The sequence below is a fragment of the Populus alba genome, chromosome 8 (assembly GCF_005239225.2).
Source record: "Populus alba chromosome 8, ASM523922v2, whole genome shotgun sequence".
Classification (NCBI taxonomy): Eukaryota; Viridiplantae; Streptophyta; class Magnoliopsida; order Malpighiales; family Salicaceae; genus Populus; species Populus alba.
The window spans coordinates 8,545,802-8,673,920 of NC_133291.1; the positions used below are offsets into that span (position 1 = coordinate 8,545,802).

General features: G+C 33.2%; 10 protein-coding genes, 1 long non-coding RNA gene, 2 other non-coding genes and 1 pseudogene across 21 annotated transcripts; 9 read left to right on the forward strand and 5 right to left on the reverse strand.

Annotated features, from left to right (window-relative positions):
• The first annotated feature begins 358 nt into the window (after nt 1–358).
• LOC118039864 (uncharacterized) lies at nt 359–3,013 on the forward strand. The gene is made up of 3 exons (XM_035046675.2): nt 359–952; nt 1,177–1,219; nt 2,299–3,013. Exons 1-3 carry the CDS (start codon nt 488–490, stop codon nt 2,724–2,726), a joined length of 936 nt encoding a protein of 311 aa, XP_034902566.1. The 5' UTR covers nt 359–487; the 3' UTR covers nt 2,727–3,013.
• Nucleotides 3,014–9,081: 6,068 nt separating this feature from the next.
• LOC118039862 (beta-glucuronosyltransferase GlcAT14A) lies at nt 9,082–14,315 on the forward strand. The gene is made up of 4 exons (XM_035046674.2): nt 9,082–10,014; nt 13,038–13,113; nt 13,204–13,319; nt 13,430–14,315. Exons 1-4 carry the CDS (start codon nt 9,531–9,533, stop codon nt 13,942–13,944), a joined length of 1,191 nt encoding a protein of 396 aa, XP_034902565.1. The 5' UTR covers nt 9,082–9,530; the 3' UTR covers nt 13,945–14,315.
• Nucleotides 14,316–14,533: 218 nt separating this feature from the next.
• LOC118040035 (uncharacterized) lies at nt 14,534–19,158 on the forward strand (annotated as a pseudogene).
• Nucleotides 19,159–27,214: 8,056 nt separating this feature from the next.
• Nucleotides 27,215–29,610, forward strand: LOC118039860 (heavy metal-associated isoprenylated plant protein 37). Its single transcript, XM_035046672.2, has 3 exons — nt 27,215–27,395; nt 27,558–27,633; nt 28,333–29,610. The coding sequence occupies exons 1-3, from the start codon at nt 27,357–27,359 to the stop codon at nt 29,358–29,360; spliced, it is 1,143 nt and encodes a 380-aa protein (XP_034902563.1). The 5' UTR covers nt 27,215–27,356; the 3' UTR covers nt 29,361–29,610.
• A 2,643-nt stretch (nt 29,611–32,253) lies between these two features.
• Nucleotides 32,254–32,327, reverse strand: TRNAN-GUU (transfer RNA asparagine (anticodon GUU)). Its single transcript has one exon. It is a non-coding gene; the product is annotated as a tRNA-Asn (tRNA).
• A 2,072-nt stretch (nt 32,328–34,399) lies between these two features.
• On the forward strand, nt 34,400–36,014 carry LOC118039859 (transcription factor MYB3). Its single transcript, XM_035046671.2, has 3 exons — nt 34,400–34,621; nt 34,778–34,907; nt 35,158–36,014. The coding sequence occupies exons 1-3, from the start codon at nt 34,492–34,494 to the stop codon at nt 35,561–35,563; spliced, it is 666 nt and encodes a 221-aa protein (XP_034902562.1). The 5' UTR covers nt 34,400–34,491; the 3' UTR covers nt 35,564–36,014.
• Nucleotides 36,015–47,256: 11,242 nt separating this feature from the next.
• LOC118039858 (U-box domain-containing protein 11) lies at nt 47,257–50,533 on the forward strand. Its single transcript, XM_035046670.2, has 4 exons — nt 47,257–47,930; nt 48,501–48,617; nt 48,697–49,104; nt 49,230–50,533. Exons 1-4 carry the CDS (start codon nt 47,604–47,606, stop codon nt 50,298–50,300), a joined length of 1,923 nt encoding a protein of 640 aa, XP_034902561.1. The 5' UTR covers nt 47,257–47,603; the 3' UTR covers nt 50,301–50,533.
• LOC140955895 (uncharacterized) lies at nt 47,981–52,199 on the reverse strand. Its single transcript, XR_012170617.1, has 2 exons — nt 52,083–52,199; nt 47,981–51,112 (listed from the first exon to the last, which is right to left on the reverse strand). It is a non-coding gene; the product is annotated as an uncharacterized lncRNA (long non-coding RNA).
• Nucleotides 52,200–57,278: 5,079 nt separating this feature from the next.
• LOC118039857 (uncharacterized protein At1g66480) lies at nt 57,279–59,488 on the forward strand. The gene is made up of 2 exons (XM_035046669.2): nt 57,279–58,023; nt 59,303–59,488. Exons 1-2 carry the CDS (start codon nt 57,394–57,396, stop codon nt 59,363–59,365), a joined length of 693 nt encoding a protein of 230 aa, XP_034902560.1. The 5' UTR covers nt 57,279–57,393; the 3' UTR covers nt 59,366–59,488.
• An 831-nt stretch (nt 59,489–60,319) lies between these two features.
• LOC118039856 (putative 1-phosphatidylinositol-3-phosphate 5-kinase FAB1C) lies at nt 60,320–68,862 on the reverse strand. 3 transcript variants are annotated; one of them, XM_035046668.2, is made up of 11 exons: nt 67,292–68,862; nt 66,372–67,166; nt 66,108–66,261; nt 65,678–66,022; nt 64,008–64,760; nt 63,590–63,921; nt 63,382–63,508; nt 63,120–63,284; nt 61,406–62,941; nt 61,030–61,296; nt 60,320–60,806 (listed from the first exon to the last, which is right to left on the reverse strand). In XM_035046668.2, exons 1-11 carry the CDS (start codon nt 67,816–67,818, stop codon nt 60,534–60,536), a joined length of 5,274 nt encoding a protein of 1,757 aa, XP_034902559.1. In that variant the 5' UTR covers nt 67,819–68,862; the 3' UTR covers nt 60,320–60,533. The 3 variants fall into 3 exon arrangements, with proteins under 3 accessions (XP_034902559.1, XP_034902558.1, XP_073266863.1); XM_035046667.2 differs by having other exon boundaries at nt 61,406–62,956; XM_073410762.1 differs by lacking the exon at nt 67,292–68,862 and having other exon boundaries at nt 61,406–62,956; nt 66,372–66,983; nt 67,114–67,166.
• Nucleotides 68,863–81,324: 12,462 nt separating this feature from the next.
• On the reverse strand, nt 81,325–86,127 carry LOC118039855 (nicotinate-nucleotide pyrophosphorylase [carboxylating], chloroplastic). Of its 4 annotated transcripts, none has more exons than XM_035046665.2 (11): nt 85,991–86,127; nt 85,612–85,737; nt 85,332–85,474; nt 84,945–85,078; nt 84,802–84,865; nt 84,629–84,711; nt 83,851–83,934; nt 83,602–83,754; nt 83,284–83,460; nt 81,890–81,957; nt 81,325–81,657 (listed from the first exon to the last, which is right to left on the reverse strand). In XM_035046665.2, exons 2-11 carry the CDS (start codon nt 85,668–85,670, stop codon nt 81,561–81,563), a joined length of 1,062 nt encoding a protein of 353 aa, XP_034902556.1. In that variant the 5' UTR covers nt 85,671–85,737; nt 85,991–86,127; the 3' UTR covers nt 81,325–81,560. The 4 variants fall into 4 exon arrangements, with proteins under 4 accessions (XP_034902556.1, XP_034902555.1, XP_034902557.1 ...); XM_035046664.2 differs by having other exon boundaries at nt 85,612–85,745; XM_035046666.2 differs by lacking the exon at nt 85,612–85,737.
• Nucleotides 86,128–104,478: 18,351 nt separating this feature from the next.
• Nucleotides 104,479–106,908, forward strand: LOC118040034 (uncharacterized). Its single transcript, XR_012170448.1, has 2 exons — nt 104,479–105,336; nt 105,469–106,908. It is a non-coding gene; the product is annotated as an uncharacterized protein (transcript).
• A 3,758-nt stretch (nt 106,909–110,666) lies between these two features.
• LOC118039852 (uncharacterized) lies at nt 110,667–111,494 on the forward strand. The gene has a single exon (XM_035046663.2). The coding sequence runs from the start codon at nt 110,853–110,855 to the stop codon at nt 111,273–111,275; it is 423 nt and encodes a 140-aa protein (XP_034902554.1). The 5' UTR covers nt 110,667–110,852; the 3' UTR covers nt 111,276–111,494.
• Nucleotides 111,495–113,848: 2,354 nt separating this feature from the next.
• LOC118039851 (protein WVD2-like 7) lies at nt 113,849–118,479 on the reverse strand. 4 transcript variants are annotated; one of them, XM_035046660.2, is made up of 9 exons: nt 118,323–118,479; nt 117,235–118,005; nt 116,786–117,004; nt 116,610–116,653; nt 116,445–116,531; nt 116,262–116,358; nt 116,092–116,163; nt 115,714–115,824; nt 113,849–114,820 (listed from the first exon to the last, which is right to left on the reverse strand). In XM_035046660.2, exons 1-9 carry the CDS (start codon nt 118,368–118,370, stop codon nt 114,341–114,343), a joined length of 1,929 nt encoding a protein of 642 aa, XP_034902551.1. In that variant the 5' UTR covers nt 118,371–118,479; the 3' UTR covers nt 113,849–114,340. The 4 variants fall into 4 exon arrangements, with proteins under 4 accessions (XP_034902551.1, XP_034902550.1, XP_034902553.1 ...); XM_035046659.2 differs by having other exon boundaries at nt 115,714–115,827; XM_035046662.2 differs by lacking the exon at nt 116,092–116,163.
• Nucleotides 118,480–128,119: the final 9,640 nt, after the last annotated feature.

Below are 128,119 nucleotides of genomic sequence, written 5' to 3' on the forward strand. Positions count from 1 at the left end.
CCGCTATGATCTATGACTTATCATCACGCGAAGGCTCAGTGTGCGACTGTGTTTAGTAATCCAGGTAAAAATATATTTAAAATATATATTTTTATTTTTAATATCATACAATTAAATCCAAAACTATTATTTTAATTATTTTTTAAAATACAAAAACAAATATACTTAGTAGTTAATGATTGCGACAGCTTCCGCTTTAGATCCCATGACCACATGGTCCACATCCATCCAGTCCACGTCACATCTTAGTCCGCCTCCCCACTGGCCTTTTTTCCACGTGTCAAGAAAACATTGTCTACTCAACTCCGACCCCACACCCTCCCAACCCAACCGAATATATACTCTGACTTGGCAACCACTCCTTCCCCGTCTTCTACCGCAAAAAAAAAAACCCTACACCTCCTCCTCCATGAGGTAGCCCAGGCAGAGCGGTACTGTACCTCCAGTACCCATCTCTACAAAGCAGATATTGCCACGTCAGCAAAACATGGCTAATAACAACAAAGAAGAACCAAAAACGGCTCCACAGCCAGATCGGTGGTACAATCTAACCCTGGGTCCTTCCTTTAAAGAACAACCCTCCAACAAGTACTGCACTTTGCGATACGAATTCAAGCCAGCTTCGATCGATAAAACTAAGCCTGGGTTATTCCACAAGAATAAAGACAATCGAGTTTCGGTCGAGTTTCAGAACAATCAATTAGGAAAACCGAAAGTCACTTTTGAAGGAAGCAGTGAGGATTATAAAGAAAACGATGCCGTTTTGTTTTTTGATGGCCAGAATTTCCGATTGGAGAGCCTTCATCGAGCTGTTAAGCAGCTCAGGCATCTAAGATTGCCTGGTGAATCTGCTGCTCAATCTTTGCCAACTGTGGAGGCTCCCGTGTTGTCTCCTGTTGGGAAGGGTGTGAAACCTGGTCAGATTGGGCGAACTGGATTCCCTGCTGTGCCGGTGAGTTACTGGAGCAATTTTATTTAGTGATCACTACAACGATGGCGCAAATCCGAACTGGTTTTTGTTTTTAGTTTTTTATTCAAGCTTAGTTGTTGTCGACAAGTCTTTGTTTGCTTTCTCTGTTTCTCCGTCGGCTGTTTAGAAGTGATCGTCCGAATCTCTTTATATCATTCTTATTCCCTGCTGATGTTTTATATCTCTTGTGCTTCATGTCTGAGCAGGTAGAGGTGGAACGGATTGATGTGGGCGGAACACAGGTTTCAGGTATTTGGAATAGTTTTTTTACTGGCAGAGCCATTTTTGGATAATATATAAGTGATCAGAAATTCAAACCAAATTTTAATTTGAGAACGACACGATTGAATCCAGTTCCCAAGTTTTAGAAGTTGCAGGAGTAATTTCTAAATCATGTTGAAGAGCACCTTTGTTAACTAGATGCACTTGTTAGTTATTTGATATGATATTTTCTGCTGTTCATCTAGAGGGATGAATAGACTATGCATTTCGTTTAATTAAGGTGACCCAAGTTGGATTATCTGCTCGTTAGGATTTCCAATCCAGATTTTAATTATCATCCGAAATGGCCATGTGGTAGTACTGTTTGCTTATATAAGTTGTGCATAATTTCCCCGTATCTCATCTGTACAAGTTTACTAGATGTTTTGATTTAACAGCTTAAGAGGAAAATTTCATTTGAAATGATGCATTTTTGTTGGAAGATCTAAATAAAGATACTGCATGACATGCAGGGCTGGTTATTTTAAAAAGCAAAAAACTCTTAGCAAACCCTTTTGATTTCTTTCTGTATTTGAGTTGGATTTTTTTTTTTAGATTTTTTAAAAACTTTATAGAGGAAACCAGGATGTGCTCCTTGTTATTCCTGTCACTTAGATTGAGTTCTCAATATCCACCCACCTATCCAATTAGACAACTCTCCTTAAGTTGCCGACATGGCCACTTCAACAGTTCCTTACTGTTTTTTCTTGATCTGCTTTTTACTTTTCTTACGCTGAATCTATAACTTATGCATTTTTGTATGGTTATTTTCTTTTCCTGAAATCCAAGAATATTTAAATGGCTCGATTGTTGGTAACATGGAACCACAAATTTATTTTTCGCTCTTACTATTTGTCAAGACCATTCATTCATATGAAAATGACACTTTCAGATGATTACTGATCAAGAAATAAGAAAATACCCTGGGTTCCATTATTATTCACATGTGATTTTCAATGATTGCTCATTATTAAGTGATATTTAGTGTTTCAGCTTACTGTTATCTGCCATTTATACATCTCATTGTGTGTTTTTGTGCGCATCATGATGCTCTCATTACACAATAGGTACTAAAGCTGCCAGTAAGGGAATTACTGAGCATCCAACCCATCCACCAAATGTATCAACTTCCTCGCCAAGCCCTAGGAATGATGTTGAAGAACATCAAGATATAGACATCGAGGACATTTTTGGTGCTGGCTCACCTGATGATGGGAATGCAATTGAAGAAAAAGTTGATGCTGGCTTTGATATCATTGTACCGCAGCAAAACAACACTGATGATGAGATAGCTGATGTGGATGATAGTGGTGATGAGGCAGACAAGGGTCTCAATGCTGCAGAAGCCCTTAGAGCCCAGAAAAATGCAGATGAGAGAGATAAGCAGGCTTACAGTTCTAGTAGCAGCAGTGGAAGTGGAAGCAGCGGTAGCGGTAGTGGGAGCAGCAGCAGCAGCAGTGAAGACAGTGATGAAGATTCTGTCAACTCTATTTGAAAGTTCAAGCAACTCCCAGGAGGCATCTAAAGACTAGCAAAGAATTACCAAATGGATACTTATAAACCGTGGATATCGAGAGAAATAAACCACCTCGGTTTGAGGAGGAAGGCATTATGTTTACCTTCTTTCTTTGATGGGATGCATTATCTTATGCAATAATGACGCCGTGTTTTTGTATGTCAAATATGAAGCAAACAGCTTGTAATTTTTTGAGAAGAAGACATGCGCGATAAGATTTGTATTTCAATTACAAGGGGCTTTTGGAAGGGTGACTTTGGATTTCACTGTCTTGGCTGGTTGAAATACAGCGTGGTGAAGTTGAATATTAGTAAGTTCTTGAGATTCCTGTGATCAGAGTGACTGGATGATTTCTTGATGCAGAAGTTCACATGTTCCTGGGGCAAATGGACAACGTAGACCCTGATGCTGAGGCAATCAGTTATCCAGCAAGATTATGTTTTTTAAAATATTTTCTTTTAGAAATATATTGAAATAATAATTTTTTAAAAATAAATTTATTTTTAATATAAAAAAATACTAAAAAAATAATTTAAAACAAAACAAATTAACTTTCTACAAAAACAAACTTTTCGCATTGGTTTGTGGAAATAGGTCATGAGCTCATTGCCACTTCTAGTTTGTTTAAAGGTAGTTTAAGTTCATATTTCTTGTCATTTTGAAATTGATACATTCACAGGGGATCACTGCCGTGTGCTCATTCTCTTTCTCCATTTGGAATTAGCAAAAGGAGATGTTGAGGTGCCGAGAGATTGATTGAAGATCACTGCCGTGTAGTTGAATTGAAATTAACTCCGTGGGATACTCGTGATTGGATTGAAATAGAATTCATAAATTAGACGATCACTCTCGTATTATTCGTTTTTACCTTCAAGAAATTGTCAATCACAAATCTATTTTTTCAGACACTTTCCATGTCAAAAAAAACACCAAAGTTCAAAAAAAAAATTATTACATGGAACTATTTAGAATAAAAATCTAACATTTTGGAACCTAAAATCAAAAAAATAATATTTTTTTCTCTATAACCCGGATTCCACTTATCCTCTCTCCCCTCTCACTCACTAAAAACTAAAAAGTAATAAAAAATAAAGTTCATTATCGAAATGCAATTGTTAAAAATACAAAAAACCTGTCATCTTATAATAAAAAAATATGAGAGATAAAAATATACTTCACAAATAAATTTGAACACGTCATTCATTTCATCCTTGTTTTGCATTTTAATTTCCTGTCTTTCAATTCAAACCTCTACCACAAAATAAAATAAAAAAATCAATAAAACTCTAATTTATACTACCTGAATTATTTTTTAAAAAAATCTCACTAACAGTAAAAATATATACAATAAAACAGCCACTCGTTTTATATTACAGGTAATATATAGTTAAAACCAGTTTTGATGGAGAATCCTTTACGAATAATTCAATTACAGAACTTGAAAATACAGATTTTGTTGTTTTTGTAACACCCTTTTCGTCTCATTTGTCAAGGATAGTGAGTAAATTTCTTGATTAGATTGATTTTAATTTTTTCAAGAAAGTAGGTGGATTGAAGAATCATTCCGAGCATTACGATTTTACGATTGAATTTTTTCAATAAAGTAGGTGGATGATATAGGGATTAGTGAAAGAAGCGCAAAATTAAGTGTTTTTTTTTTTTTTTTTGAAGTTTGATATTTATATTTTAAAATAATTTTTATTTAAAAATATATTAAAAATATATTTTTTAAAGTTTATTTTTCATATCAATATATGAAAACTATCTTAAAAAAAAATTAATAAAATTGATAAAACATTGTCTAACCAAGAGGCAAAACAAGTTATTAGTAACAACCTAGAGCTTTTTTTATTATTATTATTATTAATGTGAGTATCCAAGTTAGTTTGTATATATTTTAATTAATTTTACAAATATTAAAATTAATAATTATATAAATTTTTAGTGGTATTATATTAACAATCACAAAACTTAATCTTAAAATTATATAAAAATAACTTGTATTATATTTATCCCAAACTCTTACTACTTAACAGATGATCCTAAAACTGTTTTTATTTAGTTTATTACTGGTCACATGCCTAACACAGGACGCTGCGTGGTATTAATGCATTTATTTATTATTTTTTATTGTTTGGTGACCCAACGTGTAATGCAGCCAGGTACTCGGTCCTCTTCTTTGCACGACCCTTTCTCGAAATTTTTAGAAGGGAAGGAAGCTACCAGCACAAGCCCTCCCCTCGTTTCCTTTTCTAGTCAACTACAAATGTCACCTTTCCATGGCAATTAATACTAACTACATGGATGACTTGCGTTATGTTGCTTGCTACTCAAGTTAATTTATTTAATATAAAAAACGATGATAATGCTGTTTTTTTAAAAAAGAAAAGTCTAGGATTTAGATTGTTGAATTAAAGAGATTTAATTTGATAATATGATTATAAAATAAAAATCAATGGCAATAAAAAAAAACAAAGACTAATCAGAAAAAATAAATAATTTTCTTTATTATGAAAATATATCTTCTAAATGTTTTTAAAAAGATCTCAACTATCTTATTTGGACAAAAAATAATTAAATGAAAAAATAATAACCTCGTGAAGAGAAAAAAAATGAAGCTCATTTGCCAGGAAACCAAACACTGAATGACGAATTGAAAAAAAAAAAAGATAAAAAAACTAACATGAGTCAGCATATCGAACCTGTGATCCAGTTATGAGTTCAAGGTGACTTCATACAAAGTAAATGGAATAAAACAATAGAGGCTAACTCACAAGTAAACTAAATGATAAAAGACAAAATTAAAAAAAAATCAAAAAATAAAACAAGTCAACTCAAGTTATCTTCGCTAACTTGGATGTGATATTGAAACAACCTCGTAGAAATAAAAACATCAAAAGACACAAAGCTGGAGGCCCAACAACATAATATCGAATAATAAAATTAAAAAAATATAATTTAAAAAAAAAACCTAAAAAAATAAAGTCAAACCATGCTAGCTTTTCAAAACTTGTGATAAAGGTCATAAGACTAAATTACCTCATGAAAAACGAATTCGAAAAAAATCACGAAGCAAAATTTTTAATTTTTCAAAATTAAAAAAAAACAAATAAAAATTAAAAAAATAAGAATCAAATATGATATAATAAATAAATAAAATAAAACAACGAGGTAAAAACTTGAAAAATGAAACAAAGCAATAAAATAATGTTAAAAAAGCAATACAAAGAACAAAGGCCAAATATAGTATAAAAATAAATGAAATAGAATATCGAAGGATAAAATTAAAAAATAAAATAAATCAAGGAAAGGATAAAAATAATAAGAAAACAACAATTAAAATAATAAGAACCAAATATGATAGATATTTAAAAATATATATATATATATATATATAAAATAAAATAAATAGTAATTCAAAAAAAACAATGATTAAATACGAATGAAAAATAAATTAAAGAGTTATTTTGAAAAGTGTAATAGAGTGATGTGAAAATTAAGGATGAAAGAAAAAAAAAGTACTGCCAATACTGAACTAGAGATATGATAGCTACATACGCTGCTCAGGGATAGAGGGCTTCGAAGTTAATGTTTGGGCACCACACTATGTCTCATGACTGACCTGAATGATGTGAGCGTCTCCCACCCAATAACATGTGCATTGGAGGTGTTAATTATTTATTTTTTAAAACATATAATATTCTATATTTATTGAAAAAACAAATTGCTCCTCTATCATATTGATTATAACCTGAAATTTATGCCGGGAATATAAAAAAGCATGTGGATACTAGCTTTATATATTTTTTTATTTTAATAATAATATAATAATCTCACTGTACTTAAAAAAAGATAAAAGACTCTCAGACATTAGTTTAATTATTATATTTTGCTTTTAAAAGCAAGTAATTTTACTATACTAAAAAAAAAATAATCTAAAAAACTATTTAGCCCAAGCCAATTTGATAATGATCGGTGTATTATGTCAAAATGATTGTATTATCTCTAATGATTGATTGGTTAATTGATTTTATTTGAGAATAATAAAATGGCTAGTTCATTGTTTCGTTTAACGAGATGTGACGATTTTGCTTCTAGTAAGACCAAAGAGGTAGAATTAGTTTTAATTCCGGCAGTTCATTGGACGCAGTTTTTTAACAGAACTCGTAGTTATTTTTGTATGGAGATGGGATTATTATCTTTTTTATTTTTTAAGTCAACAGGAAATGAAAGATGCCAAACAGGCTTGTAATTAATCAATAGTCGTTACAGTTGTTGCCATAATAGATTTTTTCTTTTGTTAGATGGAATTAGACGTAACTAGATATTGGAATCGGGATTCATTGCGAGTAGAATATTTTTTTTAAAAATAAATATATAAAATTTTTAAAATTTAATTATAAATAAAACATTTATGACATCAATTATAAGAGACATGGTTCAACTAATCATGTTCTAGATTCATTATCTAAAAATTATCAATTTGAATTTCATAAATTTCAGGAATATTAAAAGCTTATATAATTATTAACTTTAAAATTTTTAAAATTAGTCAGAATAAAATATACACAATGATCTAAACATATATATATCATGACACCTCTCTTTTTAATAGTTATACTGAGACACAAATCCCTTGTAATCAACGTAGTGCCAACCATTTAGCGATCTAATTAAACAAGTGTTTTGTGAACCCAATACAATAATTGGTAGGCATCAATCACGTCATGACACCTCTTTTTTTAATTTTTTTTAAAATGCTTGCCCTACTTCCAGAACCAGAACACCATCCCCCCTCTCCCTCTCGGCCCCCGAATCCCTTTATCATTGAAACAAGCAAAGCAAAATCCTTTTATTAGCGAATCAACAGTTCCCTCACGCACGCAAAGAGTGTGTGTGTGTGTGTGAGGGAGAGAGAGAGACTAAAAGAATAATAAAAATAAAGAAAGAGAAACAAGAATAAAGAATCAGTCGGTCCGATAAATAATTAGATAAAAAAAGGGATAAACTTTATTTCTGCCCCTACCGGCTCAGCCATATTACGCTTCTACCCCTGTGTTTAAGATTTCCCAATACCATCCTTCTAGTTTTCAGAAAGCTACAATGCCACTCCTAACTACATAAATAACTTACCTTTTCTATTTAATTCTTGACTTCTCCTGCATCGGGATTTAAAAGAAAAAAACTGAGAGAAAAGTAAGAAAAATAAAACAAAAAAACCTATAAATGATGTTTTTCTTTTCTTTTAGCCATTTAGAAATAAAAAGCCAAACAAGATTTCTCATCGCTCTCTATTTGTCTGGATAGAGAAAAATTATCAATCAAGGATAGATAAATAAAAATTTATTGGATATAAATGAAATAGTTAAAATTAACTTGCAAAACTCGATGTCATATAATTTATATTAGTTAATCTTAAATTATTGGATAAAAATTACTATTTCTCTCAACAAAGAGATTATTAAAACTTACCTTGCTATAAAAGATAATTAATTTTTAATGTTTGAACTATTATTGGATCTTATTTCTTCAAGGAAGCTATGGAGATATAATAGAGTGGCGATATTTATATAAAAAATAAAATAAAAGATGAGTTTACTCTTTTATATTACAATCTAAAATTTATTTTTTACAGTTCCACTCCGGATGTGAATAACCTGGAGTCAATTCTCATGCACGAGAATTTCCCTACCATACTCTCACAGCTAAAACGAAAAAAATCGACTTTTTAAAAATACAGGGGTAAGATTGAGAAATTGAAAACTGTGAGGTTAGAAATTGAATATCAATGAATCATTAAGGGCAAAAATGTAGTTTACCCCATCCATGATCAATGCCAAACCTTGTTGGAGCGCGTGGATACACCTTTGCAACGGAAGGAGGGTTCATATCCCGATGGAGACAAATGCTCTCCATTTGTAGAGCGTGATAGCACGCTCCGCAAGTAAAAGTAAAAAGATGCTGCACCGAAACATTCTGTACTCCCACGTAAAGTTGTAAATTGCACAATTTCTTCCTTTTCGTTCATCACAGAGAAAACAAATCCAACCTGAAAACCCCAACCCTACTAGCTCATAAGAGGAGGTAGTTGTTTGAAATACGGCATTATTTGCCTTTTCAGTTTAACTGTGTTTACGAGATTTTTTATTTTTTTTAGTTTTAAATTATTTTTTTTATATTGATATTAAAAATAAACTTTAAAAAATAAAAAATATTAGTATATATATTTTTAATTAAAAAATAATTTCAATCACACTAAAAAATAATAATTTCACGTCTCTATTAATGTTTATTCCATAGAAGCTGGCTATATTACAATAGAATGACAATATATACGCGTGTGTATGTGTATTAGTTTGTTCCTGATCTAGCCGGTTCTTCCCTTCTCTTTTTCTCTATTTTTTTCACCATTGTTCACACGCAGCTCAAAGCTCCTCACCAAGATCCCAACGATCCCATCTCTCTCGATCGCCGAATTCAATCCAATACTATTCATTTGAACAATACCTGTCTCTTTATTTTCCCTCGAAACCCAAAATTCAGCTATAAAGTTTCAGTCTTTATTGATTCATACCCATCTATATATCTTTGTTTCCCATCAAATCTCAGAAGATAGTGAAAAGGTATTGCATTTTAATGCATACCCATTTTTCCATACCCTTTCTATACCTCAAATTTAGCTGAAAGTTTTGAACTTGAGATTTGATTTGCACCACCATATGCCCCATATCACCAAAAACAAGTATCGGCTTCAATATTGGATGTGTTGTTAGGATTGTTATTATGGGACCAGAGAAAAGATGGCTTTTCACTCTCTTCTCTTCAGCATTTCTTTCACTACTCTTTCTCCTAGTATATTCAATCTCTGCTTTCAGCTCCTCTAAACAGTTTCCTTCTATAATTCATCATGGAACCCACTACCCTCCTGCTTTTGCCTATTATATATCGGGCGGCAGAGGGGATAAGGACCGGATCCTTAGGCTATTGCTCGCGGTTTATCACCCAAGAAACCGTTATTTATTGCATTTGGGTGCTGAAGCATCAGATGAGGAGAGAATGAGGCTTGTTGGGGCTGTAAATGCGGTGCCTGCAATTAGGAGTTTTGGGAATGTGGATGTTATAGGGATGCCCAGTAGGCTTACCTATATGGGTTCCTCTAATCTGGCTGCAATGTTGCGTGCTGCTGCCATTTTGTTGAGGATGGATGCAGGTTGGACTTGGTTTGTGTCTCTGAGTGCAACGGATTATCCGCTGATTACTCAGGATGGTATGTTTCTTTTCTTTTGCTTTTTTTTGGCTGAATTTTGATTGTTGGTTTTGGTTGTCTGTGGATTTGTTTGGTTTTCTAGTGTTGTGTGTGTGTGTGTGTGTGTGTGTGTGTAGAGAGAGAGAGAGAGAGAGAGAGAGAAGATTGCTTGGTGAAGCATGAAACTGTGACCTGGTGCTGGAAAAATAACTCGAACTTAAATTTAGTGGCTCATTTGTTTTTTTTTTTTTCAAAGAATTTTATTTAGGCATCTATTTTTAAGTTTTGCTTTCTTTCGTTGTTGACTCTTGAAAGATAAATTTCTTGCGTTTTGCATTCTTAAAACTCAATGGAAAGAGTGCATTATGGTCTGCTACTATTTTAAGCATAGTTGACTTTTGCATTTCATAATTTGCCTAGTGTTTTGGATATATTTGACATATTTATGTCATATTCTGGAATATGATATTTGCTGCTGTTGTTTGGAAAGTATTGAATATGACTTGAAGGAGCGATGCTTTTTGTTTCTTCTTAGTTGTCATTGCTGTTTACATGACAGAATCTATGAAGTCTTTTGAAAATTCTGGGCAGGCTAGATTACTTCATCGAATTGTAACACTTAAAATGTGGCTGCCTTTGCTTCCTTTGACTACCTCAAACCAGGGTACCTGCAGTCCACAATGGTTTAGGAGCCAGCATGAATGATGCCATTTTGGCCACAATGTTGGTAGGATGTGGTATGGGGAGAAATATTGTTTACATTTGTTGACTTTTATGCAAAGATGCTAGATATTCCTTTGATTGCGATAAACTTTGTAAACTAGAGACAATATGTTTTTTACTAGAACAGCTTATACTACCAATATAAAAATATGTTTTTTACTAGAACAGCTTATACTACCAATATAAAAAGCCAGCATGAATGATGCCATTTAGGCCACAATGTTGGTAGGATGTGGTATGGGGAGAAATATTGTTTACATATGTTGACTTTTATGCAAAGATGCTAGATATTCCTTTGATTGCGATAAACTTTGTAAACTAGAGACAATATGTTTTTTACTAGAACAGCTTATACTACCAATATAAAAACGATTGAGCTGAACATATCCCTGCAAGTAACCGTAACCCTGGGCTTAGATCTAGGATTGGACAACTGGGGATAAGCCCACGCAAAAGGAAGCTTCTATTGGACCTGCTAGAATGTGGTTCAGAGTATAGTGAAGTAGGCTGCCATGTAGGTATAATGAAGGATGATTTTGTCAGAATGGAAGTTTTAATTAAAGTCTGACTTAATAATCATTGCATGCTATCCAGGATGAGGTCCACCACATTATAACTTGTAAACATGGATGCACGCTCATTTGTGCACTGGGTAAGTAGGTTGATGGAGGACCAAGTTTCAATCCCAGTCTGCTCATGTACAGTGGGCTCTATAAAGGCTTTTTGAATTCTCAATTTAGCCAGAAGCTAAATATGATTTCTTCATTTATTCTTTGCAGTCTGAAGCAGTTTTTTTTCCTTTTCCCTTTTGGTGTCAGGATGAAGTTTTCTTAAGTTAGGATATTTGCGATATTGGCTAAACATTAGCCTTCTTCGATCTTCCAACTCACACACAGCCCCCCTATGTTGATCTTCCAATTCATGGGTTTTCATTCACGTTGTCATGTTCATCAACCGTGTGTGGGCTTTTTAGTATTCTTGATGTAGGTCTTTGGATTGCGCATTACAGAATGCATGCATGCAAGAAACTTTTTTTTTCTTTTTTGAGGGGAAGGAGTTGGGGGGGTGGCTGCTTGGCAATCTACATTACTGAGTCGACTAAAAAAGTTAAATGTGCTGGTCTGATGATTGTAGGACAAGCTGCATTAAGCTAAGACTATCAATTATAGGACATCAACTCTGCAATAAGATGAAACATTCATTCATACCATGTCCAGACTGGCTAGTATGTTGAATATTGTGAGCACTAGATGACAAGTGAAGGCCCTTAACATAAGCTTCTTAAATATGACTGGTGCTTGTTTACTAAAGAACTTTTACCTCGAAGAGGCATGACAGAGCAAGACTGTAGAGTTTGCATAGTGATTTTTAAATTTTTTTAGCTTAGAGTGTTGGCAGGGCATTGAGGCTATTTAGCTATGACAGAGGACCATGAGTAAATTTGTACCAGAAGCATGTTTCAAAATAATTATGTGATTGGATAAAAGACTATGGATATCATTTGGAACATATCCATAAAAGGTTTTGCATATTGATTCATACTTCTGGATTGGTTGGTTACTTGACGGCAATTTTGCTATGAAATCTAATGTTTAAGGATGCAATCAGCTTGATGCACATGCCTGAGGTCCTTTCATAGCTGTATAAAAGCCTAATACATTGCCATCCTTTACCCTTGCAAAAGTAAGGGCATCCTTGGCAATGGCTATTGGTATGAAGAGTTGCTGATGAGCTGTCTATACCTTTGATAATCCCTTGTTGATTTGGAGTCTGCTTCTTTTCTGGTGATACATTTGATGTGGGTCAGAGGATTTTGTAGCCACCAACACAATGCTCATTCCTGAGGACCTTTCACAGCTGTACAAAAGCACAATACATTTGATGTGGGTTAGAGATTTTGTAGCCATCAACTTGATGTTCACATGTGAGGCCTTGCCATTGTTCTATAACTCATAATGCAATCTGTCCCTGGCCATATTGCACAAGTGAATGGCCAGGGAGTCTTAAGAAGTCAGATGATTATAATGTGTAAAAATTGAAGCTGATTAATGCTTACTTGGAAGCTCATCTGCCAAGCTATATGCTAAGTAACAGGGAATCTCAGTTGATAATTAGTAGCTTTGTCACTGTTTATTTACTATTGGCAGAACCGTGTTGAATATGTTTTCTCCTATGTCCTTTGTATTTCACCAAGAAGTCTCTAGCATCAAATACACTGAATTGTTGAAAATTGCTAGGCTTCATTTCCACTGATTGCGTGGTGTCATTTTGCTCCGTAATAGTATTCGGAGTTTCTAATATTTTATTCTGTAATCTTGCAGACTTGGCTCATGTGTTCTCCTGTGTCAGCAGAGACCTCAGTTTCATAGATCACACCAGTGAACTTGGGTGGAAAGAGTAGGTGACCTCCTCTTGCCTAATTTTATTATACTTCTGTGGCACAAAGATTTAGTTATATTTGTGTTCTGTTGGTTTGACTTTGTGTAGATCTCAGAGAATTCAGCCTATTGTAGTTGACCCCGGAATTTACTTAGCCAGGAGGAGCCAGATATTTCACGCTACAGAGAAGCGGCCAACTCCTGATGGTTTCAAGTTATTTACAGGCAAAGTTTATTCTCTATAGCATGCTGTTTATGCAACTTAAATTAAAGTTACGCCCATGCTTTACTTTTGTGGAAATGTTACGTGTGGTGACAGTTCTCTACCACTGCAGGTTCCCCATGGGTCATCCTGAGCAGACCATTTCTTGAATTTTGTATTCTTGGTTGGGATAACCTTCCTCGAACCCTTCTTATGTACTTCAACAATGTGGTCTTATCTGAAGAAAGCTATTTTCACTCTGTCATTTGCAATGCACCAGAGTTTAAGAATACAACTGTAAACAGTGATCTAAGGTATATGATCTGGGACAATCCTCCGAAGATGGAACCCCATTTTCTTAATACATCTGATTACGATCTGATGGTTCAAAGTGGAGTGGCTTTTGCAAGGCAGTTTCAGAGGGATGACCCTGTGCTAGACAAGGTTGATGAGAAGATCCTTAAGCGTGGGCACCAGCGAGCTGCCCCAGGTGCATGGTGCACCGGCCGTAGAACCTGGTGGATGGATCCTTGCTCCCAGTGGGGTGACGTCAATGTAGTGAAGCCTGGTCCTCAGGCTAAGAAATTTGAGGAGACCATTAAAAACCTTCTTGATGAATGGAACTCTCAGATGAATCAGTGCAAGTGAAAGATGCACATATTATAGGTTTATTGTCCGAGACTGGTGCCATTTTTTTCGCATCTGAATTTTGTCTACCACTTCGGAGGATGACCATCAATCGACATTGATTGTTTGATGTTTAGGTCCGTTTATTGGGCTACTCCCCTCGCAGGCTATGATATTGTTTGTAGGAGTGGCAGAGTCGAAGGGAAACAAGTGAATTCACTTGGAGGTTTTTCTGAATTGCGTCCTGTCATGGAACTGGTAAACTGTGCATCAATAAGAGGATCTCCCCCTTTAGGCTGCAATCGGCACGCCCTTGTATGTTCAATCTGTTCTTTAGCACTCTTCAAAAGTTGTAACGGAAGCTCATTCACTAAATTCGTATTTTCTCTCTATCTCAATATGTATTGGCAAATGGCAAGAAAGGATTAAACAAGGAAAGCGTTGCTTATTTTAATGGACAAATGGTTAAAAACATGAAGATGGATGTGCGATTCTTCTGACATTTTCTGTTGAGTGTTGAATAGGCGGGGATGAGCGCAAGAGAAACAACAATCCAAACATGTATTTGGAAAATGGGATCTTTTTTTTTTTTTTTTTTTCGTCTCAACAAATGGGTATGTAGATGAGTGACGGAACCTTTTCTAATCAACCAACCAACCTGATGCCTGATGCGGTTCGAGGACTCTTCTCCAAAAAAATGTTTGTTAAAATCCCTTTCGAGGAAGGACGGCTACTTCCAGTCAATAGTGCCCTTTTTAGCCGCTTCCCTTTTTACAATAGTTCGTTTGGCAACGCGTTAACGGTGGCGTTTCTTTAAAAACACACTTATTAAGTTTTTGATTACCGATTCTTAAGAAATTAAAAAACATGGGCCCCATCATTTACAGCGGCAAGAACATGATTTTGGCGAAGCAATAAAATCCTGCTTTTTTCACAAGTTTCAACCTGTGGTTGGAACGATTAGTGGCTAATTACGTGTACAGTGCAAGTGAATTGCACTGTGCACGGGAACAGTGCAACTTATTGCACTGTTCACGTGAACAGTGCAATTCACTTGCACTGCTCGCGTGAGGTGTTTTTTTTTTTTTTTAATATGTTTATTTTCCGTACACTTTTTTTTTTTTTAAAAAAAAAAACTAGTTTAGAGTAAATTAAATTTACTTGTATTGCCATGTAAACAATATTTTTTTTCCTGAAAAATTAGTGTAGAGTGAATTAAATTAACTCGCACTGTAATATCAAATCAATTTTATTCCTGATAATATTTTATCTAATTTTATTGCACGCTTAAAAAATTATAGAAATTATAGTTTTTGTCGGATGAATTTTGTACGTAATGTAATTGTAGATGGTTTAATGGAATAATAAAAAATATTTCATATAAAGTATTATTTATTTCATGAAATAATAACAATAGTTAAATCTACAACCTTTAAATTAAAAATCATCAATATTAATATATATATATATTTAAATTATTATTTTATAATTTTAATTTCAAAAGCATTCTTAACCAAACACATTAAACTACTTTTTATTCAACCTCAATTTCAACCACAATTTTAACCAAACACCTATTTTTTTAAACCAACCTCAATTAAAAATACTTTTTATAAAATAATTTTTTTCAAACCACAACCAAAATAGCTACCGCAATACCAAACAAACTCTATGTCTGATTGTCTCTATCAAACATGGGTCTTTCTCGATTCCCCGATTTTCTATAAAGAACACCGAAAAGAATTCCTCTTCTCCACTCTTCTTCCCTCAATCTCGAGCCTGTTGTCTTGAGATCGCTTATAAACATCAAAAACCAAACTCTTTCTCTCCATTCAACACCCAATATTGAAAGCCCATGCGCGTCTCTGTTAATACTTCATTTTATCGTCCACAGGTCAATCCATGGTGATTTACAGTAAACCCTTGTCCTTCTGATGCCAGCAACAAAAGCACACAACTTTCAGCTGATAAAATCGTTGAAGACGCTGAAAATATCTGCAAATTATTGTAAAAAAAAGTCTAGTTCTGGCGCCGAGGCGTCGCTCAATAAGGCTCCTATTGAAGTGTCATCAAGTTTAATTTTTGAAGCATCGAAGAAGCTAAGCAATGCAGGTGCTCTTGCATTATCGTTCTTTAGATGGGCAGAGAAGAAAAAAGGGTTTCAATATAGCATAGATAGCTACCATGCCTAGATTGAATCTCGAGGAAAAATCAAGCAGTTTAAACTTTAAAGTATCATGGAACATGGTTACTGCCAAGAAGCTAAAAGGGTTATTGACTAAATAAACTTTTGCACTGATTTCAAGGAGATATGCAAGAGCAAGGAAAGTTAAAGAAGCAGTAGAGGGATTTAAAAATGGAGAAGTTTGGATTGAAGATCAGGGAGTCATCAGATGTTAATAGATTGCTTGATACTTAGTGGCTTGTGCAAGTCGAGGCAGATAGAGCGAGCACTATTGGTGCTCGATAAAATGAATAAGAGAAGATTCTTGGCTGATATAAGTCACATGCGATATTGCTAAAAAGTTGGGGTCAAGAGAAAAACCTCTCGCGGCTTATTGAAGCCTACAACGAAATGAAAGATGAGGGCTTTGAACTGGATGTTGTCACTTGCGGTGTTCTTATCAATGCACGCTGTAAAGTTAGGAGGTATGATGATGCAATTGAGTTGTTTCTTGAGATGGAAGCGAGGAATTGTAAGCCTAGTCCTCACATACATTGTATATTGATTAATGGCTTGGGAGCTGAAAAGAGGTTTGAGTGAAGCACTTGAGTTTTTTGAGTGATCAAAGGCTAGTGGTTTTGCTCCAGAGGCACCTACTTACAATGCTCTTGTGGGGGCTTATTGCTGGTCAGAGAGAATGCATGATGTGCAGTGGACGATTGATGAGATGAGAAGAGTGGAGTTGGTCCAAATGCGAGAACCTATGATATCATACTTCACCATCTGATAAGGGCTGGAAAAACTAAAATGGCTTATTCAGTTTTCCAGAAAATGAGCAGTGACGGATGTGAGCCAACTGTGAGTACCGATAACGGATGTTTTGCAATGGGGATAGAGTGGATATGGCGATAAAGGTACGGGATCGGATGAAGGCCAAGGGAGGTCTTCCTGTTATGCTTATGTTCTCTACATTACTTAACAGTTTGTTCCATGAGAATAAGCTAGATGAGGCTTGCATGTACTTTTCAGGAGATGTTGGATGTGGATATTCGGCCTCCAGCACAGTTGTTTAGCTATCTGAAACAAAATCTTCTCGATGAGGGCAAGAAGGACATTGTTGCGTTTTTTTGAAAAGAAGCTTGATAAGCTAAGGAGAGCTCCGATAGTTAGCTGAGGCGACGGAGAGATGCCATGGGGTATTGGAAATTAATCTGTCTCAAGGTTTTAACTGATTCAGATAGACACATCTCATCCATTGCTGATTAACAGGATCTGGGTTTTGTATGTGATATTACACTGGTACTTGGTATGAAATGCATTCAATGTTGGCCTAATTCTATGAAATATTCTTCATATGTTCTGATATTAAATCTGTTCAGTGTTATCATCTTTTCAAGTTTTTCTGGTTCTTATCAAATCTGTGCTTGATTCAGTGCCACTGATTGTTTGATTAAGACAGATGACTCTGAATTCACTTCTTGGTCGGTAAATCAGCTAATAAATTGGTTTGGATTTAGAGGATCAGGGCTCGATGCTGCTATACATGCATCCGTTTCTACGAATATGTGCATACTTGTCTTAATGGTTTCCAAACTGGTCCCCGTCACTCTTCATCTGGCTCTCTGCACTCATGCTTCCTGTTTTGTTCTACCTTTACGATGCCATGGGTTTGTTGGAGATTTTAGTGGCTTGCGAGTTTGCACCGTATTCTGACTTCATCTCAATCAGAAGATATGGGATCCTTTTGTACATGGCCTTGTAACAGCTTACTGTGCTCAGAGATTTGCTGAGTTTGGATACCGTTGATTTTCTGGTTTGCCATGGATTGAGTACTATATTTCAGAGGAGCCTCGGAAGAATCGGTGAAAAATTCAGGGGGTTTTATTATTCTTCCAAGTATCACAAATTTCTGTCTCCTCCTAACTTTCACAAGCCACCACATTTGCTCTATTTTGATGTCGACAAAAATCCAACCATCCTCTTAACCGTTCAGTTTTTTCATATTCACTGAAAGCGGGCGCTACATCCAAAATTTTGCATATTTCTTCTTGATAGCTAGAGAAGGGCGAGGCTTTGACTGCATCATATTGTTTCATGCATACACACAATAAACAATGCCATGTACCCAGCATCCAAGAAACAAATATAACAGGAGAGCGTCATGTTCAATTTCGTGAATAAGACTAACACCTTAGGCCCTGTTCTTTAAAAATCTGCAGTACTTGATATACATTTCCAGTATTCCAGCTTCCCTTTTCTAGAGCTCATTCATTGTTTGCGATGGAAGATAGATCAATACTGGTTTTTTAAACTTTCCTGTGGCTGTGGTTTACTTGTCAAGTTCCAGCTGCTCAATGATTCTGCAGTTCTGCTTGGAAATGCGATAGTTTATAGTTCATCTATATGGCATTATACTTGATTAACCTTCCCTGCCCTCAAAAGAAAATAAAGCATAAAATAATGGAGCGTTAAACTCTTTAATTGAGGCCGCAATCATCAATAATGATAATGCAAGAATCAGGCTTTTTGCATCTTTTGGTTCCATTCTTAATGGTGCAATCACACGTTTTGGAAATTAAGTGCGAGTCGTATTGTAACTTCAGCAACAAGGTCAGTTCAGTTGAAGCTGATTAAGAGGAGAAAAGTAATTGTCTTCCGATTGAGAGCCCACACTGCTATCATTATCATGTTCGCAGAGCAGAGCAGAATAAAGCAATCACTGTTTCAAATATTCCTACTCAATGGCGTCAACCGATCCCTTTTCAATTGGTTGTAGCCTACTAAAGAATCCGGGCTTTGACTTCGGCCTACAGATTAGAAATCATATATCTCACAAAAACTTCTGACACAGCCAGGCAAATTGACTCGTCTACAGGAATTAGTTCAGTCTTCAGTGATTGAACCATTTTCAACACAAGTTAAAGAAAGCCTTGCAATCGCCCGGGAGGACCATCAACCCAATTAGTTTGCCTTTAGGTTAGACGATATTTCATTTTCAAGAGCTCTGAAGGCACGAAAAATGATAGCCTTCAATAGCAATTCACAGCTATGCCACTTTCTTTTTTCTTAAAATATATTTTGATTCTTAAAATAGATCCTCCACACTTAGAGACTGGCTCAAACTAGTATACCAATAATCTTACATCAACTGAGAAAGTTAGATGTCCATACAAGCATTCCAATAAGCTCAAATCATATCATAGATCAATTGAATCATGTATAAGTCAATATCATTGCATCCATCAGCTCATAAGTGTGGAAAACTAAAAAGAATTAGAATTTCATTTCAAAAATCATCATTTCACAATATCTCGGCATGGTTTTATTGTTTCACATCAAGTCAGTAAGAAAATGGAATCCAACTACAACGCTAACAACTAGAACACAAACCTTGGGACACGAAAGTGGCAGTGAATGAATGCACTTACAAAATAGAGTTCAGCTGAGAGGTACACAGAAGCAGAAAATAAAAGGCTATCAAGACCTTTATGGCCTTAAAATCCACTACAATCTTTTCAGCGTTGCTTGCAGTTGCAGTCGGTTCTTGCATCACTAAACTCCCCTCAAGACCATGAACAGCAAGCCAACTATTGCTATAAATTTCAGGAACAATGACCTGAACTCCATTGAACATCAAGAAAGTACTAGATACAGTTACATTTATTTTGAACCCCCTCAAATATGTAGGTAACACCACCCCATCATCAAGACTAACCAAATCCCTCCACGAAATCTTGCAAGGCACGACATGCCTAAGAAAGATTGAACGGTAATCACTAAAATCACCCATAAAACCTTTCACAATTTCATCAACAGGAGCCAAGATTGTTAACCTGGTATGGTCCTTAAACTTTGCCAATTGCAAATCAAGAAACGAGGCCATAACAGAATACCCTCTTGATTTCAAAACCCCACTAGCCTCCTCAAATGAGTAATCATCGTCACCAGATGTAACATGGCATTCACAAATTCCACCAGTACTCCCATTAATGGACCCAGAAACCGTAAAATCCGGATCAAGAAAATTGTCAACACCAAAGATTACTAGAAACCCATCATCATATAAAGCCGACCCATTAATCTTGACACCGTTTACCGAGGTTTGACTATCAGCATTAGAACTGATGACGAGGGAGTGATTGGAGAAAAGAGTGGGGATTTGGTATCCAGGAGGGAGGGATTTGAGGGAGTTTAGAGAGAAAGACCGAGGGGTGAAGTGGAAATGAAGGAGATCAAGAGAGGGTTGGCCTGAAAGAGAAAATGCAGTATCTGAGGGAGAGAAGATAGTGAGAGATTGAGATGGTGGGATTAGATCAGTTTGAGAGCCAAATTCAAGAATGAGAGCCATGGCTACATAGCCTGAATTTGAGAGGATTTGGGTGGCATCAAGTATGCTGTCTGTAGGGAGAGAAGATGAGAAAGAAATGAGGAGAGAAAGGAGAATGATGGACATGAGAAATCGGGTCGCCATTGAAGATCTTGGAACTCTTTCTTTCTTTCTTTTCCAGGGTTTTTGGATTCTAGTTTTGTAGTGAGAAGAGTGGGGGAGAAATGGCTTGTCTCTGTTTGAGGGAGGGATGTGGTTAGCTTTGGAGGGAAGGTGTCCTTGGCGGGAAAAAAGCATTACACGTGGAAGAGCAGGGCTTGTAATTGGGAAGTTGGAATCAAAAGTCAGTTATAAATACAGCTGGCGGATTAGGCAGTTGGCAATTTTGACAGAAGCCGTATCAAGCCTTTTTTTTTTTTTTTTTCCTTTTTTTTTTTTGGGTATGATTTAAGCTTTTTTATCGTTAGAAGAATAACAGAAAATAATCAAATAATATTCTCCAGATAAAGATAGAATAATTATGTAGCTTGATTATATTATAAAATATTAGATATAACATTTTAAAGTGTTGGATGCTTTTTGCAATTCTATTATTCCATAAATAGTTCATGTTATGCTCTTTTTTTTGTTTTTTTTTTAAATGACATCTGTTTTATTCCTTCATGTTTTTTTTTTGGTTATATATATAAATATTATTTAATAATCACCCTTTTCATTTATTTTACTTATTTAGAATTATTTTTATCCAGAAAGCCTCAATAATTAATATTTAATTTTCAAATATAAGACTTTTTTTATATCATTTTCATATACTTTATTAACCAATACTGAGTGCATAGCAGTCCAATATTCTGGATTTTATTCTTAAATCAAATTATTATCAGGCAGACCGAGCTGTAGAAGCCCATGTCCTGCTTGACTTCTGGCCCATAGGACCTCGAATAGAAAAAGAAACTCAAAACTCTTTCCCCAATTTAAAAATTAAAAATAGTTGCAGGCTTTCTAGAGATAAATAATAAAAATCCTTGCTATGGTTCTCAAGTCTGTATCGTAGAAGTATAACTAGACAAATTCTACCTCGTGACTGTGAAGAGGGACTTAAAGCCCATCCACACAACTAATTTTCATTGGTAAGCAGTCCACCAACCAAAACATTAAAGAAACTACAATTTGATTAACGACTTGATGCTGGTGAAAATCAATGTCAACTGGAGCTTCTTTTTGAATTCAATGTTCGACTTGAAACCTATAAGCCATAACTCACCTGATCAACTTCTATATTAAAAGCTACGATGCCACCAAATTTACTCACTGGATCTGCTTTGAAAGCCAACCTATAAGCTTCAAGGATATCATGGCGAGAAGCTACCCCGCTGGGATTTGAATGCTTTACAAATATGTAGGGTTCTGAAACTCTGACACGCAATTCCAAGCTGCATCGTAGTTGTTATATGACATCTCCATAAGCTATGTCAACTTGTTAATGGTAATTCATTATCAAATTCCAAGTTGTCCTTTCTGTTTTTATCAAATTATTTAGTAATTGGTAGGAGTCTTTTGAACCAGAATATATTATTAAATTGCATAACTGCAAATGTTTATTGGCGTCATTAATTGTAAACTGTGGGTTAAAAGTCCATGATTAAAGACAGTAAAATCAAAAGAATACCCCCCCCACAGTTTGTTTCCACAGCCATTCTGAAACTGCAGAATCATAGGAAGCACAATGTTGAAAGCCTCCCAAGCAAGCTTTCTCCGGAACTGTTGATCATCCTGATCTCCTTCAAGAGATTCTATAAGTTCAGGGTAGTCTTGTGAATCAACAACGATTAAGACATCCTTATGATTCTGTTCAGAAAGAACTGGTGAGTTGGAGTACAAAATAGTGAAATGTGAAATAGAAATTTGCCTCCATGCATACATACAGTGATTTGCACACCATGATAGAATACTTTGGCCACACTTGGTATTGAAACTTAAATAGGATGCAGAGTAAATTAATTTTGCATAATTTTTTGTATATGTTGAATGCCACGCCCAACAAGTCTCCAAAATTAAACAAAACATCTCGTTGTCTTCACTCTGTTTAGCCAGATTTCCATTCTTCCTTCCTCCGCTAATGCTAGTGCAGTACTGGAGGATTTGGCCCAGGATAAAACTGGAGAGACATTGATAAAACAGACTCAACACGTTAAATTCGATACTTTTTTTTATTTCTTACTTCAGATGATGCATCCTTTTTTTAGAAAAAATCACTTGAAAACTTTCGACATGGAGAAGAAGAGGGGTTTTTCCATCGGTGTTGATGCTCAATCCACCCTAGCCAATCTACTTCGCTGCCTTGATTTGTTTCGCGGGGAAGTTAAAAGAAGCTGGAAACTTGTTTGCTGCCACGGATTACACTCGTCCCAACCGATAATCTATGTTGGGCTTTCCAGTGGAAGGTTGGGTTATATTAAACAAGCAAAGGAAATCCACGTCAAGCGGACTTCTGGGCCAAGTTCAAGGTTGGTTTTTCAGCAAGATTAGATCGCTGTATAGATTGATTCCCTCGGCCCATAACTGTGGGCTATTTAAATGGGCCATGAATTTGTTTGGAGTGGAGGCTTTAAGTTTGCGTTGCTTGACAATTTATAGATATCGACTTGATGGTTTTTTTTTATATATAGTTACTCTAATGGAGGGTATAAATACTTGATTTTTAGCGTGTGCACACACGTGTGTGAGTATTTCAGTAAATAGAGTGTAAATATTCATATTTTTTACCACCCGTGAAGATCTATTAGCAAAGAGTCCTCACTGTGAGCTGCAAGACAATTGATCTTTTCTTTTCTATCTTGTAATCGAAGTAGCAGTATGGAAATGAAATCGCATTCCATGCTATTCAAGCACATCATTGCTTGGTAAGTAGAAACGTGGAGCATGTGAGCGTGTGTAGCTCATAGTAATGTCTTAAGTTTGTTTTTTAATAATTATGAATTCATGTTATTTCGGGATCATTAAAATTTCTATGATTATTAATTTTAAAATTTAGTTCGAAAATCCATATTAAAAGAGAGAGATAGAAAGGGCACTGTTGTTAGTAAAATCGATAGATTTGATCTAGATCAGGGCCCAAAAAGGGCACCATATGTCGTCACTGACGAGCAGACGGATACGAATCAATCAAATGAATCCCGACAAGACATTAGAGTAGTATCCATCATAGCCCTGAAGCATGGGATGACGGACCCCAGCCGATACATAAAAACCATCCCGGGTGTTTGATGGCCGTAGAGCTCCCGCTGTTCCTCTCCCGCATTGTGCCGCCCTTCTTTTTCAGATGCAGCTCGGAGAATTTCACTCTTTTGGGGAACTGAGACCTTAAATGGTCAAGCTCCACGGCGGGTGGAGAAATGGCAAAAAAGTTAGTCGCAGTTATGGTAAATTGCGTGGTGGGAAAAAACCAGAACACCTGGTTCAGAAGAAAAGGCAAAAGGCAAGTAAAAAGAAAAGGCGAGCCCGACTTTGGTCTGGGACAGCATGCAGTGAGATTTGCAGTGGCTGAGGAGAAAGTAACGATGACCTAACACACACTTCCCTAGCCTTTTTAGACCCTGTAAATTCTTGCAATTTTCTTGCCTCACTTTAAACCTTTGTGTGATTGCGTGCCGTGCCACCCTCTGGTCATAACCTTCTCATGATTTATTAAAAGCAAAACCCTTTGTAGTTTTGCACAATGCTAGGAAGCTATGATTATTTTGGAAGCAGATAGTTTCAAATAAGAGAAAGGACGTTAGGGAATTGTGCACCAAAAAAGGTTAAAAAGTGAACTTTGTTTCCATTGTTTTTGGTTTTTCAACCAGGGCACAGAGACAGGCTCTCCATTCATGGTAAAGAGACCAAATGGTCGCATTTTATTTTTGCATAGATGAACCCGTGGACTTTGCCTATTTTTATGTTTTCCCACTTCTAATGATTTTTACATATGATTACCTAGCATTTATTTTTTTTTTCTTCAAATTGATTTTTTTATTAGAAATATATTTTTTGATTATTTAAAAATATTTTTCCTAACTACCATCACCTGGATTCAAATACAAATACCAACGACAAAAAAACAAGGTTGAAACTCAAAAACAAAGAGAACCTTAGTTAAATCCTCAAACAAAAAAAAAAATACTCAATCAAAATTCTCGTCACACCTGCAAACTTTGAGAAAAAACAATGTCCTTTCTAACACAGGCTTGTTATCTTTTTTAACCGGTTACTAGACCGCAACACATTTATAATGGGTTAGATTTTTTTTTTTTTCTTAAAAAAAAGTGTATGTATGGATTTTTTATAACATGTTATTGTATAAAAAAAATTCTTAGATTAAATTTAAAAAAATCAATGCATATATCTATATAAATAAATTGAAAGTAATTTATGCAACAAAATTTTTTATCAAGCTCCATCCCTAACTATTCAGAATTAATCATTCAAACTCATGACTCAGATCATGGATTCATTTAAGTTCAACAATATATATGTATAAAGACACATATAAAATCAAGAACTAACAAAATATCAAAATGATTGGAAAAGAAATCAAACCGAAACAAATCATGATACTCAATTAGAAATGAAATTAAATATTAAGCGATGAAAATTTGATGGGAGACAAGAAAAAAATGGCCAAGCCTCTCTGGATAAGTGTTAGATTTTAGTGACCTTTGGTCATAAGAAAATTGAGTTGGTTTATTCCGAACCAAAAAATGCATGTTTTCAACCATATTTGATATGAAAAAATTAAAAAAAAAAACACCCTAAAAACCTTTTGAAGCATATCCATAACCTTTAACAACTTGTAAATTGGCTCCAAAACCCACAATTAACTTGAAATGAAACAATTTTTCGAGTTGACATCTACTAGTTTAGATGATTTCAAGGGGAAAAAACATTGTAAGAACTTTACCCATAAAAAAAAACTTATTCACACCAAAACCGCATATTTTTTATGATTGGACATCGGCCTCGACCCGAAAACTCTCTCTTTACTCAAAATTCAATCCGCTCCCTTTCTCTCTACTCTAATCTCTTCATTATAAACTAAAAAAAAAAAAATGAATATTTTACGGATCAAAAATATAAAACTGTTATACAGACTAAAACTTAATAATTGAAATTTTTGGAAAGATCGACGGTGTATGTGGCGATTGGCGGCTTGACTTAAAAGCTGTGTTTGACAGTGTGGTAGCGGTTGCTTTTCAAATAACTTTTCGTGCTGAAATGCATGTCAATGATGCTTTTTTTATTTTTAAAAAAATTAATTTTTGACATTAACATCAAAACGATTCAAAAGGTACAAACCACACTCAATTTTTTACAAAAAAATTAAAAATTAAAAATTTGGGAACACAAGTTGAACCGCATTCCCAAACATAGTCTTCGTAAAAACATTTTTTCATTATAGCCTTCCTATATTTTGAATTTGTCATTCCTTGATGAATGCTCTTAATTGATCATTGACTTGGGTATACAAGGGTAGTGAAAAATAATGGGGACTTAAAAAAAAAAAAAAAAAAAATCATTGTAGCATTGGCTAAATTTTCGTTTCAATTATAAAAGTATTAAATTAATATTTTTTATAGTATTGAAACTGAATTTTATAATTTAGCAAACAAAAAGCTCACAAAATACTTTTTAAAAAATGATTTTTGTTTAAAAATATATTAAAATATATATTTTTTAATTTCAATACATGTAAATCAAAAATAATCTCAAAACAGTTAAAATGAAAACAAAAACAAAAAACAAAATGTGCCTCCGTAGCAAGAAGGATACCACCGTGTCCTTGAAGTCATCAACACTAATAAAAAGAAGAAGAAAAAACCCGTTGGTGTTGGGTCCGAGAATCAAAAGGACTGACTCCATCATCTCTTTGGTTGTTCATAAATCAACCAGTTTTGAACTTTATTTCAAAACATCCAATCAGTACCTTACGAGTGTCCGTCTTCTTACTTTCACGAAAAAATAATTAATTCATGTGACAACCTGGATAGGTATAGAAGTCGGCCTGTCAAGTCGCTGTTCTTTTATTGTTTTCTCTCCTTCAGTATTTAACGTTAAATCACATCACCTCAGATTTCACAGCGCAGAGAGCATCATCCCTCTTCGCTGCCGTTGTGTGGTTCCACAGCACAACCATATTTTTAAATCTTTTAATTTTAAGTTAATTTCTTTTATGTTTCTGAATTGTCTTAATTCCCTAATATTTAAAATGAATTTTGAAAAACATAAAAAAATATTATTTTTTTTCTACCATTCCAAACAGGTTTTTTCCCGGTCCCTGTGTCTCTCTCCCCCCCCTTTTAACACCCTCCGTCGACTACTGCTGCGGCTTTATGTTTATGTCCTGACCCTCCCTCTTCTGACTGCAATATTCTCCTTTTCTCTTTTGCTTGTCCTGGCAGCTGGCATTGGTTTCTGTGTTGCGGGTGTTTATTTAAATTTAAATTATTATTATTTATTAAGGGGATATTCAGAATTTCAGAGGATGTCTTTTTAAATGATTTTCAGTTTAAAATAAATTAAAATAATATTTTTAAATATAACACATTAATATAATTTAAAAATACTAAAAAAAAATTAATTTATTTTTAGTGTTTTTAAAAAACTCTTGTTGAAACCTGTACTTAACGGATACTAAAGTTTGAGGAAGCTAAAACAACGCCCACGTGCTTTTGTTTTGTTTGCTTTCGAGAAGCAGAAGAAGAGAAGGGAAAAGAAGTAAGAAATGAAGAATCTACGTTCTATTTATCTATAAGTGGCTGTGCAGCTTGAACCATTTAACCTTTTTACTCTCACAAGTTCATCTACAGATAGAACAATATGTGCTAACTTTTTTTTTTTAATCTCTTCCCCTCTCTTTTAGCTGAGTGTTTTGCGCCTCTTTCCATTACAAACAGTTCTGAAGAGATGACTAAAGAAGATGACTTTAAGCTACTCAAGATACAGGTCTCTCTCTCTCTCTCTCCCCCCTAGCCACATTCTTTCTGTCCTTTTTTTTAACTCCATTTTTTTCGTTGTTTTTTCCATATCTGCTGCAAAGTTTTGTGGTGGCCTTTTCCCTCAAGTATCTTCCTTCTCATTTTTGTTGTTTGTTTTTTTTATGTACAGACTTGTGTTCTTAAAGTGAACATACACTGTGATGGGTGTAAGCAGAAAGTAAAGAAACTTCTTCAGAGGATTGAAGGTGCTGACTTTCTCATCGTCTTATTCTTCTTTTTTTTTAATAAAAAAACCAATATTGTAATTTTCTTAGCCTCTTCCTTGTTGATGTGGAATTCTGGACTGCTTAGCTTGCTCTTTTTCATTTTTACAGTGCAGTCTTTTTGCTAATAAAATGGTAGCAAAAGAGGAATAGTTATGCTTTGATTTTGTAGTTGGATTCCTCTTGAAAAACAGAGCGCTATGAACGAATGAAATGGGAATTAAAAAGGCTAAAACTATAACCCTACAATTTTGCTAGTGACCGAGTAGAGCACATGTGCTCTACTGTTTTCCATGTCAGGAATAGATTAATGATTATGTTTCATCATGTAGCTTTCTTGATTTTCCTTAAATTGAGTTACTCTTGGTCTCTCTGACACTCTTTAGTTTCTTTTTTGGGTTAAGATGGGGGTAGTGAGTCCATGTATAATTCCTGCAGAAAGTGTAACGTGTAATGATTAATTATCTGGATTTATCAAATGTAGCTTCACATGTGGATGATCATTCTTTTAGGCTTTTCCGTAGCCAGGGAGTTTGAGATATTCGCACTTTAGAAAGATAAGGTGACTTGGATTTTTTTGTAGAAAACAAAAGGTAGACTTAGATTTGGTGAATTTCTTGTGGCTTGTCCAACTTCTAAAATTTTCTCCTGATTCGCCTTCCCTAAAACTCTCTTGTACAGGAGTTTACCAAGTAAGCATAGATGCTGAGCAACAGAAAGTTACAATATCAGGAACTGTAGATTCTGCAACTTTGATTAAGAAACTAGTCAGAGCCGGTAAACATGCTGAGGTTTGGTTCCAAAAGTCCAACCAAAAGCAAAAGAACAACTGCGACGGGAACATTAAAAGTCAAAAGCCAGGCTTGGTCAAGGGCCTTGAGGCCTTCAAGAACCAGCAGAAATTCCCTGCATTCTGCGCTGAAGAAGATGATGACTATCTAGATGATGAAGACGAGGATGGAGATGACCTCAGGTTTCTTCGGCCAAACCAACTGGGTCTTCTCAGGCTGCAAGCCATGGACGCAAACAATGCAAAGAAAGGTATCGGTGCCATTGCTGCAACTTCCAGCAACGGTAACAAAATGAACAATCTTGTAAATGGGAATGCTGGAAATAAAGGAAACCCAAATCAGAATATAGGAATGAAGGTCAACCCAGGTGGGGGGATAGATCAAAAAGCCATGGCAGCGTTGCAAATGAAAAATGCCCATTTAGGTGGCAGAAGTATCAGTGCTGGGGAGTTCCAAAGGGGAAATGACATGAATGCCATGATCAACCTTCCAGGTTTTCATGGAAATGGTGCTAATGTTAGCAATGCTGCTGCTGCTATTGCTGCATTAGGAGGTAATTCCAATGGTCTAGGAGGTTTGCAAGTTCAATCCAACAATAATGCAGGATTCCCTGCCGGTGGATATGCCACGGGTCAGTATCCATCATCGATGCTGAACATGAATGGGCACAACCATCCGACAGCAGCAGCATTGATGATGAACATGCAAAATAGGAATGTCTCGCAACCACCCCCTCAGATGATGTATCACAGGTCTCCTTATAATCCACCTACTACTGGCTATTACTATAATTATTGCCCTGCCCCCTACCCTTACCCTGACCCCTACACTGAACAACTTAATTACAATGGTGATCACTCTGCTGCATCAACCGAAATGTTAAGTGATGAGAACACCAGCAGCTGCTCCATAATGTAATGAAAGAGAGTGTAGAAAGAATAAAATAAGTATGGTGTATTGACTTGGAAATTTTATGTTTGGTGGAGTTGGTGGCTTTTGACAGCATTCTCTAGTGGCATGGTCTTTAGACTAGAGGAACGGGTCGGGTTGAGATATAGGTTTCTCAATACTGATTTTTTTTTTTTTGTGGTTTTTACCAGTGTATTGTGAAGTTTGTTAAGATGGTGTTTCTTTCTAAATTAGTCCGGCTCTGTCTCTTGTTCTTATCTCTTGGTGTATTTGTTTTTGCCATCCAACCGTTTCCGATTCGCGTTTCGAACTGTTTTTTTTCCTTGAAAAGCATCAATTATGGTCTTGATATCTTAATGTTAAGAATAAATAAATTTTTTAAGAACATCTTTTTAATATTTTCTGGAAAACATTTTTATAAAAGTATCGTGCATCAGATTACTTTGTTTAAGATAAGAGAGGCTTGGTTTGTGGCATGTGTTCTATGGGAGCCACACCACTGGTCCGTTTTGGAGTGCATTTAGTTTATTCCCCATAACAGACAAGAAGACATTGGTTACTGTATACAGTACCAGAGACATTATGGGCCAGTTTGCAGAGGGTGGTAGGGAGGAACAGCTGGGTTGACAAATGCATCTAACGATAGTGGTATGTAGGCGCACGTTAGCTTCCCTCACACGTGTTCCTCGCGTGCGCAACTTGTGCAATTGTTTAACCGACAAGACACCAACATTCCCAACCCCTTGAAATGGTTCTAGCTAGCCACGACAAAGTAATCGGGAATGGTTAGCCCTCCCATTGTCGGTTCTGATTCTCCAGATAATTTGCCCTTCATGGCCATTCAAACTTAATAGCTCTTCTGTTGACCATAGGTAAAAGATCCAGTGATCGTCCCATTGATCCGATGACTGTATGATTTGAATACTTGTCTACTACAGAGTCATAGAGTTTAAAAATTATGTTCCGATGCACTCCCTAGCGAAACCTCTGTGACTGCAGAATTGGTTTATGGAGATGCTCAATATATAAAGCTGGCCGAAAAGGACCTTTTTACGGCTCCGACCCAAAGCGACAAACCACAATCAACTGAACTAGCTCATGAAGAGGAGGATGATACCAGCTGTAAGGCCCCTGATTCAGCGCTGCAAGAAAGATCCTTGTATAAATGACAAACTGGAATTTCATACACCAGCTGTAGTCAATGAACTTGTGTTTTGAAACTGGCAAGATTAGCAAGCAATCCCTTCATCAATGTGATTACTTTGGAAGGGCCTAAGTCAAGTTCAACGTATCATTCATCAAATACCCTGTAAAGAAGTGGGAAGAAATTACAGACGTGCTTAAAAACTGAAGCAATTACGTAGGGTTAGCCTCTGCCACAAAGGCACGAACAAAGAATGTCGTGGACACCGAAAGGCAAAAGTGACTGAACGATAACCTGGTGGCCGGTTACCGAAGTCTCCTTAAAGGTGAAAGGGTCATCATATACTTGCCCACTACTAGAGCGGGAACCACATACGAGGCGACAGATCAGACGAAGAAAGTGGATGAACCATGCTCGAGGAAAAATCAACGAAGCAATGATTTCCATGTGAGAAATTGGAAATCGGGAAAAATGCATGGAAGAGAGTAAGTAAATGCATGGAAGAGAGTCAGGCGCTCCTTTTGTTTGCAGAAAAGCATCAATTGATATGGATTTATTTTGTATTAGAAGCAATAGCTATTGAGCACACTGATCTTCACTTAATTCTGGAAAAGGCATAGCTGAAGTCAGCTTGCAGTTGCATTCAATCACGGATCAAACTGTCTTTTATTTTTGGGTTAAAGAGTATTTAGATGACAGAACAATACTAATATCTCTCTTTCGTCTGGAAAAAAAAAAAATCTTTCTTTTCCTCTAATGCTAATATCACAACCTCGTTGTCGAGTCCTGATGCATTATTGATTAAAAAAAAAAAAACAGATACCAGAAACAATGAAAAGAGAATTACAGGCGTTTTTGCACAGGAAAAGCTGTCACAGAAATCGATGAGGCCGTGACTACAAAGCCCATTATTACTGAGCTCTGTACCATGGACGTCACAATCAATGAAGGTTACAGTTAAATGGGCTTGGGCTTGACACAGATAGGCCCCACATTCTTTTGTTTTAATTTAACTCGGGAGGAAACCATGAGATAATAATAGTAAATATTGTTTTTTTAATTTTTTTTTTTTAGTTTTCAAAATTTAATTTTTGAGATTAATAAAATAAAAAAAATCATAAAACTTAAAAAAATCTAATGTGAAACAATTTTTTTTTTTTAATAGTGAAATAATGGTTCGAACACTATTCTAAACAGTGCTTAAATCCGCAAATATTTGCAGAATCTTTGAATGTCCTTCTTGAATACAACATGCTGTCCAGACATTGTATTTATATTTGTATAAAAAAGAAAAAAAAGGGAAAAACTGCACAGCTACTAGTAAAATCATTAAGTCTTGCAACAATATTTATGGATTCTAGCACATTCGAGTTTTTTGTCAAGTGAAAAAAACTAGCACCTCTTTTTTCTTTTTTAAAGCTAGGATATTGTAAAATCTGGATTTCCAGCCTAAGGATTCCTTTAAACTTAATTTCCAGATGATCTTATCGTTTCCAAATACTATAATAGAATTTTTTTTTTTTCTTTTTCCAACTTCGTTTTTCAAATCCTTACTCACATAGTTACATTGTGGTTTTCATTTTGATTTTGATTAAAACTCTTATTTTTTTCAATTAAATTAGGGATAATCATTTTTTATTCGGTTCTTAAAAAAAAATTAAGCGAGCTGAATTCCTGTTTTTAAAAATATCAAAACCGAGTTTAATGATGATGGTAATTTTGTTGTGGAAGAGAGAAAATTAAAAATAAATAAATATTCGCTAGAAGGAGGGCTTGAACCTCCGACCTTGTGGTTAACAGCCACACGCTCTAGCCAACTGAGCTATTCCAGCAACTTAATACTAAAGGCTGGAAATACATAACTTGTAGCCTTAATTATCGTTTATTGCATCTACACAGATAAGCTACTATTTAAATAGAAAAAAACTATACATTGGAGTTCAAATCAATTTATGGGGTTACGAATTTTTATTTTTATGTTATGACATGTTTTTCAAAGCATTTTTTTAATTTCTTTTTTATATAAAAACTGTGAAGATAATATTGATAGCACACCACGTCCATGAACCTAATGAGTATGATCCGTCATCATATAGGTTGGGTCTGCATCAATGCACTGTAACCTAGCTATTAGGATCCTCAATACTATTGATAGCTATTTTCAACCTAATTTTTTTCCTCTTCTATGTCCCAGTTGCTGATTTTTTATTTGCTTTCTTAAGGAGTTCAACCAGATTAAACTTGGTCCTCGTAATTAATGTCAGAGGTAATAAAATATTTGACAATGGCTTATAATTATGTCTTGGTCTTCTATGTCTATAGTTGTTTGATTACCGCAATGCTTGGACAGTGAAGGGTTTGGTGTTTTTTCCATTGAGGAATATCTACTGAGAGAGTTTTTAGACACTCAAACTTAGAATCTGCCTTTTCTAAATTAAGGCAATAAACTCGGACTCCATTGCAGCCAATGTATTTAAAATATATATCTAAAATTAATGCAATATATAGTTTGGAAGATTTCCAAGAAATTCACCTCCATCAAGATTAATTAAATATATATTTAGCAACTAGAGTATTTCATCTCATCTAAATCTAACATCCAAGTAGAGTTATGCAGATTAATAGCGAAACACTAGAGCCTAAATTCTTTTGAAGCTACGAACTAGCATCATTACACCGAGCTAATTAATCTGCATAACTCAAAAACAAAAAAAAAAAAGATAATTTTGAAAAAAAAAAACAAGTAAAACAAAAAAAAAAAAAAAAAAAAAAAAACATGTAAGAAAAGCTATATTACTTTCCCTGCACGTTTTAAAGTATTTGTTAATAATGAGATACAAAAAAACCATGCCCCTCACACATAGACATAGATGGGTTTGGTATCATGCACGTACGATTGGTTAATTATAAGCCACTCAAATTATAGGTTAGATATCTCCTATTGAGATGAGAATGTAACAAAGCTTTACACAAATAGACTCTTGAATCTAAAAAAGGTTGAGTCTGTTTTGGTACAAAAGTTTCAAGTATGATAATAATTGCGATGCTTAAATTAGTTCATTAATTCTCAACATAGATATTGCCTGTTTTTCTTATGCATATTTACTAGATATATATGGGTTAGTCTTTTTAATATATGTTTTCCCAAAACGAACGAGCACCAGGCAATTTGATTTATATGTCAAAACGATCCGTACATGGAAAGAACGGTTTGCTGGAAGTTGTGGAAATTAAAAAGGCAGTTAGTTATCCAGAATGAGCGATGACTGTTTGTTAACAAGGAAGATTAAACAGTCTCATCATCCTTCTCTGTATATCTACTAAAATCTCGTTGGAAACTATCAGTCAACTCGAAAACATGTGATAGCGCCACCTTCCTTAATTTATTTGTCCTCGTACTTATTTATCTGATTTTTAATGTTCTTGACAGAAGCTCGGTCTCTCTCTTTTTTGGTCCCATTTCAACCTGTCCAGCCTCTCACAACTTATTTACTGGTCGAGGAGGTACTTTTTTTGTCAAGAATTATTAACTGTTTTTCTGATCAAAATCCAGAGAGACTCATGCTTTCGAGACTCGTCAATGGGCCTTTAGTCTTTCAATATTTGTAACAAAAAAAACATGAAAGAGAGTTGTGAAATTTTATTACGAGAAATGAGTTTCATCAAAGTATTGGAGTGTCTAATGATCAGTAATGGATAGAGACTTAAACCTAACGGCCACCGACAAACCTAACCCCAAAAAATAAAAATAAATAAATAAATAAATTGTAAAACTGCTTAGGATACAGCTCTTCCAGAGGCACATGCATGCCAAACCACCGGTCCAAGTCAACCCTTTTTTCTTGCAAATTTCGAAGAAAATAAATACCACCATTTTCAACTGATCTCTCTTCCCCGTATATATATTGGATTCTGGGGTATGATCTGCTCTCTCATTCGTTTTCGGTTTTCAGTTGAGTCATTTCTTTTTGTTTTTAGAAACTCTGTATTGAGATAATGGGGAAGCCTGGCCGTGATAAACAAGCCAAAAACCAAGGAGCTTGGTCTAAGCAAGAAGACCAGAAACTCATAGATTATATTCGAAAACATGGCGAAGGTTGTTGGAGTTATCTTCCGCAGGCTGCAGGTTTCTCCTTCTACTATATAAAGCTTGTTTTCGAACTATTTAAGTTCATTAATTATCTAGTCTCTCTCGTTTTATTTTAAATAAGCATGTTATGATTACTTAAGAACATTGTTAGAGAAATATTAAAAATATTTGGTTTTCACGTTGATTGATCAGGCCTACTTCGTTGTGGTAAAAGCTGCAGGCTAAGATGGATAAACTATCTTAGGCCAGACCTTAAAAGAGGCAACTTTGCTGAAGATGAAGAAGATCTCATCATCAAGCTCCATGCGCTCCTAGGAAACAGGTGAGATATATTCATATTCCACATTTTAATTTGCCCCCCTTCAGTTTCAAATCTTACTGCTGAAATTAATGAAGAGACTATATATTTTCTACATAAGAATTAAATGGCACCATGCATGGCATGTATCTTGAAATACGATTTCATTAATGCTAAATTACAAGTCCTCTTCTAATAATTCTACAAAGAAAAAAATGGTAATATTACAACTACATCACCTTTGACTTTTCTGTACTTGTTAAAATGTTTTCAGGTGGTCATTAATAGCGGGGAGATTGCCTGGACGTACAGACAATGAAGTGAAGAACTATTGGAATTCACATTTAAGGAGAAAGCTTATAAACATGGGGGTTGATCCAAATAATCATCGTTTGAGACAGAATCTCCTTCGCCCTCATAACCCACCAAACCCTGCTAGTGCATCATCATCTGGACTGCAAATTCAGGCCATACAGAAGCCAACAAAACCTCATGTTGATAAGGAGCAAGTATCGGATGCCTTGAGTTGCGTAGAGAATGATCCATGTGCCTTGCCTGACCTAAACCTTGATCTCACGGCCAGCTTTCATTATCCTTCAATCCCCCACGTTGAAGGCAATCCAAAGGATTCGAGGCCACTAGATATTGCCCCTTCTTCCACGCTTCTTCTCTTTCAATAAACAATTAAAGACACCCGTTTAGGAGGGACTGATGATTGAGTTAAGCCTCATTTTTAAATCTTGATTGTTTGGAAACATCATATATAAGGGAGTTCCCTCTTCCGGAAACATCATGAGTAATTAAAGAAGCAAGGCAACCTTACTGCAAGATCAGAAGATGCTACTATATTAAGAGTTGATGGCTTCAGGTCACTAGCTATTCAGAGATGAGTGATCCGTTGCTTGATGTTACCCGAAGTTCTCGATCAAGGCATTGTTCATGCACACTGGGGATGGATTCATGAAGGTCGTAATTAATTGTCTGTCGCCATGACAAAATCGCTTAGTTGGACATAAATTATGATGAGCTAGAATATTTGCAGAAAATATGCATGATTAATATTTGAAAATGTGATCCTTGTTCATGTTTTAGGATTTTGTTCTATTGACTATGTCATTCTGTTTTTACTTCCTTCGATTCCTTGATAAATATAATCCCAAACCCTATGGTATATGTGCCTCAGGTCATAAGCACAATGCAGTAAACAATTAATCCTGGGATATTATATTTTGGACATGCAAGCATATCTTTTCCATGAATAATTAATATTGCTATCTATTACCAAGGTTAATTGTAATTTGTCAATGTAAAAGAATCATTTCAATTTAAAGGCTAATTAAAATGACTAGGTAAGGTCAACAAAATAATTTTATATTAATTTTCTAACATACTTTTTATCAAAAAAATCATCTCGATCTAAGTGAGGTTAAAAAATCATCTTTCTGTCATATTGAATTTGATAATAGACGATGTACTTTATATATATATATATAGTTACTTTTATTCCATGCAATATATATTCGCTAACCAGGAAGAGGATTCAAGTATCATGAATCCCGGCGCCATAAATACTAGCTTTGCAACGTAAAACTACTTCTAGTAAAAAACCCATCTTCTTCCCTTCCTCTTTACCAAGTCACTGCCTATATATAACACATTTGTCAACCAAGATTTTTTCTTGAACAAGAGTACAGAGTACACACTCATTCGAGAATGAAGATAAAGTTTGAAGATATATATGCTGTATTTTCCAATAAAAAAAAGGCTGGGAATTTATCATACCAAGTAATGTATATACACATCCATGATTCTATCGAGCTTCTGTTCTATCACCACACAGTTCGAGCAGTTGCACATTGCATGCACATGTGCACCTATGCACGTAGCTACCAACTAACATGCTTTGAAAAGAACATTGCATGCGGTAGAAACAGTACTATTGGCGAACATATAGATCCAGCTACCATTCAATGGAACAATGGCATCGATATTTATCGGAATGTTTTCTCCGTCTTCAACCAGTTCTGATTTCTTCTAAAAAAATTAATCTCCAATGTTCAGACAAACCAAAACTTAATTTTTTTCCCCAAGATAATCGAGAGCTTTATTAGTACGTCAGAATACCATTAAGGGAATGGTATTTTGGATGAGAAGAAATACAGAGATATTGTCCTTCTTGCACTAGAAGAACAAGATGTAAGAAAAGCATCAATGAAAACTATACAAGATGCAAATATTAAATAAAAGATAAGTGGACATTACTTATTTTTCCAGCCTAAAATGCGTTCAGATCCCCTAAACAAGTCACTGCGAGTGTATAAATTAAAAGTTCTCATTCTTACTCTTCATCCATCGAGCAAGTTGATGCAAAACAGTATCAAACAACTTACTCCAATCCAGTTTCTTATCCTCGAAAACCAAATCACTCCTAACATTCCAAATCCTCCACAAAATACCGTAGGATAATATTGAGAAAGTTAACCGCTGGAATTTTCCTTTAACCATTATACTTCATAGTAGCACAGTAATACCAATCCAATACATAAAACGCTGCCAGATTATCCAAGTGGCATAACAATGCAAGAAAAGGTCAGTTATCTCATTACAGAAAGGACATACAACTTGGGTCCAATTGATTAAATTCCTTCGTGCTAAGAAATCCCTTGTGCTGACTCTTCCCTGGAGAAGTAGCCACGTGAACATCTCCACCTTGGGAGGAGCTATTCCTTTCCACAATAAAGAGGCAAAAGAGAAAGTTTCAGGATGTGCAATTCTGTCCAGTGTATTGGTGCAAGATTTGACAGTATACATTCCATGCCTCTCAGCTTTCCAGTATCGCTTATCCTCTTTGATAGGACTCAATCTGACCTCACCAAGTTACTGAAAACGTTGCTGATATTGGGTGAGTTCTGAAGACCATAGCCTTCTTTTCCAATATAGCCGTCATTGCCAAATTCCCATCATATACTCTCCCATTTCAGCCAAGCAAGAAGTCGGTACAATGGACAAAGAATAAAGCCTTGGAAATATGTCTCTCAGAATCCCAACCTGTAGCCATTTATCAGTCCAAAAACGAATCTTTCTCCCATTGCCACCTTGTAAAAGCACTCGTTTTTCAGAACAGATGAAGCTTCTAAGTTGGAGTTTATAATAGAATATATACCTTGCCAGTTTTTTGAAAGGGGGACTTCGAAGGAAGGAAGCCCATTTCCAAAAACAAGGTCTTTATTTTTTACAAAGACAGTACTGCTGCCACCTCCAAAGCCACTTGAATAGCAAATTAAGGCTTATTCTTGCCGTATAAAGAGCCATCCCCCAAACCTCCCCAACATTTTTCTCTTAAAATCAGTTTCCATGCCACTTTGCAAATCTTTCTGTTTTCAGAAACATCAGCCCATAAAAATCATCGTTGAATGGAAGATATAATCCTTTCTACACCTTTCGGCAATAGAAAAACTGACATATAATATAATAGCAGAGAGGATAAAACATGCTTGAGAAAACATACTTCTTTTGAGGTTGAAACCGCATCTCCTGATCAATTTCTAGCTAGATACTTGAAGAAGCTATAAATTAAAGCTTAGGTTGGTATTTTTATATACACCGCATTTTCTTCTCTACATTTTGCTAAGTTATGTGTGGATGCCTGGATGCTGTTAAAGGATACATGTATGATCAACTAACCTAAATAATCCAGTCAAGAATCATCAACAGGTTGTTCAAAATAAAGAGTTTTGTTTTTTTGAAAGAAATCGTTATATAAAAGCTACATACACAATAAAAAAAATTGAAAGAAAAAAAATCACAAAAACAGAAAATAGACAAAGAAAAAAACCAACATATACATAATAATAATAATAATAAAAAAAAAAAAAAAAAAAAAAACATAAGAACTAAAGGAGCTGATGTGCACACTTTAAGCTTTTATTTGATATTGTTAGACCAATTCTATAATACCTTTAGGCCCCATAATTAGATCAGTGTCAATTTAAGAGACGATGTAGAATTAAAAAAAAAGGTCTTCGAAGCTCACTGTTCCATCATTGAAGATAACCTTGTTTCTCATAAGCTATATATTCTAGGTAATACAATAAGAAAGTGTAGACCAAGCCTTATGCTGAAATTTTCCAAACACTAGATTGGGTCATTAATGTAATAGATCATTTACACAGTAGGGAAGACAATCACTAATAACCCATCAATCCAAGAATTACATTCATAATTTTTACATTGGTTTACAATGAATGAGAAGATTTAAAGTTCTCAATCTCTTTTTCACATGAAAATACAAATAGGTTTATCAGCTGAGATTATATTATGGCAAATTAAGAATTTTTTAGTGCGTAGTCTATTCTAAATAGCAAGAAAAAGATTAAACCTTAGAAGGAATTTTTTTTAGTCATATCAAAATCTTAAAAATTATCTAGATTCACAATTTTTATCAATAAATAAAGAATAATTTTTAATTGTATAACATTCATATGCTGACGAGAATCAAAATTTCTTATTTAAAGTTGTTTTTTAATGCAGTATTTTGCATAACTCTTTTGATTAGACATCAATATCAAAAATACAATGAAAAAATCATCAATAAAGCTTGCAGAGATTTTGTCAACGAAGAATGTCTTATATATTCAAATACAATTAAAAAAAAATAAAAAAAAAATTGAAAGGGGCGATAAAAACATTGTTTCCAGTGGATGGAAACAATGTTTTCAATTCATTGTCTTGATATTACAAAAAAAAAAAAAAAAACCTCTTAAAATTATCTTTGTATTAGAACCATTTGAATATTTTAAAATTGACTGAGAATAAAATGAATATTTTTTTTTATTTGTATAGTAAAATGACTTCTTTATAAGTATGTTTTAGAGGATTATTTTTGTAATTTCATATATAAATGCAAAGTAAAATAACCTATTTAGTCTTATAATAATAATAATAAAATGTTTTCTTTTTACTTTCAAAAGCATCGTAAAAAGACCTAATTACATTTAAAGTTCAAATTATGAGGGTATTTTTCTTATAGCACTATTGGTTTTTTTTAAAACTATTATAAGAAGTTATTTTTTTTAACAATTAACTTATAAATTCTACTTATATATATATATACACGTATGTTTTTTATAAAAAATATTTCAAAACATTTTTGCTAAACATAATTTAATTTAATCATTTTAAATTTTATTTTTTGCATAAGTTATTTATGAAAATACAAATTATGAAATATGACTCAAAAGTTAAAGAAATCATTTTTCATAAGTAGTTCCAAACAAATTCTAACTTGCGGTAAAATTAAATTAATTATTTTTAAAAATAAGACATATGTTTAGTATAAATAATTCAAAATAGTTTTTTTAAGAAGAAGAACAAAAATAAGAGATGTGGTATAATTATAATTTATGAATTATAAATTACAAATTTTAACTTTTTCTTAAATTAAAATTGTGATTTTAATTTTGTAATAATTTTTTATTTCAGAAGTTATTTCTAATTAAATATATTTTATGAATTTTCTATAAATTAAAAGGTTAAAAACAACTTGAATCAATTGACAAAAATTATGTCAAATGAAATCTATTTTTAAAACAAAAAGGACTGAAGCAATGGTTATTCAAATTATGTTAAACTCTAGGGCCGTGGAGCTGCTAACATTACCAGCGCAAAGTTTTTCCTTACTTGTAAATGAACACAAAAAAAAATAGAAATCAATTGTTTATTATTTAAAAACTAAAATATGTGGAGGTAACACATTTTTATTTTGTGATTGATTTCTTTTTTATTAATTTGTTTATTTTTTAGTTATTTTTTATATTTTTATTTATTTAGTAACACATGTAATTCTTGATTTATTTAATTATATTTATGTATAAATTTTTTTAATTTTTATTTTAAAAAAATTTAACCACAAAACATAATAAAAAAAGTTTATGTATATAATTTTTTATTTAAAATAAAAATAACTAAGTATGTACCAGATCCAGTAAAACTACTAACGTACGGGTCCCAGCAATAAATAGCTAGGAGGGAATGTAGCGAAAAGATTGACAGAAGAGGCAAGAAACCATGTGCACGTTTACAGCTCCTGATGTGGGCTGAGATTGACAGAAAGAAATTGCCGGGACAATTACGTCATATAAACCACTAGATTGATTGAAGATGCGTGTCATATTAATTTTTTAATATAAAAAATCATCAGTTAATACTTTTTTTTTTAGTAAGAACAAATTTAACAGGGGATTAATTTGACATAAAGTGATTTATTTGATAATTTAAAAGGTAACTTGGATGATGAATAAAAATAAAATTTGATTGAGAAAAATTTAAGATAATATTTTTTTAAAAATATTGAAATAATAATATGTTGGATAATCTTAGTATTTTAAATCAATAATTTGAGTTATGAAACCTTGATAACTCCATAAAAAATAAATTGAAACAAATCATAAAACTTAATTCTCAGTAATATAATATTAAACAATAAAATTAAAAAAATAAATAATTATAAAAAACATAAAAAAAAATAATAGGAGTTAATCTGATTAATTAACATGTCGAATCTATAATTTAGATTTTGAGATAAAAATAATCACATAAAAAATAAAAAAAATAATAATAATAACTCAAGATATCTTATCAAATTTACGATTCAAGTCATAAGATTGAGATACTCCCATATAAAGCAAATATAAATAAATTATAAAAAAATGTATAATTCTTAATGATCAACTCATTATTAAAAAATAAAATTAAAAAAAAATCAATCAAAAAAAAATAACCTGAGTCAACTAAGGTCAATTAAAAAAAAATCACGAACCAAGTCATGAAATGATATAATTTAGTATAAAAAGTAAATAAAAAAATAAAAAAATATATAATTCTGTGATATCAATCAACTTTTTTGATGTTAAATAATAAAATTAAAAAAATAAATTTGAATAATCTATATTAATTCACAATACAAATTATAAGATTAGAATAACCACATAGAAATAAAATCATAACAAATTATGATTTATTTCAAAGGAACCATGCGCTACCTCCACATATTTTTGCCAGACGGGGGTTCGGAACGTGCTATGATTGGTAGTTACGAACCCAATTCGCCAATCTGTAGAAACAACCTTTTTTTTAAAAAACAAACATATTTATTATTCTCTCCTTAGAAGCATATAAAAGCATTTTAATTCCACGAGTCAACTTCCTTTTATATTTACAGTTTGCTGGGTAATGTCTATGGGCCCTGATATCCACGACTTTACGATTGTTCATGCCTTAGGTTCAGTGACGCAGCTTTTTTTTTTTTTTTTTTTTTTCCTCCCTCGTGTTGTAGCTGGCCGTTCTCAAAACTTATTTTTATTTCATTTAAAATTATTTAAAAGCACTTTAATGATTTAAATTCTATAATAAAAATATATTTAGTCAGTCAAAATTTTATCTTTTTAACTACATATTCTCTAAACCTTTCATTGTCAGGAATAGACATACCCACACCCCCGGCTCAAATAAAAACAGCCTGGGGGCGTGTGGGCCTAAAAAATTAGGCTTGCTTGCTTCGTTTTTTTTGTTTTTTTAAGAGGATGGACAGCAACTCATCCATAGGTGCAAACAACTTGCCACGCTCTAGAAAATTGGGCCGTGGTTTTTAGATTTTTAAAATATAATTCTCAGCCTCAAAATGTTTCCAGAGCATTTAAAAAACTCAATAATCGTATTCTCAACCTCAAAACATCTTTTTATCATCCCAAAAATCAAACTAAATAGAAAATAAATGTATCTTAATTTATTTTTTCTAGCATGACTATGACTAAGGGATCACACATCCAACATTAAACTTTCCTTTCAAAGACAAGTCTGTTAAGATCAAGATTTTTTTGTTTGTGACCATAATATATTGGGGCAAAATCTTTTTATTTTTATTTTTATTTTCTAGTAACTTTTTTTTTATTTTTCAGAATTTAAAAACTGAAACATGATGAAAATGAATTTTAGAAATTAAAACATGAAAATATAAAAATATAAAGATAAAATTAAAAAAAAATAAAACTACCAAGTTTCTGAATGTGCCAACTCTTGTTGCTTGTCAAAACAACTAATAAATATTTGTAGTATAAGAAATAATTAAACAGTCACCTAACTAGTGTTTATTATATTTGATTTAGTAGTATTTTGTTCCAGAAATTGTCTTATTTTCTAGTCAATCTTTCCATCCTATCTTCTTCTCTCTCTCTGTTTTTTTTTTCTTACATTTTTCTAGTTTTTAAAATAAAAATAAAAATAAATCTAAAAATAATATGAAGCGGATGAAAATGATTAAGTTACGGATGGATTTAAAAACATAGGGAGCCAAGGAGACATCCACTGCTTGGTCCTGCTCTTAACTCGGCCGACTTTTTGGGTGCCTGCCAAGAACGTACTATTTCCTCCTGAATTCTGACGAAAATATATAAGAACCGATTAAAAAGGAAAAAGAAAAGAGAAACGTGCTGTCTTCTTTTCCTAACCCACTGGTGGATCAACTTCGATGCAGGTGCCGAAGGGGTAGGGAGGAGGTTCCATTGAATAAATGTTCCAACAGAAGGGCTGATCTAATCGAAGGATTTCCATGAACACAGGCAGGTCGGTAAACCAGAGCGTTCCATTGTTTTTTCTTAAAATAAATTGAAAGAGCTGTGTTGTGGATTGCTTGTTAAATCTCGAGTTACGCTCTGTTACAAGCTCTTAACATCCTCTACCCCCTGACCCTTTTACTCCGGGCGTGAAAGGGGATTGATAGATTCCAATTGACGCCGGATATTACTCCCGGCGCCGCTGCATAAACTAGCAAACACCAGTAAAAATTATTCTTCTCGGGAAGAAAACGATAGCAAAGACAAAGGGAAACGTCTTGTCTAGTAAATAGCAGGACAAGACAGCTAGACTACACGGGTGAAGATTATTTGATGTTGAAAATACGTGGATGTCCACCGAAAGAAACCATTTACCGAGGATATACAGCCACTGGCCATCCACCATACGAAACAGACATCAAGTTGTTGGAAGCACGTCAAGACTTTAATGAGAGAGATCTTTGAAATAATTAGAAAGGTTCAACAGCATAATACCGACAAGAAAATTAGCGATTAAACTTGCTGTATCGATTACAGTATATCACCAAACGCTCCAGGCATAAACCTCCACCTTCTGTGCTTGTTAGTGGACCCCACGGTCTTACAGGAAGGGGTCGAGGGGCTTCTGTATGATTACTAACAATAATACCACAGCTCCACAAAAGAAAGACATAACTACGTGTCTCTATTTGACATTTTTTATAGTCGGGGATCTTGTTAGGAAAAGGAGAGGAGGGGTGCTGCTGCTATTGGCAATTCTATTGTTGCTATTGCCACTCCTCCTTTAAAATAAAAAATAAAAATGTAAGGTGATAAATAATCTTGAACTCAATGCTACATTTATTTATTTGATTTAATATCCATGGTACATTTCACAACAAATTTACCAGTTTATATCTTTTTGATGAATAAATTTTTTAATATTTTTATATCTTAAAGTTATATTAAATGATTAACTTTATATATATAAAATATATCGGGTCAATTTATGTATTTTGAATTAAATCTTTACATTCAAAATAAAACTTGCCAAGTAAAATTTAGATCATGTGATCTGTGCTTATTAATATTAGTAGATAAAAGTAGTTAAATTAAAAATTATTAATATTTATCTTTCCATTCTTGTTTACTTTGCCAACTCATCTGCTTATTAATAATTAAAATTGTTTTTTTCAAGTAGTCTAACCTTAATTTGGGTTAAAAAAAAATAGAACAAAACTTATATCATTACATATTCCACAAGCCACACATCCATAATGCAGATCATAACACGAAGGTAGAAATTATTTGGATGTGCTAAGTTGTGTTGCATCTTCTATGTACATGGCATTTCAAGGATGTAATCCCAGAGTCGGAATTAACAGCTCAGAGTGAGTGAGAGGGTTAGAATTATGCTTCTAGACACTTCAATACACCCCTGGCTCTTACAGTTTGAACTAGTATATATCCCATACGAGATTCCTATCGAGGGACAAAAAAAATTAAAATCCTATAAAATTGAAACTTCTAATTTGGCATGACCTGTTTTTAGTTTTAAATATACCATTCCTGTTTCAATTTAGTTGTGAAGATTGTGTAAAAAAAGTTTCATTGGTGCTAGAAATATTTGAAATTTCATACATAGTACAAAATTTTCAAGCATATTAATCTGGAAATTAATTGCATTTGCCATATTTAGTCAACAATTTATTATATTTTAGGACCTATTCTTATCCACCAATCATTTAGCATATAAGTTTTGTAAATTTTTTGTATGATTCTTTGTTTGGTGAATTGTTTTTTGTATTTATACAATATTTTTTCTTTTGTAAATTTTTCTACTTAGAGATTGTCTTTTTGGTATTTTAAAAATGATTTTGAAAAAAAAATTGAAATTTTTTATTTATTTATGTTAAATTAAATTTTTGATATTTTTATATTATTTTAATTTCAAATATAATTTTTTTTTTTTTAATATATTTTAAATTAAAAAATATTTTTAAAAAAAATCACTGTCAAGTAGGCTAGATAAAGCGTCGTTTGCGACAAGAAAAAGGAGGTGATTGGCCCGAATTTTAGGACATAATCAGTTGGAAGACAGTTTTCTAGCAATTGGGATAATATGATTAATCTCTCTCTCTCTCTCTCGACCTTCTCCGCTACTCTTGACTTGACTTTTTTTCACGTGGATATTGGTATATGATCAAGAAAATGGGGACAAGAGTTTACTTAGTGGGTGCTGGCCAGCTATACACATGTTTCTCCGGCGGATTGGATAAAAAAAAAGAGATAATTCGGCGTCTTTAAAAAAGGCAAATCTTTTCCGTCACTTTGGAGCACAGTTATAAACAACTGTATCTCCAATTAAATCCGGTAACCGGTTAATTTGGGATTTAAAAGGCCTGAATTGAGAAAAAAATAAATTATATAGTTAAAAATTTATTAGTTTTTTTATAATAATATTGTTTTGATTTTGGTTTTTTTTTTAACCCTCTCAGTTCCTAATCTAATTCAGCACAAATAAAAATATTATTCTTACTTGTCTGGATAGAGCATATGGGCAACTTAAACAATGGTTCAAAGTTCTACTTAACAAAAAGACTCAAAAAATAAGTGAGAATAATATTTAATAAAATTACTTAATAAAAATAATATTTAATTATATTTTATGAAATAAAAATTGATCTTATTTAATAAAATTACTCAGGACTCTACTTTTCAGACATATCTAAAAAAATAATAAAAAATATTTTTTAAATATTTTAAAAAACTCCATTTATAATTTTGTCTAAAAAACTCTATTCACCTGGGAATGGTTCGACCACACATTGCTGCATGCCATTGTTGTGCCGAGAATAGAGGCATCCTCCATTCCCAAGATTATAAGTGATGGAGATCAGAGACATTTCCAGTTAAGTTAATTATCATTTGATTAATCTTTTGTACAACCCCTCCGATGAACATTTTAGGCCATATTTAGAATGTAGTTGAAATTATTATTTTTTTAAAAAAAATATTAATTTTTTAAAAAAAATATTAATTTTTTTATGTTTTCAAATCATTTTAATGTGCTGATTTTAAAAATAATTTTTTAAAAAAATAAAAAAAAATCATTTTAATATATTTCTAAATAAAAAACATTTTACACTACAACTATTACCATAATTTTAAATAATTATTTACATTTGACTTTTGGGCTGTCTCCTTAGATTTAATTCAGGTTCTTTCGAAGACATTGTTGCTTGATTAATCAAATTAATTGCTCTCCAAGAGCCTTTTGTTTTTAAAAAAGATCTAAATTCTGCAAAGATGAACAATTGTTTTCTCTGTGTAGTTCTCAACGAGGTATTTTTTTTAAAAAAAAAATTATAACAAAGCCTGAATGGAATATAATTGTGTCTGATCAAGTCCAAATATTCTGGCTTGTTTATTCTTTGAATAAACAGCAATAACTTCCTCCAACCCAAACGAAGTGCTTATCATAGAAGAAATAAAAATATTTTTCATTTTGAATATAAAAGTGACTTTAAAATCGTTATCAAAAGATTTGATTTTGAGTATAAAAATATTTATATTCCCTCGATAATAAAATAAAACAAGGAACAAACACCACCTCATTCATTCGCTAACACAAACAAACAGCCAGAGTGATAAAATTACGAAAGCAAGACACGTGGCCCAAAAGCCACCTGTATTGCAAATAGCAATAGCAGCCTCCTCCTACGGGTTGTTCCTTGTTTTTTGTTTTTTTTTTTTTTTTTATCGCATTCCGCTTCACAATATTCCATATCCAACTGTATCCCCATGCCCTACCCTCTCTTTTCTCTCACAACCATCTCTCTCCCTCTCTCTCTCATAACTGCAACACAGCTTCGCCCGCGAAGTTTTCTCTCTCTAAACTAAACCAAACTAAACTTTAACAATGTTATGCTCTTGTCCTTGTGGCTTGTAGTAATAAAATAAAATCCAATGCAACAAAAAACAACCTTCCCTCTTCTGTTTTTTCTTGTCAGCCTTGGAAATCTCACCCTTAGTTCTCTAATCTAATCTAATCTAATCTAACCCAACCCCCTCTTCTCCTTCTTACTACCTAACTCATTAACTGCCTGCTAGACAGCTCTCCCTGCCAAATATGGCCGGCGGAGAGGACACCCTGGTCACGGCGATATTCCTTCTCGACCTCGTCCGTCAGATTTGCTCTGTGGGGATATCCGTTGCCGGCGATAAGAATAAAAACGACAGCGTTTTTAGAAAGGATTGCATGGATCTGGTGCGCAGGGTCTCACTGTTGACACATTTTCTCGAAGAGATAAATGGACAGCTAGGGAAACTGGATGCATTGGGTTCTTCTTCCTCTTCGTCAAAGGAAATGAATTGGTGGTCTGATCTGGTCGCTGCTCTCCGGTCTGCTCACAATCTCCTATCGCTTGCTGGGTCTTTTCAATCCACTAATAATTCTGTATGTTTTCTTCCCGTTTCTTTCTTTTTTTTCCTTTTAATTGTTGCTGCATTTTTATTATTATTACTGGGAGCTTGAAAGAAATGAGATGGGATGGCCTAGAATGTTTGCTGAGCATTTTCATTTTATGCCTCCCACTTGGTTGATCTATTGATTTTTGTTTTAAATTGACAAGTGCTTGAATTAAATAATGTTTTAAGTCAATTATCCGGGCGATTAAAAAGTTAAACAACAAGCATCAAATATTTTTTAGGTATATTTATGAATTTGATCCCAGAATTTTCCTATGATGTAATGATTCTAGCACTAAATTTTGTGTTCTTTCCTCTGAAGAAGAAGAAGAAGGAGCATTGGGGGTTGTTGTATGTGCTAACTCTATGTCATGATGAAAACTAGAGTTTCAGCAGTTGATGCATTCTTTAGAAAGAAATGCTTTGTCCCTCACGCTAGATTTTGGTCCTGGAAAACTTTTTTTTTTTTTTTGCCAAAAATCGTCGTGTTCATGCACATTCTCTTGAAAATGTGGTGAGGTATCTCTTCTGAAGTTTTCTATACCTTGATCTAATTAAGGATGGAACTGCCAAGAACATTGTCACCCTTTTTCATGGCGTGACATGGAAACTGGAGAAGTCTTTGGCGAATGTACCATACGATCAATTTGACATATCAGAGGAAGTGCAGGAGCAGGTATGGATTGATAAATCTGCAGTTTTCTCCTTTTTACACTATTGTCTGAGCTTGACTTTATGGATTGTTGCTCTACCAGGTTGCATTGGTGAGAGCTCAGTTGCGAAGAGCCACGGAAAGATATGGGTCTATGAATTCAAGGGAGGTGTCTTTTCCCTTTTCCCAGCAGATTGACAAAGATGTCGATCAGGCACAAATGGGCAACAGGTTAACGGGAAGTTGTCATGTTGAGAATAGTGGCAGTGTCAATCATAAAGTTGCAGGAAACATTGAGACTTCTGTTTCAGGAAGCAATGGCTCAACAGGCCGCACTGCAGATCCGGTGGCCAGTGAATCGAATGCTGTTGATTTGGCCAAGAAAGGTTCTTTGCCTAAGAAGAGCACTGAAGACTTAAAGAAGCCCGACACACTTAAAATCCCTCATGATTTTCTGTGCCCCATATCTTTGGAACTAATGAGGGATCCTGTTATTGTAGCTACAGGACAGGTATAGTTAGCAATGTCAAATACCAACATTTTTATCTTTCTTCAACAAATATTGCATGAAAATATCAAGAACTAATCTACCTTCATTATCCCTGCCTTCTGATTTTATCTCTTTTAATTCTTCAGACATATGAAAGGTCTTACATACAGAGATGGATAGATACTGACAACTCAACATGTCCAAAAACTCAGCAGAAGCTTGAACATTTGACACTGACCCCAAATTATGCCCTAAGAAGTCTAATAACTCAGTGGTGTACAGAGCACAAGGTTGAGCAATTAACAGGGTTAGCAAAGGGAAGGATAAAAAAGAGTGATGGATCTTTCCGTAATGTTAGTGGGGACATAGCAGCCGTCCAGGCAACTGTCCGCAGGCTCTCAAGCCGGTCCATTGAGGAGCGTAGAGCTGCCGTCTCTGAAATCCGATCATTGTCTAAAAGAAGCACAGATAACAGGATACTAGTAGCAGGAGCAGGAGCTATTCCTGTTCTTGTCAACCTTTTAACATCTGAAGATACGTCAATACAAGAAAACGCTGTTACTTCAATCCTTAACCTTTCTATATATGAAAATAACAAGGGACTGATAATGCTTGCTGGTGCGGTTCCTTCAATCGTCCAAGTTCTCAGAGCTGGGAGTGTGGAAGCAAGAGAGAATGCTGCCGCAACCCTTTTCAGCTTGTCACTTGCAGATGAGAACAAAATAATAATTGGTGCATCAGGAGCAATACCAGCTTTGGTAGAATTGCTCGAAAATGGAAGCACAAGAGGAAAGAAAGATGCTGCAACGGCCTTGTTCAATCTTTGCATTTATGAGGGGAACAAGGGAAGGGTCGTCAGGGCAGGGATTATTACAGCCTTATTAAAGATGCTTACAGACTCCAGAAACCGTATGATTGATGAGGCTCTGACCATTCTTTCAGTTCTAGCTAGCAACCAAGAAGCAAAGGTTGCTATAGTAAAAGCCAGCACCATACCTGTTCTAATAGATTTGCTGAGAACAGGAATGCCACGCAACAAAGAGAATGCAGCAGCCATTTTGCTCTCCTTGTGCAAGAGGGATCCTGAGAATCTTGCATGTGTAAGTAGACTGGGTGCTGTCATACCTTTGACAGAGCTTGCTAAAGGTGGCACGGAGAGGGCGAAACGAAAGGCTACATCGATGTTGGAACATCTTCGGAGGCTACAACAGCACTGACGAGGTACTTGTATGGAGAGGCATTTTTTCATAATCTTTAATTTTTTCTTCTTAATTCTGTTCCCCAATTATTTGGCAATGACTGCCGCTCATAGCGTGAAAACTGAGAATACGAGCGTGAGATACAAAGTCATTCTCATTGCTCCCTGTGTATTGTTTCCTTTTTTATGCGTGTAAAAAAAATACAGTACTCTTCTTTGTTATGGAAATTCTCTCGACATTGCCTTCCTGTTTGATCTCTTAGCGTGGATTTGAACCGAAGCATGTTTGATCTCTTAGTTTTTTGGCCCAGCTTCATTTGCCTCTTTTCGTGTTAAAAGTGATCCTAGGACAAAACAAGAAGATTAATTACTGCATTAACAAGGATAAATGTAATCGTTTTTTTCTTCTTTTTTTTTCATTTCAAAATCGAAATGGGTTTTATGAGTTGTGTTCTTAAAAAAGGAATGCCTGTATTTCAAATTTAACGGCACCAGGTTCAATTTATACGACTCCACTCCGTTATTCTCGGATTTAGATCACAATAAATACGGAAAAAATAGATAAAAAGCTTTTTCGGCATGGAATGGTGGAAAAGGACGAGTTTTACCATGCCTCCTCAATGTGCATGCTAATGTTTTGAAACTGCTTTTCAAGGTCTTCGTCAAGTACCGACTGTGCAACATTGTGAACTCCATACGTGAACCGAAAGTTCTTGTCAACATGTGAGTTTTACCTAGAATTAGTTCCTATGGTCCTTGAATTGTTTTGATTTGAGTTCTTCTACTAGTCTTATGCAATCTTTATGGATATCACAACCTAAATTTGAGCACCTGACCAACATAAATTAACATTGCCCAGCAGAAGTATTATAACTTGTACAACTCTACAATTCATTTCAGATTAATATTCCAAAATCACACAATTCAAATAAAAAATAAATATGCAAACCAATCAATTTAATTCATATATAACATTATTCATTTTCATGATTATACATATATTAGTATTAATCCCATTGCCATATTTCAGTACTATTTACTCATAGTATATTACAACGATAAAAATCTAGGATAAGCATCAATATCCACCAATCACATAGGAGTAGTATATATGGGGCTTACGAAGCACCAAAACACATTTTATCACAAAGTAAAATCAATTCCCAATTAAGAGGGAAACCATAAAACTTGATAATAAATCACCAACAAATACCAATCATTTATTAAAACCTATCTTAAATTTTTTTATTCATGAACAGGGACTAAACTGTAATTTTCCATAATCCAGGGGCAAAATCATAATTTCCAGAGTTGAAGGACTAACCTGAAAATATCATGAATCCATGACCAAAGTGATACTTGAAACTCATCATTATTAACCTCACTGTCAGTCTATCTAGGATCTCAAAATATGTTCCAGGGCTCAAATTACAATTAAAGTTTTCACAAATTGGGGACCAGACTGAAGTTCTGTCATCTTCAACCTCAACACAGATTTTTTTCCAGGTTTCAAGGCTGATTTTTCAACTCAATTCTCCCATATTTACCTATTTTCTTTCTAATATTAAGTTACTTAAAGTCTTACTCAAAATTCATCAATTAAACAAAGATATACATCAATTCATTCCTGTTTTATTTCAATTCATATTCATACACATATACCATTCCATACATCAAACAAAATCACTAACATATCAATTAACATTACACAAACCCTAACTTTTCCAACGAGTTTATTGTAAAGAAAAGGACTCGTAAACAATACTATAAATCAATTAGAAAGAGATTAAGTAAAACTTACTCAAAAAGATAACTTATATATTCAATCATCACAAGTTAGAGCTTTGAAGAAATTCTGCAGAAAGATAAGAGGCAAAGTACACTGGCGTTTAAAGAAAGAAAAGAGGGAGATTGTATTTTTGAGAATGTACTGTCACCTCTTGGTTTTATATATATTGGGCTAGCAAAGATAATATAAAATTTAGGCTTCAACTAGTAGGCCGACCACAAAATAAATTACGGGCCTTACAATGTACATCAAAATTCAGTCCACAAAATTAACTCAATAAATGGTTAATATATGTCCATTTATAATTAAAACATTCCAAATAATAAACATAATTTTAAAAAAAGGAAAAAGATTTAATCTTTGATTTTTTAAAAGTGAAATTAAAAACATTATTGAACACAAACTAAAATACAAAAACAAATCCAGAATCCTTCAAAATTTTATTCAATATCAATATATTTCACCAATTTTATTCAATCCCAGAGCTTAATATACATTCAGGTTTTTTTTTTTTTTTTTTATGGAATATTTTATACCAAAAGCCATATGAAACCACCTCTCAAACTACAATAGCGGGCACACAATAAATAGTTCACAAAATAAAGAAGAAGAAAAAAGAAACATCATATTTTTAAATTATTTTTTTTATACAAACGAGGCAGCATCCTGTTTCACTCCACGGTTGGTGGTAAGTGACATGGATTGCAGGAATAGTCAAATTAAAACGATGTAGCTTTGTTGGATAGTGGAGTACAAGTATAAAAAAAAAGTGACACACAGTTAGCTTTACCTTAATGAAGTCATTAGCACGTTCATTCGTTACCGCCATCATTCTTTTTGCTAAAATATCGTTTTCTTTTTTTTTCTTTTTTTAATATCGTTTTCTTTTTGTTCGGTAAGCATGTACGCTATTTTTATATTTTAAAAATATCTTTTAAAAAATTTAAAATTTTTTATTTTTTTTATTTTTTTCAAAGTAATATATTTTTAATGTTCTCAAATTATTTTAATGTATTAATGTCAAAAATAATTTTTAAAAAATAAAAAATATTTTAATACAAAAATTTTTTAAAAAAATAATTATAACAATATTTTTAAACAAACTCATAAAAGTTTGATTATAAATGATAAAAGAGTAATTGTAGAACTCAAAAGGTTGCCTACCCTATGAGAGGACGGTAGTTTTGGCTTTCGAGTGCTTTTTTTAAATATATTTATTTTAAAAAATATTAAATTAATATATATTTTTAATAATTTTAATATACTAATATTAAAAATTAAAAAAAATTATTTTAATAAATTTTCAATTAAAATCCTTTAAAAAATATATATATATATATACTCAGCACCACAGCTCAGTTAGTGTGCACGTCCACTTAAAGATACAAAATTTATTGCCAAAGTACAACAGCTCTTAAAGGTCAAATATGCTGAAAAAATATCAACTTTGTTACGAATACTAATTATTTATTTGGTGGCAATTGGATAACCTAAAAAATCAGTTCGAGTTGATCGGAGTTAGTAATATCAGTTTTAGATTTGTTTTGATTTTTTTTGACTTGTAGAGGTATTTTAATTATTTCATTGTGTTTTTTATGTATTTAGTCAAATACTAAATTGATCCCAGCTGCTATGATTATAACTAAAAAATCATTGTGATAATACAAAAATACCTCTTGGCATTAATTTAATTTTTTTTTTCTTCAATGGATATTTGAGTTGTTTCACTGTACAGTTGAAATAAAAAAAAAACTTGTTTGTTCCTTTTAATTTAATAATAACTAATATGTTTCATAAAAAAAAAAAAAAACTGTAAAGGCCCAATAACCGGTGTTAAATTTTGTAATGTGAGGATCAAAACCACGAAAAATCCTATTTCAATTAACAATGTTTTAATTCGCACACTACAGTAAAAATCTCTCTCTAATTAGCAGGGAATAATGTGGTATGGTACATTGGAAAATCCCTTACCGACCAGGTTTTGTTAATATTTATAGACAGCTTGCACATATATTAAAAAATAATATAAATTATATTTTAAAATTTTATCTAATAGTTTAAATTTTTAAGTTAAGATGATTCTTTAACATGGTATCAAAATCTTAATGATCAAGCAGTCATAAGTTTGAATTTCACTATTTTTATTTATTTGATAAAAAAAATCAAGCACAAAATAATATGGGTTTGTGCAAATTTCAAGTTTAAAGGGTTTTTACTTGAGGGGGTGTGTTAGAAATTAATATAAATAATATTCTAGAACCTCACATAACAATTTAAATTTTTGAATTGAGATGGTATTTTTGATATATTTTAAAAATAATAGTAGAATGAAGCTGTCCTCATAGTACAGTTTTTTCTTTTGCCTTGATTAATGGAGGAGGTCGAGAAAATCAGCTCGCGCCCCATGATGAGGCGACTATTGAACAAAGACACGGAAATTATATGACAAAGTAGGAGAAAAGCAAGAGAGGGTAAAATAAAACGTGGGAAAAGTGTTTGCGATGGAGGCACAGAAACATGTCAGATATGACCATGACGTCCCTGGTAAACTAGCAAGACGGAGTATGGTTCTGGGTTCAATTTGATCAGTTCTTGACCACAGAAAATAGGACCAAGATTATGGCAGTGGTTGCTGCGTGAGATATATAGAAATGATGCTAATATTATTGTTCATGTCCCTTTCTTTTCTTTTCTTTTTCTGAGCAGGATGCGAATGCATATATATTAGTAGCTCGTTAATGACTACTGTTTTCATTTTCCAAAGTCTCCTCAACAACCATTTTGTCATTTTCGCACGATTTTCAGCTTGTTTACACCCAAGCAATTCTAAGGTGTTCTTTTTTTTCTCCTTTCCTGGTTGAATAATTCTAGTTTTCTTAAATCTTTCGTTAAAAACTACAAATATCCCTTTTTTTTGGGTTAAAATGTTAGTGGTGAAGCGTCTTTAATAGGTATATGATTGTAGTGAATATTGTCTCAAATTGCAAATGAGTGCCTAACACAACTGATCCAGTCCAATAAACCGAAAAAAATCGTTAGAGGGCACAGTCCAGAAGTTAATACTTGTGAATTTTTATGAAGAGATTTTAGGATAAATCCCAAGAGGAGTGGGATTCTGTGACAGGAGAGGGCTAGCTATATCGTAATATCATTGTATATAACCTAAAGACCGAGCCTATCCTGACAGGAAATTAAAAAAAAAAAAAAAAGGGAAAATTACTTTAGGTATTCTATGCCACAGTGTTTTTAATATTTCATGCCCTATTTTTTTTTTATATAAAAAAAACTACAATGTGCTATATATATTTTTTATGTTACTTTCACTTAAAATCATGTAGTTTTTTAACTGTTTAGCACAGCGCATTAGCATCACACTCCATTAAAAAAACGTTATATTTATTACAAAACCACCATTATTATACGTGTTTTTCTATTAGACATTGACATTTTTGTTTTTTCATAGAAATTCTAATGAGATTATTATATCATGGAGTGCTAAAGGTGATTTCTCTAAAACTTGGGGCTGAACTAGTCTCTTTGAAAACTTCAATCATTTATACTGCATGTGCGGAAACGAATATTGGACGCCTAAGAAGAAGAAGAAGAATTAAATCTCTTGGGATCAATCTGAGAAAGTTCTCATGATCACTTGAAAGCCTGAGATGGATGTTTCGCTCCCCGTTGAAGATCATAACCTTGGAAGAAACAAACCCCGTCCAAGTTGATCAGCGTTGTATCAATCTAGACCAAGGCCGTGATTTCACATTAAAGCTGTTTGCCTCTCTAAAGTAGGAACACAGTATAGTTATCTTAACTAGCAAGCAAGTAAACGTGTTAATTTAACTTGACAAGCGGACTTTTATGCATGTTATTTTCTTTAGACTAGCCAGGGAGACCAAAGAAAGGGAAGGACAAGTTATGGGCGACCAGTAAATTACTTTTCATCCAATCCAAAAGGGTAAAAAAAATAAAAATAAATCTACCATGACATTGTTTAGAGTTGTTTTTTTTATTGTTTTGATTTTCTAATAGCAAAATAAATTTTAAAAATAAAAAATATTATTTAAATATATTTTCAAACAATAAAATACATTAAAAATAATAATTATTATTATAATATCAAATAGAATGGCAGATAACACAATTCCCAGTCCATTTCCACATGAGAAAAGACAAGTGAAACAGCGCCGTGATTCACGTTAGTTAACATTCGTTTTCAAGATCAAAACGTCAATTTTCCCCACCCACGGGTTTTTTGGAGGTTACTAGCTAGCTATTCGTACATTTTCCATGACATCTAAGTTGAATATACAAGACATGTGGCTGGCCGTTGAATTTCTTCAAATAAGAACGAGCTTTTTTAATTTTTCTCCTTGCCCATACATGCTTTCAAAAGAGTTTTGATATACAAAAGTCAAAATACATATTTTATAAAATAAAAGAAACAAAAAGAATTTGATGGCATATGGCACAAACAACAAGAGATTAGATAAAAGAAAAAGAAAAAGGAAAAAAAAAATTGAGATAGTATAGGTATACCGAAATTTTGATAATGACATTCTAGCATTATCATAAAGAAATTTAAAGACATTATAAAAAGTAAACTTTAAAATTGGTGATGAAATGTTAACAAGTGAGCTTGTTATGGAGATTAATTTTCTATATTGTCTATAAATTCTTCTTGTCAAAAGATACAAAAGTATCATCATCTCTCTAGTATTTTATGTTATGTCGTATTTTTTTATAGCTATTAGATTATTATTTTTTTCTTATGGTTATTAGAACTTTATAAAATATGCATATTGAATTTTATACATAAAAACTCTTGGGAAATCATGTAGCTGCAAGGAGAGAAATTATTAAATTTGTTAGCTACCCAGGTAGCAACCACGCAGCATATTTAATTACGCATGTAGTGCCTGAACTGTGCTAGTTTAGGAATTATGTTTTAAGCGTTGAGCTAGTCTACGACTCACAATTAAGATAATTAAACTAAACTGAAAACAAAAATAACCATTCAGCTTTATTTGGAATATTGAAAGCCAAACCATACACGTACTTTTCTTCATTTGTCAAACTTTCGCCCATTTCAATTTCAAATCTTGCCTTCTTTCGTTGACTGTAATATTAACACAACTACCCAAAATCCAGGCGTCCTTATCTTCCACCCACCACACAGGGGCCTCTTTGTCAGCTTTATATATGATCCGATCCCTAGCTAGTAGTATAAAGTATTCACAAAGGAGCTTTGTTCACCTTGATTAAGGGCTTCATTTTGTTAATTGTGTGTTCAAAAGAGTGAAATTAATCCAAAATACCAAGTATGGGCAACACTTTAGGTGGGAAAAAGACTGCGAAAGTCATGAAGATAAATGGTGAAACATTCAAGTTCAAGACACCAGTGAAGGCTGGGGATGTAGTTAAGGACTATCCAGGGCTTGTTTTGCTAGAATCAGAGGCAGTTAAGCATTATGGTATTAGGGCAAAGCCATTGGAAGCACACCAAGACTTGGTGCCAAAGAGGCTCTACTTCCTAGTAGAGTTGCCGGAGACTCCAACTGAGAGGGTTCCAAGAAGGGTTCGTTCGGGGATTAACATGAGTGCTAAAGACAGGCTCGAGAGCCTAATGCTCTCTAGGAGATCAACATCTGATCTTTCGATAATGAAACCTTCGTCTAGCATTGTGTCCGAGGAGGCAAAACGTGGTGCAATGAGGGTGAAAATGAGGTTACCAAAGGAAGAAGTGGAGAAGTTGATGCAAGAAAGTAAGGATGAGGCCGAGGCGGCTGCTAAGATTCTGGATCTTTGCATAGCAAACACCGCAGGTGGCAGCCATAATAGCTCTCGTGAAATTGCACAAAATGGTCAAGAGAGTGGCTTGTCGCAACAAGCTCATTGGAAGAGTGGCCACGGGAGAGTCGGCAACCAGCAGGGGATCATCAAGGCACGTGAGGTAGGTTCTTTTCGACATCAATCCTGATTTTGTGGCATGTTCGCAGGTTCTTGCCTTTAGTTTTCTTTTATATATATACAATGAATTTGAGGTCTCGATTATAAAATATTTTCTGGGATTTGACATTTTTTTGGTTCGTGTCATGTGGTTTGATTATTTGCAAATGTAAACTCTTTCGAGCTAGGGAACTAGTATAATAATAACAAGAATAATAATAATAATAATAAAAGTGGACGGCGTAGCTTCCTTAGGTCGGTTAACAGAACTTTTAAGTACTTAATGAAGGATCTAGTTAACATTTTCCTTTTAATTGAGGTTTTAATTGAAATTTTGTGACTTCATGTTGTGGACACGGTTTTATTCAATTATTTTCAACCAAAATCTGACTTTCGTATCAAATGGAGATGGGTTTTTATTTTGTAATTAAGTAGTAATTAGTGTACCTGCTAATTAATATATATGTATTTTTATTCAATTAGCACCGCTAGGGTCTGTTTTATAATGTATTTGCAGTTATTTTTCAAATTGTTTTTTATATCGAAATGCATTAAATTAATATTTTTTATCTTTTAAAAATTCATTTTGAAATCAACACATTAAAATAATTTAAAATATAAAACAAATAATAACAAAATAGATAAGTAAATTGTCATGCACTTATCCTAGACAATATACTATTACATATACACCAAAATAGAATATTGTAATTTTCTTAATTATCTGATGTAAATCATTCTTTATTCTTTTCATTCCAATCGTGAAGGCACGCTTGTTTATTGATAAATAAATACCCATCCATTCCAAAAACAAAAGCACCGACTGTCATTGTTGAATTTTTATAATTAAATTTGAGTTCATCTAAAAAGTTTAAATGTTATAATATCTGATACATTTTCTTAATTTATATTTTATTGTTTTGATTTATTTTATACGAGCTGCTTAATTGGTGATTATAACTAAGTACTTAGTTGAACACGCCATCAAAACAAAAATTGCCAACGTACGTATATGAACCATTAATTAAGGCTAGAATGGTTTCTTTTGATTTTTACAAAGAAACCCTGAATTACCGAGCTTTAATTACAATAATGTTTCCTTTTGATTTTTTATACATGACTATTGAGTGTTTGAATCAAGATTTCTGTTTTTATTATTTATTATCGAAATTCACTGTGATTTTTAAATTTTAGATTTAAAATTTTAACAGCTTAAAATACCCAAATCTAGTAATGTTTGGACTATTTTATGAATAAACAATTTTGCTTGTTTTGTTTTGCAGAAGCGAGTGAGTTTCCTTCCTTTCAGCGAAGGGGAGATGCAGATAGCTGTGGCTTCTTATTAGCAAATGATCCAAATATGCAATCAAGAAAAAGCAGTCTTATTAAATAAATTAGCAAAGCGAGCGATCAAGAGATAAACTAGCTGCTCGCATTCCCTCTAGGATATATATAGCTAGAGTTATGTTTTCTAATCACAAAATATATATTGTATTTTTTTGGGAGCGAGCTCTTTTATTAATAATAACAATCACAATTCAACGAAAAGTAATATATAAATTTATTTATTAGACTTTATCTAACAATAAATGTTTCTTTGACACCGTAATAAAACTTTAACAGTTAAATGATTAAGTATTTAGATTTTATTTTTCATATTCTTACAAATTAAATCAATAAAATTTAATACAAAACATTAATTGATTTGTTCAAATTTCAAGTTTAAAAAGCTTTTATGAATGTATCAAAGAGTAATATAAAAATCATTCATTTGACAAATGTATTATTTTACATAGTAATAAAAAAACCATTCATTGAAATTTACTAAATAGTTTAGCTTTTTAATTTGAGATGATTTTTAATTTGTGCGTGTGTGTATATGTGTATGTATTAAGCATAATTTATTTATTAAAACATTTGATTTGATAAAAGCATTTTTAAGTTTTTATTAACTTATTAGCCAAAATAAGTTAATAAAAAAGTATAAATACTTTTATTAATATATAAAATTATTTCAAATCCAAATCCAGGGATATACTTTAAACTTTTTTGTTTTTTTGTGATGGACTTTAGAAGTCAATAAACGTTTATACAAATTAATGGACTTTTTCAATGGGTATGTTTATATAAATCCATTTTTTCTTATTTTTCAAGCTCATCTCTTTATTCAATGGTATATACATGAAATAATACAAATTTATTGAATGTAGTGGGTTATAATATGCTCTTTCACATGCTAAGAACTTCGAATCCAAGTTTACCAGCTATTCTTGCCAACGAAGGAAAAAGATCACAGTGCAAAGCATAATGAGGTTTCTTATTCCGAGGTCGCAATTGCACATGTATAAAAAAAATGTACAAAGACCTCGCGACAAGGAATTTTTATTCCCTCGTATATAAGTTTCTTGCTTGGGCTACACTTTGCCCATACACGAAAGATTCAACCCAAAGAGAGAAATTTACTGGGATTGGATGGCGTCCTTCCCAACTAATCTCTTATTAATGAACAAATGATTATGAATGACAAGAATGCCGTGGTTCAGTCCATTGATCAGGTACAGTGAGAAAGTATGAAGTCATTGCTTTTCGGAATCTTTTCTTGTATTGTTTTGGAGAAACAATTGTTGGGGAAGCATTTTGACCGCCAAGTATTCCAGATGCCTTAACCCACGTCTCTAAATGCTTGTCCCATGTATACTGTCTCATGAAATCAATGATCCCCACAACCAGCTCCTTCCGCTCTTCATCCACTCCAACGAGCAAAGAGTAGTCCATCACATCAACAGACTGTACAAGCGTGGAGACACGTGAAAAACAATTATAACAATGATATCATAGAAGAAAAGAAAAATGCAATTCGTTGATCCATGGCTTAGCAAGGTCCTCGAAACAAAAGAAGATGAAAAGAAAGAAAAAGAAAACCAAAAACGAGAGTATAAAAGACCCGATGCCAAAACTCCAAACCTTTTCATGTTTTTTACAGTGGTGAGATGTTAAACAAAAAGCTTACTGCTAAAAAGGACGTATCATTCCATATAGCTCTCTCAAGGCTTCTCTTCGCCTTACTTCCAAGAAATATGGGCTCTGTACGCAGTCTTTCCACTAGATTCGTATCTAGTAACACCTTGTTAGACCCAGATGTGTCAGGATTGTAGCGGGATCGAGAAGAGCCCTTAAGGTCGTAGACTCTCCCAATATTTCTGTTAAAAAAGAGGTTTTCCATCACCATCAAATCCATTTTTGTTTCCTTGACACCTCTCAAATGCTTTACAGTAACCTGCCACCAAACTCATTAGATAAGAATCACATGAAATCATATGTATTTCACCCAGCATCACCCACCCATGTAAGTTGTACATTCTCATAAAAGAAAAGGACAGTCTAACCTGATAAATACCAAGAATTTTTGCCAAGCAAGTGGGGCTCCCTGAGTTGAGAGAATCAATCAGATACTTGAAATATTCTGGGGCAAATTTCTCGAAGGACTCCAACTCAGTCTTTTTTACTTGTTTTATGATGAATCTCTCATCCATTGACTTGGCAAAGTAGACATTGCTTTTTCCTCCTTGCGCACTCCACTTCTGGCAGCGACTCAGTGAACGAACAAAATCAACATCACTAGGGCAGCATTTCTTCCTAAGAAAGTCAAACTGCTTCGCAAAATAACAAGTAACAGAAAACCTCACTTTGCCTTCAGCAATTGAAGAAGCATCTTCATAAGAAATTGTCAAGTGTGGAGATTTTTTTGAATCCATAAACAAGGTGCCCAAGGTTGAAAAGGGATCTTCAGACCCATAACTTCCATGGCTCATATAATCTAGGTCCATGGAATCTAAAGACTGCCAGGCTGTAAAAGAGGAAGCTGCAGAATCTTCTTTACTGTGCTTAATTGTACTCCAGATCCCTCCACTCTCATTTGACCTATCAGTAACCCAATCCTCATATTCCTTAGAACTGAGGGCATAGGAAACTACACTTGCAGGATCGTTGTCATACACGCCTATAACGAAGTCACTGTTGGCCCTCACTGGTAACAATAACCGAGCTCCTCCAGCCATATTAGCTGCGGAGGGAATAATTGAGTGTGTGGAACTGTGCATTAAATTCAACTTATGTGCCTCCAGTGGCAATGTCTGGGAATAAGTCCTCATTGCATTTGAAACAGGATCTCTCACCATACTCCTGTAATCTCCAGATGCATGGAATGATCTGATAGTCGACAAATGCAATGGAGGCAACCCTTTCTGGATTCTTTCTGGGGCTCTCAATGCAGAATCAAAAGAATGAACTCTCTTTGGTGCCACCATCCTTCGAAAAGGAGGATTATCAAACAAATTTGGCTGCCTGACAGACACAGGTTGGAATCCATCTGCCTCTGCATGAGATGCATGCGGAGGTTGAACTTTAATTGGAAGTTGATCGGTACCAGTCCATGCAGAATCAATTCTGTCAGACAGATTGGAAGTATGGGAAGGGATGTCACTAAATAATGTCTTACCCGCGGTTTCCTCATCTGCATGTACTTCATCCTCTGTGTTATGATAATATGATGGCAACATTGAATGTTCAAGAACACAATGTTCGAAGGACAGGCCTGTTTCTTTCTTCTCTGACTGAAAATCATTCCCTACATGTTCCTGTGATTTTGAATAGCCAGAGATATTTTCTTCATGATGATGGTCAAGCTTGCTATCCTTGCAAAATATATCGTTCTTCAAATCTTTCAGCTCAGTATAAGACACATCCCCTTCTTTAGCCTTGACAAGATAGTTTGTCTTAAGGAGACAGTCCAGTGAATAAAGCTTCCGATACCAAACATGAGAACCAATTAGAAGAGTACGTCTTAAGCGATTGAGTTCTAGAATGTCCATGGCTGTTTGATCCAACTGTAAACTCTCCATAACTGCCAGTTGTAGCATGCCCTGTTTGCGAGGGGACTGATTAAAAGATTCATCACTTGGAATTGGTAAACATTATGCACAAGGATAAACAGGTTGATAACAGCATTAGACAATAAGCCTCTGGTAATAACACTCCATAGATCAAAAGAGCTAACACTAATTTTCCAAGGGAAAGTTTTAAGAATCAGCATGTACTTACCCTGTAATTGTTTTTTTCCTTTACGAGTTGATCTTTCAGCTCCATGATGTGATTCTGTAACACATTGGTATCTGACAATTCACTTCCAAAATATTTACTTCTCTGTTCCATGCTGTCAAGCACACCAAATATCTCACCATAGAAGGTTTCCATTTTTCCCAAGAGCTGTTTCGGAAGAAAAAAGGTTCAAAATATCAGTTCTACATTAAATCAGTCTAATTTAACAACATGCAGTAAGCAAGCCTGCATTCTTAAAAAGCACCTCTGCTGCCTCTTTCCTTGTCCACTCTTGCTGAACAATGCCGTTGAATTCAAGCATTGATGGTGGTAAATGGACATTGAGAATATCAATAGGGGAATACCGGAAGAACACAACCATGCTCCCAAACCTGAGAGACTTTTCCATGAATACCGAAAACACAGAAAAAACCAATAATGATAAATAATAATTCCATAACTACAAAATTTACCCATAGAATCTAAGACAGTCCCTCTGCAATGAATGACCACAGGGTGCAACACGATTGGCAGTTGCATGGTTTGAAAAGCTCAGTTCCAAAAACTTCCCAAAAGAAAGTCCCCAGGCAGCATCTGACATGACAACTCTACGAGTTGCTGGTGGAACTCCATCTATATGAGCACATCTTAGGCATCGGTGCCACATCCATATCTTACCATCACGATCTCCAGGTAGTTTTACAGAGGAAAGGGATCTAACATTGATTGTAAGATTACCCTGCTGATGAGTGAAACACAGAACATGTGCTTCGGCTGGCTCCTTACATGACCTACAGCATGATTTCTGGAGACAACAAACCCATTAATATCTAAGCTTCAGATATGTAACAGGAGTCATGAGAAAGATAAACGAAACTGATAATGAGTCACCTGATCAAACAGATCATCACGAAGATATCTTCCAAGTGGCTTATCAAAATTTCCATAGAATTTTATGCGCAGAAGCCGAGAGCGTTCGCATACAGTTCCTTTCAGCACACAGCGACTTGAAAAGGATACTAATATGCTCTGGTAAGTGTCAGTGACTGAGAAATATTCACTGGAAACCTCATCTTCATCAATCTTCTCAGATTGTACTGATTCATGAGTCGCCAAAAGTTGTCCCTCTTCTTCAGCCATGATATCTTGTAGTTCTGGCTGTGAAAGATTTTTGATACCAGGGGAAACAGAAAACATCTTTAGACCCTCACATTGACTTGCAGAAAATGCATCCAATCCCCCCGCATTAGACACTAAATCGCCATGGCATGCAATAGAGAATTCATTTCCAGACCTGCAAGTGACGGAACATGGAGATAAAGGATGAATGACACCAGCATCAAGGTTCCCAGTCAATGATTCTGATCCTTCATGCTCTGGTTTAAGACCCAGTGATCCATCATCCTGAGCAGACAAAGCAACTTCAGCATGGCAAATCTTTGGAGGGATAACTGAAATGGAATTATCTGCTGCTGTTCTGTCAGGAATAGCAATTGTGGGTCTAATTGTCATCTTAGGAAGACTTGCACCCTCATCGGCAAGGAAAGAAGTCTCAAGGGACAAGTGATAGGCTGCAAAAACTGCATATTGAATAACATGCTTGACCTTCTTTAGCTTTTCGCGACATGTGCCCCTCAGAAGGACCTAAGATATGGACAGGAACAACCTTATCAGAAACCAAAATCAAACTCTGAAACTTTTCTCTTTGCAAATCTCAAGAAGACCATGTAGGATCACAGAGCAATTACAAGATAATTTTGGTGATAGAAAATAACCATTGGGCATTTGAAGATGTATTTTAAATATGAAGCTCCAAACTTAATTGTATTACTTCAAAAGTATGACGCAACTTTCATGTGAAAATGAAGCAAAATCAGTCAAAGTGTTCAAAATGAACCGCATCACCAACATAACAAGCCAGCATACTTTTCTCACTTATTTAATACATCAATAGTCTACACAAAGTCGCCAGTAAAATACCCGGGAAGGGCAGCCTTTATGCTTTGAGCACTGCAGCATGGGATGGCCTGATTATGTAGTAGACATCTTTTTTTCTCTCATTATCGTGGTCCATGAACCCTAGTAAAATGGATCAGACCTAACTGGACAAGAATTAAAAGAGACAATTTCCTATCTGGGAAGTACATGCACTTCCTTTAGTTGAATAAATATGAGATTCTTCCACGAGTGTATATAAAGAAATCTTAAACCAAAAAGAGGTGACATTGTCTCCCTAACAATTCTTGTTTAAGCATTCCACTCTGTAAGATGTAAATTATTTGGAGGAAAAAACAATCAGAAAACTGCATTTTGCAGAATGTTTAATAGATCATTGACAATATTGACTTTACGCAACTGGATGCATTATTACACAAGTCTGGAGTGAAGTAAACACTAGCCAAAGAAACCTCCATTTCCAGTGTTGAAAGGGGGTAAATTCACGACACAGACCAGCAATGAGGAAATAACTGGACAAGGTGCATCTCTGTATATTTTAGAACCTCACCTAGCTGAATCCAAATTCAATAAAAACTAATAATAATTTAGAGTTGATTACATACCGTGCAACCTAAACGCCTTGGACACCCTTCAAAAGACATCAATGTTTTAGATGGCGTTTTGTTGAACTGATTGCTTGTCTCATGTTCTTCACGCACTCTCTCTACCCTGAATAGTTCACAATGTCCCAGTCGTGTTGTAGAAATATTCTCAAAAGATGGACTAATCTGAGCACCTGTGCACCGAGCTATACGTTCCAGTAAAGGCTTTTTTACATTCAGCACCAAGGAAATTTCCTTTCCCAGTAGATATTCTTGGGCATACGGAGATACGCTTTTCTCAACCAGCAGAACGTTTGGGCGAAGAGCCTCTATCTTCGACATGATCAGCTTGAGATGATCATTTTCCTGTGTCAAAGACAAGAATCCAAATCCTCAACCCATAAATCTTGATATACTTGAAACTAAACAAATTTAAAAATTACTAATGTACCTGTTGCACTAATGTATTAAAAGAAGCCAACTGATTCACAACACTCTGATATTCGAGTGCTCCTCCTAAAAGAAGTAATTTGGGATTTTTGTATTGTGTGGTCATGCGCTTGTGCTTTATATTTTTTGTACAAACTACTCCCTTTACAAGGGTGCTGCAGCACAAAAGGTATCCACAGCTTAAAAAAATGGTATAACAAAGTTTGAATGAAAAGTACAGGGCGCGTTTGACATAATGCATCAGCAGAAAATGTAAAAGTCATACCTATCTCTTGGATTTCCTGATGCTATACATTTAACCTTTACATAATCAACCGGATCCATACTGCCTCCTCTGCTGGTATCTGGTTTCACAAAAGCTGCAGCTTGCCATGCAATTGCTGTGACTATGTCAAGCCATTCTCCATTGTTTTCATCCTTGCTGGCTTTGATACCCTCTCCTTGTAAAAGCTGCGCCACAAGAGCCCTAAAATGCCCCTGTATCATAGCTTTAGTAGGGTCCTTGTTAATCTTATTCTGTTTCTCCTTTGATGGAAATGTGCTAGAGAGGCTACTACTCGATGAGAAAATTGCAGAGGAGTCCCCAATATCATCATCTTCATCATCATATGTGAAGAAATTACTCTCCTCATCATTTTCATCCTCAGGAGGTGGGGGAAACCAGATAAGGCCATTGCTTTCAAAATCCAGTGGCTTTGGAGACTTGTGATATTGATCCCTCAAAACTGACGCGTCATCAGAGCAATCATCAGTATTCTCTGGATCCTCAGTCCTTTTGTCAGGCCTGCTTAAAATAGCCATATTTTCTTGATCAAAGGGACCGTCACTTTGAGACAATGGGCTTCCTTCTTGCCCCTGCTGTACAGTATGCCCAACTCTACAAGAACTAAAATCAATCCGAGAAGGGCTGTCTAAAGGACTTGATCCCACCGACTTACAATTGTAAAACTCAAGCCTAGCACTAACACTACTTGAATCTATATCTGAAATATCATGACAGTACTCACTCGATGGGCTGTAAAGGAGTTTTCCAGAATCCTCTGCTGCTTCTTCATCACTCCTGCATTAATGAATACACATGTAAAGACCCATTCTCTACCCCGGGGGGGGGGGGGGGGGGGAAATGATACACAGAGCAAAACATGAAAATTGTATTGGAACACTAGGAGTTTTGAGAATTATTACCTGCTTGATGAGCGACGAACAGAAACAGGAGACGGGTGAGCACTAAAAGAAGTCATACTCCTGGTGGTTATTGCATTAGGAGAAAACCCACAATCCTTGGATTCAAGATAAAGGGAAAGACGATCACTATGGATTGGCTCGGCACTAAAAGAAGGTGATGGTGGCTCAGGGCTACCTCTAGGAGAGTCAGTAGGGTGTACTTTATCACTATTCTTCCTTCCACCATCACGTTTCACAGTAACCCCATTACAGAACTTGCAAGATTTGATAGCCTCCCCAGAATCACCATTTGATTGGTAACCTCTCATACAATTGAAACACAACCACTGGCCACAACTTTGGCAATGGTATCCATTAAAAAAATGGTTATTGTTTGAATGACACTCACTACACGTCAAGACAGTTCCGTTATTAGGCATCTGAAAATTAGCAGACAAACAAGATGCTGAAAGATCACTTGCTCCCCAAGAAATCCAAGATTTAACCTTGTCTACTAGATCCAATAGAGAAGTATCAGGTATTCCCATAGAAAGAAAAACCAGACCAATTCAAATCACGACCCCCACTGTCTAAAAAAGTCTTCTTTGACTTTAGCAGAATTTGGAGGGGATTTGGAAATAAAATCAAGAAATGAACTCGGTTGACTAGTGTTGAAATCCACGAGAAGGAAAAAGAAAAGAAAAGAAAGATGGGTGCAGTTAATTTGTATGGTATTTTGATATTGAAGATGTAATTAAGAAGAAATCAAGCTGAAGAGGAAACAAATTAAGAAAATCTTCCAAGAATCACAAAATATATCCAGGGTGGGCTTAGGAATCCTTACAACAGCAATGGTCACTAGCAAATCTGGCAACTGTTAACTAGTATTTACACCACAATTAAAGTTAACACCATTATAACACCAACAATAGCAACAACGACAAAAAGATATCCTAAACAAGAACAGCAACAGCAACAGCAACAGCAACAACCAAAGGAGGCACAAGAAAGAAACCTAAGAAATAAAAGAAAAGAAACATCTCACTAACCGATGCCGGATTCATCAAGAAGGCATCCGCAGATCGATTCGAGCATATGAAAGAAAGAATCAAATTCCAAGAAAACGAAGACAAAGGTAGGGAGAAGTTAAATGCCGGGCAAAATGAGGATCAAAAGGAGGAGGACGGATTGTCAGAGTTATGGTTGGTATTATTATTATTATTATTGATAATAATATTTTTTGCACGCATCTCGATTACTACTAATTCTCTTCTCTTCTTCTGCACTTCTTCTTCTTCTTCTTCTAATACTATGACTCCTCCTCGTAACGCTACCACCATCTTTCCTGCTTTCTTTTCTTTTTCTTATTTTTATTATTGTCCTCTCTCTTCACTTTCTTTAATAAAAATGGTACTCCATGTGTCTGTATTTTTTCTCTTTTTCCTTTTTCAAGAACTTCAAAGAAATGAGAAGCGCACCCTCACTTTCTTTCTCTCTCTTGTTTTGAAGCATTTCATGATTCTTTCTCTCTCCACAGGTACTTGTATTTTGGATTAGGGTTTTTTATGTTCATTATCGTAGTATGATATCAGCTGTCTTCTCTTATTGGCTGGTTTGTGTTAAAGGGTACTAAATCTTTTTTATTGCATTTCAAGTTCAAGATTTCTCTGTTCATTGGCCAGCGCCCATATGTAATTAATTAAGAATTAATTAAACCTGCAGATCTCGTTCTTTTATTTATTTATTTTCTCTAATATTTGGGATTTTTTTAATATAATATCTATATAGATTTTACAACTAACTTATAGTTATTGATTTATTCGTTTAGTTGACTTTTTGACCACAAAAAACACTAAAATTACTAACTTGTTCAGACAATAGATCAATAATATTTTGCAAATGGACTGTCCAAAATATCATGACATTATTGAATTAGTGTGTGTGTGTAAAACAGTTAGTAGAAAAAAAAAACCAGTAGGGAAAAAATGATATTGAGAAGTAAGATGGAGAGGTAGAAAAAATGATTTTTTAAAAAAATACAAGGTATCTTAAGTTAGCTTGCATCTACTAGATTAAATCCTTATGGCCCAAAGAGATTTGGTGCTAGTGAAGAAAATAAAATAAAAAACATTATGTCAATGTGTTGTTGGTGTGTGTGGAGGTATTGTGATGGTTTTTACAGTTTTCCGCTAAAAAAAATAGGTTTAAGATAAATATTTTTAATTATGGTTTAACAAAATTGATTTTAAAATATATATATTGAGTAAAAACTATTGTAGAATGAGTTTTTGCATGTAAGATAAATAAAAAACAAGTATTCATAAATGAGAAGCATGTTATTTTCACTAAAATTTATAAAATTAAAATTAATTTAATCGACCAAACCAGTTCAATTTTATTTAATAAAGCAAAAAGAAAAGGTATAAATACAAATTTATGGTAACCAATTCCCATTTGGTTAGATTTTTGCGGCTTGAAGCAGAGCGAACCTGACGTAAACACCCCTAATGATATCCTCTTGTGAAATAAAGAAAACTCGTGCGCCCCTTGTAGGTAGCTAACTGTACATCTTTGCCCGTATCCCTCTTTAACAAGCTGAGCTTAAACCTGCCTAAGCCTACCAATTTCTTTTCCGCAGAAGAAGGATTCTTTCTTGCAGTTTTTTCTTTGGGTAAACAGAAAGAAAATAAACTAATAAAGAAGATTTCTTTCTTCACGCAATTTAATTACCGTACCACGCTTTTCTAGTCGAGCGTGCGTTTCACGCTTCTTGGGCAACATCTATTCTAGAATGTGCTAATCCGTGTCCTTCGGTGGTGGGTTTTTTTTCAGTAAAGGGTCTCTAATTCAAATTAGCTCCTTTGAATGAGAAAATGGGGCTGGAAAAATATGTTTGCAATATTGTATATTACAAAGGCCACATTGGACCAGCTTTGGAAAAACAAATCTATTCATGTCATCTTTATCCATGCCCAAGTGAAGTTGATTAATACCATTAAAATATTGCTTGAATTGTATTTCATTTGATATTTTTTAAAAAAATTAAATATTTTTATTTTAAAATATTTTTTTATTTATATTTTATTATTTTAATATGCTGACATTAATAATAATTTTTATAAAAAAGTTTTATTTTAATATATTTCTCAATAAAAAATATTTTAAAAAGCATTAAATACCTACTTGAAAACAATTACAACCAACTGCCTTCAGATAAGAGAGAAAAGATTTACAACAATGAAGTGATTGAAAACAAATTGGAAAATTAATTTAATAATATCTTTTGTTGCAAAATAGAAAAAGGATCCATTTTTTTTTTTCTTTTTACCAATAAATCGCCATATAACGAACTCGAAATCCGAGCCATGTGCTTCATAAACACCTTGTGCAGACAAACATATTGATCTCATGGGATCTAAATTTTTTTGAAGAATGATACCTCAACTGAATAATGTTGATATTAATCGAACACAATTATTTAAAACCCGAATTTTATAGAAAGAAAGTGGTGTAAGATGGCATGTCTCATGCAACATTTACAGGTAAGGTAGGGTGGTTTGGTAGTAAGGGAATTGGTTTGGTGAGAAGACAACATCTCCAGAGATGCGTGTGCTGCTGCCGAGGGTCTGCCGAAAGTTGAGGCTTTTTTCCCACATTTTTCCACTTTCCGTGTGCTTTATCATGTTGTTTGTTGACGTCTTCTTTGATCAATAATTAATTTTTTTTAATTTGATATATCTTAACTGGTTATTTAATAAATTTATTTTTAAAAAAATTATTGATTTAAGATTTATAAATTTTAAAATTACTTAAAACTTATATAATTATTAATAATTAGTTGAGATGTGTCAAACTGACTCAATAACATATTAATAATAATAAAAAAAAAAATTATTGCAGCCCCTAATCTTGTTTTTCTTTTATTCTATGGCTTTCAAGGGGTGTGGCCAAATTGGGATTTCTGATGTCCTCCTGTCGACGCACCCCCACTCTAGTAGAAAGTTACATCACCTCCACGTAAGACTAGTCAGTAGAGAGACAAGACGTAGATCAGTAGAGTACGAGCCGCCCCTAGGGAAAATTATTCATAATCATCATCATCCATGACTCATTTTCCATGCGAGGCTTATGTTAAGCTTTTTTGAATTCCTCTTGTAATGGTTTTTTTTAGAATCCATGGTCACTTTGCTTTTTAATTTCAAATTTGGGTTCCAATGTCCCCCTTTTGCATTACCTATTCATCAACTATTATGTAAAAGCTGTGGACAAAACACTCACATCACCGTAGACACGGAATTAGTGTATCTTGGACTTTTACAATGCAATTATTATTTTTTATTTCATTCTTACAAGAGTAGATTAAAAATTAAAAGTTTGACTTTATTTTTTAGAAAAATACAAGATTAAAAAAAAAATAAAGGATTAGAGTTAAAATAACAGTGGAAATTGATAGTTTTTCATCATATCAGGTTCCTCTGATTTTCAAAAAAAAAATTAAAAATTATTTTAGTCTAAAATTTTCATTTTATTTTATTTTTTTAATTTCTAGTATGAGAAAAGAGAGAGAAAGTCATTGAATTTTAATAATAGAGTGAGAAAAATAATAGGTAGCCACCAATTTCAGCTATAAAAATTATTTATCTTGTATTAACATGTTTCATTCGACGAGAAAAGTTTTGTTTATGTTTTATTTTACCATCAAATTATCTAAGAAAATAGATTTGACATCATGAAGTTTTTTTATTTTAGGTTTTTGGTCGATTCTTAGGTTATTTGACGCTGTATATAAATTTATCAAGATGTCAATAATGTTTTCTAAGTATTTTGAATAGAAAAAAAACATTTTGAAAATGAATTTTTAAGCAAAAAAAACCCAAGACCTAGTATTCTAATGACCCTTAATGTGTTGTCTGCCTTGTTTTTTTGAAGAAGTTAAAGGGTGCATCATCCACCATTTTATATTTATGAAAATAAGAGGGCACATGATACTTTACTGCTGGGAATAAAAAGGCCCCACTCATGGGGCATGTATTTATTATATTATATAAATCTTGATTTATCTAATTAAATATATGATTCCAATAGTTAATACTTGATTTGTAATTATATATGTGTGTGTATTGCCAAAACTCACATTTTAATGTTTGCATATTCATTTTTTCCTTGCGTTGGAAATAGAAATTCATCTGGTCAACCGTGAAGCACAAACCATAGAGCTGGTTTGCCTAAAATTATGTCAATGCTTGAAATATTCCTAAATCATGTGGATGATTCCAATAGTTAACACGTTGTTCGGATAATGGTTAAGAACATAAAATATACTAGATAATAATATAAATCATATTTTGACCTCACATAACAGCTTAAACTATTAAGTTAAGATGGTTTCTTGGAGTCTTGATGACCAAGCTATTACAAGTTTGAATCTCACCACTCCTATTTATTTGATAAAAATTAAACATGAAGTAATGTAAGCTTATGCAAATTTCAAGTCCAAACAACTTTTACTTAAGGGGATGTGTTAGATAATAATATAAATCATATTTTGAAACCTTACCTAACAGTTTATGTTATTGGGCTGCGATAATTCATTGATCAAGCCTGTTTGGTATTGTGGTTGCTTTTGTGGTCGTGGTTTAAAAAAAACAGTTTAATAAAAAGTGTTTTTTGTGAGGTTCGTTTTAAAATTTGATGTGTTTAGTTAAAACTGTGTTGAAATTGTGGTTAAAAAAATAGTTTTTTTATGTTTGGTTAATTTTTTTTTGTATGAGGTTTGATTGTAAAATTACTTAAAAGGACATATATATATATAATGGCAAAACATTGTTATTTTATAATTATGATTACATGACGAATTGAATAATCCTTGTACATTAATAAAAAAATTTCAGTGCCCCATCAAATTATTTGAAAAAAAACATAATAAAAAATAATATTAATTAAAATAAAAAATAAAAATTAGAATAAAAAATAAGTAACTGATAGTCCAGTAACGCAAGTAAATTTAAGAAATATATATATATATATATATTATATATATATATAATAATATATATATATATATATAAAAGTTTGAGTTTGAGGGGTGAAATAAAAAATTCAATCCTAAAGATTCAAGCATTTAAAAAAAAATTACAACACAACCTATGCACAAAAAGGATTTTTTTTAAGAGGTTATTTTAGTAATACTATTATTTTAAAAAAACATGCTCACTTCAGTTACTTTTTACAAATAGTCTTCATTTTATTGAAAATTTGTATTTCTGTTCCATGGCAAAAAACAACACTGAGAAAGTTTTGTAATATTAATTAAAGAGAAAGAGGAGAGCACAGCAACGAAAAGCAATGGTAAGTTGCTTTTCACAAACTGATGTTGGTCCTCAATTTTGAAGTGGGGTCCACGTAAAAAAAATACGGTTAGCATTAACCAGACGTTTTAAAACAGCTTTTAATTTTAACCGCAACCACAGTAGCATATCCAAACACCTACAAAATACATGTTTAGGACATGTATGACATGAGTGAGACAGATTGTCAAGATTGTCCAGGCATGATGATCTAATTTTGTTATTATTACTTCATAAAAGTAATGTTCGGTTACACAAAAAATAACGACAATTAAGATGGATTTTTTTTTTTTTTTGTAAAAATAGAAATTTACCCCAATATATTTTCTTATACTCTTGTATTTTTCATCTCAACCAAACATGTTTATGTTGTTTTTGTATTTACACTTTCTACTCCAAGACATTAAGTTTATGTATTTGATATTGTGATAATTTTTGTGATTATGATTTGATAAGATAGACTTTTAAAAAAATATATGTAAATCATAGCTTTTTAGAAAAACTAATGTTTTAAAAAAAATCCAATAAAACCAATGTAAAATTATAGTGTATTGATTAACCAAACATTTTTAAAATTATAATTAAAATAGAATAAAGTTTTAACTACATCACATTACACTCTCCTGTAAAAAACCTTAACCAGGTATAACCTTTAACAAATTTGTTTTTGCGTTTCAAAAGCGTTTTTTTAAATAATTTTTATTTTTTTATTTCAAATAATATATTTTTTATGTTTTTAGATTATTTTAATATACTAATATAAAAAATATTCTTTTTAAAAAAAATTATTTTAATATTTTTTTAAATAAAAAATATTTTAAAAAATAATCACTACATCAATCTTTCAAACTTCAAATCAGCGTTTCGGGCAAAAGTAAAACTAGCCACTATATTTCATGGTCTTATTAATAGCTATGGTGTCCTTCAATGTTATTGAATCCTAAAGTTTACGAAATGTTTGTTGCTCCCGCATTTTAATGATTCCTTTTCCGAGAAATTAGAGATATGTATTTGTCGACAAAACAGACAACGAGCCAATGGATTATTGGATGATGCGATGGGCATTAAGATTCCCACTAAGGCATGTTTAAGTGTCCAGTCACGCTCTCGGTTTTCTTGCTAATTAGTCGGTAAATATCTCAATCATGATCATGCCCAAATATGCTGAAGTCATGCTGTTCTGGTTGCTGGACCTGCTTTGTTTGTGAAAGTACAAATCCTATTTTTATTTTTTAAAATATTTTTTATTTAAAAATTTATTAAAATAATATTTTTATTTTAAAAAAAATTATTTAAATATATAAAAAATAATTTTAAAATTCAAGAAAACACCGTTCGCATTAGACCTTCAAAAGTCAAAAGTTAAAGCTAGTAGGTAACATGGCCAAATTCACAGTTGTTGTCAAAAGACACCTCATCTTTTTACCTTTCGAGAACCTCGAGTTCTCATATTTTGTTGGCCTTCCTTTTTCTTTGAATTTTTAGAGTGTTTGGCTGTTGTTAGTGGTTGACAAATGATGTTTTTTCATTTTTAAAAATCATTTTTGACATCAGCACATCAAAAACGATCCAGAAAGTACACCGTCACTTAATTTTATTTTGATTTTTTTTTACGGGCTCTTAGCAACGACTCTTCAAAAACCATATAATTTGTTCTGATTAAATTTTTATTTTATCTAACTTGAAATCCAAGGCATTTTAGACTTTGGAATTTTGGATATCAGATGTATACAAGAGTTTTCATAGCTTTTTCAAATAACTTTTCGTGCTGAAAACAAGCTCAATAATGCCATTTTTTAAAAATTTTTGAGTAAAAGCATCGATCCAAAAAAAAACCATACTCAATTTTAAATAATAAAAAAAATTAATTTTTTTAATAAAAATATTTGACCGCAATGTCATAGCTTTTTAATATTCGAAAAAAAATCTCCGGAAAAGTACCAGAGTAAGAATACAAATGGGTTTTATTCTAACAGACTTAAAGTACACCAGGCTTATCGTGCAGACAATTCCAGGGAACTGGGGTAGGTCCGTATCATAGCTGGCAATACAATGTTTCTGTTTTGGAAGAGACGGACAGGACATGTCATCTTTCCGTCAACCGAAAGTTGCCAGCTACTTCAAGAACCCTCAATAAGTCTTCCTATCTCGATCCATTCAGCCGGGCTTGATTTCAGATTTTAAGGCATTATTTTGGCGATGCAGATTACACACAACAAAAACATCATTTTTAATGTTTCAAAATGCCGACGCCACTAAAAAAAGGATTGTTGTTTATCTTTTTATAACTATGTTGGATGTTTTTAAAAAAAAAAAATAGAAGAAAAATTAAAAGATAAAAAATATTTAAAACTTGTTTAATATTATAATAATAGTTATTTTTTAGAATATTTTTAACAGTAAAAATAAAAAATAAAAAATAAAAAGACATTAACCCTATCCCGAGGACCGTGTTCTTAAAGTCAGGGGAAGGGTAAATAAATAGTAAGGAGAGGATAAGGGGAATTGTGTTTCTTTTTTTCTTTCTAAAATTTCCATTCACTCCTCTTTTCCGTGAACCAACATTAGATTCAAATATCATATATCATTTTTTTATTTTTTTTTAACTATATAAAGGAAAAGCTAAAAAACATGGAGTTTCATTTAGCTCTACAAATGATTTATTATTATGGATTGCTATGGTCAAATTATTCTTTTATCTTTTAATGAAAAAAACTTAAGGCTTGAAGTTGGGATTCTGTTAGTCTTTTTTCACTAATCTATTAATCATTAAAAAATTGTTTTAGGTATATGTTTCTTTTAAATTTTTTATATAATAAAATTATTCTTTTACCATAGAGTCAACAAAATTTATAACTATTAAGCAATGATTTTCTTGACTTTTCACAAGGTTCTTAACAGTAAAAATACTTCCTTGCCTTCTATATAAAAAATTTATTAGGCTACTGGGTAGCGGTGTTTATGATTTTTTCATGATCCATTTATAGTGAAAGCATAGTTTTGAACCTTAGAAAAGACAAAAATAACCTTTTTTTTTAATGATATTTAAGTATTTTCACGCGGGTATTTATGTCATTAACATGTTTAGGGGGCTTTTTTATATATTTTTTTCATGTTTTCTATTCAATTTTTATTTCAGAAATTCTAGTGTTGCATGTTTCAAACCTATTAACGAGTGGGTGGTGTCTGTGACATTCTGGTGACGCATGTGACACCACTCAATGGTCAAATCTAGCAATTCGTCATCTCACTGGATGCACAATCATCTCCTTTTCCACATGGTTTGGTGTGTGTAGGTGTATGGTAATCAGATTGTTGTCGGTGGCTGTTTGCTGTTGTTTTTTTTTTTCTTTTTCCTCTCTCTTGACAACCTAAAGTACATCATTGTCCTCTTTGTTGTTTGATTTTTAATTTTAGTCATCATTCTTTTAATTTTTTTTCATTTTTTCCCTATATATAATTTTTTTTTCAATTTAGTCATTCAATTACAATTTCTCATATGTTTTGTTTTTTTTTTATTTTCAGTCCTTATTTTTTTTAATTTCTTATTTCATTCTTATTTTCTATTGCAGAATTTTTTTTTTCAATTTAGTCCTTCAATTCTAATTTGTGCATATGATATTTTTCGATTCGATCCTTATACATTTGATTTCTAATTTATTCCCTTGGTTGTTTTGTTAAAGTTTTTATAGTTTTTGATTTTATCTTTCAAATCAAATTATGAATTTTTTTCATTAGTAATAATATTTATTTTTACTTGGTCCTTTTCTTTTGATTTTTTTATTTGTTTCCTTTACCCTTTTATCTAAGTTCTTGTGGTTTTTAATTTTATCCTTCAAACTCAGTTTATTATTATTATTTTTATTTCAACAACAACAACAATAATAATAGTTATAGTTTTTAATTTTATCCTTCAAATTAGATTTATGATTTTTTTCAATAGTTATAGTATTTATTTCACTTTGGTCATTTTTATTTGTTTTTCTTGTCTTTTTGTTGTAGTTTTTATGGTTTTTAATCTTATACTTCAAAAGAAGTTTATGATTTTTGTTATTTCAATAACAATAGTAGTACTGGGGTAGTAGTGGCGGTGGTAACATTAACAATGATAATAATATTAGTAATAGTAATAGTAATAATGATAATGACACTAACAATATAATTAATAACACTACTGATGACGATGATAATGTTAGTAATAGTAGTAATAATAATAGTTTATTATGATAGTAATGATGATAGTTATGATAATAAATACAATAGTAATATTTATAATAGTAATGATGATAATGATGATGATAATGATATTAGTGATGGTAGTATCACTACTAATAACAACAACAATAAAAAATAATAATTATGGTTTATAGCAGCAGCAGCAGTAATAATAATAATAATAGTTGTGGTGATGATGATAATAATTATAACAATAGTATTAATAACAACAACAATAATAGCAATAATGGTAATGATAATAATCACGATAATAATACTAAAAATAATAACAATGAGAATATTAATAGTTACAATAATGATAGTAATAATCCATCATTCGATTTTAGATTTATTGGGAATTAAGTTTTATTACAACAACAACAATAGTAATAATTCACCTTTTTATACCATCAATATCACACCCTTTGACATTTAACGTTTGATTTCTAGTTTTTATCGTTAAACCAAGCATAATTTTAGGTGGCATGTATTTTTAGATGAATACTAGTTCAATCAATAGGAGGTCAAGATCAACTAAATCCCGATTGCAACGGCAATTTCAATCAATAGGACATTTATACTTACAGTAATCAGTAGCACATGTTGATATTTGCATGCATATCTTAAGTTATAGTTTCAATAAGACATTTATACGTATATTAATCAAATTTGTAGTGTAGATGAAGGGGTAGATGTGCTCATATTAAATCCACGTACCTTGCTGCCAGCCCATGTCGGGGATGTGGGGCAGATGAGCTTCCCTTGTCATTAAAATTAGATTGGTACTAACACAATGTTGGGCCTCATTGTATTAGATATCACTGTCGAGTGTCATCCACTTGGCCCAAACATTGGAGTAACATTTATCTCTTAATTAAATTTCGACACGACTCGCGAATTTAATGTGGTGCAGCGTATGTATTTTATTTTAATTTAATATTTATCTCTTAATTAAATTAGATCGATATTTTTTTTAGAAGGCTGAAAATAAAGATATAAAATAATTATGTTTTTCAAATAATTTTGGAGTAAAATTTTATATTTTAAAATAAAAAATATGTTTCTTCTATGTTCATTATCTCTATATCTTTATTTTCATGTGATGTATTGATTATTATTAGATTGATTAAGAATAAATAAGTTATTTATTTATTTTTTAGCACAATAAAATAGTTAATTATCTTTAAAAAACACAAAATACTAAACTGACATCCATCCATGAACTTTTTTATAATTTTCTTAAGCATAATGATATAAATTGAATCACCTTTAGAATAAAAAAAATATTAAATGACATTCATGGCTCATGTGTGCTCTGTATTTTCAATTTTTTTTTATATAATTAAGTTGACCTGGAGATATTTTTTTTTTATTTGAATAAAAATAAATAAAAGGAACGACTTTTCAAGTGAGTGTGAGGATAAGAGGACGAAGAAGGATTAATCAAAACCAGAGGACAAAACAAAATAATAAAAATAAAAAGGCTAGGACAAATCAATCTGCTAGACATGTATAATTAGTTGAATTATTACCAAAAGGAATCGTTTTCAATGCCGGCGCCTGCGACTGCTAGCGAGCATTAGTGGAAGGAAAAAGAAGCCTTTTTTCATCGGTTTTCAAAGATGGCGGGTATAAAAAAATATAAATAGGTGGACGGTGGGCAGTGATTAATGTATTTATTGTATTTGTATTTTAAAAGTATTTTTTAAAAAAAAATTAAATTTTTTTTAGTGTTTTTATATTATTTTTAATGTATTAATATCAAAAATAATTTTTAAAAATAAAATAAAAACATAATTTTAATATATTTTTAAATAAAAAAACTTAAAAAAATTAACCACAAACACAAGTTTAAACAAACATTTCTATACCGAAAAAAAATCTCTAAACCTCAGCATAGTTCTGTCTTCTTTCCCTATAAATTACTGCTTTAATGTCGTTCACTGTCCCATGTAAGATTTAAATATCACACCACACGAAAGCTTGTTTGATTAGTCGAGCCCTGAACCTCACAATTTCCACATCACGTTGCATTAAATTAGCTATGTACCACAAATAAATAAATAAAAACTAGCTATAGATTAATGTTAGCATTCAAAGAAATCACGCGAAACGCTGTGTATAATATTCAAATTCAAAGGATACTTGTGCATTTAATTACGAATTACATGCTCTTATTTTTTGTGCCAGTTTTCTATGTTATATTTACACTAGTTGAAATCTATGGGATAAAATATCTTAAATCAAAAAACTTTTATATAGTCCCAACAGCTATGGTTTGCAGTGGTATGGCCTATTGGGTCTGAGAATTAGTGGATGTATACCAACTTTCTTCCTAACAAAGGGGCATGCTGGCCCTATTTACTGCCTTTTTATTTTTATTTTTATAAGCACTGCTCCTTGAATGGAACAGAAATATATATGACGAAAAAAGAAAGAAGAAAGAAGAGGAAGAGGATACATGCACAATCTTATAATTCTTGAAGAAGCAATCGTGAAAACTTTGGTATATTATAATAATTCACAGTGATATTAGTATTTCTTTCTTTCTTATTCCTTTTATTTTATTTTTTTATGAAGAATATATCACATTTTTTGTTACACAACAATACAAATGTTGCATTGGGGTAATGATGGGTCTTGGTCTTAGATGCTTCTAGGTCTTGTTTGTTATTATAGTTTAACTATATTTTTTTAAAATTTTAATTTTTTAAAGCTTCAAATTGTATTTTTTTTTATTTTTATTGTTTTAATAAGCTAATGTTAAAAATAATTTTTTTTAAAATAAAAAAAATATTATTTTTATGTATTTTTAAAATGAAAAATACTATAAAAACATCTGCTAAGCTTCCAAACATACCCTTAATATTAATCTGATTTTTGAATTATAAATTTATGATGATGAATCTTCTTGTAGCAGTGTTGATGGGGAGATCAAGATTATTATTATTTTTCTACTTGCGACCTTCCTGGATTAACGAATAAAAAAAAAAGAGACAGAGAGAGAGTCGATCAAGTATTCCGCTGCACGCGTGTTATTTCTATGGAAGTATGAACAGTTACATCTTTGGGATGAAACTGTTACTGTGACAATGACACTCCACTAGACAGAAAAGAACAATAAAGTAAGAAAAAGGAAGGCTACTGTCTAACCATTGACAATTTTAGATCAAAGTCAAAAACTTAATCCTTAGAACGAAGTTAAATCATGATTCCTTAAAATTATATGAAGTTTAGTCTGAACAAGGAGTTACTGCATTTCAGCATCAGCAACACATGCCAGTGAAACCTGACTTTTTTGCGTTTGACTTTATCAAGAAAAGGTTGGGAATAATCCTCTACATATCAGCCTTAAATCGACTTTACACCATCCCATTTACGAATTTTCTTAAATTGTATCCATCATGAAAGCAGGAGGGTGTCACGCGATGTAAAAGAAAATGTTGCTTCAAATTTCAATTCTCTGGAGTGGTTGAGTGTATAGCACAACAATGGAAGAACAGCAAGACCCCATGCATCCTTTTATTTTTTGAATATTTGAACATTTAACAGCATATTTAACAGAATATTTGAAAATGTATAGTACATTTCCCACAAAAAGAACTCTACTGTAGCATGATATTGTCCATGAAGCGAGGTTCTTCTACAACGCCTTAGGGAGCGGGGCTCATTCCTTTTGTATCATGGATGAAACCAAATTTACCAGTGTGGAATAATTGCAAAGAAAATCATGCTCGTTTTGTGCGCCTTCCAACTTGAAGTGCCAACTCCGTATCAATTTTGAGGGAGATGTCAAGTGCTTTTACAGAATGTGTCAGTGCACCACTGCAAAATTCAAGGGGCCAAATCAAACAATTTTTCTACCAGGCAGCTAATCCTGCATCTAGGAGGTGATTCCTTCTTTTATCTAAACAAATGCCGATCAATAGCAACTACTTATTCAGATAAAGTGAAGCAGCATCCCAGTCAGATCCCACCTTGTCGTGTTTGAATCAAAAAACAAAACTTTAGACAAGAGGGAAAGAAAGATACTACCGTAATTAGATTGAAAAATTACCTGGAAATGTAGGTTACCCCTGTCTGTCCAATTTTGTGTACAGTTTCAAGAGTAACATTGCCCGATGCCTGTTACCATGATACAGTTTCACCGTCAACAAGAATGCAAAATAAGCTCCATATCCCATCTAAACATAAAACTCATATACTTAACATATGCTCAAGAATAGATAAATAATGGAGTAAATCACACTTGGCAACACAAAAACAAGTTGAAGATAACATGGTAATATGCTGTTAAATAGATTTGAAATGGCAGGATAAAGAAGAGAGATTGCATCGCAAGCTCATGAAAAAGATCCTTGACTGCTAGGCAAAGGCTCTGATGAGAGTAGGAAAAGAAAGTCAAGCGGTCTTCTAGACATGACGGCTACTCTTACAGAACATTTCAGATGGCAAGTTTCACGTTGCTTTATGGTGCTATTTCAATTTTTTTTTTAAATGCAAAACGGGAATGAAAAGGTATCTGTATTTTGATTCATATGCAACCACTATATTCTATTAATACTTTCCAGTCTCAGAAAGTAAGCAGAGAAAGCACATTCCTGCAGGGGACATCACCTCGATAAACTACGTTTCAGTTACAGGACATGAAAAAGAGTATTATTTCACACAGGCAAGGACTTCAGGATAGCAGTTCGTGAAATTCAGGTGATTAGGACACTGGCTGTACATGCGATCACTTTTAATTTATGATGTCTAATTATATAAATATAGCATGCTTGATCATTCATGGGACCCATCCAAAGCAAAATGATTATTACGAAAGATACTATGATGCAAGACAAGATGAAGAAAATCAACAATACATGAGAATTGATGTAGGATAGAAGAACAAAATCACCAACAAGAGAGACACTCGATTTTGGAGAAAGCAACGCAAGAGACACAAAATCAATCTTGAAGAAAACTCTAGTTTATTTATTCAACAGTCTCATAACTAATGTCTAGGTTCTTATTTGCACGTACCAAACCAGACAAAATAGAAAAACCTAATAAGTCTTGATTCATAAGAATGCTAAAATCCTAATTTAACTTCCAAATAATAAATACTAACATTCCCAAGTAATAAAATCTGGAATAATCATACAATATATTAAAACTCCTAAATAATAAAAACCAACTCCCATTGTTGCCTTCATTCTCCATCACATATGTATCTTTCATATATATGATGACAAGTTTTTGCATAGCTTTCTACATGACCATTGAACAAAGATAGAAGAGCTGTATCCTCAACTGTCAAATTTATAGAAGTGTCCCATGAAACAATAGGGACATTATCAAGTTACAAATAAGTACCAGGAAAGTAGATATGATTGATATGTCAGACTGGTAAACTTAAATAACACAAATTGAGAAGGAAAATAAAGTAAAGCTGATTATAAGAGCTACCTCAGTCTCAAATCTCCCGTTGATCATTTCCACAGCATCTTTAAGCATAGATACATCAACATCCCCATTTGGTAGTGGTATAACCATATTATCTAGCATTATCCGGGTCAAGGATGACTTTGTTTGAGATGTATAACGTAGCACCTCATCTACTTCTTCAAGAGTCCTGGTTTCAACCTTTTGGAAGAAGAAAAATCAAGACTGACAAGATTCAGCAAGAAACACAAACAAAATTTAGCAGATTAATTTCCACCCGACTACCAAACCATTCCAATACTTTAGAATCTGTAAGAAGACTTTAAAATATGAAAAAACTACCTCAACCTCCATTTGAAGGTTTTGTTGCTCTAAATACTGATCAACAGATTTGATGGCATTTATGATACCTCCAGCTATTGATATATGATTATCTTTTATCATAACCATATCAAACAAACCCATTCTGTGATTTCGCCCCCCACCAATTAGAACCTAAAACAAGAGAATGTAACAAGTCAAGAAAAAAATATACACAAAGTCAACGGAAAGGTTATCACTATAGAGCACAAGAAAGGAAGTGAACCACACCGCCCACTTATCAACCAAACGTAAACCCGGAGCCGTTTTTCGTGTCTCTAAAATGCAAGCTGGGCGTGCCGCATCAGCCATTGTCTGCAGGACACATGAACAATTTAAGCTCTTTTGCACATGGCGACAAACATAATAAAACCAGTTTTCCAGGTGTGCATGATTGAAATTCAGTTAACTGCCTATGCAAAATCCACATTGGATTCCATATAAGATATACTGGTTAAAAGAAGTGTAACTTATTCACGTGTGGCGCTTGGTAAATCCACTGTCATAGTCTCAAAAGATCTAGGATCAAATCCCAACTTAAAATTCAAGGAGAAGGATTAAGGGAAAGGGGAATAGTTACCCCTGTTCTGTAAACCGACCATGGGACCAAAAACACTTCATTCAATGTACATTGATATCAATCACAAAATATTACCACCCATGTTCAGATGTTCTAATCATACATCTGTGCAACAAAGCATGGTGGTGATGTTAACAAAATATAACCAGCAGTTTGAAACATACAGTAGTGACAGCATGAATGGAGTGATTCTCACAACAAAATCATTTGCTTTAATTTTTTGGAGCACTTGCTTGAATCACCAATGTCCTATTGTACTTCCACAACCCATAACATATGGATTTAGACAGGATGCAAAACATTTTAGTGATTTCCATCTCTTGTTATGTGCTATAATATGGCCACAGACCCTTGTGAAATTAAAAATGACGATGCAGTATCGACACCATATTACTTGATTGTATTTTCAAATTCTAGGAAAAAAGACACCTTAGTCAGAGTTGCTATTCCGCTCATCCGCTGCATAAAATTTAGCACCACTCTTTCAGCAACAACAATATTGTGTGCTTGTCCTGCATTCAAAGAAATAAAGATGTGATAATAACCTGTCAATGAATACTTAAAAACCACGAAGGACTTTTTCTTAACTTCCACTAGTTTACCAGATACTTTTCCAAACTGCAGTCCTTTCTGAACATAATCTCCATCCTTCTGAGACCACTCTACCTAATATAAGGTCTATGTCAAGAATGATCAAGGGTGCAAACCACACCAATAAAAGAAAAAAAAGTGAGTGCATCAATACCTTTAGAGAGGGATCAACCTCGTGAAATATCATCTCTGCAAGTGAAATTCCAGCAACGATGCCGTCTTCCTTTGCCAAGAAATGGGCTTCCACTTCCATGTCAAAAGGAATTGTTGCCAAACAAGTCACATCTCCTGCATTAAACCACAAATATTACTTTAGAAATATCTTTATACAAGGAGTAGAAGATCCATCCGTGGGGTTTTTCAACAACTTAACACGTATGTAAAAACAACAGAGATCAGAACGAATGAAATGACGATTCAAATAAGCACAAGAGACATTCTAGAATACACAAAACATTGAACTCATTCAAATTTTGTCTGTGAGAAGAACAAGGATAGACTAAAAAAAGAATGAAAATTCAAAAAGATTTGGATCAAAGACCTCGATCCCCAGCATCTTCAGCGAGTGCCAGCTTAATAACACCCTTCATATCATATGTAGGATGTGAAGGAGGTTTTACTACCATCGACCGGAAAGATAATCCAGGATTTATGGTTTGAGCCACAGACATTTTAACAACCCGCCTGCAACAATTCAAACTACTTAAAACATAATAAAAACAAAGTCCAAAACCACCAAAAATTATATATATAAAAAAAAATGTAATTTTTCTTCCTAATAAAAGGCCGCCCCCCCCCCCCCCCAAAAAAAAAAAAAAGACCTTGAAGTTGAATATAATAGAGGTAGCGTTGATGAAGAACTAAAAATGATCCGAGACATAATTGTATATTTTCCTGGAGCTCTTCAAAGTGTGTGGGCTACAAAAAAATGCACACCAACCCTCCACCTATACAGCTTCACCCATGCATACATCAACAAAATGGGGGTTAAGAAGCAAGATTCATCTCTAAGAGAACAATTAGTGTATTGCATTAAAAATCCATGTAAACCCAAAAATTGAATTGGTAGTTGCTAATTAGAAGGCCAAAGGGTGATTGATAAAGTAAGAAAAATAAATTTTTTTTTTTTTTTTTTAAAGAAAAGACAAAGAATCGTGAAAGAATAAAACAGAAAGAAAGAAAAACAAATAATAAACTCACGTTTGCAGCAGCTAGTTCAGTAGCGAGAGATTGAAAGCCTGTCCGAGTCCCGAGAGGAGGGTGTTTCCTAACGTTAGATATAACTAGTAACTGAAAAAGAACAAAACGGAGAGGCGGCCTCCACTTTCGCCTTTTTATTTATTATTAAAGGAAAGATTCTTATATTTATCTCCATTTCTGAATTCTTTTTAATTGTTGTTTAGAAGTCCAAGTCCAAGTCCAATAGAGAGTTACAGCTCTGGCCCAATTCAAACTACGCTTAAATTTGTTGGGCTGTATTTTCTAAACTTGCTCTGAAATTTTTTTTTATAAAAAAAAGCATGTCCTCTTTTCACTATTTATTTATTAATAAAGGTGTTCGAGCCACCTTGCATATACTTCAATTAATTCTACGAATCCTAAAGTTAATAAATATATAAGCCTTCAATAACCATTATATATCCTCTTTTCACTTTTATTAACCTTTATGTGTGTTATGAATTTAATTATCTTTTTACATAAAAATAGATAGTGATGGCCTATTCGGTGGCCCCAAAAGTTTATTTATTTATTTATTTTTCTTAAATCACCCTTGAGCTCATATTTTTAAAGGTATTGTTATGAAATGCCCACCCAACAATAGAAGTATACATTTTAGCCCTCCTAGTTTACTAATCCTGCTTCCGTTCGTGATTATACACTTGGCAAGTAATAGGGGTGTTCAAAATAGCCAATTAACCAAGAAAACTGAAGAAAAATTAATTGAAAAAACCGAACTAAAATAAAAAATCGATTAAACCAATTTTTAAAACTATAACTTTTAACAGGTCCGGTTTGGTTTCGGTTTTGAACCAAAAACCGGACCAAACCGAACCGGACCCATCAACAAAAAATTATGGTATAAATAGTTAAGTTAACCTAATCGGTTAACCCTTCCTCCCTGTGCATCTCATCTCATAAAAAGCCGTATTCTTCCTAGATAAATTCTCAATCTTCCTCTCAATTAATTCATAATCTTCCTTTCCCAGCTTTTGCACTTTCTCAATTTCTGCACTGCCATCTGCATTTAAGGGTTTAACAAGCAAAGCCCTGGCCTCCTCTGCTTGGTTCAACTTGATAGTGGATGTGTCAGATATGTATATAAAGAGAGGTTTGGTTTATATTTTTTCTTGGCTTTAGGGATCGCAAACATTTGAATTGTGCTTCTGATTCAAGTAACCTTAATGGTACCTATTCATGTTCATAGGTGAAAATCCAACCAGGTTTCCCCAAACGAGTCCATCACCCTTTGATATGCTTCTGAGCAACGGAACCGCTAGCCTCGAAGGAAGTAGGGAGATCATGGACGGCATGTGAAGCGACATCGCGGATAATGGTAGATTCATTTTTCAAGCTAGATCTGAATTCTTCCAAGTCTTTTTTGTAGATTTCGATAATGGATTCAGATTTGGTTGCTAAGGTTTGGATGAGAGAGCCAAAGGACTAGGTGGAGTTTTGGGTTGGCGGGTTAGGGTTTGGGTTAAGATTTCCTGATTTTTTGCCAAGAAAACCGGATTTAACCGAACCAGACCAGTTCGGTTTGAACCGCTTTTCGGTTCGGTTCCGTTAATATTTCACAAAATTAATGTAATTCGGTTCAGTTGGTTTTTTTAGTCTAAACTGAACCAAACCGTGAACACCCCTAGTAAGTAGTAATATTGCATCCATCACATTCTTATGTATTCGAAGAAACTCACATCATATCTGTGTCAAAACTAGGGCTAAGCATTTTCAGTTCGGTCTAGTTTTGGACCAAAATAAACAACAAAACTGATTTTTTTAAGTTTTTGAACCGAACCGAAAACCAGTTTAAATAGATTAATTTTGGGTTGGTTCGGTTTTTTTCCCTTTCAAACCGGTTCAAACCGAAATGCAATGCCAAGATCCCATCCTCTAAGAATCAACAATGTTGTTCTCGTTGTTACAACTTCTTGCAAAGGAAAAAATAGTTGCAAAAAAACAATATCAATTCTTAGCAATCACCGCTTTGATTTTTCTGGACACTCTTCAGCTTCTAGACCCGAAATAACCACTCTCAGGCAATTGAGGTGGGATCTTTTTATGTCGTGACCCACAAAGGAGAATCAAGTAAATTAATGGAAGAATCATCAATAATTCACCTCTGACATGGCAACTTTAAGAGATGAGAGATAAAGAGCACGGAAGATTGGAAGAGAAGAAGACAAATTTTACTCAAATATTGAAAGGAAATATTAAAGCTTTACTTGTAATCAATTACCTTTCCTTTTACATTAAGAGATGAGAGACATAAATAGCATGAAAGCTGTGAATGAAAGGGACCCTTCAAATTATGAAAGCATTCAAAGAGTTAATGGGAGGGGAGGGGAGGGGGCGTTTGTGTGAAAGGGAAATAAATATGGTTTGCTAGGGTTGTTGGCTAATGGGAAGGAGGAGGCGGCCCGCAATTTTCTTTTTCATTTTTAAACCGAACCGATTTGGTTCGATTCGGGTTGGCCGGTTCAGGCACACCAAAACTAGAAACCAAACCGAATTGGATATTTTTCTAAATATTTTAACCGGTTCAATTGGTTTTTTTACCGGTTCGGTTTTTTCTGTTAATTTGTTTTGGTTTTCTCAGTTAAATCGATTTTTCAGTTTTTTTACTCACCCCTGCTCAAAACTAAAACTTAGAATAATAGCTAGGTTCCAAGGGTGAAAATTCTGTCACTTTTTTTTATTAAGTTTTTTTGTGAGCTAACTTAGTGTGTTTGGAAGTGTAGCTGTGGTTACTTTTTAAAGTGTTTTTTACTTGAAAAAGCATAAAAAATAAATTTATTATTTTTAAAAAATTATTTTTGACATCAGAGCATTAAAATAATTGAAAATATAAAAAAAATATTAATTTGAAGTAAAGAAAAAAAATTAAATTTAATTTAATTTTTTTTTTTAATTTTGAAATGTAAAAACAAACGGGGCAATATAAACTAATATTTTGAATCTTTATCATCCAGATCGAATGTTTATTAACATATTCATATTTCATGAGCCATGTAGTGTAATTAGTTAGTGAATTTATTCTTATGATAAAGAAAACCTTTTTTTTTCTTTTTTCTTTTTTTCTCAATGCACATTCTACAATCTGGTCCTCAAAATTGTCGTACATTTTGTAACTCTAATCATGAAATTAAATGCATGCGTTATTGATACACTTTCGAGCATGTAAGCTGTGTTCCTTATCGTATTATAGTCAAAAACAATAATTCTTAGAAAACTCAAGAATTACTAGGACTTTTTCTTTAAAAAAGAAAAGAAAAAAAGAGCTAGTTAAGAAGCTGGAGTACACAAAGGCACACCGATATTAATATATCTTTTGTGTTTGTCACTGATATTAATATATCTTTTGTGTTTAGTACTGTATTTTAAAACTATTTTTAAAAAAATTAAAATTTTTTTCTTTAAATTAATATATTTTTTATATTTTTAAATTATTTTAATGTGCTGATTTCAAAAATAATTTTTTAAAAAATAAAAAAAATATTATTAATATAATTTTTTTAATAAAAAAACATTTTAAAAAATAACTATACCTATATTCTTAAAAGCGCACTAATTAATAGGACAATACAACAGCCAAGGAAGGTAACCAGAGTCTATGAAACGTCAAGATGCGAAATTCAGTCACTTGCCAGTTCAGCCTGCACCTACTGCCCCTCTTCAGCCCATTCCTCATACACTCGTACCAAATTCAACACCACCACCCCTTTTCTCTCCACACATTGCCTGCACCTACTGCCCCTCTTCAGCAACATTCCTGATGATTTATCTTCAATTGTATATCACTTATTAGACTAGTAAATAAGGTTTCGATCAGCATCCTCCACTAAAAGAATTTGGTGTTTGATAGCTTTAAGAAGATTACTTGCTAAGTATTTGAAAAAGGAATTATAAAAGTCCTGTCAAAAAACCAATTCAACCAAAAATCTTAAGTTTTTAGGTGAGGCCCCAAGATATGATTTATATTATTCTTTAACACACCCCCTCAAGTAAAAGTCCTTTGGGCTTGAAACTTGCACAGACCCATATTTTCTTGTGCATAATTTTTATCAAATAAATAGGGATGATGAGATTCGAACTCGTGACCGTTTGGTCATTAAAGCTCTGATACCATATCAAAGAACCAAATTCAACCTAAAAGTTTAAGCTTTTAGGTGAGGATTAAATATAATTTTTATTATTCTTTAACAAGCCCGTATACAAGAAATAATAGCAGCCATGATCAGAGGCAGAGGAACAGCACTAGCTAGAGGCATGACCAGCGACAGCAGCAGGGGAGGCTCCAGAAACAAGAAGAGAAATTGCTGCCGGTGCAGAGGGAGAAGAGGGGAGGGATCGATGCAATCATATAGGAGTCTATGGCTTGATTATTTTAGAGTTTCTAGCATCAAGTTTAGATAATTGAAAGATAAATTTATATGAATAGTAATGGATGCTAAGAATGATAACACTTGCATTTTATATGTTTAGAATCGTGTACAATAATATATATATAGTGAAATGCATAAAAAAACCTACATAAAATCTATACATGTACAAAGTACGTAATTCCCACATGAAAGACTCTTTGCATAATACTAATAATTTAAATATATATAATAAAGGATAAAAAATTATTTTTAATATTAGCATATCAAAATAATTTAAAAATATTAAAAATATATCAAATTAAAATAAAAAAAAATAAAATAAAATATTTTTTTTAAAAACAGTTTACACGTAAAATAACAACAAATTGATATTGCAGTAAGTATAGTATTCATGTTTTTATTTTGCGATGTACTGGGAAGATTGTCCTGGTAGGCTCGGATAAGATCCAATCATATTTTCTTTAGTATTCGCTACCAATTAGTCGAGGTATTTTAACTCAAAATAAAGAGCTCTCGATTCCTTTTAATTTAAATATGACCATCCAATTAAGGATGATGTGACACAATCCTCTTAGTCGATGATATTTTCTCTGTTACAAAGACCAACCTCACTTCGACATTCGTGAAAAAGGAATAAATTTCTTGACTTTTAGAAAAGTACTGTCTCAGAACTCTGATGCTCTCACACCGACATTCAACAACCTCAGCTCTATCTATTTGGACTGCTTGTCAATCTATTGCTTGCTACCCGAACTGCTTGCTGCTCAGCCATCTGTCACTCAACCATCTGTCACTCAAACTGCTTGCCATCCAAACAACTGGCCTGTTGTCTTTCAGCCTTGCGTTATGTTAGGACAACTTGCTCTTCCTCCCAGGTATTCCTCTGTTTTCTTCCATTCTTTTTCGTTGATGAATTGTTGCTCTTACAAGGCATAACACGATCTCTTGGCATCCCAGTTAGCCAACTAACCAGCCGTGTGATCTGTTTTGTGTTCAAGAACCCTTACAAATCGCATTCATATCTAATCTTGATGTTCATATGAAAATCAATCAATTAATTGAAATCAACATGTTTAGGGGTGCTTCACTTTCATATCCACACTCTTACATGTAAGATTGATGATACCGATACATATATATGAACAACCAACGAGTCTTGATTAGCTGCAAACTCCAGCTCAGAACGTCCAGGTCGCGTAAATATCAGTGGTTGCCTTTGTTGCGTACTTTTGGAAAGGATGGTTGTTCGTTTATAGGTGTGTTAGTTAGAGAGTTGGAAAAGCAACTAAGATCCTGTTTGTTTGTAGAAAATATATATATCGTTTATAGGTGTGATAGTTAGAGAGTTGGAAAAGCAACTAAGATTCCTGTTTGTTTGTAGGGGAATATATATATATATATATATATATATATATATATATATATATATATATATATATATATATTTATGAAAAGTGGTTTTTTTTTAAAGTAATTTCTAAAAAAATAAATTATTTTTTGATATTTGACAGTATTATGAAAATAAGCTGAAAAGTAGTTTATTAATGTTTTTTTTTTTTTTCAAGTTTCTTAAAATAATAAGAAACAAATTTTACAAATTAAAAAGTTTAATGAGAATGAAATTTTTTTAAAAAAATCTAATTTCATATATTATCTCAAATAAAATAAATAGTAATCAAAATAATAGAGATCAAATCTAACAGATAAAAAAATTGAAAAATGATAAAATTAAAATAATAATAATTATAATTTTATAAATTATTTTAAATAAAAAAATAACATTCAAAGGAATGGGGATCAAATTTGATAGTTAAAAAATTTCAATTTAAAAAATGATAAGAGAAAAGTAAATAATAATCATAAAAATAAGGATTACCAAAGTTAATATAAAAATCAAATTAAATCAAATTTTAAGGGATGAATTTGAAAAAAAAAGATTCAAACAAAAATATATAGCAATCAAAAGTTTGATGATCAAATTTGACATAATCAACAAATAATATAATATTTTTAATTTTTTTCACAATTTCTAAAAAGTATTTTCCACCCTAAAATAAAAAATAAATACTTTTCTGAAAATCAAGTCAAATTTTTTTTAATAGAAAAATATTTTTCATTGACCGAAAAATATTTTCTATTAATCAACTTTTTTAATGTAAAATAAACACATGAAATTTCAAAAGAAAATGATCACTTTGTAGAAATAAAGGGAGGATTTTGAGCAAATGGGGTATGATGCAATTGGGAATTTGATAGTGTCTGTTTGTTTCCTTAAGCGAGAACAAGCACTATTTTCTAAGTTTTACATGCAAATGGGTGAAAAAGGTAGCTGGAATTGGAAAGTGGGATCATGTGGAGTTGGGCACCAACAATATCAATCTCTATTTTACTCTATCAGCATTTCAAGAATCACACGAGCACAACTAACCCTGATCGCTTTCTTTCTTTTAACTCGCTTAGCTTCTATTTGCAACCCTACAAGCACTTTTAAGTATCCTCATTTCTATCTACTACTCCACACCGAGTTTTTGGCTTCTTTTGATTACTCATTCATTTTCTTTAACCGTTAACAAAAACTAAAGTTAATGGAAAAGTACCGTAAGGATGCCTTGAATTCTCGTCGATTGAAACAATAAAATTACTATTTTTTCATGCAAAATTTAACTATCTATTGGTATAATTGGATTTTTTAGTTATAGGTCATTATTTAATTAATTGAGAGCAATTCAGTTTTTTCATATATTTTTTTCACCAATTACTTAATTTCTCTTAAATGCAAAAAATATTTAACTTGGATACAAGAGTATTTTTGAAATTTCACTTTTCACATCATTGATAAATTATTTTATTGCCCTTAAAATCAAAACTTATTTAGCTTGCCTCCATAGGCTTGTTCATACTTTCGTCTTAGTTTTATTATAATAATCATGCAATTTGAGAAGTAATTTAGTATTTTAAAAATATAAAACATAATAAAAAGCACATGTTGCCTGCGCCAAGAAGTAAATCATCTCATGATGTTCAAGCAACGCATGCGGCGACATATAATGGTAAAAAAACGACCTTCCTTAATGTTTTTCAAATTATCAACCGATGAAGTTTATTATTTTTAGCGGTGTGTGCGGCGTAATTCTCTCTGATTGGGTGTCGATTGACTCTGTTTTTTCTACACCTCGATTTTCATGCATGACCTCTCAAAATTTCATAACACCTTTTTAATTTGTTTTTTTTTTAGATTTTGTCCATGTTCTTTCAATTAATTTTTTTATTTGAATTAATTTATGGAATTTAAATTTGTTTTCAATTTTATCCTTTTTAATTGTTATTTATTTTTATTTGAGATCATTTTAAAAATTTATATATTTTATTGTTCTTTTTTAACTTTTAATTTTTTTTTTTCTGATTTCATAGTTTCAACATTAAATTGAGCTTTTTTTTTAGTATGAAATTTAGAATTTAACGGATTGTGAATTTGAGAGATTATTTCAAGTTTAGGAGATTCGTCCAAGTTTATTTTTTTTTCCTTTTCTTAAGATTATATTTTTTTTCCAGTTTTATCATTCAACATTTGATTTAATTGGTGATTGGACTCCGTTGTTTTATTTTATTTATTTCTATAATATTTTTTTAATAATTTTAAAAATGAATCGGATTATCTTAGATCTTTTTATTTGTTGTTTTTTGTTAAATTTAAATTTTTTAAAATAAATTTTGATCTTGAATTAAATTAAACCAATTGCTTAAATATAGCTTTTATAGTCATTTTTTAATTAATTGTTTTTTTTATTATTTTTTTCTAGCCTTTAATATTTGATTGATTATAATTAAGCTTTTCTATTTTGTTTTGATTTGGATTCCATAGAGTTATCATGGTCTCATACCTCAAATTATAGGTTAACTATGATTGACTTTTAAATCAAGCTATTAAGTCACCATCTCAATATTTTTTTTTAACCTTTTATCATTCAATATATCACAATCTTAATATTTTTAAAATAATTTCATTCAATATACATCAAATTTTGTATTTTCTAATGTATTTATAAATTTTTTAAAATTAAAAAAATAATAATCTCATCCGCAACTTAACATGATCTAAGAAAATAGTCTCTCTCTCTCTCTCTCTCTCTCTCTCTCTAAAAATCGTCTACTATGGGATGAGGTTGTTGGGGGTGTGTAAACATGCATCATTCCCAACATGTCTCATCCGTTGGTCAAAGCTTCTCACGTGAAAAATGTAGCAGATATCCAATAAGACACAATTCACACGCTTCAACCCTGCAAATTCTGCGCTTCTTTTCTCTATAAAAATCGACCTGTCACCATAACACATTGCACCAGCAACACTTCATGGATTTGAATTTGCAGCCAAAGGGACCTTGCTGCAGGTGTGTGCTTTATTCTGTTCTTATCATCGTCTTGTTATAGCTTGATCGTCTTCTTTTCTGTTGTTGCCAAATCTTGTGGTCCTTGTGTGACCTTCATTAATTTCTAATGATATAAAGTTGATTAATTTGCTATAGCTTTAGGATATTGAGCATGAGTTTCTTATTGATTTAATTTGAGAACTGTTTTCAGGTGGGATCAGTACTACTTTATGGTACCATATATACCATGCAGCTCCCCAAGAAGAAGAATGGTGAGATGGGTACTGTATTTCTGTTGTCAACCGGGTGAGTGGATTCCATGCTATGCTTGCGAAGTGATCAGTCTTTTGCAGATTAGTCTTTGTTTCGTTGTCTGTTCGACCTTGAACATTTGTGTTTGGGGTTATATATATATTAAAACCCTAATTAGCTAGAATTTCTTTGCTAGCTCCATCATGATGCAACAAAAACAAATCTATTAATTATTATCATATATATATATATATATTCCAAGGGATACAAAATCCTATGGATTTCTTCTTAACACGGTTTTCTTGATCATTAAGATCTAAATCTGACGAGAAAAGCTCTGCAGGTCATCGAAATTGATCATGACTAACACCCTGACTTCTTTTGTTTCTTTTTTTTTACCTTTCCTTTATCATGAGAAAAACAATATAATTACTGATCATGAGAAAAACTATATAGTAAAAGCTTTGAGATCAATTGGGTTGCTAAAGAAAAATAAATTAAAAGTAATTAAATCATTTTTATCCAAAAAGGAAAACCAGGAATGATAAAATGATAGTTCGAACAGAATAATAACCTTTAAGGTCGAACACATGACGAATGTGAGGCACAAGCAAAAGACTGCTTATTTGGCAAGTGTTTGCATGGAACCTGACGCCCTAGTTAAGTTTTGAAGGCGGCTCCGATGTAAATAACTACAGCAAATTTAAAGGAAGTATCCTCAGTTCTTGGAGTTTTGATCAAGATGAAGATGGAAAACACAGATATGGAGGTGAGATCTCTCTCATGCCCGCTTTCATCTTATATATGTGAATTTGTTTATGTGGGGTATTATTTCTTTCTAGTTATCCAAACAAGTCCTAGCTAACAATTTTTTTCTTACGTATTTTATTGTGTTGGACCTCCGATGGATCTTAGATTACACAATAGAAATAATCCCTTTCCAAATTGATACCAAAGGAAGTAATTATGATTTGTTAATTATAGGACATATTTTCTGTCTAGCTACACACCTATCCAATATTTTCAAAAGAGTAAAATGTGTTAAGCCTGCACTCTAGAATTATTGATCAAAATAGTACAGCTAATGATCTCTTTCTAATCCTTTGCATTTTGGTTGCTAGGAACCTTTTATTTTAGTATGTTTTATGTAATGCATAGTACAATGTACACAGGCTTTACATTCCTTGGGGTTTGGACTTTGAAGGAATGGAGAAGAGTTCTGATCATAGGACTTAACTGTGCTAGTGGAACTGTATTTGTTCATTGCTTTGTGATCTTGAATTCAAGAGAAAAAAAAAAAACATTTTTATTTTTTCCATGTGAGACAAAGATTACACACACATGTATTTATGTGTAATGATCTTGGAAGAGGAAGAGTTTTTATTTTTTTCAACATGAAACAAAGTTTTATGGTTGAATTTTGGTATTTTTTTTAACTTCATTAAAGATTCTTTAAGATCAATTTATCATTCACTTGTTATTTATTTTAGGCATTTTAATATTTTATGTAACATAAATAGGGGTTTAAAAGAGATCATTTTAGTGTTAATTAAAAAAAAAAATCAAATCAATTTATTTAATTAAAATCTTAAGTATATTTATTTTGAGCAAAATATATAATCCTCCAAGCCTTCTTCTCAGTGGTTTAGTTAATGAAAGGACCTGATTATACATCAATTATTTTACATGAACAGTAAGTACATGTTGACGAATTTGTTTCGAGACTGTTTGGTTTTTGACGAATAGTGGGTTTGACAGAATATTCATCTTAGAGAATCATTTTGGTTAGAGATACTGCTAACTATTTAATAGTAGATTCGATATCCTAGCTAGTAAAAACATTGATTTTCAACCATTTAATTTTTCATTTACTTTTAAAAAATATGATAAATCTATTAAAGCTTCAGGAAAAAAAGAAGGAATATACATATTTCCCCATAAAACGGACTAATTATTCATTGGTTTATTCGACCATTATTTATGATAACGATTTGGATATAAGACTCATAGAATAAGAGGTGATTAAGAAATCCTTAAGAATTGAATATGAGTACAAAAGAAGTGTTTTATAAAATCTATAATTTTTTTTTCATTCAATATGTCACCATTAATTTAATATTTCAAAAGTGTTTTATTTAATAGCTAAAAAAAAATACATGCATATTTGGTATTATGATAGCAATTATTTTTTAAATTGTTTTTTTATTTTTAATTTTGTCAAAATAATATTTTTTATTTTTTAAAATTTATTTTAAATATTAGTACATCAAAATTATTAAAAAAATATAAAAAATTTTAAAAAAATAATTTTAATTTTTTCTAAAAATATTTTTAAAATATAAAAATATACAAGCTAATAATTCATAAGGTACACTAGCTGGATGGTGGAGGAAGGACAATGTATTATTGACGTGACTCAGCAATGTTATGAGAGAAAGATACCAACGTCTCTAATTTGGATTTTTTTTAATTAATATAATTAATTAAAAATATTAACAAAATAACATAATTAAAAAAAATTGATGAGATAATATAGTTTTTATATATCACATGATTAAAAATTATAGTTTTATAACTTGTTGTTATTCAAAATAACAACTTTTAATAAAAAATATTAAACGGGCAAAAAAAAAAAGAGATAAGAAAAAAAAAAAATTTAAATGCACAACCAAATTTAAATTACAATACAACTGATACCACCAAATTTTTTTTTGATAAAACAAATTCAATTATATTAAAAAATGTTAATAATAATAACATGAGTGAGCTATATTTAGCATTAAAGCTTATGAAGTAAAATATTTTACACTTGCCAAATAAAATCAAAGAAGGCAATGTTAGGGAACAAATTCAAATTATTTAAGATACATATTTAAAATATAATAAATTATTTGAATATATAAATGAAGGTACAAAGATTCCTCGAATTTGGAGGATATCTCCTTATCTCACATATATACGGAGACGAAGATGCTTCAATGTCCTTCCCTATGATAAATAGATTCCATCCGTGCAAATAGACCAAACAAATACATTGCAATCCTTTACAAAATTCCCAGGTCAGTATGAAACAAACGCGTCACAACATAAAACCATAATTTATAATTATCATTTTAATATTTTATATTTAATTTACTTGTAAAATATTAATTTGATTTCATTCTACTTAAGAATTATCATGTAAAGGTTATATATTAACTAAAAAATATTTATATTAAATATGAAAATATAAAAAATATAATTATAATATTTTATATTGCTAAAAAGCACTTATAGTATAAAAGAAAAAAAAATATATTGTTCATGTTTTTCTTTTATTTAGAAAACAGTCGAAAGCTTATATTAATTAAAAAACCATGTAGAATCTCTAAAATATATTTTTCAAATTCAATATAAATTTTTAAAAATAGTTTTTTTAGATAAATAAAATTTAAAATTTTAGTTTTTTTATGATTCCAGATCATAAAAAATTAAAATACTATATCGTTTCCAATTAAACCGCCCTGGTCTTTCTCACTTTGCTGCCGAAACTTCCCTAAGGACCAACCTTGACCTTTTAAATCTTTATTACAAGTACAGTGACCGCTAGTTGCTGGCTAGATCAATTTTGATAGAGTTGCGTGTCTATGTATGTTGTGAGAGCTAGCTGGTGAAGATGGGTGTTGATCAGCCGCAAGGGTCACCGTCCTGCTACAGTTTTCTTGGTGTTAGTTCAGAATCTTCTATCGACGAACTTATCTCAAGCTTGCTATGATATGTATTATTAAACGATTATTTTTTTTGGTTTGATATTTCATCTGAATTAAGTTGCAAATTAATGAATTAGTTAACGTAGGTGGACTAAATGATTTATGAATTGTTTTTTGTTAGTTCAGCAATGGCATCCAGATAGGAGGACAAGAACACCTTCTCTTTTGGGTGAAGCCAAATGTAAATTTCAGCAAATCAAAAGGCCTATTCAGCTAATCAATAATGCTTTCCTGAAAGCAGTTGCTGATTGACGACAGTGCTTCGATCTGGTTCAACATCACGACGAGAAATTTTGTGTTTCTTCAAATGTTTTTAATTAGCTGATGTTTTGACAGTATATATTATCCGATCAGAGGAAATGAACAATGCATGATGCAGGATTATATGGACCTTTAGACGAAAAAGAAGAAGAAGAATTAGAAGAAGAAAAAGATGATGGTGAGGTAAGTCATGGGTGTAACGGATTTTATGTTTTTTGTTTTTTTTCTTAATAAAATTCGATGTATTTTTGAAGTTCCCGTGCTATAAAGCAAATGGTCACATAGAAAAAAAAAAAAAAAAAAAAAGTCTCAAAGAATATAGATCAAACCAAATAAAAAGAGAAACAGCGGTAAAACCAAAATAAAAATAGATTAAAACATCAATCACTCCAAATTAAAATATCTTCTGGATCTCTGAATAGATCTGAACATGTATAAAAGAATTAATTACTGAAGTTTCTCAACCAAGATGTCAAATGATGAAGAATGAGTTAATAAACATCATTCCAATCTAGTTCCTCCATAGTGAAAATCAACTTGTTTCTAAAATCCAGTTAATAATCATCATTCCAGAAGATACTAAAGGAAGAAGAATGCATTCTTCTATGTTGGATTGGAAGTTGATTTTCTTGGAGCTCTTTCTTTCTTTTCTTTCTTTTCCAGTGAAAATCAACATGCATTTCTTCTTCTTTTTAGAATTCAATGTTCTAAAAACCCTGGAAAAGAAAATCAACTTCCAATCTAACATAGAAGAAGAAATGCATTCTTCTTGAATTTACAGCCATATGTAAACCAAAGGAAGCATAAGAATCTTGCTTAGACTATCACAGCGCATATAGAGTATGTTTGTCAAAGTTTTTGTTTTTGCATTTGATGCAGAGTATAATCTTCCACAACACAAAATATAAAAGCAAAAATATAAAAATTATTATTTTGCTGCTGTAATTTTTGGTGATGACCCATCATATTAAAAGCGAAAACAAAAACTCATACAAACACGCAGCTCGTACTGGAAGAGAAAACGTGAAACTCTCTATTTAGGTGGAGTAGCTGAGAGGTTTTAAGTTATAAATCAATCTGTTAAATGAATTGTGCCCATTGATAAAGAAAATTGATGCTTTAAGAAAACATCCATCTTTCTCTTCTGTTTTTTAAGTGTAGGGAATTTTATGAAAGCATTTTTTTCTCGTTTTGATATGAGGAGAAATGATGACCAACGAGTGCAACTCTTGAATTTGGGAAGTTTAGAGGACGAGAAGATATCAAAACCATTCATTTCCCTTTCACTCATACATGATTGTGGGTTCGGTTATTCATAACATTTTGTCCCCTTTTTCTATATATTTTTTTATTATTTACATGGGTGTCTGGGCCAGCTTGCGTGCACCACGACTAATTCCACGGTCCACTGAACATTCTGCAAACCCAGTAAGCATGTAAAGCACCGCGGGGTGACATGCTTGCACAGTGAAGTTTGAATCTGGTACAGAAAAAGAAAATAAATCACTTTCACTGCTAGGCCAAGTTTAAGTTCACGCAATCGCATGTTTTCTGCTCTCGTTCCTTGGCAATCAGCTGGTAGATTGAGTTTGGAGATTATACCTCTCGAGAAAAAACCCTATTATTTTATTGGACTCTCTCTTAGAATAAATCGGTGGTGATGTGATATATTAATGAAATTCAAATTAATAATTTGAGTTATTTTTCTTTACAAGTAAATCTAAATCATTATTCTCAAAATCAACAATTTAGAATTTACGTACGGATATGATCAAATCCAAAACCATCAACGATTTAACCAATGACAAAGTAAAGGAGGAAGGGTTAAAAAAATAAATAATTTTCTTCCTTGTATCGCGGACAAGTATTTGGGTTTATGGCATTTAAACTTTCCAAACACGGTTTGTAAATTTGAAGTTAGTAAGAATATGCTAATTGATACTTTTATTTTTATTTTTATTCACATGGGGGTGTAATTTTTCTTACGCTTCTTATTGTTTTGTCTCATTAATGCATGCCAGCAGCAAGTCTCTCATTCATGCAGGCGCTACCCATTTTCAAAATAGGAATCATTTTAATCTCAATATTCAATTATTATTTTTATGATGATAAGAGGTACTTTCATGCTAATTTGCACATCAACCAAGATTAAGTACTTTATTACAATGATTTTAAGGACATTTAGAAAAAAAAATGAATAGATTTTCCTAAATTTTAGCCTTAAGGTTTCATTCTAGAAAATAAAATATATATTTTATTAATTACCGACCAAACTTTTAAGATTATCCCCGTATTTATATCAACATTTAGTTTCTTCTTTTTAAAATAAAATAAAAACCTATCTTTCTTCGTATAAGAAAGACAAAAAGACCATAGAAACCCACTGCTAACTAGTAATGGATTATATCTGAACATATATTGGGTGTGATTTTTCAAAATTGAAAGACTGGGTACAAATTATTTTTTTTTTTTGTCATAAACGGCTAAATTGAAAAAAAATCTCAAATAAAAACACACTATGCTTGGCAAGTAATTTAAGAGTATTTAAAAGTGTGATAGTAATTATTTTTTAAAATATTTTTTTACTTGAAAATATATTAAAATAATATATTTTTTAATTTTTAAAAATTAATTTTAATATTAACACATTAAAATGATTTAAAAATATTAAAAATTAATTTTAAATAAAAAAATTATAGATTATCTTTAAGCTGTAGGACTGGAATTACAAGCAAAAGGTGGTAGTTGGAGAGGATTTTATAAGCAATTTAGATTATCTTTTTAATGATAATTACTTCGACTGTTCATGTCGGCAGCTATACAAAATTAACCACATAAAAGATGAGAACAGTGTGGTATTCTCTATTGGACTGGCGAGAAAGAGAGAGGGCTTTCAGATATTTTGGAGCGTCTGAAATGACACCTGGAAAATGGTTTGCTTGCACCGTCGCAGGTTCCTATCAATGCAAAATTGCAATCAATAATTGTGGCTATAACTGTGATATTAGAAAGTCAAGCACGTCTCCACTGCTATTATTTATATATGCTCGGCTCGGCTCGGCTCCTTCAAAATATGCTTCCGTGGGAAATTCATTAAACAGCTACGGGTTTGGTTTCTATTTTTAACTTTTTTCCGTTTTGAAATGAAAGTGCCGTTGATTCTACCTCCACCCCTTCCCATTTAAGCAAGTCCCAAATAAAAAAAATTCCCACTAAATTTGTTGAAAATTGGCGTTTGAGTGATGATGGACTTTCACTGCCGGAGAATCAAGGGGGGGGAGAGAGAGAGCGAGTAAAAAAATTAAAGTTTGCAAGACTTTTATATTCATATCTATTCTCGTATATTATTTTCAATTGATTACCAACGTGCTAAATCTTTTTTTTTTTTAAATACAATGTACAAAGACTTTTAAATTAAATAATAGACAGCTTCTCCCTGACAATTAATATATATATATATATATATATATATATATATATATATTGAAGTTCACATAATCTTTTTATTTTTCTCATATGTTATTTCCATTTCAATTACAATAGAAAGCTTAAAATTATTAATTATTTTGATTGACATTTAGAATTTCTTTTATTTTAATACACAAGTTTTGAATTGATTGGGTAATTTTTCTGAACTTATCAATCCGAAATAATTTTTTGAACCTTGCGAACAACATTCAAATATTCATTTTTAAACTCATTTTGATACATATATATATATATATATATATATATTTTAATTTTTAATACCAAATATTCCAGTATCAAAACACTTGATTTCATAATAGTTAGGTTCAAAATTGGCATGCATAAACTGACGACAAAATTTTTCATTCAATGATGATGATGCTACCACCAATGACCAATGACATCTGAGAGGCAAACATAACTCCAGCACTTCAAATATATATTCAGAGGATAGTCCTTCTCAGTTCCAAACCTTATGCAGATCAAATTGTAATAGCCGAAATGGACTCTTTTTATGTTTTTTTTTTTTTTATCAAGATAATGTATAGTTGTATTTCATACTTGAAAAACTTTTTTTCTCATAAAGTTCATGACTAAAAGGGATTAAAAGAAAAAAAATTCATTATAGAAGCTCGGAGGCCAAGATTCATAATAATGTGGTTTGGCAAAATATTAAGCTCAATCTTTATTGGGCTTGACAATGCGCCATGTTCAAACTTTTATAAGTTTGGTGAGATGTCAAACTCAATTCTTTTGAGCTCAGCTATGCTCTAGGCCTAAACGATTGTAGATTTGGCAAGATCACATATCTCATTTCTTTAAGCTCGGTTATACACCAAATCCAAGATGCAAGGATCAATGCCTTTTTAAGCCAATGATTCCTCTGAATACGAGCACCCAGAGTGAAAATCTAGGATCATTGTCTCCCTATACCTTAGCTACACAAACATTCCTCTAAAGGGTCGTCCATACGCCAATTAATATTAATGTTGATTATAAAAGATGATCTCATCAATATTAATATAATGTATAGATTGATGTAGGACCATCTTCTATAGGTACATGATACTTTCATCAACAATTAATAACATGTAAATAGGCATTTACAATCAATATTAATGTTGATTGGAAGGGTCTTCCTATTTCTTGGAGACGAAGAAAGAAAAAAAACTTACAACCCCTTGAGTTAAAAAAAAATAAAAATTATAAATTATAAATACTCTTTAAACGACTTAGAAAAGAAGTTTATTATCTTCACTTTCTTACAACTTATTCTCAACAATTCTTATACATACACTAGAAACAAACCTTCTTGTTCTTATAACTTAGTGTTTATTTACTGCAATTTTTTATAATTAAATTCCTGATTTAATCATTAGGTGATCCCTAAAAAACAAAAACACTCTATTTTGTAGGAAACCCATCTCCCGTCACCAACCCTTGGAGTCCTTAATTATGGAGAATAAAAGATGGACATGAACATGTGATTAAGGGGCGGAGGCAGGGGTGCCCCTGCAAAAATTATTTTTTTTCCTTGCCTCCCCCTTGAATAATTATAAAATTTAGCTCTTAAATTAGTAAATTTTGATCTTTTCCCCACCCCTTAAGTTTTTGTTTTTAACCCCCCCCCCTCCAAACCTATATCGTGGCTGTGCCGTTGATGTGATCATTTATCATTTAAATGCAGTGAAAAGTAACTTTGCTAGTACTCTGAATTTTGTGGCATTATCAAATGACATCCATGGATTATCCTTATAAATTTTTAATCACCGACTAAAAATCCCCTAAGAGTAACATTAATCTATTATTCATGAAGGATTACGAGAGAAGTTGAACTTTACATGCACATTTTTATACAATTATTGGGAGAGCGTATAAAAATACGCATTCATACATGTATTAATGAACATGTTAATCATTGTGGTACGTCTGGAAAGTATAGATGGTGGGCCCAAATCCTTGACCATCCACATGCAAAACAGGGGATTACCGTATGAAAGAAGGAAACAACGCCCTCGCAAAGAGAGGAGGGGAAAGGAGAAAGAAATAAATCCATGAAAGCAACTCTCGCTCACTCCTGTTTGCTTTCTAATTACTTGTAATAATAAATCGAAGAGCTCCAAAAGCCCAAACAACCTTTTGAGCCTATCTAGTTATATCACAGTCCCCTGCTCGCTCCCAATACTCTCATAAAACAGCAGCTACCATCAAACTCCTTCAATCCCTCCACCGAAGTAATCTCTCTTGCAATTCTCAAACTTCTATCTCTGCCCCTCGATCCACATGCTGCTAGAAATGAGTTTTTTCAACTCTTTTATGCTATTAAGTTTGCTTCTTTTTGTTGTGGCTCCGGTTCATGGCTTAAATTTAAGGAAGCTTGATGAGAGCACTGTTCCTGGACCGACTGGAGAGAAGTGCTCGCCATGTAATCCAAGTCCTCCACCACCATCACTTCCACCAGTAGTATATTCCTCACCACCACCACCATCACAGCCACCACCATCACCACCTCCACCAGAATTATACCCCCCACCACCACCTGCACCAGTGCAGCCACCACCGACTCCAAAGAAGCCGCCATCAGGTTACTGCCCTCCGCCGCCAGCCCCACCAAAATATGATCTTTACATAACTGGTCCACCAGGGGAAGTGTACCCTGTTGACAAAGATGTCAATGCTGCTAGCCCCCATGCCGTGAGTTTGCAGGTTTTGATTGGATGTGGATTGATAGGCTTGGTGGTAAGAATTGGCTTTTAAGGCCTGGATTTAGAAAAGTTAATTAAGATGGAGTGATCAAATATTCTAAGGACGCGAGAAACTCATAGCTAGCTAGGAGGATCTACGTGGTTGGTTCTTGCTTTATATTATCTCTCAATTGCTCAGTATCCTGAATAACAACAGTCTTCTATGTCCTTTTCCTTTTATTTGTAAATAATTTCTTCTAAGCAATCCTTCCCTTGTTTGCTCTTGTTATGTAGATGTTGCTAATCTGATGATTTATGATCGGAAAAAAAAATGGTTAGTTTTCGCTCTGCAAATTAATTTTAAAAATTGTGAATTCGTACAATAACAATTAGGTGCTGTTGTATTAATTATTTATCTTGGATTATAATGGATCAACCACCAGCATGCGCATCGATACACCTGTTTGTTTCAATTAAAAACCTTGCCATCAGTTAGGCCCACCATTAGCTTGTCTTGAGGCACGTCTTCATTAAATTGTACACATGGATTCCACTTTTAAAATTAATACAAGGTTAGTTCTTCGTGGATTCCTTGATTAAATAGTTTACGCTTCAAAAATCAGCTAGATCTGATAATAAGTCAATGATTAATTTGCATGCTGACCAGAGATAACGGTTCAATTTCAACAAATCTGAGTTCGTTCCCAATTTTGTTTTTTAAACAAAAAAACCAAGTTGATTTCTCTTATTAGACTGCACGCACTCACTGTAGTTCAAGTCAATGATGCTTTCACTGGACAATTAATGGTCATGAGATGGGGACACTGGGATTATTTTGTAATTGTTGTTTTTTAAATATTTTTTATTTAGAAATATATTAAAATAATATATTTTTTATTTTTTAAAATTTATTTTTAAATCCAACACATCAAAATGATTTTAATACATTAAAAATATTAATTTAAAACAAAAAAATATTTTAAAAATACAAAAATAATTAATTTCATGTTTATCAGCAGGTCATAATGTAATTAGCCAACACATGTCAAAAATCAAAGAAATTGAAAAGTGGCTCATCACCATGAGAAGAACTTTCAACGTACGAAAAGTTTTAAACAGTTTTTTAATACGTACTTTTAACAAGTAGTGTCATGCAATTTAAAATCAAATTTATACGATCATTAAATCTAAATCAATTGTAAAAATAACCCAAGTCAAAACAATTTAAACGCAAAGCTTTCAAAAGCCACAGCGACTACAGTGCCCAGTGAGATTAGTTCCAGAGTTTGGATAACCAGGCAAGTGCCATTTGTCCCTTTGAAGCCTCCTTCCCCTAAATGCCACGTATCCTTGTTACTAGAAAATGTGAGATCAAAGAAGACATGCCAACCATCTGATTTTCTGTCTGTGGAGATATCAGCTCTGATTACCGATGTGTCAGATGTCGTCTGGTACGGTTCCGAGATCAACTTCGGTTTCACCAAATTGAAGACCCAGTCACATCAACATCCCTAATACATAATAGCCAATAGGTTTGTGGTGGGTCACAGGTGTGGGGTGCCTCATTGGTGGATTTTATCTTGAAAAAAGACTTCGATTGGTAAAGAGAAGGCAATATATATATATATATATTTGAAAAATAGTATAATTTGAATGTAATTTTGTTTTTTTTTAATATTGTTTCTATATAAAATTACTATTGGCAATAGTAGTAGAACATATTCTTGTTTTTAATATCAATATAGTGGTTTTGTAGTGATTTTTTTTCTTTTTCAAAATAATCAATTTTATCAAAAATTAACTTGAGTTTGTATGAAGGTTCAATTGCTAAAAGATAGAATTTAAGATATAATGGTTAAAGAGATAAAATGATGTGATAGCTGAAAGAGATGTAAAAAAAATAAAAATTATTAGAAACATACCATAAATTTGTTTTGACACTCTCAATAACATTAAAAAGATCTTGATGAGACAATTTTAAATATACTTAAAAATCAATCACTACTACATTTTTAAACACCATCCCCTTAGCCTCCTCTTTATCTTCTTCTTTTTTGGTTTTGATTTTTATCATTATACTAGATGCAGCCAGGTGGTCAAGTGGCTGTGGATTGCTTTAGTATGTAGATGAAACATCACAAAATTGGCTAAATTAACTTAATTTGGTAAGATAACTAGCTTTCCCACTCATACCAGACCCCATTCATCGACTTGGCTTCCCTCATATATATTAAATAAATCGATGCTTAGGATTGATTTGTAGATAAATACAACTAATAGTTTTTTTAAAAAAAATCAAATGATTTGCTAATTTGTAATTATAACCATTGAGGAGACAGTTATATTAAAAATAAGTAAATCAGGTACAGAAAAAAGGGTGGAAACAGAGGAAGAAAAAAGAAAAGAAATAACTTAAGGGAGGCCACGAAATCAATTGGGTTATTGACACGGCGCTCCTCTGCCGAACAATTTGCTACTTACTTGACCTCTCTACCGACAGGCACAAAAATCGTTGACGACGTGGTTCAATTTCTAACGGGTACCCACTAGGTGGATAACTTGCAGCCCAATCCAACTGAGTTGGAAATAAAATTGAATGACGGATTTGGATATTTTCAGATCAAAACTGGACGGAGCAAATCCAGATCTAACACCGTCCACTTTTATCCCACATATTTTATTTTATTTTCTGTTTGAAAGAAGGATTCAATTCCCAGATAAAAACAACCGAAAGAAAGTTACGCTATAAAGCTTGTAAGATGACAGGTTTGTGTTTGGGCTTCGAGATCCTTGACGTAGCACAATTCCTTAACTTTTTCAACAATGGTTTTCTGAATGAACTCTAAGCACTCACGTAAACATGTGCTAAATGTTAAATGGGTTCGGAAATTAATGGAATCAATGTTTTGTAGCTATAAGTCCATCACTACAACTGCACGTCAAAAATAAGTGCTCCTTTAGCAAAAAGAAAAGAAAAATTAAAAACAAAGCATGTACTACAAAGCTAATTCCACCGACATGATGAAATTTAGGAAAAAGACTCCACCTAACTTTGTGGTTTCTGTAAATCCAATTAATTGAGACCATGACAGGAACGGGATATATATATTTTTTAAAAAAGGAATATCGTGTTCCAAATGTGCCTCAAGTCTCTCTTCTTCTATTTTTCGTTTGTAACGACGACACTTTATGAAGGTTATGTAAGCCAATTTGTCGTCGTTACTCAATTTTTTTACGTTGGAGGTTAACAAAGACGTCAAAATCACTCAATTTGTTTACTTTCCAGCTCCACCCAACAATCTTCATTGCTTGAGGAATCAGTTTATAGTGATTGAACAAGACTTTCGAAGTCAGCAAAATAATTTAGTCATCAAATTAATTGGACTCTCTTAACCTGCTGCTAACTTTTTCCAAGGCTCGTTCTATTATGGAACCCCACAATCTCGAGAGGACATATATTTATCACATGGTAGGTATAGAGTTCCATCTTCTAGTACATATGATAATCAATTACGTTTTTAATGTCTCTCATATGATAGTTTGAGTGGTAGTAAAAAGAATATTCATTTGGGCTAGCTAGATTTCATATTTAAATTATATTACTGTTTTTTTTAATGAAACAACATATTTATGTCTAGTTAATTCAATTTATGAAAGTTTATATGTCAAGTTTTGATCCCAACATCATGATATTGTAACATCTCTACAGACACGTGTAGACTGAAAAATATTCTATTTGGAGCAAAGATCAAGAACGTGTTTCATTTGGGAATGGATCAGTGTTTTTATATTGAAGCAATTGATGGGAAAGCATGTGATTGGCTTGTTTTGAGGAGCATATGCATGTCGCCTTAATTTTGTTGATCTTTATACTTAGAGATCACCAATCGAATTCGTATCAAGACCAGAGCTGAAGAGGGGAAAGGGAAAGAAAAGGAAAAGAAAGGTACAATCTCGATGAGTTCGAGGCAGGCAGCAGTACCCACGTAAGAACTCGAATAAACTTAATTGAGATCTTCAAAAATTCATATGCTTTTGAAGACTCGAAACAGCAAACACAAACTTCAACTAGCACTTTCGACCCAGGAATTACGTTCGCTTTCCATATTAAAGTTCACTCTCCTTTGGAAAGCTAATCGCTTTCAATAGTTTAATAATCGAAGTTTGCTGTTCCGTACAATTGGAAAATTAAAATCAACCCGTGTAGAAGTTGCTAGAAAAAGAAACAATTTACATTTACTGGAGTCATCAAAAAACGTGGCTATCCTTCAAACAGAGAGGAACTTATTGAACTCCAAACTCCAGGGGAAAAAGCGACCTGACTGCGAGCATGCTTGAGCATGATTGTTTTTACTTTTCAAAATAAATTTTATTTAAAAAAAATATATTGATAATATTTTTTTATTTTTAAAAAATTATTTTTTTAGATTAATACATCAAAATAATTTAAAAACATCAAAAATATATTAATTCAAAGCAAAAATAAAAATAAAATTTAAATTTTTTTAAAAACACTTTTAAAACAAATTACCAAACAGGCATTCCCTTTGAGCCAGATTGCTTTTTGGCAACTGAGGCGTTGTTTTTTTTTATGTCATTGTCCGACCGGTGACCCAGCAGAACATCGCTACTATCTGCTATGCTAATATAGTTAAGTGCATAGCCCCTGTTTTAATTTCCCTCACAGGGTAGATGAAAATAGATAAATAAACAAAAACTCCCTGTGCAGGGGGGTTTTTCTAGCAACAAGTAGTGATTTGACAGCTTTTAATCCATCACGAGACGCTATTCTATGCTTGAAAGGAAATTCCAGTAATAAGAAAGAGTAGTGGATGATAGAAATTAACCAAATACCCCACAAGCCTTTCCAAGCTATAACTAGGGATTCTGAATTCAACAAAATAAGGTATCCGATTTCGAGTTGGTTAGAGGATAATTATTATTGCTACATTTCAAGATGAAGACCTAGCTGTGTCTGGAAGAAAAAATTGAAGTCCTACCTAATTTTGTTCTGAGGTCACATCTTGTGAATGCTAAGAGAGCTGAGACCCAAGCATTTATTAAGAAAAAAAGAGAAAAATGAATTTATTGGTTATTTCTCATGGGTAATACTTGAATGACAATTTACACATGTTATCGCAACACTTCTCCTGTATCATTGTCTTAGTAGCCGACCTTTGTCTTCATTCTAAGGTCATCGGAGAGAAGGTTCGGAGTTTCATGGGGCCCAGGTGTCACCTCTTTTAATCAATCCTCACCAAATCAAGAGAGTGTTTGGCTGTGTCTCAACCTGTGTTTCGTTAAATTTTGAATTTTTTTGTTTTTGTTAAAATTGAGTATCGTTTGTATTTTTTAGATCGTTTTGATGTGCTAATATTAAAAATAATTTTTAAAAAATAAAAAAATATTATTAGTATATATTTCGACACAAAAAGCTATTTCAAAAACAACCACACAATGCCAAACAAACTTTAAAGACAATAGCTGCAACTTGCTTTCTAATTCTTTTGCCCTTGAAGCCCCCTTTTCCTTTCCATTCTTCATGCCTCGGCGTGCCATGACCAAAGAATCCAAAACCTAAAGTCTCCTCATAAGTCACTCCCCATAACATCACTCACACCCCCTTCGTGTTCACTCCTGTCTCTCGTTTCCTCTCTTCTATCTCCTACCTAACAAAAATGGACATTAACTTAACCCTAACTCTCTCCGTCCTCTTCTTCACATCCGTACTTGCCAATCTTCCTAGCCCGGCCACGTCCGACGACGTGTGCCCCTATCCTTGTTATCCTCCTCCCACGGGGACCGGTACCCCAACTGTGATAACACCACCGTCTCCACCATCTCAGTCAGCAGGATCATACTCGCCTCCTGGATACCCTTCTCCGACTGGGAATTTACCATTCTACCCTCCTCCACCTTTTGGCAACAACTTGTATGGTCTTCCACCTCCTGACCCTATCTTGCCTTATTTCCCATTCTACTACAGGAAGCCTCCTCATCAAACTGACGCGTCTTTGGCAACCAATAGTCTTCCAACTCTCATGGTGGCCGCATCTAATATTCTTGCTTTTGCTTTTCTGCATCTCGTTTTTGGTTGTTGAAGTGAGTGAAGAATTAATCTTTATGTAATTTTATCGCCATCTGTGCTGATAAATTCATAATTAGGCTTAATTAATTAGTCGGCAATGTTTGAATTTATGTCTTGCGAGGAGGAGAAAAAGCATCACCAGTTTGCTATGTTTTTTTTTCTTTCTTTACCAGCTGTAGAGAGCCATTAGCTAGAATTTAATTGCAAGATAATTGTTTAGTTATTCGTTTCCTATTATTTGTTACTTGTCCTTTAAGATGCTTTTGTATGTTATAATGAAGGAAAACAGGAAACTGTATTCACTTGTTTTAGCTGGGAAAATAACGTGAAGGATTGGTCTGATATAATTAGAATCGGTGGGGGGGGAGGGGCGTGCTTCTTTTTTAGTCAATAAAATTCAAAAACTATGAGAAGTAAAATTTCCAGCATAAAATAAAACCTGTTTTTGACTGGAATTAAAAAATAGGTCTCCATGTTCAAAAATTATTTTAAATATAATATACTTTTGCATAAACTGAAAAATAGAGATGATAATTTAATCCGAATCTAATGGATATCAACCGAACCTGAATGGATAAATATTGTTTAGATATGAATATTGTGAAATCCAATCTGAAATCTGAATATAAACCGGATTATATATTTATATTATATAAATATATTTATAGAATATTCAGATTCTTTCGACACAACATGATAAAGACACATTAATATTAACATAAAACACACAATATATATATTAACTATTTTATTTATTATTAATTAATAAATAATAATAGATAACAAATATTCATTCTATATTTGAAATCCAATAAAGAATTTATGAATATCTAAATTTTTTATTTGATAAATAATAAAATAAATATAAATATAAAAAAATACTACTCACGGGTATGAATTGTCATTACTACTATAAAAAACAAACAATAAGGGAAAAAAGAAGATAGAAGTGACGTGATAGAAGGTAACTTTAGGGAGTTTGTATGGTGGCTAAGGATATATATCTAGTTCAAAAATCTTAATTGATACGTAAGATGGTTCAAGAGCTTTGTGGAGAAGGAGAGGATGATATTTAATTAAGATATAAAGTAATTTGCTTTTTCCCTTTTCTTTTCCTATTCGTTTTCTTTCATTGTATCTTTTTTCTGAAAGTTTTCTTTTTTCTTTTTTGTGTCTCGATGTCTTTATTGGGAACTTGCACTTTATCCTTTGTTTATTTATGGATGAGGTGTATGAATCATAGTGGCGGGGTTGAAACATTATTGAACGGGCTCCTATACAGCTAGAACACTCATGACGCTAGTAGTATTGTTTTCTTTTCTTTTCCTGATTATACTTTGGAAAAAAAACACCAGTACACTTTTTAACAGGGATGGATGGAGATTTAAGAACCCTGTCATGGAGTCTCACTTTTATCGAGACTCCTGTTCTGCAAAAAAAAAAAAAAAAAAACAAAGAGAGAGAGAGAAGAGAACTTCATCTTTTCAACCGGTTAGTTCAGTTTAGTTCTGTCTGTTTTGCATTGGAATAATTACTCCTTGGCGTTTTATAGAATGGGTCTCACAATTCATGATTCACCATTCATGTGAAGCTTATGTACAAGTTCAGCAAGGATGAAATTCCTTTCAAGTAAAGAATATCCATCATTTCTCGTTCTAGAATAGCAAGAAACTAACTAGAGACGGCTTAAGCAAGGGAGGGTCACTTGAACGATGGCCAAGACCTCAATTAATAAAAAGTTTCAACAAATAATAATAAAACCAAATTTTCACAATCTAATCTAGTAAATGGTCTAATTATAATAGCTTAGAATTAAAAAATTTATTACCCTTATGATCTTAAGTTTGAGTCTCGTGTTTTCTAATATAATAACTATTGGAAGCTTAAATCATTGTTAACTTCATGGTTATAAGATTAGTCAAGATAAATGCAAGCTGATCCGAATATTCATATTAATTAAAAAAAAAACCAAATTCTATTAAATAATCAAGCAAACATTGAAGAATAAGAGTCTATCTTTGCAAGGCTGGAATTAATAGATTAATCTTAAAGGTTAAGCTTTATATCTCTTGTCTGCATCAATACCTCGTTTCATCATCACTTGGCTAAATTTGCATAGGATATGTCTTCTGGGCCCTACTGTTTATGTGCATGTTAGCCTATGCGGTTAAATCTAATTGCTTTATTAGAAAGGAAACCTCACTTTCTCTGACATCATTGCACATCCTTTAGCAAAATAAACACCAATCAGAGAATTTTTTCCCCACCATTTCAATAATTGAAAAGAACAACTCCAAGAGCTGTCAGTCAAGTTTGGCATGCAAAAACCCAAAGTTACTGACCTGAGGCGTCACCCAGCCGCCTCTATTGCATCGGGTTGTTTCTGTTGGCTTGAGGGTGATACGTCCAAGGGTCGTCGCATAATTTCCCGGCATATCTTCTTTCTCTATTTAGTTTATTGTGCTCTGTTATAGAATTTTTTGAGTTGATACGGGCCATTCTAAGCTGGAGCATGTTATAATCTGTATTCAGAAACGTTGCTGATTTTTTTTTTCTTTTAATAAATTAGTAAACAAAATCTCCATCAAATAAACAACGGTCATCTCATAGTTCATTATACTTGAGGGGGGGGGGGAATCAAATAACATACATGTTTTTACAATATAGTTTGCTACCATTACGATCCCATTTTCTCTATTTTGATGCTCGGCACAGAACATGATGCAAGAGGCAATGTGCTTTTATTACCTTAGCTCACTAGACTAACTACTGTTGATGAGATGGCAAGAACGACCGGCAAATTTAAGAACTGTCAGACAACATGCCACCATTCTTAATTACCTATTCTGGGTTCGTTGTAGATTTCGCTGCACGCATGGAGGAAAACGCCATGAATAGTTGACTTGGGATGATTTGTCATTTCAAAGCTGCTGATAAAGAACAAGGGTGCTCTCACCCCACCCCAATATGACCCTCATTCTCTTGAAATTGTATTCAAATTCATGGTACCAAACATGCTAACAATACCTTGATATACAGAGGTGTAGTATGTTTAGAAAATGGTCAAAGCAGCTCAGTTCAGGAGGCTACACCAACAGCTAGATGACCCATTCCAGAATTACTTCCAATTCCAATGCGTTTTATACTATTCCTCAACATCTCACTGCTACTTCTGTGGTTTCCCATTTTTGCCTTTCCCTCAAACTTCCGGTCTTTTGGTACTTTGGTACTTTGTGATACTCGATGCCTTTGGAAATTAGGATCCTTCACCTTCCCTCCTCTCACGTTCTTACCAGTGACACCAGTTTTAGTTAGAGCTTCTGGATTGTGCCTGCTATTGTTGGTTGGTGAAGTATCGAGAGCTTCAGAAACCTTTGTTGGAGGATGATCGGTTCTTTCTGAGGGTTCAGGCTGATTAGTTGTTTTCACAAATTCATTAGCAGAGAGGGCTTGGTCTTGTCCGTCCCTGGAAAGCAATTGTGGCTTAGCAGCAGCTTCACTCGCTGGACTTGTTGACTTGTGCCGTGCTTTAGCTGGTTTGGTTTTAGATAATGAAGCCTGAGATAGAAATGCAAAAGGCTGGCTTTAATTCTGCCAACTAATAGTGTGAAGTTCAGACAGCAAAAACACAAAACTGCTTGAGGAAAAGAACAAATTATCACATTTAGGGTCATAGTTTGAAAAATTACACAGAGAAGGTCAAGCAGGAGCTAACAAAGAAGAGCTTAAGGCTGAACCGTGAAGATATTGGAGTGGAAAATTATATTTTAGAGAATATAATTATTGATTTAGGATGAAAGCCACGCTAATTTAGTGACATTCTCATAAAATCCCTATAGCCATACTCTGACAACAAGGCATACCATCCTTGAGAACACTTTTTTCCTCACACCTTTTCTCTTACTGTGCTATTATTAACTTGTAGTAGAAAATGCATATAGAGTTCCCCTTCCATTCATAAATAATGGATTTTTCAACTTCAACTTTCTCAGTTTATATTAGTTTCCTTTTCATAAATAATGGATTTTTCAACTAGATAGTTCTTTCTCAACAACAATGTATACCTGTTAACATGTGCTTGCATATGTGTGCACACATATATACTGCTGGCAAGATCCATAACAAATTAAGTTGATGAGACTTGCATTAAGCAAAACAATAAGAAAACCAATTCCACAAGTGAAATCAAGGTAAAACACACTCTTAAGAGTTTTGAGAATAAAATCAAATAATCAAAAAGCCTAAGATTACATAAGATAATATGCTGATCTCACTTCTACAATAATTACGATCAGATCATTAGTAATTGGAAAGCAGAAAAAATACAAAACAACACAATAGCTAATCCACACATACACCAATCTGTCAAGACAGATTGGATTTATTACGTTTTTGGCCATAAATGTAGACTGAAGTAAGACAAAGGCAAAATGCCAAAAATGCTATTGTACCTTGTTTCCATTGGAGGCCGGTGGTACAGCTACATGATAGAATGAAGGCATGGGTGTAGCTTTGAAATTAAGGCTTTTCCTGAATTGTTTAATTTCAGCTTCCGTCTTTTCCTGCTATAACAGTAATACATTCATTTGATATCAATTGAAGTCTTGAAAAAATATTTTATATTGCAAGATGGCTGCTTTAGTTCATTATTAAGCTTCACTCTCCTTAAGGGATGATCCATGGCACAATGAGAAACTTTCAGATTATTATTAAATTTGGCTTTTTAGATGACTCAGACAAGTATCGCAAGTCCCAATAGCCAATGTACAATATCAATCCACTTATTGACAACAACAAAAGCCAGAACTATTAGACAATTTTTTACATACTTGTGTTTTTGCCTGAATCTGATTCATTTCTGCCTCCTTAGCATGCCATTTTTCTTCCAACTTCATATAGAACTGATGAATTATTTAACAAAAGAGAAAATGACTAAGCATATAAATCTCACTGCTAGCCACAGAACACTTTAATTTCAAACAGCAGCAAGCTTGCTCACCTCTTTTCTCCTTTCTGCTCTTTCATCACTCTTGAAACTGAAGGTTAAGGCACTTGGCCTTGTGTCTGGCTTTATTGAACTAGCATTCTGCTTAGTTCTGCGTCACAATTACTCTATATCTAAGTCCAGGAAATGAAACATGTTAAGACATTATAATATCGACTGATGATGAATGTTACAGACCTGTTCGTGCTTAGATGAGCAATAGGTTCTACTCTTTTTGATCTAGAGGATGGAGATTCAAATTTCTTCACTCTTGGTTCCTTTTCACTGCACAAAAATATGGACATTTTAAAGTCCGAAACCATGGAAGATGCAGGTTTGCAATTTGCAAGAAATGGCAAGTACCTTTTATTCACAGGATGTAACCTTGAATTGCCACTTTCAGAATTCTGAGTATAAAAAGAAATTTTGAAGTACATAAAAGCAACATCAAGAGGTGCTTTAACTAAACATGAAGTCGAAATGAAAATGAAAGATCAGCAAGTTTAGAATATCGATTTCAAACTAATCGAAATGCTCACCTCTTCGTTTTTAGCTCTATGCAACAAACGTCTAGTAGGAGTGGCAGTTCGTGATGACTGCTTTTCTGATTTTGCTCTTTGTGGTGTTTCTCTTTCTCTTATATTCTGATTTCTTGCAGCAGTTTTTGCGACGTTGGCAAGGATCTTCTGGACTGGACTGCCATTAATCAGAGACTTCATTCTGGGCTTCGTAGATTTACTTTCATCAGAAGCTCTCGACTAGGATAAGAAATATCAAGAACTGTAAATCGCAGGTCCACTTACCATGAATATAAAATGATAGCGAGAATAACAACAAAAAAATTAATGGTAATTGCATATAGGCCTGGATTTCACCTAACATGAAGCAAGATTTACCGCCATTTTGTTGCTCTTGTGTGAGTGTGTGTGCATGTGTTCTTGCTTTGACTGGCTATTGATTGTAAAGCAGATATTTTACTTTTCAGCACCTTTGAAGAAAGATTTTGTCGATGCCCTGCACTAGTGTTGTCAAGATCCTTGGTTGTTCCACTTTTAGGAGACAGATCAATCTCCGTAGACGATTCATCTACATTGGCAGCATTAGCCTCGAGGTTAGATTTCATTCCCATTTCTTGTCTGTCATTGTTGAGACGCAACTCATCACGCATGGTTTCAATTTGATGTACTTCCTCAGGTTTAACATCTTCATCCACGCCTTTGACCAAAACATCAGCATCGTCCACAGCAGCTTCCAAGCGAGATTCAGAAGGCAAAACAACAGGATCCTCCCTTTGACATTCAATGACTTCACATTCTCCGTGATATTCAGAACCTACAGGACTCTCATCAAAGTGAGCATGATGATTCTCGTCATGTACATACTCAAATTCGCCCCCGTCGTTTCCATTATCAAATCCGTTGAAGTCCACATTATCCAGCAGCTCATCATCCTCAGAATGAAAATAATTGCAACTTCCATCCAAAATATCTTCTTCTCGTTGACCCAAGTTTTCATAACCATCATTTTCCCCGTTCTGGCATCCTCTCCCATTTAGGCCATCAAAGGAACCTGGTAGCAGAATACCCTTTTTCTTGAAATGGGCTTCAAAATAAGCTTTCTTCTCAATTACAGAACCTGGTTTTGAGCATTTCTCAACCTCTTCGAGATACCTATTGTGAGAAAAAGACGATCTTCTCTCCCAAGGCAAGTCCTCACTCTCAAATCTTCCAAATGATATGGACGAGTGCAAAGAATCTGCCTGTCCAGTCCAAACCAGTAGACATTAAGATCTTAACAAGTTCACAACTTAACCTCACTAGCAGAACAGCAAAGGAGCAAAACAAATTCAAGCAAACAACCCTCGAGTATCACAGAACTAGAAGATCTCTTCTTTCTTTCTTTCTTTCTTTATTCAGACCAACGAAGAAAGTTTGATGACACCCCCAAAAGAGAAAGAACATTATACCAGAACAACTTAATAATCCACATAATTTTCAAGTAATATTAATCACTGATAAATAAATAAACAACACGTTAAGAAATAATTAGATGATGTTCAGGAAGAAGATTAGGTACCTGAAAGCTAATGCTGCTGCTAAATGATTCTTGAAAGTCTGCCGCCATCACTTTTAAAAATCAAGCACTACACTTTGTAATGTAATAATCAGGTAGGGATGAGTAGCAAAGACATGAGTTGATTTTGACACCTTTTGTTTTCTTTGTTTCAGGGGATGCTTTTGCTTAGCTTAAAAAGTTGATCATCCACCCATCCATCTCCTGACATGTCATGTGCCAGTTGTCCTTTTTTTGTCTTGTTCTCTTTTTTGTTTTTCTCTATCCCTCCGTTAGTTTTGACGTTCAGATTTGAGGATCCACGGCCCGGTTTTGACAGGGCAGTGAATCTAACAGCGAAGAAACGGAGGATTTAGGTATACCACTTGGCGGTTTACCAGATCGTTGACTTTCCAGCTTTGTCTTGAGTTGAGAGAGTTCTATGCGTGGTATGGGGTCCCTTGTTGCAATTTGTAATTGTGTAGTGGTCATGGCTTTTATCATATTTTCAAAAAATAATCATCTTTCTTCATGACTTTTTTTTTTGTAAATATATCGGTGATATATTATATTCTTAAGACTTGATTACGTAAAATTTACTATCAAATATATAAAAGAATAGTAAGAAAGTGTCATCATATTCATTTTCCAATATATATATATATATAGTAAGGCACTAAGGCTGAAACAATTTCAATTAATATATAGTGTGTGATCTATTTTGTTTTATCATCAACATAATAAATCCTATAAAAGTATGAAAATACCAGGAATGAAAAGCATAAAAACATAAAATAATATATTTGAACTCATAAACCCCCAAATAAGAAAGAAACATATTAACTGTAAAAAAATTTCATGCTAAATAGATGAAAAGACCTTAAAGGAAAAGCACACGAGAATACAAAATAATGAATTAATTTTTTTTTAAAAAAAAAAAAAAACTAGAACAGGAAATAAACATTCGAGTTTTTCAAACTCAGTTTTTCAATATCTTCATCACTACATTTTTCAAACACGAGTTTATTCGAGTGCAAGTGATTAGCCAGTCCGGCAAGCCTATCTCATGTTCAATAAAAACGAAAGAGGAAAATATATAATATTGTACAAGTGGACGAAACTGTGCTCTTTTTTAAAATAAATAGATAAATCTGACATGAAATTGAAGAGACCTCCTTCCGGGAAAGAAAGAGAGGGAACACATAAAAGAAACAAAAATGAGAGTGTGTTTCCCTTGTTGTCTGATCAAAATGATGACCATCCCCACTTTTTTTATTATTAATACTTGTATTCAAATCAGCTCAGAGGTAATTCAACTAATTTTATAATTACATGAAATTTATAAATTAATAATTTTTAAAAATAAATTTAAAATTTAACCAATTAAGCTACAAAATCTTCATCATCATCCAACTTTAAAAACTCTGAATAAGAACATATATAGAAGTGGACCACTTGGACATGATATTTTCAATTTTTCTCTCCAGGGTGGACCCTGAAATTTTTAGATAAATGACGGAACATGAATTGATGCAATGATTAGAGCCGTTTGATTAGGGGTCCTGATCGTCCAAATTAAAATAGACAACCCTGTTATACTATAAAGCTGTGCCAATTCCATCATTTCCTTGATTTTCCCGAGTTTTCCATTGCGGAGTGCTAATAGCTTTGCCATAATTCTTAAACAATAGCTGAGAATAACCTATGAAATAGTAACATTTTTCTGGTTCGGTTTAGTTGAGGTTTCTGTTTTCTTGTTTTTCTTATATGTATATATAAACACGACTGAGCTGTTATTATATTTATTTTTTATAAATAATTTTGAAAAACAGATTTTTAAAATAAAATATTTAGTGGTTTTCTATTCATTTTTTATATACACAATATAATCATCAACATTACAGCCACTTTACATCCCAATCATATTACAATAACCAAGACCATTGTTTTCTTTATAAGCACTACCATGCTGTCTTTTTTTTGACATATTTAAACTATTTACTGACGAAGTTTGAACTTTGAAGAAAATCTTAGAAGATTTTGAGTTTTCTGGGATTGATTGATGATGGAAATTGAAGAAAGAACGTGAGCTCTCGTTATTTTTGTGTGTTAACGAGTGAGTTAAGCTAAGATCTTATTATTTAATAATGTGAATATGTTTATTAGATAATCATGTGAAATGATTACCCTCGCCATGCATGGCTGCACTAGCTACTTGTAAAGTGGGACGTTCACGTTAGCAGTTACAGCATTAGCATGCCTTGCCATTTTTTGACGTGCTCCATGATGGCGAGGAGCTATTTTAGTACTAGACGCGTATCTCTTATTTGGCATTGCGGTTCAACCTGTTTTTTTAAAAATTTTAAATTTTATTTTTTGTTAAAATTAAGTGCGGTTTGTATTTTTTAGATCGTTTTGATGTGTTGATATAAAAAATAATTTTTTAAAAATAAAAAAACATTATTGACATGCTTTTCAGCACGAAAAGTAATTTGAAAAGCAACCGCTACTATACTCTCAAACACCTCGCAGGTTAGGTCCTTTGAAACCGAGCCCAAGCCCACATCATGTGAACATTGGGCTAAAGTAAGCCCCGACCAAACTCATTAGGGTGGGAGTCCATTCTGATTTGAGTCCATCTCTTTCAGTTGATGGCTTCCAACGAGGTGGCTCATAACTATTATGTTGGCTTTGATATTGGAGACGACACACCGCTTACGATGTTTTTTATACATTTCTTAATCTAATTAAATCAGTGTAAAAAACTTGTTTTTCACTTATTTTGTAAAAAAAATATATGAAAAAATAATTTATAAAAACAAAAACATGAAACGGGTCCTTTATAATTAAGTTTTCTAATGGGTTGTTAATATCTTGACACATCTCTTCCACTCCTGGTTTTTTTCTTTCTTTATTTATTTTTTTTTTTTCAAAAGGAGAGCTGAATCAATTAAACGTACTTGTATGGTGCTGACATGGCATCTCCGTAACGACACAGAACTCACCGTCTCTGAACCGTTAGCCTTGGAGGTATGGATTATGGGAGGGGAGGGTTTGCTGCTAGCTATGAAGTAAGGGTCCATTTGTCATCTAAAATACCCACAACAGAATGGGCTCTTATACGGTTCGATCTTCCCAGAGCAACCATCTGTCCAGAAGCTGGCTAATTAAAAGCCTTGTAATTTTTAGTTTTGGTTCAAGATAGATGCCACGTAGCTTTTATTTTTATGGGCCAAGGCCGCAGTAACTTCCCCAGAATTGCATGGGCTATGATAGCAGCTCGAACGGGCTTTCCACTTATTTGGGCCTCTTGTTTTCTAATTCTTTTACGGTGGGCAAACATTAAAAGACCTCCGTGCTTAGTGGGTCATGATCTGTAGCGGGAACCACTACTCAGTAATAATATTTCTGACTCTGAGCCTACAGAAAGAAAGAAGGATACTGGGGATCCACGATTCAAGTCAAACATAATGGTTCAAGTCTTCGTTTTAGCAGCCACAGATCATCGGCCCTTCAAATTAGCCCAACTACACTGTCTCATACCTCCTCTCCCATGTCTCTCGCCACCATGATTTTAACCTAACCAGTACTAAAAGTGAAATCAAAACTGGTAACCCCTTTTATAATTAGCTCATGCCTCTAGATGCTCCAATCTCTCCCATGGAGCCCCATTTACTATGTAGCAGACATGGAGAACGATGCTGCCTTTTACATATTTTACTTTCTTTCGGCTAATCACGGAATTTAAAGCGGGTTGGAATTTTGAGAGGTAAACTGAAGTGGTCAGCTGCAAGAACCGAGAGGCACGTACGACATAGCCACATGAGTTCTGTCATGTCATGATGGTGTTGGGCCAATGGGGCCGTCTCGGGAAACAGAATTCTAGAACCCATGCACACAAGGGACAAATGAACTGAACATCAAACCCATCAAGAATCCATGTATCGGTCAAAATTCACTAAACATCAAACCCAGAAAGCCCCCACAATTACAAGGGCTCTATCCAAGTTTCTCTTCCAAGTTCAAGACCTGGAAACCAAAAGGCTGCATGATGAAGGTGAAGTCAGAAAGCTCAAAAGAAAAGGGGAAATGGGGTCTTTGACAAGATGCATCGCCCAAAAGAATGGTGTATAGCTGTTGTATTGTCATGGCATGATTCGTAAAAGAAACCATTCTCTTGTGCTGTCTCTCTCAAAGGTCTCCATTCACCACTTAATGGTCCCAGCCACTGTTGGTCCAGTCCCCCAGCTCGTGTCTGCAGTTTACCCTACAACGATTATGACGTTTCCCTCCTTCAATCTCAAGGTCTTGATTAGTTTTTGTTTGCATATATTTATTCTTATTTCAACCACGTCTTGAATTTCCTTGGCCCAACCCTCCACCACTTGCACCATATTTAATTCCTTAACGACAGAAACAGATAGAAAAGGAAAAAAATTAGGTTAAATTTTAATAGAAAGAAAAAAATTATGAAATACGAGTGAGTTATTGCCATCACCGCTCAGAATCTTCACCTGAAACAAGTTTTCCGTTCACACTATTGAATAACTAATTTTTTATTTCTTTTTTCTTTCTTTGATCACCAAGGCGTGACTTAATTTTGACTCCATGGATGCACTGAAAAGGAAAATCAAATTTTATACACTCTACTTCGTGCGTCGAATATCAGGTACCGCATTTGATTAAATGAATTTGTTGTGCATAGTTTTTCTTCTAAATGACACCTGATAATGACTGATTGGTTGATTCTAGTATATTTATTATGATTCCTTCAAGAATAAATAATAAGAGAAATTAATTTCTGAAGAATTTCAATATCGTTTTTTTTATTTAATCATTGATAATAATCTTGTCACAGTTAATCCATACATGTATATTCAAGGTCCTTTTTTTGGATTTGATTGTATATAACAAAATAACAAGATAATGTAAAAAAAAAATAACGTATAATAAAAAGATAATTCCAAATATGAATAAGTTTATGAAATTTTAGTATTTCAATAATTATTTTTTTTATTAAAATTTAACCTAATTCCATTTATTTCTCTCTATCACACTATATATCACTTCCACCGCCACCACTAATAGCATCAGTCAACACTAAGATCGATAACACGTGTTTTTTTCAACGATTCACTGCTCTACTTTTTTGTTGTCAAACTTATAATATAATACAATGGACTAAATTATGCATAGATATTTTCAAAATGTTAACTATTTATTTTAAATTGTATATAAAGTTTTTAAAAATATTCAAAACCATTTTAAAATACAATTGATATTTCCGAAAGCTGTCACTACTGAACTTGGCTGTTTAAGACAGAAAAAATGCAATAACTATGCAAATACGTTTAATTAATATTTTTTCCTCTAGGATCTTAATTAAGCCTGGAGTTCTGTATATATAAACTGACGATAACGTTTGTATAGTTGCTGAGAGGTCGAACGTGGAGGAGATAAACAAAATCTAACAACTACCAGCTCCTTCCCCTTGTTTCCTTCTCAGTCATCAAAGGGCGGGTTTTAGATAATTTTAACCTATATAACCTATATATATATCTAAAGAAACAACACCCTTTATAGATAGGGTTTCAGGAAAGCGAATAGTGTCATTCAAGCCCTCATCCAACTACAATATGGGACTGACAGTTATGGAGCCTTCTAGCTACCAGCTAGATAGCAAAAGGTTTTCCCTGTAAACTTAAGAGCAGTCATATTCCAGCAACAATCGCTAAAATTTAAAGAATAATTGGATTTTTCCAGATTCAAGTTCCAAGCAACTGTGGGGACATATTTTTCAGTCTTCACATATATGTCATCCACGAAGATTCTTGCCAGGTAAAGACTCTGGGTAAAATATAGGACCCCAATCAGAGTATATAGCAGATGATCTCAAATATAAATTGGGTCCATGTCCTCGTTTTTCAACGGAAAAGACTAGATAAGTAACTCGGAAAGTTCTTAGCCATACTTCATTCTCACGAGCACCTAACCTTTGTTGGATCCTATCCTCTTCAACCTTTCCCCTTTCTCCCACCCCCTAAGCCCTAACTTGCAATAATGCACCCACCTTGTATGCACATATATTTGGCTTCAATCGCTATTTCAAGACCCTGACAGCACATCACTAAGGTATGGGCATCCACATGAGAATGGACCCATGTTTATTGCTTGGGCTACGTGTGCATAACCTGTACGATGATGATGACTAGCTGTCTATGTCAAGGTGGTGCCACGCAAGATCAATTCATTTCAATGGACGTAAGTTATAGGTCTGTCGTTTCATATTTATTTGACCATGTGAAATGTGGTCCGCTTGATAAAGATCAGATGGTCACCGACGCTTCTATTTGACGCATACCTCCACGATCACGGAAATTCTTGCCTTTGGGATGAAGTGGAAGCATTTACCATGTTTAGGTCTCTTTAATAAAAATAATAAATAAGAAGATGTCACATTTAATTGCTTCGAAATATTAATGAAATGTGGTCAGTGAAGAGAGGGCAAGTACTATTATCCCACGGGCACATCTCATAAAAAAGAAGAGTCTTATGATCTACTCGAGAATATTCATAGATAGCAGATCGAATTTTGGGAATTGGAAGAAAACAAGTAGATGGAGACGTGCATATTCAGAAGTATTTTATAGTATAGTTTATACGGCAAGAAATGACTCGAAACCTAATAAGTTCTTCCATGTCGTACGTAATATTATTGATAGCACATTGTATTGGGATCAATCATACTTCTGATCTATGCCGGTAAGTAGTAGTGCTGACTTGACTTTAATTTGTTTGTATGAGTGTGTTTCTTTGCGTAAATTAATTAGATGACAGTCGTGACTTGAATTCGATTTGTCAATTTTTCAATTTTTTATTTTTATTATTATTATCATGAAGTTCGGCTGTCATGTTGCCTTGTGCATGATTGATACCTGGATTGCTTTAGCATGTCATGTCTCTTTTATTGTTTCTTGAAACTTAAAGGTATATATTAAAGTCTCTCTGACGACCGTCCCAGTCCCCTGAGTACTGAGACCAGTGGAAAGTTGACCAAAAGAAAAGGAAATGTGAGCTGCAATTATGCAGAGGCAAAAGCTGGAAATCGCTAGGGATATTGGTGCCTTGTGGTCCATGAAAGTTGCCTAACGAAATGGAATTGGATCAGCCGCCACGTACCTAGGCTCGAATCTCTTCTGCACGATGAAGCCATGGGCTCGCTAGCTATAGACCTTTTGCAATTAGAATTGGGCTATGTTCTGTCAACTTTTTTCGATCGAGGGTCCTTCCAGAGAAATTAAGCAGTGTATAAGTGGAAAATTTATACCTGCTTGTAAAATTATAAATATCTTTATAACTCGGGGAAAAATTCAATTAGTTTGTTTGTATATTTCATGAATTGTCTATAATATGATTCTTAATATTTTTTTGAAAGAAGCTGATAGGATTAAATAAGGTTTGTTATGCAATTACATTACACATAATAGAAGTTTGTTGAACTAACTAGCTAAACAAAGAAACATAATCTTTAGATGAGTGAAGATCTTTCCACCATCTGTTCCATGTAATATGATTCTTAATCGCATCTATCATAGCATTAATTTTAACCGAATCCTTCGATCATATTTAGATCCAGATTTATTGAAATATAATTACATTTATTAGTATAATTTTCAGACTAGAATATTCTTTCTTTGATTTAATTATATTCTATTTATTCTTTAATTTTTCTGAGTGTTTAAGGAGAGGTTGTCATAAATCATCATTTATGTAAAACTTATCCTCAATATTGAGGCTACAGATATAAGATCCAAGTTAATTAAAAGAAAATGATTAAAGTCTTCGAATTTAAATTGACTTCCTATTAAGATCTTTCATTTATAGTTTTTTTTTTTGTACTTTTAATAATTTTTTAGCATTAAAAATAATATAATAGTGAAATATAATCTTCTTAAAAAGATATGATGTTAAGAAGAAGGACAGTGTAACAAGTAGAGCCTTCCTTTTTCTTTTTTCTTTTCCTCTTTTTTGAACTTCGACTGTGGATGGTCCAGTGAAGCGGTAACATGACGACACATTTTGGGCTTGGCAATCAAGAAACTTCTCGGTGCAATCTTTCTTGAAATGAACGTGACAAGCCGGATCCTTTTTAGAGATGGAGCACTTAAATTCAGGTTAAGTTTTGACTCCGGCTATTGTCTATTGGTTAAAACGTAAAAGCAATCCATTGAATTTTAATGCCATACGCGACAATCAAGTCATTATATTTATTAAAAAATAATATCAATTATATTTTAAAATTTTATTTAAACCATTTAAATTTTTAAATTAAATTAATCTTTATGCAACTTTTGCTCCATATTTGTAGAGACTAGACTGCCTCAGATTTCAGCGAGAAATTTCAGCAGCTAGCGAGCACCGAAAGGAGCACAGGAGTAGGACGATGTACAATTCACCACGCATGGGGATGACAACCCCGTTTGTTGCAATCTTCCTACAATCCCGCGCGAGGCCGTACCAGCCACGGTGACTCGTCTCACCGCGCCAGGAGCCACCGCTTCCTAGCTATGGCATGGCATGGTGGTCCTGCCCTCTTCAATTGCTCTTCTACAAAATCCAACGTTAATTGAATGACAATTAAACGAATACGATAAGATCTTCACTCTGATGCGTGGGGGTGGTGAGTCTACGAGGCTAGCTAGAGCTCCAAAACCAGCATTGTGGAGAGGATGTTCCCTTCTAAAGCTACAGCCCATCAAAACAAAATCTCGAGGTTGGCAATTGCTTAACAAATGGTTTACTTGGTCGATGAGAATGTTGGTGCTAGATGTCAACTTTTGGTTGGATTAGCTGGGTTTATTGTGGAGCAATCAACGATCATTTTACACGCATCACAATTAATCAATTTGTTCAAGATGCCGAATCCCTTCACGGTAGGCTCCATCGATCCAAGAATTGCATCCAAAGGCAGAAGGGGATGAAAATACAGGTTGGATTTTGTCAAGTATGCACTGACTTTAGAATCTTTAATTACCACCAGTTAAGAATTCTATTGATCATGAGAAGGAGATGGTCTCTCATAAATCACAAGTTCTTTTTATTGTGATATATGGAGAAAATGAAGTGCTTTTCATGGAAATCCCTGTAACTTGATATGGAGTTACATATATGTAACAAATCTAGAATTTATACTCAAAACAGCAAGATCGAACACAATACAAAATCTATCCTTAAATCCATGCAAGCTCGTGTGACTCATGCCTATAAATATGCCTGTAAACCATTTGGTGAGGAAAATTCTAATATCATACTTAATTTCCAACATTCTCTTGTCATCTTCTTGATTATAATCCTGCATACACAAACACTGCACAGCTTCCAGGGACCCATTGCTCCCACAGCCTTGCTAACTTTAGCGTAGAAGGGTGGCCATCTAAATTTAACAAGAGAATTGTTTTGCAAGTGATTGTGATTTCTAGCAATTATTCAGTCCAGCAATCCATCTTCAACATCCCAGTTCATTACCAGCTTTGGAAATAATCTTAATTTCTTAGTATTTTCCTTAAACCTCGTCACCGTGTACCCGAGAAAAAGGTCCCACACGGAGAACCCTTGCTGCCATATGCAATGTTTGGCTTGGACGAGAAGCTCTCGATTAATACTTTAGTTGTCTGAAATGCATCACGAGCTCCCACCTACACTCCTGAACTATCTGTACTTATCATTGAATGCAGTTTGCATCCTCTTTTTATAAAGGGATGCGCGGAATGATGTTAGAGCGCATGTCCAGTGGATAGAACTTGTGACGTTATCATTTCAAC

What these genes read in the sequence shown, in the direction of transcription:
- LOC118039864 (XM_035046675.2), top strand. Translation starts at nt 488, where the DNA reads ATGGCTAATAACAACAAAGAAGAACCAAAAACGGCTCCACAGCCAGAT. An exon ending in CTGGATTCCCTGCTGTGCCG is followed by an intron (nt 953 to 1,176) that starts GTGAGTTACTGG and finishes ATGTCTGAGCAG; the next exon opens with GTAGAGGTGGAACGGATTGA. An exon ending in GGGCGGAACACAGGTTTCAG is followed by an intron (nt 1,220 to 2,298) that starts GTATTTGGAATA and finishes ATTACACAATAG; the next exon opens with GTACTAAAGCTGCCAGTAAG.
- LOC118039862 (XM_035046674.2), top strand. Translation starts at nt 9,531, where the DNA reads ATGGGACCAGAGAAAAGATGGCTTTTCACTCTCTTCTCTTCAGCATTT. An exon ending in TCCGCTGATTACTCAGGATG is followed by an intron (nt 10,015 to 13,037) that starts GTATGTTTCTTT and finishes GTAATCTTGCAG; the next exon opens with ACTTGGCTCATGTGTTCTCC. An exon ending in AGTGAACTTGGGTGGAAAGA is followed by an intron (nt 13,114 to 13,203) that starts GTAGGTGACCTC and finishes GACTTTGTGTAG; the next exon opens with ATCTCAGAGAATTCAGCCTA.
- LOC118039860 (XM_035046672.2), top strand. Translation starts at nt 27,357, where the DNA reads ATGACTAAAGAAGATGACTTTAAGCTACTCAAGATACAG. An exon ending in TTAAGCTACTCAAGATACAG is followed by an intron (nt 27,396 to 27,557) that starts GTCTCTCTCTCT and finishes TTTTATGTACAG; the next exon opens with ACTTGTGTTCTTAAAGTGAA. An exon ending in ACTTCTTCAGAGGATTGAAG is followed by an intron (nt 27,634 to 28,332) that starts GTGCTGACTTTC and finishes TCTCTTGTACAG; the next exon opens with GAGTTTACCAAGTAAGCATA.
- LOC118039859 (XM_035046671.2), top strand. Translation starts at nt 34,492, where the DNA reads ATGGGGAAGCCTGGCCGTGATAAACAAGCCAAAAACCAAGGAGCTTGG. An exon ending in TTATCTTCCGCAGGCTGCAG is followed by an intron (nt 34,622 to 34,777) that starts GTTTCTCCTTCT and finishes TTGATTGATCAG; the next exon opens with GCCTACTTCGTTGTGGTAAA. An exon ending in CATGCGCTCCTAGGAAACAG is followed by an intron (nt 34,908 to 35,157) that starts GTGAGATATATT and finishes AAATGTTTTCAG; the next exon opens with GTGGTCATTAATAGCGGGGA.
- LOC118039858 (XM_035046670.2), top strand. Translation starts at nt 47,604, where the DNA reads ATGGCCGGCGGAGAGGACACCCTGGTCACGGCGATATTCCTTCTCGAC. An exon ending in TTCAATCCACTAATAATTCT is followed by an intron (nt 47,931 to 48,500) that starts GTATGTTTTCTT and finishes GATCTAATTAAG; the next exon opens with GATGGAACTGCCAAGAACAT. An exon ending in TTATTGTAGCTACAGGACAG is followed by an intron (nt 49,105 to 49,229) that starts GTATAGTTAGCA and finishes TTAATTCTTCAG; the next exon opens with ACATATGAAAGGTCTTACAT.
- LOC118039857 (XM_035046669.2), top strand. Translation starts at nt 57,394, where the DNA reads ATGGGCAACACTTTAGGTGGGAAAAAGACTGCGAAAGTCATGAAGATA. An exon ending in GGATCATCAAGGCACGTGAG is followed by an intron (nt 58,024 to 59,302) that starts GTAGGTTCTTTT and finishes TTTGTTTTGCAG; the next exon opens with AAGCGAGTGAGTTTCCTTCC.
- LOC118039856 (XM_035046667.2), bottom strand. Translation starts at nt 67,818, where the DNA reads ATGGGAATACCTGATACTTCTCTATTGGATCTAGTAGACAAGGTTAAA. An exon ending in GTGATGATCTGTTTGATCAG is followed by an intron (nt 63,922 to 64,007) that starts GTGACTCATTAT and finishes TGTTGTCTCCAG; the next exon opens with AAATCATGCTGTAGGTCATG. An exon ending in AGGAAAAAAACAATTACAGG is followed by an intron (nt 62,957 to 63,119) that starts GTAAGTACATGC and finishes TCTTTTAATCAG; the next exon opens with TCCCCTCGCAAACAGGGCAT.
- LOC118039855 (XM_035046665.2), bottom strand. Translation starts at nt 85,670, where the DNA reads ATGTCTCGGATCATTTTTAGTTCTTCATCAACGCTACCTCTATTATAT. An exon ending in GCAGTTTGGAAAAGTATCTG is followed by an intron (nt 84,712 to 84,801) that starts GTAAACTAGTGG and finishes CTTTGAATGCAG; the next exon opens with GACAAGCACACAATATTGTT. An exon ending in ACCTTCAAATGGAGGTTGAG is followed by an intron (nt 83,461 to 83,601) that starts GTAGTTTTTTCA and finishes TTCTTCCAAAAG; the next exon opens with GTTGAAACCAGGACTCTTGA.
- LOC118039852 (XM_035046663.2), top strand. Translation starts at nt 110,853, where the DNA reads ATGGACATTAACTTAACCCTAACTCTCTCCGTCCTCTTCTTCACATCC.
- LOC118039851 (XM_035046659.2), bottom strand. Translation starts at nt 118,370, where the DNA reads ATGGCGGCAGACTTTCAAGAATCATTTAGCAGCAGCATTAGCTTTCAG. An exon ending in GCAGCAGCATTAGCTTTCAG is followed by an intron (nt 118,006 to 118,322) that starts GTACCTAATCTT and finishes TGGACTGGACAG; the next exon opens with GCAGATTCTTTGCACTCGTC. An exon ending in CGGCCTCCAATGGAAACAAG is followed by an intron (nt 114,821 to 115,713) that starts GTACAATAGCAT and finishes TTTCTATCTCAG; the next exon opens with GCTTCATTATCTAAAACCAA.